The 120091-nt window shown below is 34.5% G+C and overlaps 12 protein-coding genes across 22 annotated transcripts; 8 read left to right on the forward strand and 4 right to left on the reverse strand.

The window, feature by feature from the left end:
• The first annotated feature begins 16932 nt into the window (after positions 1-16932).
• LOC112280468 (uncharacterized) lies at positions 16933-20614 on the forward strand. Its single transcript, XM_024516000.3, has 4 exons — positions 16933-18123; positions 18265-18423; positions 18621-18775; positions 19215-20614. Exons 2-4 carry the CDS (start codon positions 18319-18321, stop codon positions 20074-20076), a joined length of 1122 nt encoding a protein of 373 aa, XP_024371768.1. The 5' UTR covers positions 16933-18123; positions 18265-18318; the 3' UTR covers positions 20077-20614.
• Positions 20615-22585: 1971 nt separating this feature from the next.
• Positions 22586-26336, forward strand: LOC112279590 (vacuolar protein sorting-associated protein 2 homolog 3). Of its 3 annotated transcripts, none has more exons than XM_024514196.3 (11): positions 22586-22966; positions 23446-23490; positions 23915-23949; positions 24359-24409; positions 24758-24862; positions 24975-25046; positions 25310-25381; positions 25500-25580; positions 25744-25779; positions 25895-25956; positions 26119-26336. In XM_024514196.3, the coding sequence occupies exons 1-11, from the start codon at positions 22933-22935 to the stop codon at positions 26174-26176; spliced, it is 651 nt and encodes a 216-aa protein (XP_024369964.1). In that variant the 5' UTR covers positions 22586-22932; the 3' UTR covers positions 26177-26336. The 3 variants fall into 3 exon arrangements, with proteins under 3 accessions (XP_024369964.1, XP_024369965.1, XP_090104632.1); XM_024514197.3 differs by having other exon boundaries at positions 26136-26336; XM_090248506.1 differs by lacking the exon at positions 22586-22966 and adding an exon at positions 23283-23324.
• Positions 26337-26403: 67 nt separating this feature from the next.
• Positions 26404-27647, forward strand: LOC149989459 (uncharacterized). The gene is made up of 3 exons (XM_090249397.1): positions 26404-26419; positions 26664-26767; positions 27331-27647. Exons 1-3 carry the CDS (start codon positions 26404-26406, stop codon positions 27517-27519), a joined length of 309 nt encoding a protein of 102 aa, XP_090105523.1. The 3' UTR covers positions 27520-27647.
• A 19965-nt stretch (positions 27648-47612) lies between these two features.
• On the reverse strand, positions 47613-50916 carry LOC112279986 (uncharacterized). Its single transcript, XM_024514849.3, has 7 exons — positions 50591-50916; positions 50122-50229; positions 49626-49910; positions 49025-49167; positions 48754-48877; positions 48363-48503; positions 47613-48147 (listed from the first exon to the last, which is right to left on the reverse strand). Exons 1-7 carry the CDS (start codon positions 50675-50677, stop codon positions 47863-47865), a joined length of 1173 nt encoding a protein of 390 aa, XP_024370617.1. The 5' UTR covers positions 50678-50916; the 3' UTR covers positions 47613-47862.
• A 167-nt stretch (positions 50917-51083) lies between these two features.
• Positions 51084-55465, forward strand: LOC112279985 (transcription initiation factor IIF subunit alpha). 3 transcript variants are annotated; one of them, XM_024514845.3, is made up of 10 exons: positions 51084-51555; positions 51687-51912; positions 52092-52247; positions 52345-52490; positions 52710-53053; positions 53339-53454; positions 53892-54065; positions 54219-54443; positions 54699-54902; positions 55088-55465. In XM_024514845.3, the coding sequence occupies exons 2-10, from the start codon at positions 51736-51738 to the stop codon at positions 55169-55171; spliced, it is 1626 nt and encodes a 541-aa protein (XP_024370613.1). In that variant the 5' UTR covers positions 51084-51555; positions 51687-51735; the 3' UTR covers positions 55172-55465. The 3 variants fall into 3 exon arrangements, with proteins under 3 accessions (XP_024370613.1, XP_024370615.1, XP_024370614.1); XM_024514847.3 differs by having other exon boundaries at positions 51181-51555; positions 51684-51912; XM_024514846.3 differs by having other exon boundaries at positions 51417-51555; positions 51671-51912.
• Positions 55466-60638: 5173 nt separating this feature from the next.
• On the forward strand, positions 60639-65218 carry LOC112279519 (protein-tyrosine-phosphatase PTP1). Of its 2 annotated transcripts, none has more exons than XM_024514039.3 (9): positions 60639-60851; positions 61465-61867; positions 62123-62219; positions 62458-62537; positions 62784-62924; positions 63443-63577; positions 63788-63936; positions 64118-64259; positions 64715-65218. In XM_024514039.3, the coding sequence occupies exons 2-9, from the start codon at positions 61619-61621 to the stop codon at positions 64781-64783; spliced, it is 1062 nt and encodes a 353-aa protein (XP_024369807.1). In that variant the 5' UTR covers positions 60639-60851; positions 61465-61618; the 3' UTR covers positions 64784-65218. The 2 variants fall into 2 exon arrangements, with proteins under 2 accessions (XP_024369807.1, XP_090104633.1); XM_090248507.1 differs by having other exon boundaries at positions 60799-60968.
• A 1062-nt stretch (positions 65219-66280) lies between these two features.
• LOC112279773 (protein VASCULATURE COMPLEXITY AND CONNECTIVITY) lies at positions 66281-67739 on the reverse strand. The gene is made up of 3 exons (XM_024514441.3): positions 67477-67739; positions 67014-67219; positions 66281-66742 (listed from the first exon to the last, which is right to left on the reverse strand). Exons 1-3 carry the CDS (start codon positions 67588-67590, stop codon positions 66430-66432), a joined length of 633 nt encoding a protein of 210 aa, XP_024370209.1. The 5' UTR covers positions 67591-67739; the 3' UTR covers positions 66281-66429.
• An 8846-nt stretch (positions 67740-76585) lies between these two features.
• LOC112279397 (aspartyl protease APCB1) lies at positions 76586-82162 on the reverse strand. The gene is made up of 13 exons (XM_090249398.1): positions 82148-82162; positions 81895-81981; positions 81657-81751; positions 81313-81419; positions 80057-80556; positions 79547-79782; positions 79143-79403; positions 78601-78772; positions 78291-78379; positions 77963-78071; positions 77607-77679; positions 77277-77487; positions 76586-77046 (listed from the first exon to the last, which is right to left on the reverse strand). Exons 1-12 carry the CDS (start codon positions 82160-82162, stop codon positions 77318-77320), a joined length of 1914 nt encoding a protein of 637 aa, XP_090105524.1. The 3' UTR covers positions 76586-77046; positions 77277-77317.
• A 2034-nt stretch (positions 82163-84196) lies between these two features.
• Positions 84197-87342, forward strand: LOC112280561 (uncharacterized). Its single transcript, XM_024516176.3, has 6 exons — positions 84197-84746; positions 85377-85508; positions 85670-85768; positions 86095-86318; positions 86523-86576; positions 86901-87342. The coding sequence occupies exons 1-6, from the start codon at positions 84656-84658 to the stop codon at positions 87126-87128; spliced, it is 828 nt and encodes a 275-aa protein (XP_024371944.1). The 5' UTR covers positions 84197-84655; the 3' UTR covers positions 87129-87342.
• A 1266-nt stretch (positions 87343-88608) lies between these two features.
• Positions 88609-92895, reverse strand: LOC112279603 (putative xyloglucan galactosyltransferase GT12). Of its 4 annotated transcripts, none has more exons than XM_090248508.1 (4): positions 92779-92895; positions 91654-91821; positions 89662-91500; positions 88609-89425 (listed from the first exon to the last, which is right to left on the reverse strand). In XM_090248508.1, exons 3-4 carry the CDS (start codon positions 91267-91269, stop codon positions 89210-89212), a joined length of 1824 nt encoding a protein of 607 aa, XP_090104634.1. In that variant the 5' UTR covers positions 91270-91500; positions 91654-91821; positions 92779-92895; the 3' UTR covers positions 88609-89209. The 4 variants fall into 4 exon arrangements, with proteins under 4 accessions (XP_090104634.1, XP_024369981.1, XP_024369985.1 ...); XM_024514213.3 differs by having other exon boundaries at positions 92396-92856; XM_024514217.3 differs by lacking the exon at positions 91654-91821 and having other exon boundaries at positions 92779-92882.
• Positions 92896-102139: 9244 nt separating this feature from the next.
• On the forward strand, positions 102140-106111 carry LOC112280047 (uncharacterized). 3 transcript variants are annotated; one of them, XM_024514986.3, is made up of 3 exons: positions 102140-102772; positions 103666-103969; positions 104103-106111. In XM_024514986.3, exons 1-3 carry the CDS (start codon positions 102729-102731, stop codon positions 104919-104921), a joined length of 1167 nt encoding a protein of 388 aa, XP_024370754.1. In that variant the 5' UTR covers positions 102140-102728; the 3' UTR covers positions 104922-106111. The 3 variants fall into 3 exon arrangements, with proteins under 3 accessions (XP_024370754.1, XP_073388908.1, XP_073388909.1); XM_073532807.2 differs by having other exon boundaries at positions 102150-102772; positions 102990-103969; XM_073532808.2 differs by having other exon boundaries at positions 102150-102772; positions 103154-103969.
• A 1084-nt stretch (positions 106112-107195) lies between these two features.
• Positions 107196-108630, forward strand: LOC141044427 (uncharacterized). Its single transcript, XM_073532809.2, has 2 exons — positions 107196-107545; positions 107918-108630. Exons 1-2 carry the CDS (start codon positions 107360-107362, stop codon positions 108224-108226), a joined length of 495 nt encoding a protein of 164 aa, XP_073388910.1. The 5' UTR covers positions 107196-107359; the 3' UTR covers positions 108227-108630.
• The last annotated feature ends 11461 nt before the right edge of the window (positions 108631-120091 follow it).

Here is a 120091-nt window from a genome sequence, read left to right on the forward strand (position 1 = left end):
TTTACAAGCTTCTATTGACTTGTGTTTATGCTAAAAATTTAAAAAAAAATTAAAAAACAAAAATAAAAATTATGAATTAATTAATATATTTAAGATGAAAGAATATTTTAATAAATTAAATAAATTAATATGATTTATGATGATAATTAAATTTAAAATTTTATTTTTAGATTAATATGATATTACGAAGTATTTAAAAACTAAATCTAAAATTTTTACATGTATAGATATTAAGTTCAAATAATTCTTTAGTTTTTTCTCTTCAATTAAAAATATAATGGTTTAATTGGCTATTTTTTGTATTCTTAGGAGATTCTTTAATCTCTCTTATACTTCAAAAGTAGTTCAATAATTCTATATAAAGATGAATATTGTTTTTTAAATTAAAAGGCTAAATTTCTTTACTTTTATAAATCAAGACATAAATATTAGTAATAAATCTCATCATAGTGCACTAAAAAAATGCTTTAGTTTGCTTACAAGAAGATTATTGGAAAGAAAAAAAGATTTTTTAATATTTTAATTTTTATATATATATATATATATATATATATATATATATATATATATATAGATATTTAAGAATATCATAGTTATTTTTAAAAGTTTATATCAGCTTTGCATATATAGAGACTTAAAATGTAGTTGATATCATTTCTTTTGATATAAATTTAAATATGAAATAAATAATTTAAGTTCATCCATAAAAAGTTTGTTGGTTGTGAGATTGATTTTGGGCAATTGTAAGCACTTGATAAAAGTTTTGTCCAAGCTTCTAGACAACTTGTTGTTGTTTAGCATAATTTTGTCAAAATTGGGTACAAGATTATATAGCTTTGCAAGAATAATGCCCATAAAGAGATTGTTGTCAATAGTGACATGATGGATACTAGGATAAGAACCAAGCTCTGTCTATTGTTAATGTCAAGTTTATGCATGTAATAAAAAAAATGATGGAGGATAAAAAAAAGCTAGATCATTATATCATAATATTCATACATGACAAGATAAGTGATTCCAATACTATGCTAGAACCCCTAAAACCAAAAAAATATGAATGGTGGAAATGGATGGAGTTATTGAATGTTCCACTGCATGTAATTTATTGTTTAGAATTTCTTGTCAAAAGTGGCCATAAGCGATTGTAATCAAATATAAAAAATACTATGATTATCATCACCCTTGTTGGCACCATTACAGCATGAATTTGTAATTAATTGAGAATTATTATATACTCTTGTTTAATGTTCATGTATGATTCAAATCTAGACTAGATAGTTGGACATTTATGGTTTTGAAAGTAATTCACATCTTTTTTTATTTCTTACCTTGAATATAAATATTTTGGAATCAATTTTTGCAGGACAAGTTATAATACCTTCATAAGCAAGGAAAGCGACTAAGGCATTGGGCATAGTACAAGTGGATATTGTGCTTTTGTTGCAAGAACAAGATGAATCAATTAAATAAGCTACTATAGCAAGTAGACTTGGTAGTCAGTAGGGTATCCTATATCCAATGAATTAAAGTAAATAAAAATGTCAATAAAAGGATAACTCAAACAACACTTAAGTCTAAAAAAGTATATGAAAAGCCACACTAATATGCTAAGAAGGTTGCTAAAAGTATTGGGTCTCATGAATGAGACAAGTGAGTCTCCATAAATGTAATCTTGAATAACTTAGAGTAGTTGATATTTGAGACTAAGTTGGTATTAAGTTGTAATTCTTTTTTGTGCAAGTGAGTAATTAGAAGCTACTTTAAAAAAGCCAAAAGTTAAGATAGAAGACCTTTACATGTGGTATTAGAGCCACACTTTAGTTAGGTAATTGAATACATTCATAGAGGTGAGATAAGCGAATAATAAGCTTATTTGAATTAAGATAGAAAAGAGCCACAAAGATACCAAGGGGGAGACAAAAAATCTTTAAGGTTTGATGAAGAAAAAATCCTTAATCAAGAAGAAGGACAAACTATCAAAGGACTAGTATCTAGAACTAGGTTAGAAAAGTCTAAGAAGAAAAAATGTTGTGGGAGAAGGAAAGGTGTTACATCCACGTGAGAGGTATTACTATATCATGGATATGGATCTTAAAAAAAAGAAAACCTCAATACATTCTTTTGTCACTAAAAAAGACTAAAAAATCACTTAAGGATGAAATAGTATTAAATTAGAATGGCTGTTGCCAAAGACAAGAAGACTAGAAAGTCCTGAAACAAAACTAACAACTAAAAAGGCATTGACAAGTCTGAAGAAGGCTTCATTCTTGCCTCTATATATAATCTTAACTAAGAACTATGTGGTGATGTCTTGTAAGACCTCTAAAACATATTGGCTTTGTAAGACCTCTAAAACATATTGGCTTTGTAAGACATGTATCTTAACTTGTAAGGCAAGTTTTTTTATATGTATGCCACATAATTAGCTTGATTTGTAAGCTACTAATATGTGGTTAACTTGTTGACTAAGTTTCTAATCTACCATTCAAATACAAACACATATAAAATCAAAGCAATATCTATGTAGCTTCTAAGAAGCTTTTTTAGAAAATATTATGAAATAAATCTACTTTCACTTACTTCTACTTAATTGTATAAATAAATATTAGAATAAGTATATATATCCATGACATGTTGCCAAAAAGATAAAGGTGTAGAAGAAGATAAGGATTACATTAGCCCTTGCCATTTTTCGAGAGTACCTAATCTAAACTTTGCTATCTTTAAACACTCTTTATTTAAGGAAATGATAGAAAAAAATAAATGGTTAATAAAAAAAAATTAAGAATCAAGTAAGAAATGTTCAAAAAAAAAAAAAAAAAAAAAAAAAAACTTTATAAAGAACATTCTTAAGCCAATGTCAAAGACATGAATTTCAAAGACTAAAAAATCACTCAAAGATGATATAGTATTAAATTAGAATGGCTATTGCAAAAGACAAAAGACTAAAAAGTCTTAAAACTAGACTAAGATCTAGAAACATATTGATAAGAGTGAAGAAGGCTTTATTCTTGCTTCTATATATACTCTTAACTAGGAGCTATGTGGCGATGTCCTATAAGACCTTCAAAATATGTTGATTTTTTAAGATACATATCTTAATTTGTAAGACAAGTTTTTTTTATATGTATGCCACATAGTTAACTTGTTTTGCAAACTAATATCACGTGGTTAATTTCTTGACTAAGTTTCTAATCTATGAATCAACTATAAATATATGTAAAGTAATAGTAGCATCTATGAAGCTTTTAAAAAGCTTTTCTAAAAAATATTATGAAATAAATCTATTTTTATCTACTTCTATTGAATCATATAGATAAATATTAGAATAAATATGTATGTTTGTGACATTACTCTGCCTTCTAGGGATGAGTTCCACAAAGAGCGGTCATCACATTGTGAGAAAATCTCACATACAACAAATTATATTTACCACATACTTTGATCTTTGTTCTCTTTGAAGATGGTTGATAGATCATCTTAGCCATTAATAGTGTTTCATACTAGGATAGAAAGACCACCCTATTATTTGAACATTATTGAGGCCTTCATAACTTTGTTCAAATAAAACAATTTGAACATTGTCAAAAGTTATTTTTACCTCTAATAAAATCATTAAACATCAAGAGTCTCTTCTAAGGTTGTGATATCAAATACATTATATCTTACCATCTATTCCAAGAAAGATATGTTATTCTTGAGGATCTTTATTTCAATTATGTCATCTTAAAGGTAGTAAAAATTACAATATTTCATCCAATGTTGTGTTGTAATACAAATATTTGATGAAAATATAATCAAAAATAAATTTTTAATTAATATTTAATCATCTTGATTTAATAATAATCTAAGATACTTAAACATGGCTTTTATAAAATCCTCTTAGTTTATTTTCTTCTTTTAATAGCTAATAGATAAAAATTTGATCAATCATTTTATCTTCTAGATTGTAGAATTATTTTACTATTTAAAAAAGGCCATAAATTAATAAAAATATGATAGAAGGGATAAACAATTAATATGATTGATATTGGGATTAAGTTGAAGATAGGATAAGGATAAAAAATCCCTATGATAGGTTGGATTGATACTCATGGATTGACAATTTGTAGGACAAGATCAAAATCCGACCTCTAGCCACTAAAATGGCTACTCAAGGCAAAATAAATAGACATTCAAAGTTCGGCAATTAAGATTGCTGAGCTAGCTTCAAGTTTATTCCAAAAATATAAGAATTATTTTTAGAAGGTTTGAAATGACTTTGCAATTGTTATTCAAAGTCAAAGTTTATATTGGTAATTTGGAATTTATGCAATACAATTAAGGCTAATACTCTTGTCTAGTTTGTGCAATTGGTATTACATCTATAGTTTAAAATTTAATAATTATTAGTTGATTAAGTGTGCTAAATATGTATAAAATTTTTCATTAATATAATAGTATAATTGAAAGATATCTAGATTTTAATACAAGAAGATATTAAAAAGTGGCAATTTGGGATTGGGTAGGATTTCTATGATATCTAAAGATCTATTAGTTGGATCAAAGTGAAATCTGGCATGGTAGTAGAGGACTTTAAGATCAAGCTATATATTAATTTTTAATTCAAGTTAATAGCTACAAAAAGAGAAATTGCTACTAAAACATCTACATCAACTTTCAAGTTGGCAACTAAGTAATATTAGTGTGGTTTTTGGACTTTTTTTCACAATTTGTATGTTGGATTGGACTAAATTTTTTTTGAATAGATAGAAGGCTTATAATATCATTTGTGTACAAAATTTTGCATCAAGTAGACTATTAGGTTAAGAGGTATAGCTTGCTAAAACTCACTAATTAGGATTAGGGCTTATAAGGAGAAATTAAAATTATCTAATTATAAAAATAATAGGACAATTGGATTTTGTATATGATTGAGGTTATTAAGAAGAATATTTTTTAGCACTTTATATTGGCTTTAAGTATATTTGAATTGAAGTTAAAATTACTTTGTATTTAGATGGTTGAAATCTATTAGGACTTTTTAGATATTTATAAAATATAACTTTATCTTCCACAACTAGGTGCTTGGTGCATTCTTAAATTAAAAAATACATATTATGACATTCTTAAGATAGCAAGTGAAAGCTTTTGAGTTGAATTTGTTGGTTTTTAGTTCTCCATCTTTTTAATGTCATAAATATATAAAAGTTAGAAATAAGAGTAAAAAGTAGAATGCTATCTTCTCTGGATCTTATAACTTTTATAGTAAAGATTTGCTACTTTCAATCTTAATTTTGATAGATATTGTCGATAAAAAATCTCAATCTTCTTTGGCATATTTACAAGATTTTTTAGTGACTTCTATGTACTTTTACTAATATCATATCCATATCAATAAAAAAAGATATTCTTATATGTTTTGGTACCGCTTTGAATCTAAGACTTCATCTATCTTTAACTCTTGATTATTATCCACTTTTGTAGAAAGAGGTAGCATTTGTTTTTTTCTTGAGATATTCATTGTTTGGTATGGCACATAGAATATGAGATGGATCTTTATAAATTTTAGTAGATATAATTGATAGATAATAAGATTGACTTGTTCGCTAATAAAAAAATATCCATGCCTATGATAGTCCAACTTATCACAAAGATAAGTAGTCTTAATATTGCTACAAGTAGTCATATCTCATCACTCTTGTTGAATTGTGGTTGCTTCTTTTAACTTTTTTTTCATTGTTTTATGTAGATCTAACAAACAATTTGCCAAATCTTTTATTGTAAGATTATCAACTTTTAAAAAGTCAAAAGTATCAAGTCATGGATGATAACTATAATTAATAAAAAAAGATATTTGTTGAGTAGAAGAATATACCAAATTATCATATACAAACTTTGCCAATAGAAAAAGAATTGTCCAATCATCTTGTTTATAAATGATGGTATACCTCAAATATTACTTTAGAACTTGATTCACCCATTTTATTTGTCCATCAATTTAAGGATGAAAAGTTGAAGTGAGCTTTATATCCATCTTTAAAATCTTGAAAATAATTCTTTAAAATCTTGAAAATAATTCTTTAAAATCTTGATATAAATTGAGTCTCCTTATTTAATATAATATCCTTAGATAATCTATAATAATGATAGATATTGTTAAAAAAAAAGCTTAGTCATATATTTACTTATGAAAAATTTTATACATGGTATAAAATTTGCCATTTTAGTAAAACAATCTACTATCATAAATATAAAATCATACAAACTTGAGATTGACAAATCTATGATAAAATCCATCGAAATAAAAGACCATGGTTGTTTTGGAATAAGTAATGGATGAAGAAGTCCATAAGGTTAATGATAAGGAGTTTTGGATTTGAAACAAATATCACATAATTATACAAAGTCTTTGATTGCCTTCCACATTTGAAAGCACGAAAAATCTCTAAATATTAGCTCTAAAGTCTTATTGTATTCAAAATGTTTGACTATTGGAAAGTCATGACAAGCTTAAAGAATATATAGTCATGCTTCACCTTTTGGAATATATAATCATCCTTCAAAATAATATAGATGAAAATACTTTGGCTTTAAGAGAATCATTTTTTATTGATCAAAAGCTGCATATCTTTCTTTTAGTTCAAGATAAGAACGTCTAAAAAAGAAATCTAGTAAAATTTATTATTTTCCAGCTCTATAGATAATCTTAAAATCAAATCTTGATAAAGACATACTCCAAAGAGTTTGGTGACAATTCAAAACATGCGCCAACATGAAATAGTCATGGTTTTTGTGATTTGTATATATAATAACTAGAATAATGATATTATTTTAAATAATGATAGTATTTTTGAAATGAATCCATAATTGCAAGAAGCTCTTTGTTGTAGATTCCATAATTAATCTTAATTATTAAAAATTTCTTAAAATAAAAATCTATCAAATGGAACTCATTATTTGCTTCTATTTATCATAAAACAACACTTATAGCAAAGTTTGATGTATTTGTTTCTATAAACAATGACTTAAAAAAATTGATGCAATATAAAATTGGTCCAAAAATAAATATTATCTTTAAGGCTTCAAAAAATATTTCTATTTTTTTCTCCATTTAAATTTGTCTTTACATGTCAAACATATAAGAATAAATGTAACTTAAAAAAATTTCTTGATGAAGATTTGATAATAATTGACAAATTCCAAAAAATATTCTACATCTTTGATCATTTTTAGAACCTTCCAATCCATGATAGTTTAGACCTTCTTAAGATCCATCATTAATCTTTTGTTGAAAATGATGTATCCTAAGCACTCAACTTGAGTAGTGTCAAATTTACACTATTCAATCTTCGCATGTAAACTTGCATCTCTAAGTTTTTGTAATACATGACGAACTTGAAGTTCATGTTATTTTTTGTTCTTAGAATAGATTAAAATTTTGTTTAAATAATAAATGATAAAATCATCAAAAAACTCATAAAAGACATCATTTATGAAATTTTAAAAAGCAGTTGGTGCATTCATGAGTTCCAAAGGCATGACATTATATTCAAATTATTCATATCTAGTTCAAAAGATAATCTTCCACTCATCTCTTTTTTTGATGTGGATATGATTGTATGCTCATCATAGATCTATTTTTGTATTGATGTTTGCTTAATTGAGTTGATCAATAAGTTTTAAAATTAAAAATAGATGATACTCATTATTAATGGTGATCTTATTAAGTCCTTGATAGTCTATACTCATCTACAAAGATCCATCTTTTTTCTTCACAAATAAGATAAAAACTCCTATTAGAGATTTCAAATGACGTATGAAATTCTTAGCTAAGTTTTTATCAATGTATTCTTTTAGTGTGACTAATTCATGTTGTCATAAGCTGTAGATTGGTTCAAATAGTGATTGATTTCTTTCTTGTAGATCAATTATACAATAATAAGATCAATGCTCTAGAAGAATATCTATATTTTTTTTTCAAAAATGTCTTGGAAATCTTAATATTGGCTAAAAATACCACTTGATGTCTTTCCACCATCAAAAATATTTGTGGCATATATAGCAAAAGATGGCCCTTCTTTTGTCACATGCATAAAAGCTCTTGCATTAATAGTAAGAGTTTGGATTTATTAAGCTTATCTATTTCTACTTTACTATTAAAATTTTAGATTAAACTACAAGAAAAATTAAGGTTACAAGAAATCCAATCTATTCAAGAATTATATGTTTTTAACTACCATAATTCTAAAATAATTAGATTAAAAAGAGATTTTATTACATTAAATATTACTATACTATTATGATATCTAATTGATATATCTAAAGGAACAATCTCATGAATAACATCTCCAAAAGATAATGAATAATTATCTATGACTTTTATATGTATAAATATAGTTTTTTTGACTAAAAATATTTTTTATTTCTTATCAAAGTCTTTGTCTATAAAAGAGGCTGAGGCTCTTGAATCTAATAATGCAAAGACTTTATGATTTTTAGGTCCTAAATACATATCTATTATAAAATAAGATGAGGGATTTGAAGAAAAAATAGGACCTTTATTAGTTCTTGTATATGATTTGAGGTATACGATCCCTATTGTAGCTACGAAAACTTATTTTTTGATATATTGTCTTTTTTAGAAATTAAGCTCTTTATTTTATGATTATGTTATTTCTTTGAATAATGTTGAGCAATGTGCTTCGCTTCTCTACAATATAAGTACAAATCCTCTTGATATCATCAAGTCTTTTCTTGCTCAGTAAAGAATTTAAAATATTTCATATCAATTTGCATTGATTCTAACCTTGATAAATAAGTTTCTAAAAACTTCGAAGCTATCGTTATTACTTAGCTTGTTCCTCTCCAATCAAGTCTTTGTTTTTGATGCCTTTCAAATAATTGAATGTTATATGCAATGACTTAAGTAATAAATTATTCTAAAGATTTTGCTTTCAGCATTATCAATAATAAATCTTTGATGTTATCCTTTACCCACATTAAAATTAATTGATGAGGACTTTTTCATTCCAATCCACAATGCAAGGAAGGTTTTGGAATTTAGTAATATACTTGCTGGTTGATTGTCGTCCTTGTCATAAAGATAAGAGCTTGGTCTCTGCTACTTTTTTTTATCACTTTTTTGAATGTGGCCATATATACTTCTAAGAATGAATCAAATTAGAAAAGAATTTGTATCCTTTTCTATGAAAGATATAATCCAAGAGAGAGCACTTCTAAATAGAAGTGCACCTATAAATTCAACTTGAGTAAATCCATCAAGATATTGGAAGGATTGCAATCTTAGATAAAGCTTAATTTATTGCAAAAATCCTCAAAATTTTGATCTTGTTCCATCAAACTTCTTAAGCATATTAATTCTTATCTCTATCATACTTGTAAGACCAAAACTTCTTGGATTTAGTTGTAAGGTTGATTTACTTGCTTCTTTAAACTGTACAACTTGTTGATATAGACTTAGAACTTCTTCTATTAGTGTAGGATTTGTATTTCTATGGTTGGTGCTTATAATGCATCAAATTTTCATCCTAAGAATTTAAAAAAATTATTGAAGATTAGTAATAGTTACAAATTTATTCTTATTTCTACCAAGTATAGCATCTATGATTTTTTCTTTTCTTTCAAATAACTTAATAAATTCACAAGTCAAATTAAAAGAGGGTAATTTATAAATTCTTATATAAAATAATTTATTTACAAAGAGGGATAATTTTTTCTTTTTAAAGAAGATATCAGTGTTAGAAAAATAATTTTTTTTAAAGGTGAGTAATTTACAACCTTTAAAATATAATAATAGAAATGAGATAATTCTTTTATTTCTAAAAAAAGATAAAAACAATGAATCAATACTCTTATCAAATTTTTAAGGATATGAATTTCATAGATCTAAAATACCAATATATTTTTGTATCACTCAAAAAGACTAGAAAATCATTCAAAGATGATATAGTATTAAATTAGAATGGCCAAAGACAAGAAGATTAAAAAGTCTTGAAATAAGACTAAGGCCTAAAAATGCATTGACAAGAGTAAAGAAGGCTTTATTCTTACCTCCATATATACTTTTAACTAGGAGCTATGTGGTGAAGTGCTATAGGACCTCCAAAATGTGTTGAATTTATAAGATTTGTATCTTAACTTGCAAGACAAGTTTTCTATATGTGCACTATATAGTTAGCTTGTTCTACAAGCTACCATCATATATTTAATTTATTGATTAAGTTTCTAATCTATCAATTATAAATATATATAAAATCAAAGCATTGTCTATAAAGCTCTAAGGAAGCTTTTGTAGAAAACATTATGAAATAAATCTGCTTTTACTTACTTCTACTTAATCATATAAATAAATATTAGAATAAATATATATATTTGTGACAATCGGTAGAGTGGAACAAGAAGATAAATGAAACATTGAAATTATTTTGAAAGAGTATGAAACTTACTACAAAGAAATGAATTACCTTGACAATGGAATTTGAGTTAATGGATTGGCAATCTTTCTTCAAGATGGTGCCTTCACCACCTTTTATAACTAGAAGGCTTAGCAAGTAGATAAAAAAAATCACTTTAAAAGCACTGTTGGGATGGATAATGAATATATAGAGAAAATTACATCAAAATCTTTTAGACTTGATTGCCCTTAGATTGATGAGGTAGAAAAAAGAGAACTTATCATGGCATACAAAAGAATATAAATCCAAATGATTCCAAAGTTAGTGTAATAAAAATCCTAACCTATGTTTAATAGGGGCATTCTTTGTGAGCTTAGATGAATAAATTTGCATGAAAGTTTGAGAGATAAAAACTCTTTCAAAGATAATGATGGAACTTATGAAATCTAGTGATCCGCCTTAAAGATGCTTGAAAAGTGAGCCAAAATAGAACTCATTTAAAATCCAATTCCAAAAATATAAAACATAAAGGTGATTTAAAAGAAGGAGGTTTTAAGTGATAGTTTTTAAGTGGAAATAATAATAAAAATTGATAAACAAGAAACCATCCATTCAAATACCAAATGAATATTAAATTACAAGCATTCTATAAAGAAGTCAAAATAAAACATGCTTCTTTTGATTGTAGAGAGGAAGAATAAATAATTTAAAATTTCTAAAAAAAAAACTAAAATAATAATATTTATTCAGATGGTGGAATTAATTAAGGTGTAGCCACAAGCTAAAGAGGAAGTGACGAGTGTTTTTGCTACTTTTGAAGTAAGTAGAGCCCTAAGCAACCTAAGCTTGTTGGTCATGATGAAAGAAGATGGATTTAATACAACCCTCACCACCATCAATTCTAATAGTAGGTTGGTTTATCTAGACACATTCATTGTTTCAAATATACCTATTTATTTCAATAATTATTTGTATGATTAAGTAGAAGTAAATAAATATAAATTAATTTTATAATATTTTTTTATAGAAGCTTCTTAAAAGCTTCATAGACATGGTTTTGACTTTACATGTATTTGTAGTTGATTGATAGGTTAGAAACTTGATTAATAAGTTATCTACATGCCAAACATATTGGTAGGTTGTAGAACAAGTTAATTATCTGATGTACATATAGAAAACTTGCCTTGTAAGTTAAAATATGTATTTAGCAAAGTCAACATGTATTTGAGGTCTTATAAAAAATTGCCACATAGCTTTTAGTTAGATAGTATATATGGAGGTAAGAGTGAAGCCTTCTTCAGTCTTGTTAATGTTTTTTTAGTCCTAAGTCTTATTTCAAGACATAGTAGTCTTCATTTTTTTGGCAATAGCCACTTTACTTTAATATTATATCATCTTTCAATAATTATCTAGTCTTTTTGAGTGACATAAGAGTGTCTTGATCTTTTAATTCTTCAAGATTCATGTCTTTGACACTCATGTGACCATATTGCTTAATCTATGTACCATAAATAGTTACATGACTCCCATGATGGTGAGTTGATTAAAACTAAATAGTAAGCTCATTGCAACACTTATTAATACGAGTTTTACATAAGGTGAATGCTACTCATCGAGCATGACAAAAGAATTGTATTTTAAATCTAGTGGAGTTTGATTCAAGGAAGACTTTACAATATGTAAACTTAGAAAAATAGATTTTATATTGGATAATAATTTTTTAAACTTTTATAGAGTGGAAGTTAGAAAATGGCCCAAACTCAATATAATAATGCTTGCGGATGACTAGAAACTAAAATCCTTGCTTTAGAATAGATCACTAGAAATTAGTCATGTAGAGATCTACCTTGTGAAGGAAGAAGAACTTTTTGAAGAATAATTTTTATTCATTTTATATGACCTTATAATTTTTAAAAATAAAATTTTATTTATTTAGAGATCACTTTTGTACCTAGTGCAAGTATTGATGAGTTTCAATGATATTCAAACTAATAAGTAATCCTTGGAACTGCCTCCCAAGAGGGAGGTGGATCAAAAAATTGAATTGGTCCTAGGATTGAAATTCTTAAACAAAGCTCCATACTGGTTGAATTAACTTGAATTCTAAAAGTTCATAAAGTAGATCAATGAACTCTAAATGAGAGGTTATATAAGGATAAGTAAATTGACCTTTGAAGTGCTAGTACTCTTTGTAAGCAAAAAGATCAAAATATATATATATATATATATATATATATATATATATATATTATCAAGTCCTAAACAAGATGACACTTAAAAATAATTACTCCATGTTTCAAATAGACAACCTTTTAGATAGGTTAGATGGAGCTAAATATTTTAGCTACATTGATATGAAATTGCAATACTACCAAATTTGAATCAATAAAGGAGATATATATATATATATATATATATATAATGACTATGTGAACCAGATATGGTTTATATAAATTTTTAATTATATTTCTCAGCTTATACAATACATTGGCTACATTCACCACCATCATGAATATCATCTTTTACAAAGAGATGGACAAATGAATGGTGGTATACATCAATAATATCTTAGAATACTCAAAAATATTACACCAACATGTCATGGACGTAAGTAAAGTGCTACTCAAATTAAGAAAAAATATATTTTATGCTAATGTAAACAAAAGTGAATTTGGACTCATGAAGATGGATCTCCTAATGCATGTATTGGATGGCAAAGGCATCCACTCAAATCTTAAAAGATCCCAACTATATTAAAATGGGAGGTTTTTAAAAGTGAAAAGGGTGTGACATCATTTCTAAGACTAGTTATCTACTATCAAAGATTCATAAAAGATATCTTAAAAGCAATATGGTCCTTGTCAAATTTATTGATAAAAAACAACAAAATAATTCTTTAAAACAAGGACTACAAAAAGTCCTTCTAGGAATTGAAGGAATTGCTTTTTATGGCCAAAGTATTGAAGTACCTAAAATTTAGGAGGCCCTTCGAAGTACATACAAATGCTATCAACTTTGCTATTGGAAGAGTCTTGATGCCAGATAAGCACCCCATCACCTCCGAGAGTAAGAAATTGACTAAAAGCCAATTGAAATAGCCCATGAATGAAAAAGAGTTGTATACAAAAGAGGAATTGCTCAAAGTATGGCATTACTATATAAGAAGAATGAAGACAAAAGTCTTCATGGATAATATTTTTCTTAAATATTGGAATTCAAAAATCCAAATTTCACTAAAAGAACTTCAATGGTTTGATACTATAGTCTTGATGGATGTTGAATTCATTCATAAACCAAGAAAAAATAACTTGGTGCCTAATACACTAAGCAAAAAAGATGAATACATGACTTTGAAGGTCCTGACTATGATACAAAGAGTTGAAGCAGTAGAAGAAATATTTTTGCAAGAAGTTAGGTAGGCAATGAAGAGCGATAATAAGGCTTTGCATAACATGTCATCTTCGACTTTAAGGGATCAAAAAAAATAATAGAAGATGCAAAGAGTGGTAGGAGAATCTGCTACCTTTGAAGGATAAATGAGCTATATTTCATTAAATAGGTATAATTCTATATCTTGAAATGACAGCTAAGAAAGAGACTCCTCATAGACTACCACAACAATCATGTGGCGAAATACAAGGATGTAAAGGCCACTCTTATTAGATTAGAGCCAAAGTAATTTTGGCCTTGTATAAAGGCTAATGTTATGGCCTATATAGAATTGTGCATAAAAAACCAAATAAACAAGCATAATATATAGCCTCAATTTGAAGTCCTTGCCAATTCTACTAAAGCCCTTTTACAACATCTTGATAGATTTCATGATAAGATTTCTTAATAATAGGAAGAACAAATGCCATCATAAAAGATGCTATAATAGATACATGAGTAGAAAGCTATTATAGGTTGAAAACATGTTTTATCAATTGATACTTTTAAATGTCTAAAATTTATCATTGGCAAAATGAGGTTGTAAGAGGAATAGGATTGTGGAAATCAAGATTGAAGTGCTAGTGAAGAAAGAGAGCATGCCTTCACCAAGAAAAGAAGAAGAGTAAGAAAAAGCTTATTACTTTCAAGAATCTAGACTCAATTACTTGCTTAATTTTGATGAAGACATTAAGTTTAGTGAGTAAGGGAGGATATAATACATTTCTAATTAAGGATGGTGACAAAGGTATTAGACACAACACAAGTGGATATTGTGCCTTGGCTACAAGAATAAAAAAACCTAATTAAGTGTATTACTAATGCATGTAGACTTGGTAGTAAGTAGAATGTCCTACATCCAATGAGTTAGGATACAAAGAGGGTCTTGATGAGACAAAGCCAAGGTGCAACATGGTGAATTATAGAAAGATAACTTACAGCACATTTGAATCATAAGGGTATGTGGAAAGCTACACCAGTATGCTACTAAAGTTGCTATAGTTATTGAGCCTTGTAGATAAAACAAGTAAGTCTCTATTAGTATGGTCTCATGTCATTCAAAGTAGTTGCTATTTGAGACTAAATTTGTATTGATCTGTGGTTTTGTCTTGTATAGGTGAGTGACTAGAAATCACTTTGGAGAAGTAAGACATGAGGATAGGAGTCCTTTATACAAGCATCAACTCCATTGGTAATTCTTTGGACTCACTTTAGAACTCACAAAATTAATCTATTGAAAAAAAAAAAAAAAAAAAAAAAAAAACTCAAGTTATTTCACGTCAAACACACTTTCAAGACTTTAGAAGCACATTAATTAATTGAACATAGAGATTGTTGCAAGTTGCATATTTCAAGCCATTCAAGCAATTATAGCAATCTTTATTTAGATTTATTAATATTATCCATTGTCTTGCAAGGTTCCATAAGCTAAACTTCGAGGCTTAAATGATGGAATCAAGTTCAACTTTCTTAGGTTGCCTTGTAAAAGGCTTATTGATAAAAGACAGACATGAAGAACAGAGACAAAGAGGTCGAGACAATGGACAAGGGATTGGAAATGAAGAAAATTGAGACAATGGATTGATTTAGTAAAAAGTTGGATTACTTTAACATTTTATAATTTTTATAATATTATATTATATGTTATAAAAAATACTAATATTACATTTTTATAATTTATCTTAATACTAAACATATGTATTTATGACAATAACTAGTATTTTTATTTACATGCATAAATAAATTAATATAAATTTTTAATATTCATTATCACTAGAATTTTGAAAAAAATATTATCAAAAATTATAATACTTATAAATATATTAATATAATAATCTAATAAAAAATTATTTTTATTTTTATTTTAATAATATATATATATATATATAAAGATAATACTTAATTCAATATATATTTTAATCTTAAATCTAAAATTTCAATTCAATAATACATACATATATATATATATATATATTTATTTATTTATTTATATTAGCTAGGCATGGTTCAAGATGGGACATAACTATCTATCCTTTTCTAACCCTTGCATCCACAAAATTGACAATCCATTTGCATTAGAGCATGAACAATTGTAGCAAATGCCTTTCTTGCTCCACAAACTGTCATGTGATGTGTTGTTTTTAATAAACAAAAAAGCAATCAATAAACAATGTATTTCAACTCACTCTTGTTCTCTAGTCAAGTGACAAATCTATCTCAAGAGATAGATCCTTGCAGCCATTTTGTAAACTAGGAAGAGGGCATAACATCACAAGTTCCACGACATTGCTGATTCTTCATACACCACCGAAACCCTAATCCTAAACTCCACATCAAGGCTGGTCGGATCTGCCAGGATCAAACAATAATGTCGGAGACTGCGCTTTGGTGCGACGCGCTTATTGCAGCAGAAAAGCCTGTTCCTAACAAATCCACAGGAAAAAAGCAAACAGAGACTCGAGCGTCGTGAAGGGAGAGAGAGCGAGACAGAGGGACACCTTTTTCTCATCGGAAAATTGCTCTGTTCACGAGCAATTTCGAGCCTCACAGCCCACACGATGATCCTGGACAAGTGCCTAACTAGTAATAGCATCTAAAGAGCTCCTCGCTCTGCCATGACCAGAAATCACTTCGCTTACGGAACGCGACCCGCATTCAATACGATTCATTAGCAGTCGCAAAAGCAGCAGCAGCTGTATCGTCTACAGTAATTCACAGATGGCTCCTACCGCGGCTATACCTCTACTGCCTACTCTACGCGTGCATCGCTAGGAATCGCTCGGAAAGCAAGCCTCGCCACAAACACTGCTTACTCCATCATTCCATATCCACAACTACCGCCCCCCTGGGCTCCGCCTGTCGAGGGGAATTGCTACAAATCCGCGGCGCAGTCACGGCGAATGAGACAAAGAGCTTAAATAATAAAATCCCCACCACCCTAGGGCCTCGAGTGTCACGCCGCCAAGAATAGGTGGGTGGTAAGGGAGTGACCGGCTGGGAGCGGTAACTGGGTGTAGCCCGTGCGGAGAAGTCCGTTGCTCGCTGGCTATGGCGGGCGGCACGTTCCCTTCCCCTTCCCCTTGCCCTTGCCCCTCCGAATCGCGCGACTCCGGGCACTGTGTGGGTTCTATCAAGAGGATTCCCCTCCGTTGTGCTTTGTGTGCAACTGGGTTCGGATTCGTTTTTGGTGCCTCGTCGTGTTGTTGTGTGTCTCGGGAGCTCGGGGTGTTTCTTCGTGGAGGTGGGGAGATTGTTGCGCTTCGTTTCATGGGTAGCGTTGCTGGTGGCCCTGTTGTTGGGGAGCCTGTGGAATGTGGCTTATAGGAGTGTCAAGATTTGCCGATCAGTACCTGTAACTGAGGTTTTGGTTGGGGAAGTATCATAGAAACTGGGTTTTTGTTTTTGTTTTTTCGTTTTTCCTCTTCTTCCTAGTTCATTGTTGTATCTCTTGTCTAGATCCTATCCGCGTATGTGACCTGACTCGTGAATACATTACTCAATCCTTTTTTTTTTTTTTTTTTTTTTTTTTTTTTTCGTTATTTTTTTCTGGTGAAGGTGTAGTTGGGCCATTTCGTGGTAGCTTTTTTCAGGGTGTGTTCTTTCCTGGGTTAGCCGTTTTATCTATGTAAGATCTTTGCTCTGTTCATAGTCAGTGGTGCTCAGGTATGTAAAGTGAATTGAGCTTCCCTATCATATCGTTGCAACGGAAAACTGTAGGATGTGGTTTTGTTGGCTCGGTGCTGATATTGAGCAAACGTGATTGATCATCTGTCTAGAGTTCCAAGTCTTTCGCAATGCTTTCTGTACATGTAGAATTCAAGATCATAACCACATCGTCCTATGTCGATGGCAAGAATGACAATCTGAGTGATAAACTACAGAAGAGTGGTATGAGGAGATGTCTCGAAGTGTCCGCGCTACTTTGAGCTTTGTTGGGAGAGTCTTGCTACTGTCGTGTCTTCTACCACCCATCACCGAATCAATCTACCCATAAATTCCTCATGAATTGTGCAGATGAATTTTTTCATGTAGAAGGTTGCCATTCTTTAATATGAACTCTACTTTTAGTGGGGTTGTGGGTGGAATAAGGCCCGTCGAAATCGAGTATTTCATGGTTTTTGTGTTATTAACTGTATCCCTTAAGAGCCTCCTAATCATCGAGAATAGAACTGTTGGAGTCTTCTCACCTGTGCTAAAATTATCGCAATTGACACAACATTGGAGGAGTTAAGCTGTTTGAGTACGGGAACATACTGGAAGCTGCAGAGATGAAGCCTCGAAGGGTGTGATCATTTAGGTCCGTTCGATTCTATTTCAGATTGCAATAATACGCTGTCACATCTGTTGTGTGAACTTTTCCTGCCCTACTTGCATTTGGAGCCTTTTAAATGATAATTCTACTATACAAGTTCTGCATTGATAATCTTCTGATTTTCAGGTCGAGTGGAGTTGCAGTTTCTCGGTGCGCACACTGTAACCGGAACAGATCATAATGGGCCGGGACTCCGGTGTTTTGATCGGCGGGAAACGGTCTCGGCCAGCTGACGATGAAGCATATTTTGACAATTTCCACAACCATAAACGCTATCTCACTGAGGTCGAGCCTCTCCTCTTTAACTGTACCAATTTGATAGACTTCTGTGAGCTCTCGAGGTGCCTTCCCTTTTGGCTCAGCAGAGGTCTCACGGACAATAAACATTTGCTCTATGTAAAACATTGTCTTTCATTTAGGGCATTTTATCCCTTAACAATGATTATGCTGCATTGAGGTGACATCCTTGCTTATACTTCCAGGTGATGGCATCAAGTTTAAATGGACTGCGAGTGGGTGAATCGACCTCTCAGTCACAACGATCGTCTCCACCCTTGATTGACAACATGGTGTCCCCTGCCCACACGGAGACTGGAGGGCTTTCTCGATCTGCATCTTCGTTTCCAACTAGTCATGGGTACGCCCCACCAACCTCATCCGTTGATCCTTGCGGTGTTATAAAAGTCAGAGGTGCTCTAATGGATGAGGAAATTCGCTTTGGGTTTCAAAGAATTATAGATGTGAGTAATGGAGTTGCAATTTTCTGTCTCCAATCAAGCATGAGCATTCCCAAGTTTCCGAAACCACTAAACGTCAGAGACTTAGTAATGCAGCAGCGATTATGAGTCCTCCCTCTTGTATTGAGAAGAACCGTTCGCATACACCCGAGATTAACCGGTTTCTCCTTTCCTTTCAAGAAGTAGATAATTTTTCGTTTCCAATTCGTTGAATCCTAAACATTTTGGTCATCAGATAGGCAGTAAGTCCATATTTGCTCATACATGCAAATTCCATTGCCAGTTCTCGAGTAACCTCCGTGCGTATAGGAACATACTCTTACAGTTCATTATGCGCAGGGACGACCTATCAACGTTAGACTCTCCTATGTCTGATGACAGTGATGAGAGTGTTGGTTTTCGAATGGGTCGTGCAGTAGAGAACCCCACTTGCACTCCTGTCTCTACCGTTGAATCGTTATCTGTGGCTCCGACTAGCCCTGTGTCTCCGCGTCGGAAAGAGCACTTACCCCCTTACATTCCAAACTATAGTGGCACGCTGTCTTCTCGCCAACAGACTCCCCCTCCTTACACTCCTTCACTCCCTTTGCCTTGCTCTCAAGCTCGTGCGAAAGGAACAGATGCGGAGGGCCGCTTGCCTCCCTCCCCCAGTGACCCTTGCCAATCTGCCGACCTGAGAAGAGCAGCTCTTTTACGCTCCCTTCAAATGAGATCTCAGTCTCCCATCAGGCCTGCTTCGTCTACAGTAGCACCTGAAGAAGGTGTAGAGAAAGGGGTTGTCCCAGAGGGATTGGAAGAAGGTGGTGATCAGTCCTCTCCAGGGCCTTCGGTGCACCCATCAGGGCTTTCAGGCTGCAATTGCGAGGACATAGGACTTACGACCACGACAATATTTCCTCCGATCAATACCAGGGCAGCAACACGTGTTCGAAGCCTTCTTCTCGATGAACCGGTAGTGGTTGCCACAATGGCACTATCGAGCACACTGCCACAAACTATTCAGGATGCGGATAATGATTCTGTTGCTCAAGAATCTCGGTTTGAACACAAGACTAACCAGCCAATAAGCCTATTACGTAGCTGTTCCAAGCTTGCTAGATCAATGTGCAGTGATGTCATTGTATCAGACGCGGAGTCGAAACTTCTTCGCAGGGCCTCAGCTACCGTCGAGAAGTCTTGTAAGAGGGCTAAGCCACTTTGATGTTATGGACGAATAATTACAAAGATCGACCTTGCAATATCTTTTGAAGCTTGCATTGAAAGCTCGGATCGACTTCGTGATAATTATGTTACCTCGAAGGGACTACACTTCTCTCATAGGGCAGTATCAGCTTACAAGATCGACTGCCGTGAGTTCAATTCAAGCTTCGCAAGTTCTAACATGCTGTCTTTGCCCATTGCGACGTTTCAGTACAAGTGAGGTCCTATACTTCATTGAACACAACCATATATGGTTGGTCAGCTTTCCACTTCTAGGTCTACATCAGTGTAGCTTCCTACTTACCGATACTGATTGGTTTCTTTTCTACACTGGAGTATTATTCCTCAAAGACAGTGGATGGAGTTAAATATTATATAGTTTGGGGTCTCGAGGAGCCCTTCTCTTCTACCCACGACCAGGCTCCCTCCACATATTACTAATGTTTATTTTGTACCATTGCGAACCATTATTTTGTAACACTATACAGTCAAAAACAAATCAACGTACGTTGTGAAAAATGTACACTTCTGCTCATGAACATTATTGCGTCGAGTATCAGATGTGACTATTGCAACCAGATCGATGTTTTTGTCTTGTTTGAGCTGTGGTTACTAATTAATGACGAGTTGTTTCTCTACTCCTCTGACACCTTTTTGGTGATTTGATGGTCAAGTGTGGTGGCCATCCTTTTAGTGCAATAAGGTTTTGTTACTCAATGTGGTCAAGTTGCCAAGTGGGGGAATCCCATTTCTCTCCCATGATAGCTGCAATGTCAGTAACTATTCAGAAAGGACCACTTTCCCATCTTTTTTCATTGCTACTCATTCTTCTTAGTACTGCTGAACGCCATTAAATTTTGGCTTCAAATGGGACTAAAATGTGGGCACACCCATTTGCAGCCACTTTTTGACCCAAGCATGTTTAAAACCACTCGAATATCCAGGAAGAAAATATGGTGGTGTGACTCTTAGTTCATCACGAGGCTATTAAGTTTGGTGTTAAATCAAATATCGTGTTGTAGATTTGAAGAAGTAAATATTTTCCTTTTCATCCTTAATTACTTAACATTAGCACCTTATTACTCGAAGACCACGTTAGAAGAACAGCATTATGTTTTGTCAACTATTCGGTACGTTTTCAAGGTAGAAATAACACATCACCATTAACCCATGACACAATCAAATGTTACATTTAGTCATAATGTACTTAAGACCTATGTCGTGTATTTGTCTGCTGCCATGAATACATTAATGTGAAAAATATTTTGAATGATCTTATTATAATAACAATCGAAGAGATATTGGTAAAGATCCACCATTACACTTAGATGCTAAGAAAAACAAAGAATTGGTTTTGAAACAAAATCCTCTTTTATTCTCTACCAATTGGATTTTAAGAACTCTTATTGGTTTTGGGGTTGTGACATTTAAAAAAAAAAATAGATTCTAGGCAACTCTACTTTGAATGAGTTGCTCAATTGTTTTTCAAATATGTCATAGAAGTTGCTAAGAACCTATAGGGATGTCATCAAGACTCATTAGATGAATAAAAAAGATCATAGTAATTAATTATGATTTTATTTATTTATTTATTTATTTATTTATTTTCTATATCTAATGAGTCATGACCCATGTTATACAAATTTTTAAAAACAGCATATTACATAAATATGTTTTATTCAAGACCATTGATCTTCATTGTAATTTTGCAAAATTTATAAATAATTATTACAACATTGATAGTTGATAATTTAACACTATAATCAAATATATAATTACAAATTATATATTAGACTTACTTTCATTTATTACAATATCCATATCTTTCATATTTAAAATAGTATTTTTTGTTTTGTTTTGTTGCCCTTAAAGAATAAAAGAATGAATCCAAAGTTTTAAAAAAATTGCACACACATAAACAAGTCACATCCAATAGTTAAATAGAAAACAAAGATTGTATCATGATATATATATATATATACACACACAGTAAACTGTACACACTCGCAACAAAAATTTAAGCAGAAAACCATGTGCACAAAGTCACAAAACAAAAAATTAAAATAAAGGAGAAAAAACTAATAAACACAGATAAAGAAGAGAAAAGGAAAAACTCATAAAGTATATATCCCACAAGGCAACACATACACAATTTAAAATACAACACGTCCTTCAATTTCCACACTAAAACCAGTGTTACTAAAATAAAAACAACCATAGTTGAAAATTAATTAAGTAATTAAATGAAATAAATAAAAACTTCATGCTGACTAAACGAATAAACGATAAACGAATCAATGCCACAACAGCGACTCGGACCAATATATCCCACTCAATTAGTACACGTGTCAAAACGTGGGTGGCTAGACATACTGGGATCCGACGTGGAAAGAAGAGAGGGGAGCAGGCCAATGGGAAGACGAGGGAGTGGATAGGAAGTGCCAGCGTGGCTCCCGGGTTTTTGCCGTTAAGGCATCTTTCGTCGTCGTCTCCCTTGTAGAGAGAGAGACCATGGACCCCACCCCACCTTTGGCTCTTCGTGGAGAACGACCATGGCCGCTTTACGAGTTCCCGCCATGCCGCGATTTGAATTCTTCTTCTTCTTCGTCGAGGAACGTTGCGTCGGTCACGACGTCGTTGCGGTGTCTGTTACATCTCCACCATGGAATCGCATTGTCATGATAGAGCGAGCGAGAGAGAGAGAGAGAGAGAGAGAGAGCTGCTTGGAAGCTTTGTGCCGTTCTCGGTATTGGTAGTGGAGTGTGTATTGTCGGAAGCAGTGGTGAGTCGGGTGGTGAACTAATCGAACTACTTTGAGGAGGAGGAGGAGGAGGAGGATTGCGGTAGTGCCGTGACCATGAATCTGTTCAAGAAGAAGCCGGATGCGAAAGGTTTGTGGCACACAGCATTTTAATTGTGGTGGATACAATGGTGAGGGGGGAATTAGTTTAAGGTGAGGTATGGCAATGGTTGTCAATTGGTGAAGGGTTTCCGTCGAGATGAAGTGGAGAATGTGGTTACGTTTACCTTCCCGTCGAGTAGAAGAAGGTGCTTGCGATGAGCTGAGGCATTTTTCGATTGTAGTTTTAGTGAATTGCAGGGTACTGCACTCAGGCGTTGACGTAGTGACTGATGGATTCCGTTTGCCCTGCCAGAGTATTTCTCCGGGTAGCGCAGTATGTTTGCGTCGCTGTCGATTTGAGGAAGTGTTATGAATTTGAAAATAGCGGGAATCCCCTTGCCGAATTGGTAATCAAACGTCATGCTCAGCAGAGGTTGTTGTTGTTTCGTCGTAGAGCAAAAGGGCCAATAATTATCACTGTTAGATTGGGCAGTACTTGGAGCTGAGCTCGTCTAGTGTTGGTTGCAGAGGTGCTGAGAGCGAGTAAGCGGGAGATGTCCAACGCCACCAGAGGTGAGTCACGGGGTTACCATATTAATACGAATTTACCGGTAATGTTAGGAATGGATTCGTAATCTCTTTTCTAGGTAGATACTTGACAGGCATAATTAGTCGCAACCTTTTCGCATCTTTGTGAACACCGGTTCTTCGAGTAGCCAGTTGTACCATGCATGATAGTTCGAGGGATGTACCTCCTCTAAATGAATGTAGTCTGTATCTAGAGTTTCCCCTGGTTCACTTGATATTTTTCATATTGCGCTCTTTTCAAAGTAAATGAATTCGAGATATTTTTTCTCCTCTCTGTATTACTTCATTTCAAGGGTGTGTTACTGCAAGGTCATATGAGATTACAATTTGGAATTGTGTCGGAAATGTGTTTCCAACAGTTGAGTAGCTTAAGTGGGATGGCATGGGGTTTGAATGCATGATCGCGCAGGGATCGAGAGAGAAATCAATTCATTACAAATAGAGGTACGTCTCCGTCTTTACTGAACTTGAGATTGTCAATAGTTGGGGACCATTATAATTGTGAAGGCGAACATTTTCTTTGTAGTTTTGGTTTGTGCGGCTCAAGGTTTCAAACCTGTTTCATTCTCCTCATGTATTTTCATGGTTCAGAACATGTAGTTTCCTCATAGACACTAGTAAATAATCCTAAGCCATTCCACCATTGTCTTTGTCGGACTAGCGCTCATTTTCTGACAGGAACTGTGAAGGTAAAGATTTCGATTAGATCTCTGTAGGATTCAACAAGGACGAAGTAGCACGCACTCCTGCTCAGCTACATCGTCGTAGAGAGGAACACCACCTTATTGGTATTCTAATTTAGGATTTAACGTCAAACTCGAACACCCCCATTATGTTTGTGTGGTGTATACAGGAAAAGAAGCTAGTGGCAGAGATAAAGAAGACAGCTAAAGCAGGAAATGATGTGAGTTAATTCTTCATGATTGTGGTCTTCTTTTTCAAATGCGTGTTCACTCATCACATGACTGTTCTGGTTGCTATCATTGCCCTCATATTGCGGAAGATAACAAGCACTACTTGCTGGTAACACTTGTAAATCTCATGTGTGCTGCTGACTGCACAACACTAAAGTTTACTTTGAGTCGTTATGAATATTTCTTTCTCCTGTCAGTATCAGAGCTTAGAGGTCGAAAAGATGCTAATGGAGAAGTTGTAGACCTCGTTCCTTTGACTCTGTTCGAATACCTTCCCAAATCTACATTGCATGCAGAAGACGTCAATGTTAAACAGTCGTATTTGTTGCACTGAGCAGGCAGCAACCAAGATCTTAGCACGGCAGCTTATCCGGCTACGACAGCAAATTACGAAGCTACAAGAGAGCAGGTCTCAAATGCGTGGGGTTGCTACGCATACACAGGTAACAGGAAGAATCGCGAATTTTGTTGCTTGAGTTTGCCAGTCGAATAATTGGAACTTTGATTTAAGCCCGCGGATCGTTTACAACAGTTATTGTGTTTGTGGATCATCAGGCCATGCATGCAAACACAGCAGTGGCAGGTGCTATGAAAGGTGCTACTAAAGCAATGGCCTCCATGAACAAGGTATGCTTCTTAAGATGCTGATTGCTCCGGATGATTAAAGGACTATTTCTCTTAAGCTTCGGTCCTTGTCCAAAAAGTTAACCATTTCGTCTACTCTATGATGGTTTTTTTATTAGTAGATTTTCTCATCGGAGTTATTCTTGGCCTCCTCTTTGCGTTTTCATATTTATCCTATTCCAACTTATAACTAGTACAGTACAATTCTTCTGGATAATTGATGTGATATCTGAAAGAGTATGTTTCGAATGTGGCGATTTTAACAGCAAATGGAGCCAGCTAAGACGGCCAAGATCATGCAAGAATTCCAGCGTCAATCAGCACAGATGGATATGACTGTAAGTGACCTGGTTCAATATCCCTCGGCGATTGTCAATTGAGCAGTGATACATGTTTATCCTATGCAATTTCCGATAGCGTGGACGGCCTGTTCTCATGGTCAATTTTTTCTCACAGACGGAGATGATGTCCGATTCAATCGACGATGCATTAGACGGTGATGAGGCTGAGGAAGAGACAGAAGAGCTCACCGCCCAGGTATCTTTATTTAGCACTTCATTGCTTACACTTGCTTTCAGTACTTGTCATCACCTTCCCCATTCATTTGAATTGTTTTGATTCCCGTGTTTTTTGTTTTTTTTTGTTTTTTCGGTTTTCCTCTGTTGTGCTTATACTCATGTAATAATTTATTGTACTGCAGGTCCTCGACGAAATCGGTGCCGACATTGCTACTCAGGTTAGAATTTTGAACACACATTTTAATTTCTTTTACCTGATCCTTTTTACTTCGTTATCAGCTCCCATATTCTGTCACTTCATGTCTAAATGTTGCTCGTAATGATTTTATGCAGATGAGTTTTACACCCAAAGGGAAGCTTGGCGCAGGCAAAGCCAGGACCCAAAACGCCAGCAGGTATGTTGCAATTCAACGTCCAACAGTACTGTGGTGAGTGATCGCTAGAATATTTTGCATAGAGTAATCTATTGATTTCTCCTCAATCATGTCCTGCATAGCTAAAAGCAATCAGTACTAAGGACATTAAGCACTTCGGACTCGTCTAATGTGTTCTTGCAGTTCTGGTATCGATGCAGTGGACTTGGAGGCTAGGCTTGCAGCTCTGCGAAGCGGATGAGCTGATGCGAATTACACGTGTACTTGTACATAACCCCAGATAGTACTTATTCTTACAAACCCTAGGCTTACAGAAAATACTTGTGTTATTGTTCTGGCTACTCAAATTTGAGAACTCTATTTTGAGGAATGCAAAATTTAAAAGAACCCAATTTTTTTTTCATGAACAGTCATCTGAGTCCAGTGGTCGTGGTTATGAATCTGATGCATGGATGTAATGTAGTAAGTATGACTGTTGTGTTGAGTAGTCCCTTGGCATTCATTTTACGATTTGTCGTCGCGATACACGTTCTCACCAATCCTTCCATCACCAGCAGGGCACCTTAAAAACCATCACCTAACCGCAAAACCAACTTATAACTCAGAACCACCATCATCCATGAGATTTCGCAGTCATTTGACACCAAGGCATGAGTCTATAACTTCAAAATGGACAGGCTCTGGTGGAAGCACGTATGAAGATCTCTTGAGGTCTGTGTTGTAAAGAGGATATCTGCTGCGAGTCGGCAGTAAACCTGCCCGAGCCAGCCTCCACTTCGCTGTTGCAGGGGCCTGTTTGGTCTCGCAAGCTCGCCTTCGATATTCTGTTCATGTACAATTCACCTTCCAAATACTCATTTGATCGACCTTAGAAACGCAGATTTGAGTCATCATCGCTTTTGATAGCATTGATTTGTCCACCGCTCCAATTGCGGGGGAAGCTTGGCTACAGTGTTTGAACATGAGTTTAGAATGCTTGCTGTCCATGTTGCAAGAGATCAGCAGCAGCAAGTGAAGCCGGATCACTATTTCTCAAATTTCTAATTCCACGAGATTGGTGAAGGAGATGGAGGTGCTGCGCGAGATTCTGTTCACAACTCCAGTTGTACGGTTGTCAGTGTCCATTGCGGCTTCTGCAGATGTGACTAAGCTGCTCGACCGGTGCATGGAAAACAATAAACAGCAAGAGGAGCTTCGCATCGAGTTTTAGCGGCAGAATTTGGCTCGAACCACCAAACAAGCACTTGACACGTTTCGATACGGGTGCATCAACTCAGACGATGTGATGGCTGTGATATTGTCTATCACAAGTGAAGCGGATGCCATCCTGTTGACTTCCACCCAGATTATTACTTCGCTAGAAGCCTCTACTGATAGGCCTTGCGGTGTGGACAGGGAGACGATGTTTGGAGGAGACGGGATGGTGGAAGAAGCAAAGCAACTGTTACTGGACCAGACCACGCACACGTGAGGATTCTGGGCATTAGGCGTGGCCGGGAAGACGCTTGCCGCTCAGCGACGCCATTCGAGCGCAGTTCACAGGAGGCTGCTTTTGGTTCACTATCAGAAGCGACTTGTCATTGAGGAGCTTCTTCCACAATCTCAAACGGAGGATCATTGGTCGCTCAGCCGCCCGCTAGAATATCCCCATGGAAGATTTGAAAGCACAGCTACATAATTTAGCTCCTCTGTACCAGCAGTCGTCACATTTAACACAGACTAGCAATGGTAGCAAATGCTATCTTCCCAGTTCCTTAGTACCATTCAAAGCGGATCAAGGTAGACAGTAACCTTTTACCAATCGGTTGTATTTGTCATGAATAAGCTCTTTCTCTTTCTCATGTCAAGTTTGAGTTTCAATGCGCTGCTTAGGGTCGCTCAGTAGAGCGTCAAATTGGTGGATCGGTGACACCCCTCGTGGTGTTGAGCCATACACTTTGATGAAGTTAAAACCAGCTCAAAATTTGGAACTTTGTGGATATTTGGGAATCAATTTTTATTTTCTTTTGTGGATGAATAACGTTTACAATGAACGTGGCTTGTATCAATCTGGATGCTTCAGGAGTGTCGATCCATGAATGTCATTTGAATACCTCACATGCCTAGACTTATATTTATAATGGATTTGGTAAGATTGAAGGATATATACCTAAGTCTGGAATTCTTTATGACATATGTTCTACTGCATATAAAATAAATATCAAAGGTATATAAATACAGTGTTGGTCTTGGGGTGCCCCTGCTTTAGTGATAACAATCAAATTCTTCACTTCTTTTTGCAGTTTATAATGAATACTCTTGCTTTTATGTGTTGCCTATCTATTTGTTTATTTGTTTGCATACACGCCTTCTTTTTACAAATAATATTTTCCAAAATTTCATCTATCAATTGTGTAAGCTAAAATAAACCTCCACTAATTGGAAGTTTATTCTAGTTCACAAATAGTAAATTAATTATGAAAATCTTAAAGATTTTAGCTATTATTTAAATCTTAATTAATTCACTTTTTACTCTTTTTAAATTCTCTAAATAGACAATCAACTCCTACTATTAAACCACACCTACAATCGTAAACTACTCACAAATGTATGTTCAAAAAATCCCTTTTCTTAATTCTTAATTTAATTTATTTTATTTTATTAAAATTCATTCATTCATAAAAAACATCAATATAAAGATATTTGCTACAAAGGTATATACTATAATATAAAGATATCTCTTATATCTACTATAATATAAAGATATCTCTTATATCTACTATAATATAAAGATATCTACTATATTTGCTTTAATATAAAAATATTTGTAATAATATAAAAATATCTATTATAAGTTTCTAACCTATCAATCAATTATAAATACTTTTAAAATCAAATATGCATCTATAAAGCTTCTAAGAAGCTTTACAACAAAATATCATCAAATCTACTTACATTTATTAACTTTCTAATACTTCTTATCTATGTAAATATCTATAAATGGAATATTATCTCCTCTTCTAGGTATGAGTTCCACGAGGAGTAATAATCACATGTTGGAAAAATTCACAATGTAACAAATTGTATTTGCTACATATTTTGATCTTTGTTTTTTTTGAAGGTAGTTGAAAGGTCTTCTCAATCATTGATAATATTTCATACCAGAGTAGAAAGACCATCCTAACATTTGATCATTGTTGAGGCCTTCATAGGTTTCTTCAAATAAAATATTTGAAATACTATTAGAGATGGTTTTCATCTCTAATAATATCACTAAATAACTTGAGTCTCTTCCAAGGACATGATATCAAACATTTTTTATCTCGCTATTTTTTTAAAGAAGAACATGTCAATTTTGAAGATCTTCATCTCTATATTGTTGTTTAGAAGGTTGTCACAATTGTAGTATCTTATCTAATAGATCAACAAATAATAGCTTTTGAGTTGTATTTGCCAATTGTTGATATTCCATTGTTAATGTCAAGAATATACAAAAACCAAAGATTATGATAGAAGATAAAATGTAATTCTTATCAATTCTTATTTTTATTATAATAAGAATTTTTTTTTTTCTTTATTTTGGTTTTGATAGATATCATCAATTAAAAGCATCAACCTTCTTTGCTATGTTTATAAGATTCTTAGCTAACTTCTATGTGTGTTTACTAATATCGTATCTCCACTAATGTATAAGATATTCTAACCTATTTTGATGCCCCCTTGAGTCTAAAACTTCTTCAATCTCAAATTCTTTATTATTTTCTACTTCTATGAGAAGAAGTCATACTTATTGTCTTCCTAGTATATTAATTATATTGTATGGCTTAAAAAAAATATGTAGAATATGAAATGGATCTCCACTGATTTCAATAGGTATAATTGATAAGCAATTGGATTGATTTATTTACAAATAGGAAAAGGTCTAAGCCTATAATAATTAAATGTGTCAAAAAGACGAATAGTCTTAATATTAAAACAAAGTAATTATACCTTGTCACCCACGTTGAATTATGATTATTCCTTGTAATAGGCATCCATGTTGATTTTTTGTTGTTTTTGAGCCTCTTTTACTAGCACCTTCATTATTGCGTGGATCTTTGTTAAATAATTTTTAAAATCTTCTGCTATAAGATTATTAACTTTTGAAAATTCAAAAGTATGAAGTTATAGAGGATAACCATAATTAAAAAAAAAAGGTGTTTGTTGAATAAAAAAATATATCAAATTATTATATGTAAATTCTACCAATGACAAAAGAGTTGTCTAATCAGCTTAATGATAGTTGATAGTATACTTCAAATATTGCTCCAAAATTTGATTCATCCATTTTGTTTGTCCATTAATTTTAGGATGAAAGACCAAAGATAATTTTATATCTACCTTCAATATTATTATTTTTTTTTTACTAAAATCTTAATAAAAATTATGTGTCTCTATTTGATATAATATCCTTTGGCAATCCATGATAGTGATAAATATTGTTAAAAAAAATCTTAGCTATTTCTTTACCTAAAATAAATTTTATACATGATATGAAATATATATTTTTAGTGAAATAATCTACGATCACAAATGTAGAGTCATATGAATTTGAACTTAAAAGATCCATAGTAAAATCTATAAAAATAGAAGTCCATAATTATTCTAGTATAGATAATCATTAGAGAAGTCCATAAGATAGATGATGAGGAGTTTTTGATGTTAAGCAAATGTCACATGACTATACAAAGTCTTTCATAGCCTTCTACAATGGAGCTACTAAAAATCTCTAAATATTAGCTCTAAAGTCTTATTGTATCCAAAATGGCCTTGTTGGAAAGTTGTGACAAACTTAAAAAATACATAACCATGCTTCTATTTCTAGAACATATAGACAACATTTGAAATAAAATAGGTTGTTCTTAAATTTGAACTTGGAAGTATCATGAGACTTAAAAGAAGTATTCTTAATATCATAAACAAGAAAATCAAAAGACATACTTGATTGAATTTTTTTGACAAAGGTTGAATCAATAATTAATGTTGATTTTATTGCTCAAAGATGCAATTGCTTGGTGTGAGCCACAAATTCACCACTCATTAAATTGATGCCACACAATAGGTTCATGGGTTGGAATGGAGGGACTCCCAATTGTAAAATTGTTGAGTTAATTTAAATGTGGATATTTGTAGTTCAATTCAAATTAACTCCTTTCAAGCAATGGTTACTGACATTAAATTAAAATATTAAATAAAATTTATTATAAAAATATAGTAAAAATAATTAACTAAGTTATTACTATTAATTGACTATAAGAATAAAAACTTAAATTTGAATTAAAAGTTAAAGTTAAAGTTAAATTAAAAAGTTAAAGTTAAAAGTTAAAGTTAAAAGTTAAAGTTAAATCAAAAAGTTAAAAGTTAAAAGTTAAAAGTTAAAATTTAAATTAAAAAATTTAAGTTAAAAGTTAAAATTAAAAGATTAAATTTAAGATTTAAAATTAAAAATTAAGTTTATAAGTTAAAATTAAAAGTTAAGTGAGAATATAAAAAGTTAAAAGTTTTTCTCCAAATTATCATTGTTAACTTAACTAAATCTTTTAGAAAATTATAATTCCAACTCCTAAATCATGTAAATGATTATAGGTGCACTCATAGGCTTTTAGACAACCCTCATAGTAATTACTAACAATCTCTAAATTATTAAACTAACTAAGTTGCTATTCTAATTTTTTAACTCTTATCACTTTAATTTTAATTAACCTAATTCAAGGAATAGGCTATAATTTATACCATCAAGGGTTTTAATCCTAAAAATTCTATAAAACTAAATTCCACTTATATAAATCCTAATTTAATATGCTCAATTATCATAAAATAGGAAAATAAAAAAATAAAATTTTTTTAGAGTATAATTGAGAGCTCACACTTGGACTTCAAAACAACCATTTTTTGTTGATAAAAAGCTACATTTCTTTCTTTTGGTACAAGATAAGAACGTCTAAAAAGTGCATCTCATAAACCTTGTTTTTTTTTAAGTCAATATGTGATCTTGAAATCAAATCTTGATAATGATATGCTCTAATATGCTTGACAATTATTTAACCTACGTGTTGACAAGGAATACTTGAGGATCTTATGATTTGTATATATAGTAAATGGACTGAAAAAGCCTTCTTAATAATGACACTATTCATAAAAAGAATCCATAATTTTAAAAACTTCTTTATTGTGGATTTTGTAATTGATTTCTATTGCTGAAAATTTCTTGGAATAGAAAGCTATTAAATGGAGTTTGTTATTTCTTTCTATTTGTGACAATATTGCATCCAAATCAAAGTTTAATGTATATGTTTCTATAAAAAATGCCTTGGAGAAGTCAATATGATACAAGATAGGTACAAAAATACATTCTTCTTTAAAGTATCAAACAATGCTTTGGCTTCTTTATTCTATTTAAGTTTGTCTTTACAATTCTAATGTATAAGTAGAGTTGTAACTTAAAAAAAGTTCTTGATGAAGATCTAGTAGTAATTAAAAAAGCTCAAAAATCAATACATCTCTTATTGTTCTTCAAATCTTCCAATCTATAATAATTTGGACTTTTTTGAGATCCATCATAAGGTCTTTGTTGGAAATGATGTATCTTAGGAAGTCAAATTGGATAGTATAGAATACAAACTTTTTCATCTTGACATATAATCTTGCATCTCCTAATTTTTATAATACACAATAAATATGAAATTCATGTTCTTTTACATTTTTAGAATAGATTAAAATGTCATCTAAATAGCAAAAAATAAAATTATCAAGAAACTCACAAAAAATATCATTCATAAGATGTTAAAAAGTGATTGGTACATTTGTGAGTCCAAAAAGTATGATATTATATTTGAAATATTCATACCTAGTTAAAAAAGAAATCTTCTATTTATCTCTTTTTTTGATGCAGACCAAATTCTATGCTCTTCACAAATTTATTTTTGTGTAGATCTATGTTTGATTGAATTAACTAAGAAGTCTTAAAATTAAAAATAAAGAATACTTATTTTTGATGGTGATCTTATTAAGTCCTTGATAATCTATGCTTATTTGCAAAGATCTATCTTTTTTCTTTACAAAAAAGATAGGAGCTTCTTCTAGAGGTTTTCAATGGTGCATGAAATTTTAGCAAAATTCTTATCAAGGTATTCTTTTAATACAATCAACTCATTTTGCAATAAGCTATAGATTGGTTCAAATGGCAATTGAGCTCTTTCTTGAAGATCAATTTAATAATCATAAGATCAGTGCTCCAAAAAAATATCTATGTTCTTCTTTTAAAAAATATCTTAAAAATCTTGATATTGACTAAGAATATCACTTAACATCTTTCTTCCATCAAAAATGGGTGTGGCATATAATGCAAAAGATAAATTTTATTTTGCCACATGCATGAAAGCTCTCATATCTATCAGTAAGAATTTGGATGTATTAGGCTTATGTATTTTTACTTGACTAACAAAAATTTGGATTAAACTATAAGAAAAGCCAAGATTATAAAAATTTCAATTTATATGAAGGTTATATTTTTTTAACTACAATAATCCTAAAATAACAAGATTGAAAGGAGATCTTATTATATTAAATATTACTACACTATTATGATCTTTAATTGCTATATCTAAAGAAACAGTCTTATAAATAACATCTCCAAAAGACAACAAATAATCATCTATGACTACTACATATACTGCTTTAGTTTTCTTAATTAAAGATATTTCTTGTTTTTTGACAAAAGCTTTGTCTATAATACAAGTTGAGACTTCTGAATTTAATAAAACAAAGATTATGTGATTTTTAAGTCCTAAATACATATCTATTTTAAAATGAGATGAGATATCTAATGAAAGAATAAGACTATTATTAGATATTACTTATGATTCTAGCTGCACAATCCCTATTGTAGTTGAAAAAACTTATTTTTTAACACATTAACTTTTTTAGCAACCATATTCCTCATTTTGTGATTGCATTGCTTCTTCAGATAATATTGAGTAGTTTGCTTAGCTTTTCTACAATATAAGTATAAATCCTCTTGATGATGCTGAGTCTTTTCTTGCTTAGTGAAAGGTTTAAAATGTATTGTATTAATTTGCATTAGTTTCGGCCTTGATGAATAAATTTTTGAAAATTTAAGAATTACCATCATTCTTTGATTTATTCCTTGTCAACCAGATCTTTGTTCTTAATATCTTTCAAATAGTTGATTATAGCATGCAACTGTCATAGACATATGCATGTAAGCCAATAATTACATGTATAAATATGTAGAAGTAAATAAAAGTAAATAAAAATAAGTTAATTCTATAGTATTTGATATGGAAGCTTCTTAGAAGCTTTATAGACACTGCTTTGACTTTATAGGTGTCTTTAATTGACTTTTTGGGATTAGAAACATAGTCAACAAGTTGGCCATGTGCCACACATGTTGTTAGTTTGAAGACAATTGGCAGAATTTGCTTACAATAACACGGTATATTCTTCTACAAAACAAACACCTTTCTTTGCTAATTATGGTTATCATCCACGACTTGATACTTTTGATTTTTCAAAAGTTGATAATCCTACTGCAAAAGATTTAGCAATTCATTTGTCAGAGCTACATGCAACGATGAAGGTACAGTTAAAAGAAGCTCAAGAACAACAAAAGGTCAATGCGGATGTCTATCGAAAGGAACAACCACCATTCTACATGGGTGATAAGGTATGGTTACTTCGTCACAATATCAAGACCACTCGTCCTTGTGACAAGCTGGACTATTGAAGGCTTGGATCATTTTCAATTTCTGTACAAATCAATCCACTTGTATATTGTTTACATCTACCGGTGTCGTAATACATGAAGTCTAGCTTGAGAATGCTCCGAGCACCTGGCTGTAGAAGGAAGAATGGAAATTGTAATAATAAAATCCTAATTCTAATAGAATACTAAAAATACTCTAATTAGACTATAATAATGCTAAGCAAGCTTAATCAAATTCAAAAAAACTTCAAAGAAATTTCAAACAAACAATAGGAATTTTTAAAGAAACTTTAAAAAAAACACAAATGTCATTCAAATACATCTCAATTCAATCTTAATTTAATTCTAGTTAAAATCTTATTGAACTTCATTCAAAATTTAAGCCAAACTAATTGAATCTTAAATCCTAATAAAATCCTAAACCCTAAATCAAATCTTAACCAAATCCTAAACCAAATCCTAATCTAAACCCTAAACCCTAAATCAAATCCTAACCAAATCCTAAATCCTAAACCTTAAATCAAATCCTAACCAAATCCTAAATCCTAAATCAAATCCTAACCGAATCCTAAACCAAATCCTAATCCAAACCCTAAACCCTAAACCAAATCCTAATCCAAACCCTAAACCCTAAACCAAATCCTAACCAAATCCTAATCCAAACCCTAATTCGAATCTTAAACCCTAAATCGAATCCTAATCAAATTCTAAACCCTAAATCAAATCCTATCTAAATCCTAAACCCTAAATCAAATCCTAATCCAAATCCTAAACCCTAAACCAAACCCTAACCAAATCCTAAACCCTAAATCGAATCCTAATCTAAATCCTAAATCCTAAACCAAATCCTAATCCAAACCCTAAATCCGAAACCAAATCCTAATCAAACCTTAATCCCTAACCAAATCCTAATCCAAACCATAAACCCTAAACCAAACCCTAAATCAAACCCTAATCCAAACCCTAAATCCCAAACCAAATCCTAACCAAATCCTAATAATTCCTACAACAGATTTAAACCTCAATAACTAATGAATAAACCGTTGATCTTAACTAAAAATTTTTATACTTCTAAAAAAATAAGTTAAAAACAAATACAAAAAATTTGATAAGGATCGGAGTTACTAAATTGACGATATCTTCAAAAATGTCCTTGGGTATTGGCCGGCCTCCTTCTCCAATCCTAATACTAATCTTCCAGAGCCAATATCTCTCTTTTGTACCTTTCGATTGATTTCAAAATTCTCATACACATAGATAAACAAGTCTTATATTCTCTTATGCAAGTTTCACTCCAATCCAACTAATAGATTGCAAGAAATCTCAAAAACCCCCACTAGACCTAAAATTCTACTTTCTGAGATCTTAGCCCACTTAAACCTCAATATCCCTTAATTCAACCGTTAGATCAAGCTCAAATTCACGAGACATATTAAACACATCTATAACCATAAATCTACAAAATTTCACCCGTAGATCTATTACAAAACTCTTGAAATCACCCAAAACGTAAACCCTATTTTATTTCATAAAATCCAAGTCATCCAAAACAAACCTCGACTTTGCAAAGCTCTTACAAAATTATATCAACTTCAAATCACCCAAAATCAATGTTCATAGAAAGCCTATTCAGTCTGCTATCAAACCTCACCCTTCGATCTCCAAGAGAACCCCGGAGTCGTCGTCGAGACTCGGTTTTGTGCCCCAGGGTCTGATTTCGACCCTGGTTCATAATCGGCTCTCGAGGTATCAATATTTAGTTTTTCTAAGTAAATTTTTTCTATAATTTATTCTTAACTTTCTTCTAAAGATGCTTATATCATTTATTTTCCCAATCTACTTTGATTTGCCTCACTTATGGTACTACAAAGTAAGTAGAAGTCACCTTTCTAAAAGGCAGCATTGGTACCCTTTAATTTTTCTACCCCTTTGACTATTAACTATATTTTTAATATAATTTTTTCTATTAATTTGAACTAAGATCTCCTAAATTATAATAATCTCTACACTCTTTCACCTATTAATCATGTTACATCACAACACGAGAGTCAATGAAAATCCATCCAGTATTCAACATGTTTCTTCTTGAATCATACAAGACAGTGGACATACCAAGAAAAAGACAAGCTCTACCTCCTCCTATAGAAGTGGACAATAATAAAGAGTTTGAAGTAGAAGAAGTTTTAGATTCAAGGCGGCGCCAAAATAAATTGGAATATCTTGTCCATTGATATGGATATGATATTAGTGAATGCACATGGGAGCTAGTAAAGAATCTTGCAAATGTAGTAAAGGTGGTGGAGGCTTTTTATCAACGACATCCATCAAAATTAAGATGAAAACCTTCTTTATAAAAGAAACAAGATCTAGACAAGATAACATTTTATTTTCAATCTTTGTTTGTAGCTTCTTTATAATTGTGACGCTCAGGAAATGGAGAACTAATAACCAACAGATTTGATTCAAGAGCCTTTGTTTGTTGATCTGCTAGACGAGACATTATGATTGTCACAACCTTCAAGATGATGCAATCGAGATGAAGATCTTCAAGAACGATATGTTCTTCCTTGAATAGATGGCGAGATACAATGTGTTTGGTATCATGACCTTGGAAGGGACTCCCGATGTTTGGTGATTTTTCTAGAGGTAGGAACAACTTCTAATGGTGTTCCAAATATTTTATTCAAAGGAAGTTATATAGGCCTCAATAATGATCAAATAACTGGGTGGTCTTCCCGCCTTGGTATGGGACACTACCAATGGTTGAGAGGCCCTATCAATCATCTTTGAAGAGAACAAAGATCAGAGTATGTGGCAAATGCAATTCGTCGCATCATAGATTTTTTCAACATATGATTACCGCTCCTCATGGAACTCGTCCCTAGAAAGGGAGGGGGGAGATAATGTCACGGACATATGCATGTAAGCCAATAATTACATGTATAAATATGTAGAAGTAAATAAAAGTAAATAAAAGTAAGTAAAAATAAGTTAATTCTATAGTATTTGATATGGAAGCTTCCTAAAAGCTTCATAGACACTGCTTTGACTTTATAGGTGTCTTTAATTGACTTTTTGGGATTAGAAACATGGTCAACAAGTTGGCCATGTGCCACACATGTTGTTAGCTTGAAAACCAAGCTAACTATGTGGCCCACATGTAGAAAAACTTGCCTTGTAAGTCAAGGCATGTGTCCTACAAAGTCAATACATATTGGAGGTCCTATAGAACGTCGCTACATAGTCTCTAGTTAGATAGTATATATAGAGACAAGAGTGAAGCCTTCTTCATTCTTGTCAAATCCTTTCTTGCTTCCAGTCTAGTTTCAAGGGTCTCTAATTTTCTTGTCTTTTGGCAATAGCCATTCCAATTTCTTTTTTAATATACATATCAAGTTATTTCTATTTTTTCATCTTTATTTGAAAGATTTCTCACTTTTTTATTTGTCTTTATTATGTTCTTGTGCTTGACAGCAACAGCTTAAATAATATATTTTTCTAAATAATCTACTTTTGACATTGTCAATAACAAATCTTTGACATTATCTTTCAACCTATATCAAAATTGTTTGGTAAGGGCTTTGTCATTCTAATGCACATCACAAGTGAAGTTTTGGAATACATCAATATATATAGTAGTTGATTGTGAACCTTGTCATAAAGATAAGAACTTAGTCTCTATTACTATTCTTCAATCACTTTCTGGAAATATGACCATGAATACTTTTAGGAATAAATTCAAATCATAAAAGAATTATGAATCTTTTTCTATCAAAATTGTAAACCAAAAGAGAGCACTTCTAAATAGAAATGCGTATATAAATCTAACTTAAGTAAATCCATCTGTATATTAGAATAGATAAAATCTTAGATAAATCTTGGCTTGTTGCAAAAATCCTCAAAATTTTGATCTTGTTCTATCAAATTTCTTAGCTATACTAATCCTTGCCTTACTTGTGCTTGTAAAAGCAAGACTACTTGGATTTGATTATATGGTCGATTTACTTACTTTTCTTAATTATACAACTTCTTAGTAGAAATTCTAGACTTTTTTAATATGCATAGGAATAGTGCTTCTATAATTGGCTTTAGTGATGTGTGAAATTTCTACCATAAGAATATTAAGAAGCTTGTAAAGATGTGGAATAGTTGCAAATTTATTTTTACTTTTGCCAAATATAAAATTTATGATTTTTTCTTCCATTTCAAATGATTTAATAAATCCAAAAGTGAAATTAGAGGAAGGTAATCAACAACCTCTAATGTATAATAAAAATTTTTGCAAAGAGAGATGATGTGCTCTTTTTAAGGAAAAAAATTAAGGTTTACAAAATGAAGAATGTTAGTTTAAAGGTAGATAGTTTGCAACCTTCAAAGACAGTAATAGAAATAAAATAATCCACTCACTTCTAAAATATAAAATAAGAATAATAAATTCTTTATTCGTATCAAATAGAGTCTTTTTTCAATATGTGTGACTATTAGAGACATGAATTAAAATAAGAAGAATCTCAAAAAACTCTTATTTAATTCAAAAAAAATAAATATTCACTCCAAAAGTATTATAGTATTAAGACTAATATGGCTATTGTCAGAGACAAAAAGAATATAGATTCTTAAAATTAGACTAAGAACAAGAAAGGAATTGATAAGAATGAAGAAGAATTTATTCTTATTTCTATATATATTATCTAACTAAGAGTTACATAGCAACATTCTATAGGTCCTCCAATACATGTCCAACTTGTGAGACATGTGTCTAACTTATAAGATAAGCTTTCTATATGTGAGCTACTTAATTAACTTGTTCCACAAGCTATTAATATATGCTATACATAGCTAATTTATTGGCCAATTTTTTAACCTATTAATCAACTATAAATACGTTTAAAGTCAAATACATATCTATGAAGCTTTTAAGAAGCTACAATACAAAATATCATCAAATCTGCTTGTATTTATTTTCTACCTAATACTTCTTATTTATATAAATATCTATGTTTGTGACAGTGACTACTTTTTTTGATTTGAAAGCTTTATTACAATAATTAATATGAATGAAGTATTCAATTATAAAATAATAGAGTTACTAGCAGTATAGGATCTTTTTTCTTTTATGATAGTTTGAAAAATGGGAGTGTGAAATAAAATAAATCTCTACTAATTGAGAGCCTATTCTAATTCACTACAATTTTAATCATCTAAATCTTTTAATAATTTTTCCTAAGAATTTGATTTATGTCCAACAAATCTAATAATTTCTTATTTGTAAGTCAAAAAATTCTCTAATTTAGGTGATTTATTCTAATTTATAACTATTAATTAGCATATAAATTGATTACATAAAATTTTGGCTTACTTCTTTGTAAAAGAACTTAAACTAGTTGGTTAATTAAACTCATATTCTAATAATTATAAAACAATAATTTTAATACTTAAAAAATTAAATTATATCATAATTAAAAGATAATTTTTTTTATTTTGTTTTAATTTAATTTAATTTTTTAAATTATTAATTATCATCCAAAATTAAAATTTCATGTAAGAACAACTTCTCATCTTTGAATGAATTTTCATTCAAGAATGATATTTCATCTATAAACAAGAATGCATCCATTTTTAATTAATACTCATCTAAAAATTTTCATCCATAAGTTTCATCCAAATTTAATTCATAATTTTTTTTCATCCAATCATCATATATGAAATTTGTTCATCCAATTGTATTAGTTCATGTAAGATACATCCTAAAAATTGAAAAGAATTAAAAGCCATCACCTCCCATTTCTTTGCAATGATCTTCTTGGATAAAAATGATTATCATTTCTTTGTTGAAGATTTTCTTTGAGCAAGCTTTAGCTTTTTGAAAACTACACTTTAATTTGTTCCTTAAATAATAAATTTTGCCTTCAAATTCAATTAATTGCCTCCAATATTGTCCTTCAAAGTTGATACTTTAATTCGATAAGGTAGCAAATTTTTTTTTATAAAATTGAGCGCCATATCTTGGTCCTTTGATTTAGTAATTCAAAGTATTTTAGAATCCTAAATTCAATTCAAATGGTACCTTCTCTTAAAATTTGAGCCTTTAGACTATCTCAAACCTCTTGATCTTGTCTTCCAAAATTGTACCTTCACTCGGCCACTTAAATTGAGAGACAATAGACCCCCTTCTACAAGAATGCATACTACTACCACTTTTCGGATCCAATATAGTTGATTCTTAGTTTTTTTAGAAACTATGCATCTTCAACTATCTAGAATAATAATTCTTATTGCATTCTAATTTGTAAGCAATGAGAAAGACACCTCCAAAATAGAGCTATCAAATTGTGAAGGCTGAATACTATTCTTTACTAAATTCAAGGATTCTTCTTCATACAAATTCTAAATTATAAGATTTTTATGTCTAAAGAACCAAAAAAAGGATAATATCTTTATTTAAAAATTCAAGAACTGATTTTAGAAACTAAAAAAGAAAGCTGGAACAACTAGCTCCTTGCAAATCCTAGAATTTTTTTTGAATGGCTTTGCCTATCAATAAAAGAAAGAAAGAAAGTTTGAGCAACCAAGCCATTCTTATACAATTGAGTGGAGGCTCGTGGAAAGGAAGAAACATCTCCATCCTTCAACTCTAAGTTCCTTAATCTAGATTTACAACCTTCATTTATCTAAGAATTAAAATCCGAGATTGAGGCTAATGGCCATTGAATGAGCCGTAGAAATGACTTTTTGACCAAAATAACTTCACCATTGTATTTAAAATACATTCTATAGTAAAGATTGACTATTTACATGTCTTAATCTATAAAAACTGAAATACTTATGAAGATTAAAAGTATGGTAATTTGGATTGAATTGAATCAATTCCAAAATTACTTCTAACTTACTTATAACATCATCATTAACATAATTTAAATTAAAATTTACTATAATTAAAAATAAATAATAAAAGTAATAAAAATTAATATTATATTAATAATTTTGGTCATGTCAAGATTTTCAACCATCATAGAAAAATATGATCAAATATCAAGTATATAAGGTATTCTTAGAAATAGTTAAAAAAGATCTAAAGTCTATATTAGACCATTGAAAGATTAATTGAAGAAAAAAAACTTAAGTAAAGAGGTTGTTGGGACATAATTCTACAAGTAAGAAATAATGTTGTGACATTCCATTTGCAAACACTACTTCTGTTGCAACATCTTTTCTTTTCTTTACCTCTATTTAATCCCTCATCTTCATCATTGTCGTCAACTTCTTCTCATCCTCTTCTTTCACCAACACCTCCTCCTCATACATTATTTTTGGCCAACACTATTCATTTTAAGATAGCACTATTCTTACTACTTAAGATTATATTCTCCTTCTGCTTATTCACTTAAATCCATTTGCTCTTTAATAGTCTTATTAAAGTTTTTTTAGCTCACACTCCCGCAAGTACCAACATCTCTACTTTGCTTCTATTTACCACTGTTGATTCATAGTAATGGTTGTTATCACTGCTGTCTTATTACGTGTTATCTTGTTTGGGAATGCATTGAGCACTTAACTGTGGAAGGTGAAGTTGTGTTTCACAAGTATTCAAGAAATCTTAATAGGTTTCATTCATATGAGAAGAATATAATCTAAATTTCAATTCAAAAGTCCTAAAAAAACACTCCTCTTAGTAGCCTCAATCATACATAAATCCCAATTACCTTTTTACTTTCATATTTAAGAAATTTAGATTTTTCTTGTAAGTCCTAACTCTAATCAATGAGCTTTGACAAGCTGTAACTTCTAATTTTATCATCCACTTGATGTGAAATTTTACATACAATTTTCAATATAAGTTTTCTATGAGCTCAAGAAGTTTCAGCCAAATCCAACTCACAGATTGTGAAAAAACCTCCAAAAACTATACTAGTATTACTTAGCCATAGACTTGAAAAGTGATGTAGAAGTTCCAATAGTGATTTCTCCTTTTCCAACTATTAACTTCAATTCAAAATTGATATATAGCTTGATCTTCAAGTCTTCCAAGACCATGCCAAATTTTACATTGATTCGACTAATAGATCTCTAGATATCATAGAAACCCTATCTAACTCCAAACTACCAACTTCTCGTATATTCTTGCACCAAAACCTAGATATCTTTCAATTTCATCATTGGATTATTACAAAAAAATTTATACACTTAGCAAACCCAACAATCCAAATAGTAAAAAATTTTGAATCATAGATGTTATACCAATTACACAAACTAATTAAAAGTACTAGCCCTAATTGTATCACATAAAAATCCAAATCACCAATACAAACCCTGATTTTGAAAAACAATTTTTAAGCCCTTATAAACCCTAAAAAAATAAGTCTTATGCCTTCGAAAATAGCTTGAAGCTAAATCTTAAATTCTAATCCTTGATCTTTGAATGAAACCGTATTTTGTCCTAAGCCATCATTTTAGTGGCCAAAGGTCTGATTTTGATCCTGTTCCACAAATGGTCGATCCCTCGGTATCAATCTAATCTATCCTAAAGGATTTTTAGCCCAATCCTATCCTCAACTTAACCTAAGTATCAACCATATTAATTATTTACCTCTCTTAACCTGATTTTATCAATTTATGGTCTTTCTAAGGTATTAAAAGAATCTCTATAACCTAGAAGGTAAAAGTACTAACCAACCTTCAACCTACTAACTATTAAGATAAAAAATAACTTAAAAGGCTTTTATAAGAGCTATTTTTAGATATCTTAAATTATTATTGAATCAAGATAATTATACATTAATTAGAAATTTAATTTTGATTATAGTTTCACTATATAGTCATATTATATCATGACACTGCTGCTCATGGTGCCTTCTCAATTCTCCTTCAATTTGTCCCCTCTTACTACATCTTAGAACTTTTCTCTTCTAAGATTTCATTTTTCTTTCTCTAAATGCTTCCAAATCTACTTACATTGATGCTTTTCTGTTAATATGTGTTTTTTTCATAGCTATATTGATATTAGTGTTGACATGAAGTATTTCCTTACATTTTTTTAATGTTGCCCATCTTCTAGATCTTTGCTTTCACTCAGTAACATTCAAATTTTATTTTAGGATTGATGTTTTTAATTGATGAATTGGATACTTATGCTTGAATGAATCCTAAGGTCAATGCCATGTTTTTGGACTTCTTAAAAAAATTATCATAGTTTATATCTTGATGTTGTAGCTGCCATTTTATACTAACTTTCTTATATTAATGAGTTGTAATATCTCTCAACAATTTTATTTCCATTATATTTGTCTAATTATTTTGAGGTGAAAATTTTCTAACTAATAAGATGTAAGATAAAAGTAGAAGATTCATAAATGCTCCATCAATTTGGATCATGGTTTTAAAAAGTAGCCATTTCTTAAAAGGGCTATTTTTCAAGTAGCTATCAAATGTATCTTTTACCTACATTTTAGTTCTCATCTTAACAAGTTGCATTTTAAATCATGTTTAAATGTATTCTACTTGAATCAATTTGGACAGAAGATTCTTTTCTTCAATAGTATATTTCTTAATAAATTAGATATAGAATTTGAATATTTAGAAGCATTCAAATATATATATATATATATATATATATACATATATATATTCATGTACTTGTATAGAATTTTCTATGCTTCATCCAACTTGATAAGTAAAATATACAAACTTTCATAAGTTAGCTATCAAGGAATTTGTTGATTTATTTTTGCTCTTTTAACTTGACAATATTGTGCTGATTTTATCTTCTTCTTTTGGCATGTGTTCCACATATTTTTAGCTACTCATGAATACTAATAAGCTACTTCCAAATAACTATTGCAACCAAAATTATCATAATCATTTCTTAACTCTCATAATACTTTGCTTAACATCTGTTGATAATAATATATGTAGTAGGTCCTATGACTACCAATTAGCTTAGAGGTTATTAGATGACACTAAGCTTGAGCATAGTGATTAACTAAAGCTTTAATTCATATACATTGATTATGACGTGTGTAATTTTGAAAATAGTTTATTCTCTTAACTTTCTATGTTCAAGTCTCTCTCGATAATTAAGCTAGTTGTAAAAAGAGTAGAATTTTTTCTACTTCAAATTACATATTATGATTCTATTATTTTCTTATTTTTAAAATTTTAAAATATTGAATTCACTATTTTGTGTTCTTTATTTTGTTTCTATAGATTAGTAGCAACCACTAAGGATCTTTGTGATATAATATCATTACTTGCAATTATAGGCCAACATACATTTTAAAAGATAAAACAATATATCTTATCATTTTCTTTTTTTTTTATGAAATAAATGCCAATCAGTTTTGATTTCTATACATGCCAATTTAGAGGATTGACAACAATGAAACTTTTATATCTTTCATAGGATTCAGTTTAAAGGATTAGGATTAACTAGGATTGTAGATTTATTGAAGTAGCTAAAATTATTATGTTCAAACTTGTGTTGTCTGATCACAAAAATAATATTATTTATTTATTTATTTATTTTATTTATTTTATTTCTTCATAAGAAATTAAATTTTTTGGTGCATAATAACTAGTATTGAACATGTTCTTGAATTATTCCTTAATTGCAATTGACTATCAATCAATTGTAGTAATTGATAATTTGTAGCATGTACACCTATATTTTTATTTGTAATGGCATATTTGTAGATAGACTAATCCGTGCAATATTCCAAGTTTTGAGACTCACTTGAATTTATGAAATATTTCAAGTGTATGGAACTTACTAACTTATGACAATTATTGCAAGTCCAGTTTTGGAGCGTTGAATCATTACCAAAAGCAAGTAGTGTCTAGATTTATACTATTGTTTTGATTGAAATTTATGGTATGTAAATATCCTCAATCATAAGCCATTTCCTACTCCTTATTTATCTTGCTAGATATGTTTGTTACATGTTTATATGATTAGTAATTACTATATAAGTATTAAGAATTTATTCTACTCTAATCTAGGTCTATATTTGTAATACGTTTTGTTGAAGATTTGTTTGTAGTATTTAAAAGCAATAAAGCTGCATCTATAAACTTTATTTAAGTCATGATAAAGTGCTTAATTTTAATTCTTGCAAGACTTGATTTAGACATCTATGTAGTAATGATGTGTTTTCTTTCTCTCTGTTGCATCATCCACAATTTATCATAAAGATAGTAATTCTTATGTATATTTTATTGATATATATATATATATATATATATATAGATAGATAAATAAGTATTAATGCTTTGTCTTCAATTGATATCACTCCACCTCATGTGTCGTCTTTATAGACAACTAGCTAATAATATGCTACTTTCTTTTGTGCATTTTTTCTTTTCTTTGGTTTAAGAAATGATGGTGGTTGAAAGAGAGACCATGAATATTTTATGAAAAATCAAGTTGCACACTATTTTGTTTTATTTTTTTTTGTTTTTTTTGTTTTGTTTTTTTGTTTTTTTCTAAAAACAAAATATCTGTCTTAGAAATCAAAATTTTTACCAAAAAAAGATTTCTAAAATTCTATGTTTGGATCAATATTGGATCAATATATTTTATTTAAATATTAGGTTGCCAAATTCACCTTAAGTATAGAAGCATACTTTTTAGTCAATTTAAGTTGTATAGAGATCATGTGGAGTGTACAAATATCAATTGGAAATATAGCATTAATAACTTTCTATATATATTAAATCTAAAAATATCTTGATTAAATTCTATTTATTTTTTAAAATCTGATTTTAAAAAATCTAATAATTTTTTTATATTATTATATTCTTATAAAGATTAATAATCAAAGAAAAAATTGGGTCTTTTTTAATTTCGTAATTTATTTTTAATATATTAAAGAACACCATCTCAAATTCTAACCTATTTAAGTTTTTATTAGAGTTTTGGTTTTACAAATCTTGTGAATTGTTAGATTATGTCATGTCTCAGACTATCCCATCTACCTATTTAGGCTACTAAAATTCTAAATTCCAAAAAGAAAAAAAAATATAGATCTAATCAAATATTAAAGTCAAAAATGCAAAAAGTAAAAATATCTGAAATTAACTTTGTAAAAATGATAAATATCATTTAGGAGTTATTAGGATTCTAAAACTCCTAAAATACAAACATCTTCAAACTTGTAATTAACCATTAGAAATGCAAATTATAAAAATTAAAAATTTAGGTCAATTTAAGTTTTTAATATAAGCATGTCAAATTGTTTTAGAATATTGTTGTGTTCTAGAATTAAATCCTAAATTCTCATAGATTTTAACTTGAAAAAAAATTATGGATAAATTTTTAAAAATTTGAAAGAAATATTGGTAATATATCAATTAATAGAGGAAAAGGATTTATTTATTTTATTTTTATATATAATGTTTTGAAAGATATATAAACGTTTAGGATTCTAAATGTTTCACAATACTGATAAGTATTAAATCTAGTAGATTTTATTAATAAAAAATTAATGTAAATTAAAAAAATCAAGAAATAAACCAACTAATAAAAGTTTCTATAATTAAAATTCTAAAAACTAATAGAGTATTCTAAATCCACTACTAGATTAGTAGATCTGAAAAGTATAGATGTATATCAAATTGAAACTTAAAATGCTATATATTTGTATTATTAACTCAAAAACCAGATAAATCAAATCCTTAATGAACAGTTTGATTATACAATTGCACATTGAGAATCCAAAATACAATAGATAATAAATTCTAAACTCATAAAAAAACTTCTTATTTTAAAATTAATTTAATTTTTGACCTGGGCAGAGCACGTAAAACCCAACTATTGGCCAGAGAGTGTTGCAAATCCCCCATGGAATTATTCAGGTCATTCCTTAGCTTATACAATTTTAGTATTTTTCAAACCACATATTCCAAATTTATGTGTGTTATTGACCTGTGAACAACTTGATTCATATGGAACGTTTTTTAATTAGCATGATCCACCCTATCGTCCCGGGATGGGACCTCCAGATAATTCATGGATTGGACCTTATCAATGAAAACGACTATGTCCTGAGGAACATTTCTGAACCAGGAATCCAGAAATCAACAATAATGATGTGAAAAATGTAAATAGCTCAAAACTAAGATACTTTGATCTTTCATAGCTTTCTAATTTAGACAGAAAATAAGACCAAAATCAGTCATCTATTGGAATCTCAAGACAATGTCCCTTCGTCACTCTTGAATTCTTGTTTATTTTCCGAGTCATTCTCATTCTTGGAGTCTTGATTATCTTCCAATTTATCTGAAGTGACATCTGCTGCACTGGAGGCGTTGATTCGGGGTGTATCTGTTCGCACCAGAGGATCCACTGGGGCACCGCCTGGTATTAAACTTGGCTCCTTACTAGGTTGTTTCTCCAGCTCTGGATTAGTGAGCATCCGTAAGTTGTACTTGGCAAGCTCCTTGAATTCACGAACTATTCCCAAAGCACAAGTGGTCTGAACAGCAACAATGTTGACAGTGAATTCACATTATCATCCAGAAAACTTTCAAGTGGCTAGTCTCTTGCACAAGGTCGCTGGTATTACTCAGAGCAAACGATAAATGCGATGCCGCGTACCAGACTACTGTGTACGCTTTCTAATCAAAGAAAATGTACCAATTCCTAAAGGAAGATAAACCACGTGAAAATTAGATGAAATATGTTTCGCACCTTCACTATCTGCAAGAGAATAGTCTTCTGAGGATTTCTGAGGTCAACAGAATGAGGTTGTGGAACGATTTTTGCAACTGCATTGATGAGCTCCATCTTGTCTATTGAAGTGTTTGCTCGGGCCTCAATGGCTACCGCGAACTGCAGACAAGTGTAACCAGCTGTCAATGTCAAAAGTGTTTTCAAGAAAGCAGTTTTAAGAACTTTCCATAAACCTAAGAGTATCATAATACTTGTAATCGCTTAAATTAAAATGAGTAAGAGTCTTTAAAAGGATTACTTAAATACTTAGAGGAATTAGCTAACTTTATCAGCACAATATAATGCGTCGTTTCGTCTTACTCTACTAGCCACTAACTGAAGACTCAAAGAACACCTGTAAGAATAGTACCTTGAATGTAGGGTACCCCTCTCCAACAGGGAAATGCCGAGCTACCATAGCTTTCGCAGCTTTCGCCACCTCTGCTGCTGATGCATAACATGTTGTCTCTACAGGTATTAATCGCATACTATATCTGAACACCAATACAAATAGGGTGGCGTTAAAAATTCTGCATAAAGTGGGGTTTGTATCTGTATCGAGAAGTTGGTCGAGTAGTAAATCTAAACGCGACTTCAAAACCTGATGGTTTATAGTAACTATTCAAGTAACGGAATGTTACCTGGTCCTAGATTTTTTGGTAGCAGCTGCATCTCGTATGATTGCTTCCGCGAGTTCCATCGGGCTCCGCTGGGCAGCTGCATCCTTGAACATACGTACAAAAACTACACCGTGACAGCCTGTCTCACACCCAGAGAAACGTGCCTGCAGAAAGTTTTAACTACTCTCTTAGCACATCAGCAATTAGCGTGTGCTCTTCAAAGGAATGAAGCGCACTGTCTTATCCATAAGAAAGATTCATAGGCAGTGCAGGACGTGTTACTCCGGCATGGGTAGAAACCCCCTCCTCCTACTGACATGCAGTATTCTGATTTGCATGCAAATCATCGATTGAATGACAACTGGGATCAACTTCCGCATGATCCACGTAAGAGTGTTACACCGTTGTCAACGATGGTCAACAGCGAGCCACTTCCTTGGAAGGAGGCTACCAGTTCCATTGAATTTTATGTAACCAGGCAAGTCTTAGTATATGCGCAAGGTTCGACGCAACAAATGATATTACTCACAATTAGTTAGACTTAGACCTGGAATACTAAGGTAACTTCTCTGATGGGGCTGGGTCTAGTGACACAAGATAGAGAATCAGTGTTTGTGCTCACCTTTTTCTTGGTCCGAATCTCATCAATTTCTGCAGCAAGAAGCTCGTCAATCCCACCGCTTCTGCTTTTGACTTCAGTGGAGATTGGTGCTACAGCTGGAGGTGCCAATTTGGACACTTTTCTAGCACCCTCATCATCACTTTCATCACTCTCGTCATCTCCACTTTCTTCTGAATGTTCTGAAGTGCCACTGTTGCCAGTGCGATCATCAAAACCTCTTGCATCCTCTGCTTCTATGCGAATCGGTAGACCTAATGGAGGCAGAGTGCTCGGCCTATCAAAAAACTGCATACAACAACATCAATAGCACTTCAGAGTTGAGTTAACACGCTAACAATACTGAGCTCAACTCATTAAATATAAATACTACCAGAACTTATAATTTTTCAGAAATGATTCTCTAACAAACAAGAGGTATTTTACACTGCTCCAAGTTAATTTTCGAGAACTTTAAGAGGAAAAAAAGAAAAAAAAAAGAAAAAGAAAAAAAAAAAACCTCATCAAGAACGTTGCTAATTTCCTGAATGCTGGCTCGCTCTTTCCCCCCAACACAAGTCACCAAAAAACCTTGCTGCCCATGCGAAATTACGGCCTTCTTTTGATTCTGCAATTGGAATTCAAGTAAATGCAACCATATCCCTATACCACGGACCCACGTATTGCATTGCAGTAAAGCATCATCTCAAGTTTGAATACCTATTAACACAGAAGCAAAGCATCCGAAAACTTAATAAACCCCTAAACCTGCGACAATCAAAGTGATAAGCCAAGCACTCTAAATCCCACTTGTTTGCGGCAAAACCCAATTCTAAACTGAAGTGAAAAAGTCCCCTAAGTGAATTGCCAAGTACAGTCCTTTATGCTCGCTAGCAAATTGACTACTGCTTGTCCACTCTGAGACGATAACATAGAGATTCATTCCAACTCCACATTCTTCGGAATAGAGGAGTGTGCTTGGTGCATACGTGAGGCAAGTACTTAGCTCGTCGTCGCTTGCGATCAGCGCTGCCGCCGCTAGCAACGCGACGCGTCTTACCTCCCTCGGCACCCATGCTGAATCAATCGATCAACACTGTGAGCTCGAGAATAAGGACTGGTAGGCACAGACACGGACTGATGCCGCGTCTCCGAAAAGACAATCGGGTTTAGGGATCTTCTCAAATCAGGCGCCTATACTTTACGTAAATGTGCTCAGTTCAGTTCGTAGTTCGAAAACTTACTGAGCAGAAAGAATGTTACAGAATTAGATTCTTTCATAAATGGAAACTTGAAACTACGTTAAGCTGGCAGAAAAACAACATTAGTAGGGTTAGGTGTCCTTTCGCAGGCTTCTGTAACAAAAGACCTGCCGGTGTTACCGGTGGTAACCTACGGGGTAAACTGGATAGAGCCGGTAGTCCGAGGCTGTTTTTCCAGTTCCTCTGAACTATAGTTGGGGGAAATATTGTACCGAAATTTATTGTAAGGATTTCGAAGAGACCTTATTGGCTTCGAAGAGAGGTATATTTGGGGTTTTGTTTGGTCCTCTTGCTTGCAGGCAGGGGTTTTTCGTAGAGATGTCAGTTGGGCTTAGCTGTTTTGCGGAAGAATTTGGTGGGTTTTGGACGGTTACATTCTTGTCAACGGTCTTAGTAGAATAGCCGAGCAGATTTTAATGAAGCTAAAAACAGAGAGTGAGCCTAACGCTTGGAGGGAGTTCTATTGAGATTTGTATGGGAGGGGAGATCATTTGCCTTGCGAGAAAAGCTCAGTTCGCTGCTTGAAGCCTCAGCAAAGCAACAAACTAAGTTTGTTAGACCTATCTGGCGATTGTTTTGTATTTTTATGAAGGGTTCGAGGGGCAGCTCAGCAGGCAGTATGTAAATTGAGGAGGGATCTGTGCATCAATTGCGCCGCCTGCTCAGCTTTAAGCGCTTTTAAATTGGCGGAGGTGGGTGCCGACTTTTCGTTGAAATTTAGCGGTATGATTTTTAGGACTTGGGTATTTCCTTAATGGATCCCACAGTGAGAGAGGGTCACTAATTATGAGGGTCGCTAATTATCAGTGGAATTTGGTAGAAGACCTGGGCAATTGAAGAAGAACGGAGGAGAGGCAAAGCGAGAGGGAAATATGTCTCCTCTTCCCGACCTGGTGTTGAAAGATAGCTGCACGGGATGTCGTGGAACAGCAGACCTCTACGGTAGCAATTGTGGTCACTTAACTCTTTGCTTGAAGTGTGGAAAGTCTATGGCAGAGACTCAGGCTCCTTGTTCTGAGTGCGGCACCCCTGTCACTCGTCTGATTAGGGTAAGTTCAGGCTTAAACTGGTTACTCGAGCTGAAGGCGAGTAGTTGCATTTTTTGGGGGGTTATTATTATTATTATTATTTTTAATACTCTCAAATGGTAGCTCGTTCAATTTTATTTTAATCATGTATGTCTTACAATGTACTTGTACTGAAACAAATGTTGACGACGGTTATTCAGGAGTATAATGTGCGTGCAAATACTATCAACAAGCAGCACTTTATCGGTCGCTTCTTACAGGGGCAGCCGATGTTCTCGAAGAAGAAATCTGGGGGTCCAAGGTGGAGTTTGCAGCGTGAAGGTCTTACGGGGCGCCAGTTGTCCGAAGCACAGAGGGTATGGATTCTACTTTACATGATATTGTTGTATCTCTCTACCATTGTCGTTGCTCTGCATTTAAAGGTTTATATCTGAAGGAGCTTTGAATGTACAGGAAAAATTCAAACAAAAGCTGTGGATACTAGAGGACGATATCGGTCTGCAGCAGTTTCAAGGACAGCTTGAAGGAGGACAGCAAGCAACATACTTTACTCTTTCGATGCATGGTTCTGAGTTTACTGCCTCTCCAGCTGGGGCCTGGTAAGAGTCTTACATTTTGTCACCATGGTTTCAAATTGTTATGTTGTCTCCATAAGCTTGAAATGCGTCCTACTTCTTCTTTTTTTTTTTTTTTTTTTCTTGTTTTGGTGCTATACTCTATGCGCGAGATAATCTGCATGCTGTGAGAATGCATCGCTAGTATATGTTTTAGAGCGTCATTAAAGCTTGTATGCTGAAACGGAAGGATTGATTTTTCAGGTATAATTTCAACAAAGTAGCCCACTACAAGCAGTTAACATTGGAGGAAGCGGAGGAGCAAATGAAAAATCGTCGTAAGACAGCTGATGGCTACCAAAGATGGATGATGAAAGCTTCTAATCCAGATATAGACAAGCTGCCTGGTTCTGGGGGTGCTGGTGGAGGGCGTGGCAGGAAAGTGGGTGCTGATGACGATGACATGGGTTCTGATAAGGGGGAGGATGAGGATGAAGAGTTTGGAGGGAAGAAGAGGTTAAATTTGAATAAAACTGCTAAAGGAGGTGATGACGATGGTGAAGATGCTGCAAACGACATAGACATGGATGAGGAGGAGCCAGAACGAGGTATTTGCCGTCAGTAAATTCTATTTCTGTGACGTCGTTCATTGCTCTAGGATTTTATGTCGTTAGTAAAACATCCCGTTCACATAACATCCCCTCTATATGACATGTAGTATTACTACTTTCGTGGCATTTTCACGGCAGCCAGATATGCTTAGGGTATATTGTATCGAGCATGCCTCATCATTTAGTTACATTTAATGCTTGTTCATGTTCTCATTGCTCATTTTATTCATTACTTATGAGATTGGTAATAATTCTGCGATCTTGTGGAACTCTTGGGTTCAGGTGATGATTGGGAACATGAAGAAACGTTTACAGATGATGATGAGGCAGTGGGCAACGATCCAGAAGAGCGGGAGGAGCAAGTTCCTGAAGGACCAGCTCCACCAGAAATCAAACAGGTACCTCTAGTTTTTGAGTGGTTATTCGCTCGATTTTGGCATTCATGGGATTTGGAGGGTAAGATGCGTGAAATTTGCAGAGAATTTATCAGTCTCAAAATAGATTACGATCAGTATAAATTTTGTCATGTCTTCAATTGGTAACCATGTTTAAGGTGGAAGCCCAATGACACTTCTAGCAATTTTAAGAAATGTACTCTTCTAGTAGTTTAAACTTCGTAATGGCTTATGTGAGAAGATAAACTCACAGTATCTTTTCTTCAATAGATTATCGCCATCGCTGCAGCTATTGAGTGGTGAAATATCACAGATTTTTTCAAATAGAACATATGTTCTAATATTCCACCAGACATTATGTTGCGTTTTCTTTTGGATGGTGGTTGTCATTCTGGTCTGACTTGTTTGATATCTGTGGTATTTGGGTGATGGAACTTTAGGAAGAAGAAGACGAAGAAGATGAGAAAGAGGGGCAGCAGAACGAGGAGGGGCAAGGAGGTTTAAGTAAGTCCGGTCGTGAGCTCAAGAAGTTGCTTGGTAAACAGGGTTTCGATGACTCTGATGGTGGTGACAATGATAAACAAGCTCTAGACGAATCTGATGGTGATGACGATGTAAGGTTTCGCACGCCTTGGATGCTTGGGTGTTTTCTTGGGTACAGAAGCATTGTGCCTGTGATTTGGCTTGCTTTCACTTATCTTGATTGTTCTTGGCTTGAATGTAGCAGCTGGTGCTATCACTTATGTACATGTTTGCTTGTTATCTAGGTTGACTTGGACAATGACGAAGTAGGAATGTCCCCAGTTTTAGCTCCAGCATTGAAAAAGAAGGATGCCCCCAAGGAAACTCCCGCAGAACCTACTCCAGCTAAAGCAGGGAACGTGAAATCAGCGGCAGCTGGCTCATCAAAGGGAAAGCGGAAAGCTCCTGCTGCAGGAGATGACACCAAACTCATCAGCAACAAGAAGGCCAAAGCAGGAGATGCGGATAAGGTTGTTATTAACTACAAACACGTCTTCTTCACGAGCTCAAGGCTCGTTCTGAGCAGTTTGTATTCGAACTAAAGGAATGACATTCCTTTGAGATGCATGCATGGAGGGGTTTAGAGCATTTACGTGTGCTGAGCAACCAGAACTTATCATTTCAAGCTGTTTTGTCTCTTTTATGCTCAACTTCTTCATTTGGTTTGCAACATGGAAAAGATGTGAGATGCATACTAAACTACACTATTGTGCATTGCGTCTCAGGGGTCGAAAACAGCTGCGGGGAAAAAGGAATCTAACAAAAATGCGCCTGCTAAAGGAACACCTGCTCCAGCTTCTGCAGCTGCTAAGCCTGCGGCAGCTGCAGGAAATTTGGAAGATGAAGTGAAAGCTTTCTTACGACAGACTGGCCCCGTGAAGAGCAATGAGCTGGTTACCAGGTTCAAGAACCGACTAAAATCCCCAGAGGTACGTGTGAATTTATATTTGTTATATGGTTTATGCTAATTGCTATTCGGCAGCAGGGACAAAATACAGTCTGATGTTGATTATTCCATTGTGTTGTTGCTTGGGGATTGTTTAATGCCTCGTCTCTGTTGACTGTTTATAAGCTGTCGAAATGAAGTTATATAGATGTGTACATGTATGTGCAGGACAAGTCTGCTTTTGCTGCAATGTTGAAGAGAATATCTCGTATCGATAAAAAGGATGGTGTAAGTTATATTGTTTTGCGCTAGGCGTGAGAACTGGGTATTAAGTTCCTGACAAGACGTCTTCATTGGTCGTACATGAATTTCCTGAAACTTAAGTTGGAAACTCCCTTGTACAGAGTGAAGTCCAATAGAGATGCACGATATGTTGTTTATTTCAGAATTCTCATTTCACTTTTCTTGCGTAGTTTTAAATTGAAATTTTAGGTAGGAAGGTGCTCACGTCAGCAGAGACCGTTGCAAAAAATGTTATGTTTATAACTTGAGGTTCTCATGTTAACAGACATTGTCTGAAAAATTGCGATATTTTCAGTTTGCCAACTTACTTGTCCAACAAGAAAAGTAAATAAAAATTTAACTGTGAAACCAATGGTTTTATGAAAGTCATGGACAACAATTTTATAACAATCTTGAAGAACTGGATGTAGGGATAAGTTAAAGTAACCAGGGAGCGTATCAAAACCTAAAATCAGAATTTCCAAGCTATAAATTCAAAGGTAGATTAACGACCATGGTTGCTTGTGACACATCATTCACTCATGTACACAGTCAAAAGCCTTACAAATAGCATCCATGTATGAATATTAGTAAGTTTCAATTACTGAGGTAATGAGGTGGAGCCTTATTAAATCGTTTGATATTTAGAGTGCTAGAGTCTCCATTGACATTAGTGTTGAAACAACGATTGCTATTCATCCACCCACCACAACCTTCCATTTGTGTTGAGAGCATTAAATGTAGTTGGCGCTCTCCATAATATTTACTATAGACTACAATAAATACCGTAGCTACAATATTTGGAATGTAGTGGAGAGGAATTGTTTATCCTCTCCCCTTCTCCTTTTATATACGAGACACAACTAGTTCAATAGATTTTTATGTGTGAAGCTCTTTCTCCTTAGCCCTCTTGTATGTATTATTTATTATTACTCTTGTGTGTGTGTGTGTGTATTACTTAGTACTACTCTTGTGTTTTTCTAAACATTCTCAACATGTTATCAGCACGACTCTTTTCTACACACAATCACAATTTTTTTTGCTCTACTCTTCACTCTTCAAACTTGTTACTACTCCTGCTCTCTATCTCACTTATGATCTTGTTGCACTTCTTTTTGGCCCCGCACACATTTGTTGCTTGCTTAGAGCACTTGCTCCACTCTGTGCCCTGTTTGCTTAGAATACTTGCTCCAACTCAGCGTCCCTGCTACGCCCTGCGCTTGCCATCAAACAAGTGCCAAATTGCTGTCAAACAGCCACTGTCGCTGACCATGGATAGCCACCAACCCTGCCACTGCCACTGACTGCTAATTGTTGCCAATCCCACAGCTGATTGCCGTTGACGCCGCTACCGCCTGCCGTTGCCCACCGCCGCCTTACCGCTATCGCCTTGCCGCACTATCGCTGCCACCCTCCCGTCGTCCTATCGCTATTGCCCTCCAATCGCCACTGAGTGCCTCTACTGTTTTACAACTGCTTTATTGCCACAATCTACAACCTTGTGTTTTAAAAATAAAATTAATAAAAAATTAAATTAAATTAAAATTAATAAATAATTAAATAAAAATAAAAAAATTAATATTTTTGATTTCAAGTTCAAGTTTATCATTTTATTTGACTTTATATTTTAAGATACATTTTACTCAACTTTTCTACTTGATCTTGTATTTTCTTTACAGATTTATTTATAATCACTGCTTCAACATTTTCAACTGCTTCTACTATGGTTCCAACTATTATCAATGCATCTCAACATTTTCAAGCTCTTTTATTTCCACCATTGACTAAGGATAGAAGCAATTATCTATTATGGGCAAAAATGGCAAAAACAAATTTATTTGCAGAACAACTCTCAGATGCCATTATGTTTGAAGAATCTCCTATAATAAGTATTTCTATTCCTACTACTATTCATTGGAAAGCACTTCTTCTCTTTTGTCGTCATCTTGTACCTGTATTACAACATCAATATTTGAAAATGGAAGATCCTACAGAACTTTGGAAGAATCTTAAATCCAAGTTTGATCATCAAAATACCATTTTCCTTCCATGCGCACGTCATAATTGGACACATTTACGTATCTTTGATTATTTAAATTTGAATGCTTTAAATAGTAAAATATATAGTATTCTCTCATAAATACGATTATGTGGACAAAGCATCTCTGAAGAAGAAATGATTGAGAAAACTCTCTCTACATTTCTTCCTGCATCTGCTGTGCTTGCACAACAATACAAGAACATGAAATTTTAGAGTCATTCTGATTTCATGACTTATCTACTTATAGAGAAGCAAAATGAGCTACTATTGCACAATTTGGAAGCTCATCCTATTAGAACTACAGTTCCAGAATCTCACGCACTTAATATTTTAAAGTCTAAGAAAAAATTATATAAATATAGAAAACATGCTCATAAGTATCAAGATAGTCATAGTCATGACCATTTCTATCCATATGGAAAGAATAAATATTCTATTATTAATTATAGTAGAAAATAAAAATCAGAGAGGCGTTCTTGTCATAAGTGTGGAATGATTGGACATTTAGCACATGCTTGTCGTACTTCAAAATATTTTATTAAAATATTCCAAGGAAATAAAAAAAGTACGAGCTGAGGCTCGTGAAGTTCATACCATGGATGCGTCGATGGATTCAATTGGTGTTAATGACTTAGAGACTTATATGAATGACAAAACCTTCAATGATGAATTAAATGATGCGCTCATTGATTCTGCAACAACACATACTATCCTCTGGGATAGACGATTTTTTATTGAAAAATCTTTAACTTGACAAACTAAAAATATGATGACTATAGATGGAGCAAATACGTTTTATTTTTAAGAAGGGATAGCGATGGTAAAATTACTTGTGGGTTCCATCATAAAATGTAAACATGTGATGTTTGCACCTTCAACACCTCAGAGTGTGATATGCTACGGAGATGTGTATATCAATGGTTATCACTTCTTGACTGCCATTTTAAATAGAAAAGAGGTTTTGGTTCTTGCAAAGAACCATAAAGTTGTTGAAAAAGCTTTTGCTACAGAAAATGGTTTATACCAAATTATGATTTGGCCTCCATTTATATTTCATTTTACATCATCTATCACAGAGAGTCGTGCTTTTCTCTCGCATGGACGATTGACACATCCAAGATCCACAATATTTAGAAAGATCATTCCATGTATAATTGGAGTTTAATTTAAAGCATGTGGATATAGACTCTATGAAATTATGTTATGCATGCGTGTAAGGTAAGATGATTACTCAGCCTTCAATTTGGAAACTCCCACAAGAATTACCACCAATGCTTGAAAGATTGCATAGTGATATTTTTCGTCGTATTAATCCAATATCATGACTATTTCATTATTTTTTGGTCCTTGTTGATGCATCAGGAAAACAATCACATGTTTCTTTATTATCAACTTGAAACATGGTATTTGCCAATCCTATATCTATGTGGATAACTATATACGCTTGTTTGCCAATACATGGTGTTTGCCAATCAACAAAAAAATAAAGTACTTATATTTGAAGCACCGGAAATGTTTACAATGAATCCCAATCCTAAGACATCTTTGGCTCAAACTGAAGTTGCTAAGATTTTACATCTAAAATGGATTGCAAGTAAAACACCTGATGGCTTCAATGATGCACCTAGAATTACAAGAATTCTTATTAATGAGGCTCAGAATGCACCTGCTCAAATTGCAATGCCATTGATTATAATACCTTAAGTTATAACAATAACAACTAAAAGAACTCATGGACTAGATAAGCAACCGCATAAGAAGAAAGCTATAATATCGACTAATCTTAGTATTATTTTTGAAGAAATTGCCACTAATCATGTAAGACCACCAATTTATGATGATATATCCATACATAATGTACCTTCAATTCTTGTGAAAAACAATCTTGGAATTAGAAGGAATAAGAACAAGTTGAGTAAAGAATTATCTATTTTGTACTGTGCTATAGATGATATTTCAAATAGACCATCTATTACGATAGATGAATCATTTGCATGTATGTTTATAGAAGTCCTTTCTTGCAAAGAAGACAATCCTGAACCTCAAACCATCGAGGAAGCGATGTGTCGTTCTAATTAGTTGGATATTGTAATACAAGATATAAATCTAATACTGCAAGAGCTAAATCTCAAATAGGATATGTATTTTTAAGACATGAAACTGTAATATCATAGAAATCAATGAAACAAACAATAACTACAACTTCATCCAACCATGCAAAAATTATTGCCTTACATGAAGCATCTCGAGAATGTATTTGGTTGCGATCAATTGATAAATTCATTCAAACAACCTATGGATTTTCATATGATGATTTTCCAACTATCTTGCATGAAAAAAATAGTACTTGTATTACACAGATGCAAGTTGGTTTCATTAAAGGCGATAGAACAAAGTATATTGATCCAAAGTATTTAAGTTATATCCATGACTTGATTACTGATCAAGCACTTATAATTAAAAAAGTTGAATCTGTAAATAATCTTGCTAATCTCTTCACTAAAGCTCTCCCATTGTGCAACCATCGTCAACTTATTTATGGCATTGATATGCGGCAACTTGCTTTTCTTGAATAAGAAAGTTGATGAGCTCTTTAAATAATTAAGAAAAATGATGTTGTACTCTTTTTCCTTCATCTATGGTTTTGCCCTTAAATATAATAAGGTTTTCCTAAATAAGGTTTTAATGAGGCAATAATTGTTGATCTTGTGAGATTACAAAAAAGTATAAATTATAGATCATAATTCTATACAAATTTTATATTATGTAAATATTATGATGAGCGAGGAGGAGTGTTGAGAGCATAAAATGTAGCCGGCGCTCTCTATAATATTTAGTGTAGACTACAATAAATACCATAGCTACAATATTTGGAATGTAATGGAGAGGAACTATTTATCCTCTCCCCTTCTCCTCTCTTGTATACAAGACACAAACAGATCAATAGATTTTTGTAAGCGAAGCTCTCTCTCCTTAGAAATCCTCTTATGTGTATTACTTACTATTACTCTTCTCTCTCCTTAGAAATCCTCTTATGTGTATTACTTACTATTACTCTTCTCTCTCCTTAGAAATCCTCTTATGTGTATTACTTACTATTACTCTTCTCTCTCCTTAGAAATCCTCTTATGTGTATTACTTACTATTACTCTTGTGTGTATTACTTACTACTACTCTTGTGTCTTTTTAAAGATTTGCAACCAATTTGCAAACAAGTACACTTTTCAAAACTTGATTTATACGATAGGTGGCAGCAGTAAATGAATCCACACCAGTTTAATGCAATGCTCTTTTCAACTTCGGACACTGCGATGTTCAAAAATTGGTATTAAGACTGGCAAAAGTTTATAAAAGTCGGTTGTTTGAAGGGCAATACTGGTTTGTCGGTAAATAAGCCTGCACTGTTTGACCTACAGTAGTCACAACGGGTCCTCGTGCCCGATTCCGGAACCGTCCTGGAACCTGCACCCCTGATCTTGTACTTGCCGCTTGCGCAGTGTGAGGACACATAAGGGTGCTCTGGATTTGCACTTAGGTTTAATCGGAGCCCAGGAGAATTGAGAACGACGACGGACAAGCGCAATACCCAACAGGGCTTAAACCCAGTTTACGTTGCTTTGAAACTCCAACTCCACGTTTCTGTACCACTGTAATCTCGTTTTTCTTAAGGTGCTGAGTCCTCTGACCCTGCACTAATTTCAACCTCGCAGTAGTGGTCTAGCGACTGTTGTAAGCTCTAGAAGATTATTGTGGCTTCTAATGTTCAAAGGCGACGTGGAATCTCTGGTAATGGTTTTGTTATGTGGAAATTGAATTAGGCCCTTTAAAGTGGAACTTGGGATTTTTACAATGTTTTTGAATTTGGATGTTGTGTAAGATGGAGTTTTTATTTTTGTTGTAGTAGTAGTAAATGGTGCATCCTCTGATTGCATGTAGCTACGCGATTGAGATATAAAGAGTCGATGTTTTCCTGTGAAACTGTTTCTTTTCTTAGTGTGTTTCTCTTATTGTTTAAATGTGTTGGTTGTTGAAGTTTTACATTCTTTCCCGACAGCCAGTAGGTCAATTTGTTAGGATTTTCATCATATCTGATTGAAGCATTTTGAATGTTATGGTGTTTGTGTTAGTTGTTCCTTAAAATTCACGGGTTCTCTCCTGAAAGGTAGGACTCCTCTGGATGCGTCATGAATGGATGCGTTTAGCTCATTAATGTCTCGCAATTCACTAAAAAACTTTCACTATTTTTATGTTGCTCATTCCGGTGAATGTGCCATCCTAACAGGTCTACGAAGCGATTTCATTCTGCACCTACATCTAGGAAAGTATCAAAAGACGGGAGACACACATCGCAAGACACCGTGTTGCTAGAACTCCTCACATCAGTCTATCGTGTGCCTAAGCAGATTACAGAATTTTTTTCGAGTAGATTCTCCATAATGGGATCACTCCTTTGCACGCCCACGCCTACTCAGCTGAATGCAAGAATAACTGGGGGTAGAACTCCTGATAGAACTATTGACATTGGAGCACTTATTAAGCACCAGGAAATGACCAGGGATCTTCCAGTGCCGTCGCTTAATCCAGGACAGCTTCGTGCTTGTAAAAAAGCCCTGAGTGTGCTTAGACAGAAAGTAAATGATAGTAGTGGGTTCGGAGAAATTGACCAAGAATATGACGCTTTGCCGGTATTCATTGCTACTCCCTCAAGAGACTTGTCTTGTGAATTAGTTTACAAGCATTGAAAATAGTGCATGTGGAGTTTTTCAGTTAACCATGGTCCATCTTCATGGTTTTAAAATAGAACTTGAACAGTATGTTGTGTATGGGAGCTTGGCGTGTATCTGTCGAATGACCAGAAGCAAATTTAACGTCAATTTTCCTCCAGGTGGACCTGTGAAGTAGGTTCCCTATATTTGACACTTGCTGTGTTGAATATCTAGGCAGAAGAGCTTTCCGACTACAGGGCACCCACGGAGAAAACAGCGGCAGTATTGCCCAACAACAGAGCCAAGAACCGTTATCGCAATGTTCTGCCATGTATCCTTAAGATTGATTTTAAAGTTGCTCTTTATGTTGTCCTCTCTGGTTTCTTTTTCTCTCGTGTATGTATTTGTTGATGAGATTGATTAGTCGGATCACGTCCGTTAGTCAGGGTAACGGCTTTGATGAGGCCGCTCGTCGTTCATGAAGTTATTTGTCTCGGATCTTCGATCGATTTGGTAATTCTAAATGTGAAGAGGGCAAAGGAAGCCACTTCTTTAACTTGGTACCATAGACAACTACACGAGAGTGCTTCTCAGCAAAAAACACCTCGGTCCCACTTACACTGATTATATTAATGCAAGCTTTGTCCAGGTATCAACATTCATCAGTTGTGGCAAACTGTGGACCTGAGAAGTGTTTTGCTTGTCTTGGTTTGTTTAGATTGTCCCCAAACTCTTAGGGTTGAATTGAATTAAGATTTATGTAATCTTGTACGTATCTACAGCACTTTTATTTCTAATACGTTTTGTTTATGTAGTAACATAATTTGAGACAGACCAGTTTGTAATTTTTTGCTGTTTGTTCCAAGGCAATGAACGTGAGAATCTTTACATGCAGGACCATGCCTATAATAATTTGCCCTTGTTCATAGCCACTCAAGGGCCATTATCCTCTACAGTCAGCGACTTCTGGGCCATGGTGCTACAGCAGCGGTGTCCTATCATCGTTATGCTCACTCAAATTGTTGATGGCGACCAAGTAAGCAAAGTTATCCTGAACATTGGCCTTCAAATTGATGATGGTGGTTAGCCATCGCCATGAACATCTATGCTTGAAGGTAAAATGTATTTGTGATTGATTGTTCATTCAGTTTTCACGATTTTTCTCGTCTCACTATTAGTTCAGATGTGGCCTGCGCCGAATGCAACACTTTCCACCCATTCTTATCCCAAGTTTGGCTTGATTTAGACAGCTTCTGGACATGTGATATGTGCAGCTGGTGTCTGTCTCGAGAGAAGATATGTTGCAGCTATTGACGTAGGGCGCTGATGATTGTGTAGTGCTCATAGAATATTCCCTTGTCTGGTTTTGACTAGCGCAATGAAACGTTGCTCATCCCTTGTGATTATTTAGACCTTGTCTACCACTTTTTTGGCACAGTAGCACGGTGTTCAAATGTTGGATGGATGTGCCGGATTTATATCACACTTAGCTGTATTTTTCTCGTGTCAATAAAGTCAGACTTGGGGCTAACTTTTGCTTTGGGGACATGACAGAATAAGTGTGCACATTACTTTCCTAGGGACGAAAACCAGACCCAAACACACGGACAGATTACTGTTACAAATCGAAAAACGAGCCTCAGTCAACATGGAATAGTCAGACGAGTCTTTGAGGTTCAAGACACTAAGGTATCTCTTCACTCAATATTTTAAGTTTCATGGTCGAAATTCTTCAATCCTTTCAAGTTTTCAGCCTGAATATTTACCAGTTTTCGTGGATAGAGTTGCACTAGAAACTGTAAACGGGCATCCTATGCTAAACACATGGGGGCTAAAAACGGTTCAATGAGTACTAGATTGAAATTTTATGGAGTATTGAATCTAATCTGGATTGTGCAGTTCACAGAACCACTCTTGACAATGGTGCACTACGAATACCTGGAATGGCCTGATTTTAGTGTTCCACCTTCCACGAGGTCTGTTCGTGAACTGACTCGTGCCTTGAGCAGCATTCCACCTTCAGCTGGCCCATTTGTAGTTCATTGCAGGTACTCCCTTGCTATCTGAAATAATCATTCGTTAGTTGAACCTCTCTGTGGAATACAAACTGGAGTCTTTCAGTTCGGGCATTTCTTTGCAATCAGAAATACACAGATACTGTTCATTTGCTCCGCCCATCCTCGTCCAGCATAGTTGTCTAATGTTATAGGATCTTGCCTTTACTTGCAGTGCTGGCATAGGACGAACAGGGACATTTTGCGTCATTGATCACACCCTTCGTCGAATTCTCGGTGGTGACTTAGAGGCAGTGGATATTAAAAGCACGGTGCGGAACTTCAGGTCGCAACGTGACGGAATGGTGCAAACTAGGGTAAAATGCTTTCTGAACCTATCCACCCCAGCTTCATTATGCTACGGTGATCCCAACAGAAAACAGCAGATTGCCTCTTTCTCTTATTGAAACTGTGGACGCTGCAAGCAAGATTGAGCCAAAATTTCTGCGCACCCGAGAACGTAGAGATAATGTTGGGTCGAAGTAACACTTAATACTTACATTGTTAATCAGCAAGGCTATTGTTGGTGCCGACTGTCATCAAGCTTTTGCGATGCTGATACGCATAATACATATATCCTCTGTTAACATTGCATGTTTTTTTGTTTTTTTTGTTTTTTGTGTTTTATTTTTACAAGGGCTCCAATTCCTAAGGAGGTATAATTTCGTGGGACAGGAAGCAAACCGCATGTATCTAAGTTTGGTTCCTGTCAGTGCTTGTTTCGTTTTTATCGAGTGTGCGGTGCTAAACGTGGCCATTGTTGGCTCCTCAGGATCAATACCAGTTCTGCTACCAGGCTGTTGAGAAAGAGCTTGAAGATTATGTCAGGGGACAGAAATAAGAGCTTTGAGCCCTTCATCAAAGCGATAAAAAGGGTGACACTATTTGTTTAAGGATGGTTTGGTGCGAGATGAATACTTTCCTTTTGCTATTGTCGGCAATAAAATTAGACTTTGCAACTATTAATGCAATAATTTTTATTTCAGGGATGCAGTGATTTATATAGATTTTGTTGCCACCCAGCTGCAACAAAGTGAAGTAGAATAACAAGTGTTAACTTGTAACAATGGACTACAATTGGGACAACTGTGTGTATAAACATAGGGTATATTGTATTGTTTGGAGGACTTTGTGCTCAAGTGAAATACCAGTCTGTGCATGGACTTGAAAAGTATACACTTGGGTACAAGTACCTCCGTGTTTTTGCATTCAAAATATGGGCAGATTCATAGAACAAATGACAATCATCGTTGGCCTTTTTATTTAACGAATGATATACATATTTGTGTAAGTATACATATAAATACTTATATATTGTAGTAAAATAACATTATTTTTATGATTTTATTCACTTAAATGTTTTTGGAAAATAAATATGATTGTTATATATATACAAAAAAGAAAAATAATTTATTAATACGATTTAAAGAGGAAAAATTTAGATGGTTTCATATTTTTTAATGTTTTCTATGTTACCATTATAATGTAAATCTTTGTTAGCATTATGTAATATATTCAACTAAGAAGTGAGGTATTGAATCAATATAATTGTCTCAAAATCTATAATCTAAAACTATCTTTTATCATGTCCATCACTGTTGTTAGTTGTTTTTTTTTTTTTTTTTTTTTTTGTAACTTGTTCTTATATTAAAAAGAATCTCTTTTTTTACAATAATTGATAGAGTTTTTTTAACAAAACACAATACAAAACCTAAAATAATTGGGCTTTACACATTGAAATTGCTCCACAATGTTGCATTACAACCTACACCTAGAGAGTGACATTGCACCTTTGCATAACCTTCTGTGACAACTCTAAATCATTTCAAAACATTTTGATGTTTTGTTTGACAATTTTGTTTCATATTCTTTAAATAAAATAATTTTTGTTTGAAAGTGAATGCTTGTCATTAATCTATTTTAATTAATGAAGGAATTTTATGTATTATACGATGTTTGCAAATGAAAAATGCTTTGGTATGCTCATTGAGCATAGTGTCTACAAGCCCCAACTTAAAGCAGCTTCAAATATAACAATGCTTAATGTTTCAGCATGTTATGGAGGCAGAGAATGTCACAAAGTTTGCTATGGTTTGCATTGCAGTCTTACCAAAGGACAGCTTTACGTTTCTATATTTCATGACTCTGAATCTGACATGTGAGGCACTCTAAGAAAGAAACTAACTCACATACTATACACCTAAACCTTGTCTATAGATTCCACACAAGGTATGAATATCTTGATTGGAATCTCTAGCAACTGGTACGCAATTGTTCATTACTAAAAAGTCTCATATTACCATTAAATTGCATTACTTTCTTGCAGGTGCCTTATGACAAATATTCTTTTGTGCTAATGAAGACGTAGCCACCACATTTCATCTTCAATATAGATGGAAGGAATGTAGTTTAATTGATTTTTGCGTTTAAACGAATGCACTTATTGGAACAGATTTGAGTCTGATTATGCCAAACCCAACCAAGAAGTCAGGTAGTTGTGATAATTGCAAGAGGAATTGGCTTAGGAGGGGGTAGTTGTGCGACCTCGATGCAGTACGTAGGCTGACACAACCAGCTGTGAATATAGACCCGAGAAGCAGCCAGATAGTATGTGATTCCAGAGGCTGTGGCCAGAATCGTGAGAAAAGCAGCACCTGCAAACACCCCGGAGTCTACTGCATACCCGCAGGATGCTGAAGTTGAAGCTGGAAGCACAGGCCTTGGATTAGACTGTGCGTGATGGTTGCTACTCACGCCAGCTCCATAGAAATAAAATATCATGGCAACAACACACAAAGTCCTGCATTAACAGGCTCAAACTGGACATTAGTGCAAGTTATGATCATGCGAATTGAGAAAAACTTTTGAGAGGATTGACTGAAATGCTGTAAGCCAGCTTGCAATACATAACCCGAGCCTGAGAACAAACCCTCAATCATTTCGACTGCGATATAATAATGGTGACAAGTTAAATATGGTCCAAAACCCAGCTTGATGCAACAAATATTGGGCAAAGAAACAATTCGTGACGAATCAGTAACAATGAAGTAAAGAAGTCAGTTTCTACGTACCAAGAAACTACGAGGCTCTTGATTGCGAGTTTTGCAGGGCTAGCGAGTTTGTCGATCCTGTAGTTGCAGCATGTACATCCCCCAGCTGCTGTCAGTAACACCTGCATGAGGAGAACTAGAAACGCAGCAGATATGGACAAAGAGAAACTTTCGTTCCGCGGCATAATGCACTGGTTTGCACCATCATCCCACACCATCTCATTTACCTGTAGCACAGGCAGATTAATGACACGCTTCATGATAAATTTGCATCATGGGTCTGTATGTTTGTATGTGGTTCAGAGAGAAAGACTTAGCACTTCTACACTTCAAAATCTGTTTGGGCTGCATGAAGGGATGACCTGAGGGTGAGGTCTCCAACATACTCGAGAATGAAATGCAGTATCCTTTTCAGAAACAGAATCCATTTTCAGTAACCAACATCAACAAGGAGCAGGACCAAACATGCCCGTCGAAAACTTACAGTTATTCGTTTTCTTTCAGCAATGAAGCCCAAAACAGCTGCCGTGATGCCGATCACACCAGCCAACACGGCAACGCAAGTGGCTCTCAAAGAAAACTTGGTTCCAAACGCCATTTCACAGAGCTTCGTTCGAACGTGCACAGCAACTCTCTCTTCTTCTGCATGAGCCTAACAGAAGAGTAGACAACCAAAAGAAGCCACCCAACAAGCGAGCAACCCAATACTCACCGAATGAAAAAAGACTACAAACAAACATGTGCTGAGTGCACAAGAAAAGAAGCGTGATTCTGAAAGAACATCGCATGGTCAGATGACAAAACATTTACTGGGTTCTTGGTCGCGACTGCACTTCAAGAATTTGGCTCCATGGGATTCGAATTTTGAGCTCAGACAGACCACCCAAAACACCAAATCTGTGCTGAAAGCACCAACGTAGTGTGCGTTGCGAAAGATAAATGAGTGTTTGTGTCATGAATGAGTAGAAACTGGCTGCTGGCTTCTGGGTCTTGTTGGATCGACCCCGAAGCTTACATGCCTACACCCCATGCGCACATGAGCTTGAGTTGACTGAGGGCATGGAGCCCACGTCGCCGAGGACTCATCGAGCCCTGCAAAACATGCAACATCGCACACATAAACACTCCCTAAAACAAACTAAATTACACACACACACACACAAGACTCACTATAGCTCAGAAACCTCCACCCATATATATATATGGATGTTTATTTCTTTTATTGTTATTATTATGAATTTGAGGGAGTGTTTATTTAGTGCTCATATGAGCATGACGATGGTGGATCAGTATTCATGAGTTGTTTTGTTTTGTGCGTGTGTGTGTGTGTGTGTTTTTTTTATTTATTTATTTTTATTGAAATTCTTATATTTTTGAGATTCTGGTATTTCATATATCTGTAATGTGTTAAACTTTCAAGGAATGACTCTTGTTGTTTGTACTTGTGTATGAGGTAGTAAATGAGCTTGTGTGCGGTGATTGTGTTATTGAAGGTATTTTGTTTTCTTTTAGTAGGGGAAGATGTGAAATAATAACATATTGCTAATAATGTAAGATTTGATTTGTAATGTGTGTAGTTTTTTATTTGGTAACATATTCATTGTAATTAATTTTTGATCTTTTGGATTTGAAGGAATCATAAGACATAAATAAATAAAAGTGAATTGAATATATGAAAATTATGTTAGTATTGTTAGAACATGTTTATGTTATGGTATGAAATGAAATGTCAATTAGTTAATGTTTGTTTATTACACAACTCTATGTTTGTTTGTTATATATATATATATAAATTAACTAATTTATTTCTTTTCTTTTCTTTTTTCACAATAGTTGATAGTTTTGATTTTATATTTGATTATTGAATGTAGTTGTTAAATAATCACCAAATTACAATATGATATAGATGACTATTTTAAAGATTTAAGACATTAAAGTAAAGTTATTGAGTTTTAATTTTTTTTATTAAAGATATTAAAATTACATATTTAAAACAATTTATCTAAAGATAATAGAATTAAATAAATGATAAATAAAATAAAGAAGATTTTAAAAGTAAATAAAATATCTTTAAAAGGGTATTAACAAGATTAATGATATCTTTTAATTTTATCATTGTATATACTAACTAGTAAGAAGACTAGGTTTTTAAAGACCACAAGACTTAGTGGCTAAGTATCCAAATTGTAAGATATTTCTGTAATGGTTGCTTGGATGTAACAAACTTCTTAAAGAAGTTTATATAATTACATATTGCACCAAAGAACACCCATAAATCTAATTCATGTTTATATATATATTGTGATAAAAGAATGTTATTTTTTTTAAAGCGGTTGTATCAAATAAATAAATAAGATTAGAAAAAAAAATTATAAGAGATTTAAAGGCCTTTAAAGATAATTTAAGACTTAAATTTTAAAATTCAAAATAAATAAATAATTTAATATAATTCTTAAACAGCTATTATTTTATAAAAAATGCATTAGAAAAACATTTAGTACTCTTATATTAAATAAAAATATTAGTAAAATACCTTTTGATAAGTGTAGTATATATTATGCATAACAATTTATTTATAGATAAATATTTAGAAATCATATTTTATAAAATTTAGATTTTTAATAAAATATTTTATTATAAGTTAATAAATGTAAATAGAAATATTAGGTCTTTATATAAAAAATCATAAATATCAATCATTTATTTTTAAGGATATATATATATATATATATATATATATATTTTGAATTATGGTGCTTTAATTATGTAATTTTGTATAAATTTTTTAAGTAAAAATTTTAATTTTTTATAAGTTATAAATATTTTTTAAAATATAAAATTACAACAAAAGATTTAAGATGAAATGTTGAATTTGATTAGAATTGAAACTTAAAGTTTATTATTTAAATAGTACTAAAAATAAATAAAATATTAAAATACTAAAAAAGTAGAAAAATACTATATAATCATACTAACTTGGAATATGATATTAGATACTAAAATTTCACAAATAAACATAATAAGTTATACTGTCACGGCCATAATCATGTAAGCTAATAATTACATATAGAAATAGGTAGAAGTAAGTAAAAGTAGGTAAAAGTAAGTTAATTCTATAATATTTAATATGGAAGCTTCCTAAAAACTTCCTAGATGCTGCTTTGACTTCATAGGTGTCTTTAATTGACTTTTTGGATTAAAAACGTAGTCAACAAGTTGGCCATGTGCCACACATGTTGTTAGCTTGAAGATCAAGCTAACTATGTGGCCCACACGTAGAAAAACTTGCCTTGTAAGTCAAGGCATGTGCCCTACAAAGTCAACACATATTGGAGGTCCTATAGAATGTCGCCACGTAGCCCCTAGTTAGATAGTATATATAGAGACAAGAGTGAAGGCTTCTTCACTCTTGTCAATTCCTTTCTTGCTTCTAGTCTAGTTTCAAGGGTCTCTAGTTTTCTTGTCTTTTGGCAATAGCCATTCCAATTTCTCTTTCAATATACATACTTGTTTATTTATATTTTGTTACCTTTCTTTGAGTGAAGGCTCACTTGTCTGAATTGTTTTTTCATCGAGTTCTTGTCCTTGACAGATTGACAAGAGTACACCTACAATATCAGAGCTTTGTCAAATCTTGATTAAGAGTAGATTACCCCTTTTTCTTGATAAGATATAAGCGTATTAGAAGTTGCGGATTACCCTCTTCTAAACTGATATTGTCCTTAGCATTTTCTTTGTCCGCAAGTCCTCTCTTCTGTTTATCTTGAGCGATATTAGACATCTTCTCTCTTCTAAGTGTTATCATGGCAGAACTTCTTGAAATGAAGAGTGCAATGGCACAAATGCAAGAGCAATTGAGAGAGTTAATGCTTGCAATGCATCAACTCAATTTACTACCACAAGGAGCAACAAGATTGGCAGGAAGTGAAGATATAGAAATGATTGGAGCTGCTTCAACATCTGCACCAAACCATGTCCTTTTTCCTATGGTAGAACGCCCTTCAAATGTTAGAGAACCAAGAATTGCCCTACCCGAGAAGTTTGATGGCACCAGATCCAAGTTTCGAGGATTTATCAATCAAGTGCAACTTGTGATTGAACTTCAACCCCAAAGCTATCCAACTCCAAGATCACAAGTTAGATTCATTAGTACGCTTCTTTCAGGTTCGGCACTATCATGGTTTTCATCTTTTCTTGAACGACGAGATCCAATATTGGATAATCTAGAGGCTTTTTTGGCAGAGTTTCAATCCATATATGGAAAACATGATGCAATTCGTGTTGCAACCAATAAGATCCGTATTTTACGACAAGGCAATCGATCAGTAACGTTATATGCTTCACAATTTCGACAACTTGCAACTGATATCAAGTGAGATGATGCCGCACTTATTAACCAATTTCTCTACGGATTACAATATGAGGTAAAAAAATTAATGCTCAACTTACCTGATCCTCAAACATTGAGTCAAGCAATTGACTTTGCTGTGAACTGCGACAATCGCCTTTTTGAATTCTGATCTGAGAACCGTACAAGTGGACCTTAACGTTACTATAATTCAATGGCAACACCAACACCTCTTCAATACATACATTCAGAAGTAGACGATATGCAAATTGATGCAGTATGTTTCAAACTTCTTACTAAGCAAGAAAAGTCTCGTCGTCGTCGAGAAGGATTATGTTTATATTGTGGAGAACCAAAGCACAGTGCTCAACATTGTCCAAAGAAATGACGTAATCACAAAATGAGGAGTATGGCTATGAAAGAAGATAATATGTCAGAAAACGAGTTTGTCCAGCTACAATAGGGACCGTGCAACTGAAACCTTGCACAACTTCTAGTAAAGGTCCTATTCTCTCCTTAGAGCCCTCTCCTTGTTTTACATTAAATGTTATTTTAGGACCTAAACATTACAAAGTCTCTGCCTTGTTAGATTCAAGAGCCTCAGCGTATTTTTTAGATGAAGAATTTACTAAAAGACATAGCATATCTTTAGTAAAGAAAACTAAACCTGTTCATGTAGAAGTGATAGATGGTCGTCCATTGTCTTCTGGAGATATTACTCACAAAACCCTTCCTATAGAAGTAATAATCAATGGTCATAATAGTTTTGTAGTATTTAATATTATTAGATCTCCCTCTAATCCAGTCATTTTAGGTTTATCGTGGTTAGAAAAATACAACCCTCAAATAGACTGGATTTCCCGAATTCTTACTTTCTCTAAAAGTATAACTAACAGTGTAGTTAAGCAAGTAGAGAGTCATAAGTCCAGTTCAATTAAACCCGTATTTATAGGTGCAAAAGCTTTCTTGCATACTGCTATGAAAGAATCACCATACATTATTTATGCTACACCCGTTTCTACTGGTGAAAAGACTTCAAGTGGCATTCCAAGCCAATATCAAGAATTTCAAGATGTATTTGAAAAAAAGAATGCGGATACACTCCCGGAACATCATCCCTATGATTGCTCAATTGACCTTCAAGAAGGAGCACAATCGCCATTCGGACCAATCTACAGTTTATCATAAAATGAATTGGCTGAACTCAAGGAGTATATTGAAGAAAATCTAGCCAAGAATTTCATACGCCATTCTAAATCTCCGGCAGGGGCTCCAATTCTATTTGTGAAGAAAAAAAATGGATCATTGCGAATGTATATTGATTATCGAGGACTCAACAAAATTATCATCAAAAACAGGTATCCACTACCTTTAATATCTGGACTTCTTGATCAGCTGAATCAAGCTAAGATCTATACAAAAATAGATCTTTGTGGAGCATACAATCTAGTACGCATCAAAGAAGGAGATGAATGGAAGACTGCATTTCGAACTAGGTATGGACATTTTGGATACAACATCATGCCTTTTGGACTTACAAATGCACCAGCAGCTTTTCAACATCTAATGAATGATGTTTTTCGAGAGTTTTTGGACGATTTTGTAGTATGTTATCTAGAAGACATCTTGATCTGTTCTAAGAATCCAAAAGAACATGAACTTCATGTTCATCGTGTGTTACAAAAATTAAGAGATGCAGGACTCTATACCAAGATAGAAAAGTGTGTATTCTACACTACTCAAGTCGATTTCTTAGGTTATATCATTTCAAATGATGGACTTATGATGGATCCTAAGAAATTTCAAACTATTATAGACTGGAAGATCCCAAAAACGGTAAGAGATGTCCAATGTTTTTTGGGATTTGTCAACTACTATCGGATCTTCATCAAAGACTTTTCTCGAGTTGCAGCTCCACTTACACGTTTGACTTGTAAAGACAAACTCCAATGGAATCAAGAAGCGGAAGTTGCTTTTGAATCTTTGAAGATAGCGTTTGTTTCTGCACCAATCTTGTATCGTGTTGATTTTTCCAAAGCATTTTTTATGGAAACAGATGCATCGGACTTTGCTCTGGGTGCGGTTTTATCACAAATGGGAACAAATGACAAACTTCATCCAGTAGCCTTTCATTCAAGAAAATTCTCAGCAGCAGAAATCAATTATGAGATCCACGACAAAGAACTTTTTGCAATTGTGGATTCTTTTCAAGAATGGCGTCATTATCTAGAAGGCGCTTCTAGTCAAGTCACTATGTATACGGATCACAAGAACCTCGAATATTTTATGTCAACATGCGTATTAAATCATTGCCAAGCTCGTCGGAGCATGTCTTTATCAAGATTTGAATTCATCATCACTTATCGGCCAGAAAAACAACAAGGTTTATCCGATGCCTTGTCTAGATATTCTTATCTTGCACCAAAAGAAGGAGATGCAGCTTTTGAGCAACAAAGAACGGTTCTCTTGAAGCCGAAACAGTTTTATCTTCGAGCAATAAAATCAACATTGACTATTGATTTAACTTTCCTTAAGAAAGTCTAGATAAGTATGTCTTCAGACCCTCTTGTTCATGATATCAAGAACAATTCTTCTAAATCTCATGATCCATCTAAATTTGAATTCAAGAACAACCTACTCTATTTTGAAGGACGCCTATATGTTCCAGAAGGAGAAGCACGTTTACGCATTCTTCAAGCTCGTCACGACTTCCTAACAACAGGATATTTTGGATATAATAAGACTTTGGAGTTGATATCTAAGGATTTTTGGTGGCCTCAAATGTGGAAGGCAGTTAAAGATTTTGTACAATCATGTGATGTTTGCTCAAGATCAAAAACTCCTCGTCATCGATCTTTTGGACTTCTTCAGCCATTACCCATTCCAGAACAACCATGATCTTCTGTTTCTATGGACTTCATCACGGGTCTTCCAATCTTAGGTTCTTATGACTCTATATTCGTGATAGTAGATCGTTTTACTAAGATGGCACATTTTGTACCATCTACAAAATCTATCACAGGTGAAGAAACAGCTAAGCTCTTTCTTGACAATATCTATCGCTATCATGGATTACCCAAGGATATTATATCAGATAGGGGAACTCAATTTGTATCAAGATTTTGGCGGACTCTTTTCAAGATTCTTAAAGTGGATATAAAACTATCTTCGGCATTCCATCCTCAAACTGATGGACAAATGGAGCGTGTTAATCAAGTTTTGGAGCAATATTTAAGATGTACCATTAATTACCAACAAAATGATTGGACAACTCTTTTGCCATTGGCAGAGTTTGCTTACAATAACACAGTACACTCTTCTACAAAACAAACACCTTTCTTTGGTAATTATGGTTATCATCCACGACTTGATACTTTTGACTTTTCAAAAGTTCATAATCCTGCTGCGTAAGATTTGGCAATTCATTTATCAGAGCTACATGCAACGATGAAGGCGCAGTTAAAAAAGGCTCAAGAACAACAAAAGGCCAATGCGGATGTCTATCGAAAGGAACAACTATCATTCGTCTTGGGTGATAAGGTATGGCTACTTCATCGTAATATCAAGACCACTCGTCCTTGTGACAAGTTGAACTATCGAAGGTTGGGACCATTTTTTATTTCTGCACAAATCAATCCGATTGCATATCGTTTACATCTATCGGAGTCAATGAAAATCCATCCAATATTCCACGTGTCTCTTCTTGAACCATACAAGACAGTGGACATACCAAGAAGACGATAAGCTCCACCTCCTCCTATAGAAGTGGACAATAATGAAGAGTTTGAAGTAGAAGAAGTCTTAGATTCAAGGTGACGTCGAAATAAATTAGAATATCTTGTCCATTGGTGCGGATATGGTATTAGTGAATGCACATGGGAGCCAATAAAGAATCTTACAAATGCAGCAAAGGCGGTGGAGGCTTTTCATCGACGACATCCATCAAAAGCAAGATGAAAACCTTCTTTATAAAAGAAACAACATGTAGGCAAGATAATATTTTACTTTCAATTCTTGTTCGTAGCTTTGTTGTAGTAATGGTGCTCAAGAGATGGAGAACCAACAACCAGCGGATTCAACTCAAGAGCCTTTATTTGCTGACTTGTCGAACGAGACATTACGATTGTCACAACCTTCAAGACAACGCAATCGAGATGAAGATCTTCAAGAACGACATGTTCTTCCTCGAATAGATGGTGAGATACAACGCGTTTGGTATCACAATTTGGGAAGGGACTCCCGATATTTGGTAATTTTGCTAGAAGAAGGAACAACTCCTGATGGTGTTCCAAATATTCTATTCGAAGGAAGTTACGAAGGCCTCGACAATGATCAAATAATTGGGTGGTCTTCCCACCCTGGTATGGGACACTACCGATGGTTGAGAGGCCCTATTAATCATCTTCGAAGAGAACAGAGATCAGAGTATGTGGCAAATACAATTCGTCGCATTATAAATTTTCTCAACATATGATGACCGCTCCTCGTGGAATTCGTCCCTAGAAGGGGAAGTAATATCACGGCCATAATCATGTAAGCTAATAATTACATATAGAAATAGGTAGAAGTAAGTAAAAATAGGTAAAAGTAAGTTAATTCTATAATATTTAATATGGAAGCTTCCTAGAAACTTCCTAGACATTGCTTTGACTTCATAGGTGTCTCTAATTGACTTTTTGGATTAGAAACGTGGTCAACAAGTTGGCCATGTGCCACACATGTTGTTAGCTTGAAGATCAAGCTAACTATGTGGCCCACACGTAGAAAAACTTGCCTTGTAAGTCAAGGCATGTGCCCTACAAAGTCAACACATATTGGAGGTCCTATAGAATGTCGCCACGTAGCCCCTAGTTAGATAGTATATATAGAGACAAGAGTGAAGGCTTCTTCACTCTTGTCAATTCCTTTCTTGCTTCTAGTCTAGTTTCAAGGGTCTCTAGTTTTCTTGTCTTTTGGCAATAGCCATTCCAATTTCTCTTTCAATATACATACTTGTTTATTTATATTTTGTTACCTTTCTTTGAGTGAAGGCTCACTTGTCTGAATTGTTTTTTCATCTAGTTCTTGTCCTTGACATATACACATCAAAATATTTAACCTAAAATCAAAATGACATATTATATTTACTTTTATATGTTTTGTTGCCAAATAGGTCATTGTTATTTTAATAACATCTAAATCTAACTAGATATGCACTTGGCATCGATGGGCACATACAAAAAAAACCACAAAATAAATCTTGAGTTATAAAAATATGTGCACTTAATATATATAAGGAATTGGATTAAATTGCACAAAATTTCCAAATTATTTCGATGAATTGTATTGGAAGGATACAACCTACCTTCAATTCCAATATCATGGAGGCTTGCAAATAATAAAAGTAATATAGGTCAAGTAGTATAGTAAATGCGACTTTTGATCTTCAAGTAAGAACAGCATCACTTCAAACTGAAATTTGAGGAAAGGAAAAGCTAGTTACAGACTTAAATAAACTATGAAGCTACTGATTCTCTGCACATACTAGAGCTATGGCTAACTAGTAACATAGCAAGCAGCTATTCTTCTCCAAAAATTTGATTTTGTATACATCCTTGTTCTTAAGAGATTCTTAAAAAATCCACGGTCTTTTTCTGAGCAGTCAAACTTAACAAGAGGATAACAGCACTTTTCTTTGAGTCTGATAATGCCAGAAGACTCCAAGCCCTGCAAATGACCATTCATCAGATTCAGTTAATCACTTAGTAAAGGCTTTTCAAAAAAAATATCATATTATACAAGAGTCATGAAGACCAAACTTGACAAAGAGGAAAAATGTTTTTAGACAAGATTGCCGTCGCCAACCACCAATGACTGACTTTGATGGCACAAACAGCAAGTTCTGATATGATTCTGAAAAAATCATCTGAAAAAACACTTTTTCACTCTGTGATTACCAGCTAATCTTTTCGTTAGAGAAGCGGCATCTCATATCTGCTTAATTACACTCGAAATTGAATGGATTGCATTTGTGGTTAGGATCAGGCCGATCTGTTGTCCACGTCCTCATTTTCTCCAATCTATTTTGTCTACAAGTCTGATCGTCTAGCCACCCAACTCGCTTGGTCATCTTGTCTACCAGTGTGATGTGCTCTTTCATAGCCATTCCTGTGTATAGAAATGAAACTGATATGTCTAAAAACATGGTAAAAACATAATTTTTGCAGGTGTTAACATGCCTACTGTCAGAAACGAAGTGAAGGGGTTTCTGAGCATAAAAATCTGACCTCCTAGAATGTTCATTCCGGGCTGGTTGATGGAATTTGAACTTCGAAATGCAAGGCATACCAAACCTTCTGCCTGTGTTACAACTTACACCGTAAGAGTCCCCGCCGATTAATGGCACTCAGTTAAATAGCTAGTTCACGCCCACTTCACTTCAAAGGAAAGGCTCTTATAGCGTTCTTTGCCTCGCGGATTACTATCCGGATTATCATGGTTTCAAGACAGCGTGTAATGACCACTTGTTATGGACACACTATTACGTACAATGCTACAAGAGTATTTGTAAGTTATACCAAACGCTAGCGGTCATTTTCTTCAACAATTAGGTATTTGGCCGATAATTGGTTGGAGTGGTTACCGGGCTAATGATGTAATTCTCTGGCTTAATGACCAGCTCACTGCGGGGAATCGTGCTACCGAGCAGAAACGTGACATTCTTGAAGCCCTGAATAAGCTCATCCTCCTTCCTACAATCACCAGTTAAGGATATCATAATCACATGGTTCTTCACAACATAAATATAAACCTTTTGCCATCAAGATTGCAATAGTATGCCTGAGGAGATGGTCAGCTTGAGTTTAGTAGAAGGGCTGACCAAACACTTACAATCTGTGGTAGATAGTGTTAGTGTGACAGCAACGGTTCCACATACATTATCTATAGGTATGAATTCAAACAAATCTTACACAGTGGCCTTCCAAAAACTCCAACAAGTCCCTTCTTCTTCTTCAATTTTCTGTGATTCATAACCTGCTTTTCTTGCCCAACTCTCCACCTGTTTCGCGGAGATTGTTAGAACTTGTTAAGATTATTGCGTAACACAACCATGAGCCTTCTTTGCACTTAGAAGGAATCTGGATCATAAAATATGACATGCAATCAGTGTTTGTATTGTTTCGACCCATCGGAAACATTTGTTAGATTGATGGAGGTTGTAACCGCATAAATTCTATTCAACTAGTTGCAAGGGACCGACGAGTAAACAAAAGAACTTACTATCTTCACGAAAAAGACAAAAATTTCATCTGCCAAATATGTGAAGCGTGAGCTGCCATCTAGAATGATATAGTTACTATGCCTCCTTGATACGTCACCAAGAAGTACCATCTGATCACCGTACTTAATATTGTATAACGTCACCTGATAATCCCCTCTGCAACAAATTGAACTGGTTGGAACGTTATCATGGATATCAGTTACACAATCACAACTGCAAAAAAAAAAAAAAAAGCAAAAAGCAAAAAAAAAGCAAAAAACAAAAAAGAATCTCACTGTAGATTACGTAAACAGCTGCGGTCCGAACATATCAAAGCACTCAAGGAAAAAGGGATAAGTGAAATTGGATGTAGTACCTACTTCTTCAGAAAGCCCAGACTTATTGAAACAAGCACGGTTTGAGTGCTCAAACGTGAGCTCTGTCACTTTCTCTACATAAGACTCTTTCAGACATATGGTGAAGGAGCAGTTCAGCTTAGAAAAAGGAAATATCTAGAAAAAGAAAAACAATTATTGCACACATATTGAGATTGAAAACATACACATCACTGTGTTCAAGAAGCGCCCAACGCATGTTATCACCAAGTAGCGTTAGTGGGAAACCAAAAATGACATATCCAGCAAAAACGCCATTAGTGTTGGCCAAGCATAGAGCTATACTATGCTCAGCTATGTTCTTCTCGTCTAACTGGCTGGGAAATGAAAGGGGTCGCAGATTCAATCCCAAAACACCGTCACTACTCAACTTTTCTTTATATTTCATTCTTTTCAATGTTGCTTTTGAGTGGCGTTTATACACGCACCTGCTTGCGAGATGGAAGTGTCACGTCAGTGTAGGCATTCAGCTTGTTTAGTAAATAACACCAAAAAATTGCAAAGGAATACGCTCTGAGGAATATAACGTTGGCATCTCGTACAGACGGAGAGGTAATTTACGACCGGTTACCCAAATGTCATCTTCACGAGTCTGTAATGTGGGTCATTGCTAGGTATACTGTAGTTGCTGAGGACTACGTTGTCCCTTGACAGGATTCCTACAATATCCTCCTTTCCATATGAGCCCAGAAAGTTGCAAAAATCTGGATCACAGGAAGCTGACATGTTTTCATATGAGTTCAGCTGCTCACACAACTTGGAATTGCACCAATTCTCATCCGTTGGAACGTACAGTCCATTGGGACCCTGTGCATACGTAAACTATGTTTTTAACTCCAAGTTCTGACATGCATTAGTTCATTCCAAAGAAGAAACGTGGTTTAACTGATAATAATTGGTTAAGATATCGCAATGATGGGAAATGTTAAAAATGTCCAGCCACGCATCTTATTTCCAATTGAAGTAATCAACTTCTCAGCAACTTAGCGCACAGCAAAATAAAAAAAATGCAAGAGGATAAATTCCTTAGAATAGTAACAAATAAAGATCCAAGAGTAGATGACAAGGATTATGAACTCACATGCAGTTGTTTTGGTTTAAGTACATCGATCAGTTTTGAAAAGGTATTTCTCTTCCTTTTGTCTTTCCAATTGCAGTTTATCCAACTGAAATAGCCTCTAAAATCGAGATCCAAAAAATAAGTTACATTAGCCACGGTCATTTTCACAAAAAGAAGTGCCTCGACCTCAGATAGATGTCTATGGACCTCCCATGTATTTATCCTGGGGTCCCATGGAGGTAATGAGGGCCCATCCCGCGGAGCTATATAGTCTAAGGGCCACACTAACAATCGTCGATTTGTGTTGACAGGCATTCCATATCCACTACTTGATAAGTTACCTTTGTCCAGCCTATAATCTCTGACGAACAGGGGAAGCACAACGTATGATTCCTCAAGACGAACAGTCTTCGATTTCAGAACTTGAAGCCAGGGTATTAAAGCTGTTGAGAGGGCTATCACCAGAATCGTAACAACATAATGTCGTAGAGCTCGTATCGACCAGCTCCGATGCACAACACCTGGCTGCAAGCACCAACTCGAGTTACACATTCACTCTAAAATCATTCCAAGTCCGACTTCAATCACATAGTAAAAGAACTAGGAGTCACACAAATAGCATTTCCATTTCAAGCCGCACAGAGAGAATTGATAACGGTAACATTCTTCTTGCAAGACAATAGTTGAAATTATTTCGCAAATGAAAAAACCAAATGGACACTAAGAATTGATAAACCCGTCTGTGAGACATAATAAGAACAATTTCCTACAGAGAAACATTATCAGACACTAACAAGCGAATCGTTATGAGCTGATAGATAGAATTCAAGATTATAGTTTAGATTGAAATTCAATCCTAACTGAATTTTGAGCTTTTTGTAGATTTGGTTCAACAGCAAGATGCTTCTATTCAAAAATGTGTTTTCATTTACACTACTGCATTAAGTCGATGGTCTTATGAACATGATCTGATCATGAATTTCAATGAGAAAGAACATATGACCCAAACTCGGAATCGGAAAGTTGACGATAATTCGTGACCTAAATTTTTGTAATTCTCCAATCACCACTCCGTTTCATGATTTTTCAAACTCATTGCAATTCAAGTGCAATGTTTAACCGACACTATAAAGATTTGAGGAAGTGACTGCGAAATAGAGGAGCTAAGCACCAAAACATTCACATGCCCACCGCAAAGCTTCATGACAGTGGATCACCCATTTATTAGGAAAGCTCAACGATAGTATACAATCAGAATTGAGCAACGAAGAACATGCCTGAATTCGTTGTGGAGAAGCTTCCAAAGGCTTCCAAGAGCTTGGATTCATCCCTCCTCCTGGTTCGTCCGTTTGACCGCCCCAAACACCACCCACCTTGATCTGAACTGCAGACCCACCACCTATTGATCATATGTGTTAGACGTTGTACCCACCTTCCACCCCCTTATCCTCGACTGTAACAAGCAACTTACTCTCACCGAATTCATGAACGAGCACAAAAGCTCTCTCACATAGACAATCAAAGCCTTCTCAAATTACCCTCCGAATAGACGCTCCCAGGTGTGCTTAAAACTTGTCGGATTTACAACTAATAGAGAAAGTTCCCTTGTGTGAAGAGTTACCTGGAGCGATTAGCTCTACGGACTCGTGTTACCAGATAGTGATAATCCAGGATTGAAGCGAAGCTACAGCAGCAATTCTGAAAGAGGAAGGAATCCTAACGATAACCTAACTGCTTCTCCAAAATCAGTTTCTGGTGAGGAACTTAATATGATCAAATAAGCACAACCCAACAATAATTGTCAAGCGGCCAATGAAGAGCCTTCAACCTGGTGATAAGAAGGCCCAATTAGATAGCACCTCACTCATCGTGCTTTGACCACTCCACACCTCATACATTGAACTACTGTTTTCAGAGTAACCTGAGGCAGAATCTCGAAAAGGCTTCTGTCAGGCAGTCGAGCCTTGGGCAATCAAAGGTAGTCAGGTGTGATACCGGTCTCACAGGAAGCAAATGGTGTTCCACTTTAGAAGGTTTTCAAATGCAAAGCAGTTAAATTCATGGCAATGTGAGCTTCATGAATTTTCCTTTCAGCTACATCTACGAGTTCACCGCAAGCTGAAGCATTATCAGAACCTCTACGAAATGGCCTGCGCTACAGTTTCTCTAATCAGCGAGCAATACTGCAGAGCATGGAATCGATTCTGTAATGCAAGCTGGTAAGCGGGAGATTTCAAGCGAATCGTCGTCTAGGGCGGGACAAATTGAGAAAATTGCGGGAAGATGAATGAACACGAGAAGAATGAGGATGAAGTTCATACATTACAAGAGCTGAGAGCACTTGTCGCCTCAGAGCAGATGCCGTTGCCTGAGCTGTCACCAAGGAAACTTCAGCTCCAGGCCAGCTATCAAATTGCGTGCAGTGCTCATGAATGACGTTGTGATTGTCGAGTTGAAGCAATTTGAATTTTTATTCCATTCTTTTTGGGTTTCGAGAAAAATGTAAGTTGTGGTTAAGCTGAGTTATGACAAGCAAGGAAGCTCTTGCGTTCCCTCGTCACTCACTACGTGTCGCAGAAACCTCCCTTTTCAATCGACTGGCTGGCTCCGCCATTTTGGGCCGTCGGATCGAACCTGTCGCCAGATGCAATCTCAGCCGCCGATCGGATTTATGGGAACGGATGGAGGGAACGTAGGGGACGGGCAGGCAGGTTTGAGGTCGGGCAGTTTGAGACTGATCCACATATACGTGGGTGCTGAATTTTGTTTAGGGCTGCCTCTCAATCTCAAACACAAAAGTTACTCATTAGTTTATATAAAAGAATCAATGAAATAATTTTTATACAAGAATCCATGAAAGTCTTTGTAGAAGAAATAATATACAGATTAGCTACATTTTAGTTTATTTCATTTTTGTAATAATTTTTTTATTTACACATACTCTATTGAAAAATATTGAAAAATATTGAAAAATATTATTATTATATTTTAATTTGAAATTTTATGAAAAAATATTTAATTAAATCTATTTTTAAAAAAAATTGGTGTAAGAGGGTTTATTTTTTTTTAGTTTATTTTGCAAATCATAAAATATTTTCTACAACTGTTATGTATCTAAGTAGTTTTATAATTAAAATAAATGTGGTTGTATAAACCACTACTAAAAATATGTCTTTTCATTATATATAATAGTAAATACCACAATTGAAATATCATCAAATCAAATTAAGTCTTTGTATTAAGTGCCAAATTTTGCATCCACACTCTTAATAAAAATCTAAATTTTGAAGAACAATTCTACATCTTGGTAAACATCGCATCCCTTCATAATACTCTTTGCAGAGTTTGGTAGGTTCGCTTGTTGGGAGCCACTACCTTTGGTTGCATATCACAATTCTTTTTGTGAAAGACCACCCACCACAAGCTGTTGGGGTCCTGCAACAATTTAATTTAATATTGTAATAAAAAAAATTAAATAATTTATTTTATTCATAAATGTTTCAAACTTTATTTATAAAAATTACACAAATTATATTTTACTTTTTGAGAAGTTTATAAAATATGTGTGTTTACTTGTATTTACCTGTAAATAAAGTTTTACAAGATATAATTTTGAATTGGTAAGTTTTGTAAATTATATGAATGAACACAAAAGAAAAAAAATATAATCATTTTTGTAAATAGAATAGTAAATACCACAATTGAAACAACAGCACTCAAATTACACAATACTTTTTTTTTTACCAAGAATAATTTTTGAATAAAATTTGTGAACACAAAATTATATATAATAGTAATTTTTTGGAAATTTTATATAATAGTAAATATCACAAATCAAAATTTATTTTTAAATAAAAAGAAAAAAAAATTGATTGAAGTAAGAGTGATGGTTGAAAATTGGGATTGAGAAGCAGCCCCTAAACAAACTTCAGCACCCATGTCAATGTGGATCAGTGTGGGAATGGCTTCTGAGTTCCCAAACTGCCCGCCCTCTAACCTGCCCCCCCTCTAACCTGCCCGCCCCCTGGTTCCCCTACGTTCCCAGAAATCCAATCAGCGGTTGAGATTGCATCGAGGGGTAGCAGCGATCCGACAGCCTACGATGGCGGAGCCAGTCTATTGAGGAGTGAGCGACACAATTAATTCGACGAGGGTTGCGTTGCGTTGTGCGGATATGAAATTGGACAGCTCTAGTTCTCTACATTTTGCTTGTTGTCTTTGTTGAGAGAGTTGTTTCCTCAGAACAACGTTGGTTAAGTTCATGGTACGGGGTTTCTTTAGGGATACAAATGTTTTGAGATTTTTCAAAATCGGCCAAACCTTGAATTACTTCTTTCTGGAGTAGTGAGGTCGAGGGTTATTGATTCAGTGTCTGGCTCAGTCTTTTAACGTCTTTCGTGGGGTGGTAGGTAGATGTGATTTGATGTTTGAACCATTTGAGTTTACAGCTTTGTCGAAGATTTTGTCCAATTGATTTGAGCGGAAATTTGTAGCAGCTCTCAGTGATATTCCGGATACTGGCACTCCGAATTCTTGCCTTTACATTGTTGTTTTCAGACAGCTTGTGCTCTTGAAAGGATGATGTTGTAGAGCACGTTCATTTTTTAGTAGTAAAGCAGAATGCAGATTTCGAGGTTGATGAGGGGCCGTTTGGCATTCTCGATTAGAACGTTACTTCGCGAAGTTCCATCTCCCAAATGTCGCATCCCAGGTAAATTTATGGATTTTCTGTGACTAAGAATGTAGAGCATGTAGTAGCAAGAATGGGTGCTCAAAGTCTCTGGTTGAATTATTCACCATCCCACTGATAAAGCTTTGAGGTTTGATTCTACTTAAAGTTCTGCATTGGATTGGGTCACTTGCTATGTTGTAGGAATGCAAGAGGCTGATAAACCCCTTCTTCTATATCACTTTTAAGCTTTGCGGTTCCCTTCATTCTATTCCTGTGCATCGTTCCATTAAGAAGCACTTCAGGGGAACTTCCATGAAAATTGTGTAAATAACAATTGATCCTTTCATTATTTCAGAGGGTTTCACCAGACTCTGGTTTCCTTCAACTAGGTTTTAGCAGGGTTTCGGAATTGGTATCGGTGTCTTCATTGTTTTGGGAAGAATTGTAACCTTCTATGAATTCTAGGTTTGCACTTCATGCTTGACACATTGTGCCTAAATGTTTTCTTTTGTAAACCAGCTAGCTTGGGTTATCAATTTACAAGAATCGATGGTCCTATGTAATTTCATGGGAGTGGGTGATACTTACACGTTTGTGCAGCTGTTGAGAACGAAAGGTTGTCGATATGAAATCCTTTCCAAACAAATTTGCTAATTTTCCTTTTTACAGAGCATTCGGGTCTCAATTCTGAAGGGTTTGAAAGAGGTTACTGTGCGTATCGGCTATTTTATTCAACGAGTATGCACAGAAGTACCGATTTAGCAACATTGAAGCATTTTCAACCGATTTTGCAAATTAGTCGTAAGTGGGATAGGTGACCGTTCCTTTCCAAGTCCTTCACTTGTTCCTTTCTTCTTACATGTCTTGTATATTCTGAAGAGTCTGGATGATTTTAGCTATTCTATCATGACCGCAGCTTTTGTGAGTCACTTTTCATGTATGTGGTGAATCTTGTCAAGCAGGTAGGAATTATGGAATGAAAAAAATTGTGGGATTGACATTTGCCACCAGCTGGTTGGCGGCATGGCATGGGCCTACAGAGGTCATTAAATGTGAGGAGGGTAAGGATTTTTAGGCTTATAAAATCTGAACCCACTGATCTTATCTATTGTTGCATGGGGAAAGCAAAGCGACATTTGTACCTTAGTTGTGCTTCTTGTCAATCATAAAAAAACTGCAGCATTTCCATGCATTTATATTCGTCAAATCTCTCAATGGTTTTAAGACAGTTGTTCAGTTGTAAAACGTTGCAGGAGTTCCAGGGTCAGAGTACGATGGGAATTTTTTACTGATGCTTTGTCTCCCTTCCTCTCCTATTTTGTCCATTGTCTTGCTTTGGTTACATCCTCTAGTCATGAGTCTTGTGTTTTCTGTCGGCCTTTTGCAGTTCATATGGGAGAACTGGCCTCGTCAATGCCGCACGCCGTGATTAAAGTTGAGGAGAGGGATTCTAGAGTTCTAATTGTGCTGAAATACTTATGGATGCCCACAATGGCAATATTTACAGTGATTACTGGATATTATTTTCCCTCTTCACTCGCATTAACCGTGGGTTTGCTCCTATGGAGCACTAAACCCAAGGCGAACTCCATATATGATTGGGTTGAAAAGGTTTGTTACCTTCTCAATTTTACACGTGTGTTCAGCCCAAAAAGTTGAGATATTTAGCTCTTCTATTCTGAGATGTCTCAGCATTGAATTGTGATGGCACAACCTGACACTAAAAATCAAAAGCCGTGAAAGCTGTGTCGCTCGTGTGGAACTTTTTACTTTTAGTTCAACCTTTAATTACTTGTATTTTCTTTCTGTTTGCAGAGAAGGCTGGAAGAAGCCATAGAGAAGCAGAGGATTGAGAAGTTCGGTTTCAATGTTAGTCTCGTCTCCTTACTCCCGATAGCTTGTTTTAAGTATTTGAGCAATTGAATGTTTTCTTCAGAACTCTTATAGAATCGTACTGAGAAAACCGTCAGAATATTGCCGCTATACAATTGGGTTCTGTTGGTGTGAACTCTCTGCCAGATTGTGTTCAAGGTATGGTCCATGATTAAATTCAGCGTCAGATCTAATGAAAGTAAAATGATTGCTGAAGCCAAAGTTGAGGAACTATCTGGTGCTTTCTAGTAGTGTGTAGAGGGTCGAATCCTAGTGCCTCGATTTTCCAGTTTAGTACTAAGAGCTTTGTGGGTGTTGCAGTTTAATCTCAAAGCAACTGTTATGCACGTAGAAGTCCGTGACTATACATTCATTTGTCTTGCTCAAATCACGTCGATGGCACAGAATGCCACTTTGGTGGGGTTCCTGGGCGGGTGGCTTGTGATCTACTCCTCGTCATCCTCCATCACGGCACTTGGTTTGCGCTCAATTTTTCCTGATTCGTATCCTGCTTTTAAAAAATATTTGTCAGATCTGATCCCGGTTTAGTAATAGAGCACTCTGTTGGAAATGTGACATTAGTATTATGACCAGCCATCCCTAAGGGCATCCGCAGTGATTAACTTGGTAAAGCTTTGTACATAGACTTTTCTTGTAGGAGAATCAGTCTACCTACCTTTCGAATGTAAAGCCTGCGAATCCATTTTCTCATCATGAGCTTTAAATTCTGAAACGAAAGCTTCACAATTCATACTCCATAGAATACTTTTGTATTTGGTATAATTACAAACCTGTTGATTGGAAACATTGCGTCATTAGTGTTCATATTCCAATCGTATGTACGGCCTCTCAGATGTTTGAAATCTGCAAACTTTAGAGCGTTGCCACTTGCCAGATATCCTTGAAATACTAAAACTATTTTTCTTGGGATTCCAAATCAGTTGATATCTCGATTTGGGAGTCGTGGTGCCATTTACCGAAGTTTAGAAGTCTTTAATAGAACTGAGAATTCTAGTTCTCAAGCATATCGAGCAAGAATGAGTTTTAGATTATTTTGGTGTATACATTTGGTATACTTCACTTATGTCTTCACCTTTGTCATAAACGATTTTGCTAATTCCTGAGTTCTAGGTACAGATGTTATTTTTTCTGCTGCAGTTCGATCTATTTTTAGATTTAGTCTGCATCAATGGTAATTCTTTTGCAAAAGAATCATTTAATAGATATCCAATGTGGTTATTTTTAGATATTCCACATGTTTTCTCTTTTGAATCTTCATTATACATTATACATCTAATATAACAATTTACAGTCCACTATCTTGCAAGTTTTTTTGGATACATCTTTTTCAACGATTGTCCACTTTAATTTGAAATTTCCATTTTACGTCATGGCTTGTGTAGAAAAAATTGAGGGGTACATACCCTTGAGTATAGGTTCATGATGTACAATATCTATGAGTGTTTATTTTTTATATTGTGGAGTCGTTGAAGACATCTTTAGAATGTGTTATTTAAGAACATCAATCTCATTTTGGCGACCAATGTAAATAAGGCAAATTTTGCAAAATAAATGTAATTGCATTAACAATCATTATTAGTACCATGAAACGTGAAAGAAAACAAAATATCGTCATGCAAACATGTGGGTAACAAAAGCTGCATCAGAAGGTCATTTGGTCATGGAAGACAAATTCAACATACGCAGCTTAAACAAAGACATACATTGCCTAAGCATGATATACAATTAGATGTTTCTGATAACATCTACATCACAGAAAACTCAAGTGAAATTCGTTTTTATGAAACATTTTTTCAAAGAACTCAAGAAATCTCAATCATGCACTGAATAAATGTATGCAACAAGATCTATAACTACTCATTCGTAACATTCAATTTTGATATTTAATCAAAATGATGCAGTCCCAGCCCCACAATTTGGGATAGTCATACCATTGCACATGTGTTTGTTAGTTGAGGCCTCAGCCTTGATTTCAACCTATCAGCTGCACATTCATGGGTTACTGAGGTTTCTCCAAACGCCTTAGAATCTGTGATTTTATACATTCAGAAAATGACTCAGATCCTTCAATTGTTGTGAGGCTCTTTACATGAGCACTTGCGGCTTCCCACAGCAAATTTATGAGGCAGAAACAGTCTCTATATGAGCATAATTTCCTCAGTAGTTCTCTCCTTGCTAATTATCCACGAAGCTGGACGAGATCAATTGCTAACTTAAACTAGGGCCTAGCGAAACTTGCGCAGAAAATTGAAAACCCAAGGCAACATGCGAAACAGCCAAAAGGATTTTTTTAGAATGTTTTTAACGTCCCCTTTCCTATATGTGACTAATGTTGAGTCAATTGCGGAGCCAGAAGCAAGTTATGTTGCTGGAGGATAAACAAAGTTCACTGGATATCTCGTCTTTAGCTCCCCATTCCCAATTCTTTTTCTCCCTCAATCCTTTCAATCTTCCTCCAAGTAGAATTCAAAACATGGAGAATGCACGAGGGTAACGACGAGTAAAATCTTGTAGGACTTGTTACCTAGTGGTCACGGGAGTATCAAGAGTCTTCACATGTAGGCAAAACAAGAAAGGCTGTTCTGGAGGTAAATGACGAATTGACTTCCCTAATTATTTGCGTTCATAATATCGTCATTGTCTCTCAAATAACCTTCATTCTTCATACTCCTCCTGGTTGCTTCTTCGGAAGCCGCTTCTTCGGAAGCCGCTTCTTCCTTCATACTTTCCTGTGTTCTGAACTGCAAATCCAAATTTGCATTTGAATGGTTCCCACTACCATCCTTGGCACTCCTCTTCAACTTGGCAATCCTCTCAATCACTGCCTGCAAATAGTTGTAGTTGTGGAGCTGTTAAGAAGTGACGCGATTTTTGATGCGCAAATGAATGAGACTTTTGAGGTGCTGCTAAAATCTAACAGTAATTTCCAGACTCATAAACGTCAGTCAGAAGCTCAGCATGCAAACTGTACAATGATAGTGGGTGTATTACGACTTCAATCCAATTACTGATATGAGGAGGCGTAGATTCTCTGGGAGAACGGTTAATGACAACCAATTACCTGCAAGGTGATGTCGAAGGCATCCTCAACGTCAGGTAGAGGACTTGGTAACCGTGGATCTGCATAGACAATTCTGGGAAGTATGTGAATGACCATCCTCCTCATATTAACAATCTGCTCAGGTGTAAACTTGAGCAACACTTCTTCAATACGAATGGTGTTGTTCAAGATGAGCCTCTCATCGATCAGGACAGAATAGGAAGAGTGGTTGATAGGTAGATGCCACTCATACTGAACATATGCGGAATAGGGGTGAAAAAATACAGGGATGCACCCCGCAAGCATGGCGTCGAAGGTAGAGCGGCGCGTGTAAGAATCTCCAGGGGGTTGCAAACAGAAGATGGAGTGCTCAAACACCTCCATCACCTTCTCGGGCATGGTACAAACATTCTCCCTGCAGTCTAAGAGCCTGCAATGGTTTGAGTGGATGCACTGATTGACGATGTTTCCACGAATGGAATACGATAGCGCCGGCCTGGGCGCCCCCACAAAAGAGAAGAGAAATGGCCTGTCGATTGCACGCATCTTGTTTTGCCAGTGGACAATGGAGGTTTTAGAGGATGGATGGAAGTATGTCGGATAAGGAATTGCGAAATCGTTATCATCCCAAGTACTTGCCTCTATTGTGAGGAAGGTCATATTAGCCCCTAGAGGAGAGACGAAAAGCTTGTTCCCCCAATCCGTTTCCTGGTCTGACGGCCGCCGGAAATCCCAAGTTATTCGTCCAGCAACCAAGAAATGATCGTGTCCATTAAATCTTTTCCACTCAGCTCGATTAGCGAGCCAACTCTGCAACTTCTCAGGAGCATCGTCTCTCTCCGCGATATTGGCTCCCCACAATTTGGTTGTAATTTCCAAGCCAGCATAGAAGGGTACAAATATAGCGTCTGCGCGGCTGGAATCCCTGATGAGGCACTTGTACTGCCGCATTCTGTTGTGAAAAATTAGCTCGAGCATGAACTGGTTGGTTGCGTACCAATCCAAGTCGGAGAGCACGTCGTCAATATTGTCCAGCGGTGGACCGAGGCCTGCATTTGTAACGCTTGGGCACATGGTTTCCCATAGAACTTTCTCGCATTGAGTCACGAAATCCTCGTTGAAGCAAGGGTCTAGCTCGTAAACGTAGACGTAGCGACCTTCGCAGAGATCCTTCACAGGCTGCTCCACGAATGGACTTGGTTTTTCCGCACTGTGCGACTGCGATACCGCAATCACAGGTGGCATTCTTTCCCCGGGAGAGAGGACACAATCAAGTTTCTTGTCCCCATTACTTTCATCTTGACATCCTTCTGAATTCGTATGCCATGTTTTATTACTTTCCAGCACCTCAATTCCAGAAAAACCCTCGGCGCTTGTGGAGTAATCTTGTTGGCTCGTGCCTATTGGGCTCTCCCTTGGCTCAGTGTCGTCTTTGTGCAGAGAACGCAACGGTTGTCCTATCGAAGTTTGTAATGGAAGAGGCCGACGATCATAGGAGAAACGTACCACAACAAGCGACCACCACAAGACGAGGCCGATTGAAACCAGTACACACTTTGTGCGAAAGCGGGAGATCAAGATTTTCGGTTTATCAGGCATACCCTCTTTCCACACTGGCACCTGAACCATCTTGGGCGAAAAAAGTGGATCACCTCCGTGTGCCCGTCATACCCGAGTCTTCCTCACAAATCAGTAGACTCAAAAAGCTACGTGATGGAGAGAGGTGGCACCTGTCTGTCCCCCACAGTCTGCCTGCTCGAGCATGAATCATGGTACCTGGCGAAACTGTGAGTCTGTCTTTGAGTTTCACCTTTCAGTCCACGAAGACTGCAGTCTCGACAAAGTGATCATTTCCTCATTCTGCAAAAGCAACGACACGAGTATGAAGGAATTGAAAGATCTGGGAGTCAATAATCTTCTGTATTTGTGGAAAGAACAGAAACAGACGCTGGATTATGAAATTGAATTCCGATGGTAACAAAAATACGAGTAGCATGACACAAAGGGCTGCACCTTGACCTCCAAAGGTGGTCTGCTGATGCTTAAAAAGTTCCTAAAGAAAGGCTGTAAACCCTGCCACTGGATTTACCACACAGAGTACTTGAACTACAACTCTCCAGAAAACACCAGTACAGAAAACACTTTATGAGGATGTTTTCTACTTGTTCACCGTGCCCTGATCTGAAAACCAAATTTTAAAAAAAATTACTTAAGTCAACCACACTTAGAGAATTTCAGAAAATTTTGAGTATCACTTGATTCATTCTGTGATAGTAACCTAGTCTGAAACCCAAAGGTGACTCACAGGCCTCTTAAATTCAATGCGGGATCATACGCGAGGAAAGCTGCTGTGTACAAGAATTAGAATCAAACTGTTCTTCAAAGGAAAGAACAAGGCCAATGGATTGATGAACGAGATTGCTGGAATCCATAAGCAGGGAACCAATCACAACTAACTGGTATCCACACAGCGCAATACACTTGGAAGTACTCTCGTTAAAGAAAGCACAAAAGAAATCGACCCCGATGATCAAAAACCGCGCCTAAAGCATCGAACAAGATCCATCGCAACCTGGCTGTCAAGGGAATTGAGAAAGACCCACACGACCGCAAGAAAATTAGCGCCAACTGCAAGTGCCATACACAACATTTTGGGGACGAAGCGCCGAGCAGCAGCCACATCATTCGAAACGGATTCACAGAGACATCGAAACGATCACCGAAACAAACAAACAACGCTCCATGTCTTGCTCACCCTTCCCAACAACATCATAACGCTCCACAGTGCTAACGTCCACAACCAGCTTCTCATAACCTTAACCAAATTCTTGCAAAGATTAGCTCGCATTCAAAACCACATCACCACGAACTCCCGCTGCAACTTGGAATGCCAAATCTCAACGCTCAACGCTCTGAACTCCATGAAACCAACCGAAAGTCCTCAACCACAATCCAGCCATCGATGAAAGCATCCTCCAAGCTACAATCCAGCCATGCAAACCCAAATGCAGGACAAATCTCCATGCTCCCTGCAGCAAAGCAAAGGATCCCCCAATACAACAACGCTACGAAAACCTCATGAGAGAGAGAGAGATATGCATCAAAGTGTGTTGTGTATGCAATTGTGGAGGTGGGTACCATGTCAAATGCAAATCTGGTGTGAGAAAAACTAAAAAGAGAATGAATGCATCGATAAGCGATGGTCTTATTCCAACGCTGATGTTCTGTTCTGTTCTGTTACGTTATGTGCTGTGGGGTCTCTTCCTTTCTTTCTTTCTTCCTTTCTTCCGTGGTCGTTTACTTAGGCGGCTGTGACATGGATCGGTGATTCAAGCACTTGATACACAAGCTGCATGTCTTGAGTTGCTGTCCATGCACTTCATTATCACTGCATTCTACTCACATAATTCTACGTATGTTTGTGTGTGTCTATATATATATATATATATAATGGGTTTTTATTGCATTGCAAGAAAGGGGCTCCGTATCATTTTTGTATTTGTGGTGCAATAAATCACAATAAAGTCTGTATATAGATTTTGTGTATTAAAGTTATTGTTGTAATTTATATTTTAGTTTTTATGAGAAACATTTATGGGTTTTGACTCTTGTTTGAGAAATTCTTGGAAAGAAGTATGTGTTGTTGCTCTTTGCAATATTTAGTAGTGATTATTTTTTTTACCTTATTTACCAAGGTCAATGTTATTAGTGTGTTGAATAATTGATACAAAACTAAATAGAATGTATATATATATATATATATATATATATATGAATTTTTACATGTATTTTGCTTTATGAAGAGTATTTTCTATATATGTGCCTATATCAATAAGCATGTAAATATATAATTGTACTCAAACCAACTTGAGATAAATTTAATTATTCAAACTCTTACAGTGGCTATTATAGAATCCTAAATGAAACACATAATAAGTAATAAAACTAACCTATTGCATCTTAACTATTTCTTAGTAAATAAAATTTTTAAATAATAAAAAAAACAAAAATATGTATTAGAAACATAATTTTTAAATTTTATTTTATTTTAGTAAATAATATCCAACAACTATTGAAAAGTATTCTACTTTACTTTTTAGTCCAATTTAAACTTAACTCTATATTAAATAATTGAAATATTCTTTGTGATAAAAGATTTACACATGTGCAAATATATATATATATATATATATATATATATATATATATAGAATATTTTTTAATAAAAAAGTATATCTATCGATATTTTATTATTCACTTATCATTTATAATTTTTTATTTTAATTGACCATAATCTTATTTTTAAATCTTTATATAAGATAAATATTAATATTTTGAAATAGTGTTGATTGAAAATTATTATTCTTATATAAAAATATATATATATCTATAAAGAATTCTACTAAGCTATGCTAAAAGATTTAATTCAAATATATAGCATAGATTATAACAACTTGTTACAACTTGCATGGTCTACTTAATCAAAATTTAATATAAAATATTTTTGATAAAAATTAAGAAATAGTTATAAAAATTAGACATGATTTCAAATAGTAGATTTTAGTTTTTTTAATCTCATAATATAGTTGAAAAATCTTGTAAATTAATAAATTAGAACATTAAATATTCTTTAGATTAAAAAAAATTATATAAGTATACAAGTATATATAATAACTTGCATTTAAAAATTATGATCAAGTATTGCTTAAAATAAGTACAAATATTTTTTAAATTATACTATATTTAATTATTATAATCTAGCAAGTATTGAATTAATATTAATTGGATAATTCATTAGAGAATGTTGATGATAATAAAGATGATTGGATTTGATAATGCTCTTTAACTTTGTCTAAAAAATATAATTAAAAATATTGCCTTAAAATTTCTATATAAATAATCTATCTTGTAATATAATATTTGGTTGGAGTTGCTATTGATCCACTCCTAGATGGTGTTCGTGTTGGATTACAAACTTTGATTTAATTAAAGTAGAGAGAATCTAATAGCTCATATATCTGTATTTATTTTATCAATTGTACAAACAAAGATGCAATCTATTATGACCAAGGTTAAGATTCTATACAAGAGTCATTGTCTAACAATGTCTACTTGGACAATCTATATTGTCTTCAACTTCTAGATAAGTCTATTTACAATTTTGCATTAATGTCATTTATGTAGGAGCATTGTATGTATTTCAAAGTATAAAGGTATGTAATCTTGACTATATATTAGATTGTGGCAAAAGACATAAATAATTGGAGAAGCATTCTTAGACTTCGTCATTTATGTTAGTCATATGACAAGAATACAATTTAATATTGTAACACATTCAATACCAAAACATTTTCAAATTCTATACATTATACTACTTTTATTCTTAGACTCTTTGTATTGTATAATGTTGTCTTATAACACATTTAAAATGCATGCAACATAATAATACACTACATTAGACAAAAGCATTGTAAGACACTTTAGCAAAAAAAATTAAAAATAAATAAATAATTATATTATTTATTTATGCATTAATTTTGCAATCAAATATGAAAATTTAATAAATTTAATAAAAATTTAAAAAATTAATATAGAATATTATAAATAGATGTATTTATAAAAGGTATTTCAAAAATAAGAAAAAAAGATAAAATCAAATTATTATGGCACAATCAAAATTTGGGAGAATTTTATAGATGTGAATAGCATTAATAGATTATATTATTCATCTTTTATCATTATTTCTTTTTTACAAATAAAATAAATAAATAAACAAATAAACAAGTAAATAAACCAACAAAAATAAAAATAACAACAATTTTAGATGCAAACTTTAAATTAAACTCATTACTTTTAAACTTATTCTTCATGCCAAAAGTTAAAATTCTTATAAATGAAGGTCATCTTTCTCTTTTATAATTAATAATTTGTATCTTGTAGTAGATTTTATATTAGTACTCTCTTATTGACTTTACCATTTTCTAAATACATTTTTTTAACCTATTTATCTACTTTTATGGTTTTCAAGTTAGTGAGTGAAAGTTTGAAAAAGAATAGAGAGTCAAGAAGAAAGTGCCAATAAAAAAAATATTGAAGAATATAACTTCTTAGTAGTATAGAAAGAAGATGGAACATAATTTTTAGAGAATATTAATTGAAGGCATAAGAAGGAGAGCATGAATTTTGTGTTCTATCTAAATTTTCCTCCTTAAGTTGTATTTTTTATGTATAAATAAGATTTTTTTTCTTTTATAAATGAAATAAAAGGTGATGAAGATAAGTATGTATTGTCATTAAAAATAACCATCTTTTTTTTAATAAAAGGATAACAATGAGCTTTAAGAAGTTTTTAATTTATTATTTAATCATTGGTTAACATAGATTTTTTTTAAATATATTTTCTCAATGCATTTTTTTTCTATTCATAGCACAATTACTTGGCATGTCATGAGTAGAAATATTATAAGCTCTTCAAGTTCTATGTGCCATTCTAAGTGCTTGTATTGATTCTAAAAAAATGTAGCATTTAACAAAAATGACATCAATTGCATAAAATCAAAGAATGTCATTAAAAACAATTTCATGAGTTTAATTGCAAAAAAAGAAATACATTAAAAACATCTTAAATAATTAAATTAATAAAAAAAATACAACAATTATAAATTTATTGGAATCAATCATTATTTATCGATAGAAAATCTAATCTACAGTTAAAGAAATCCATAAAAAATAAAAACCTTAAGTTTCTTCAAAGCAAAAGTTACTAGTTGTTTGAAAACTGTAAGCATTTATAAATTCATAAATACAAATAATAATAATAATAATAATAATAATTCTTAAATTTTCTTTTTAAAACAATGAAAACTAGTATTTGAAAAGCTAAAAAGAAATAATTCTTCTTCTTACATTTTAAACATGTACATAGTTGTCCCTGCTCTTTTCACATACTGTGAGCACAGCTATGCACACAAGTTTAGGGTTTTATATGTGTGGGTTTTATTAGTGCTAACTCGGTAAGCTAGGTAACCCAACTTCGTTTGCTTCACCTTCATTTCTTTCTTAGTGATTAGGTTTCGACATAGCTGCAAGTTCACCGTCAAACCTGAGCTGTGGTCAAAGTATGTGAAAAGAGCAGAGAGACAAGGAGCTATGAAGTGAAGAATCTTAGGTTTTCCATGTGCACATGAAACTGCAAGCATGGTAATGCAACTCTGCCCTCTTCTCTTCGTCTTCTCTGTCATTAAGTTCAATCCACTTTTTGGAGCTCAAATATGGTGCAGCTTTCTAACTTACAACTGCGGATCTGTGTTGAGTCGACAGAACGTGGTTGTCGCCGGACACACTTGCAGTCGCGTATGTTGTCTAAACCAGGTCTCGGGAGTATGATGCGAAGTTCTTAGTATCATGCTGTTTTTACGAGAATGTTGTGCTAGCTAGGCAAACTGCTGGACTTGCTGGGCTAAGATGTGATTAGTATGACATGCTGAAGATGGCTTTGAACATCGAAACTACTGTTCGGAAGCTTGCTCAAGTGAGCTGAAGAACCCCACAAGCTTGAACACTGGAAATACTTCGCTTGAAGGCCTCTCCAGAATTTCGAGATGATTTGTTTGTGGCACTGCATGCTGGATGACAGTATTCTACAGGATTTCGGATACATAACGAATGTTTTTTTGAGATTCGGTCTCTCCGAAAATAAATTTGTGGGAAGTATACCCCAGTGGCTGACGTCTGCGACGAATTTAAACAGAATTATGCCACCAGATCTGCATTAAACACCATCGGCAATGCCAATTAACGATACCTTCACGGATCGTTTTCCAAGGGTTAGTGATCCAGCTTGTCGGCACCCCAGTTCGACAACAGCAAGATGATGTGAGTTGTTGTGGAAATCTTCTCAACAGCAGCAATAATGTTTGTCTTTGAATGATGTTGCATCATCAGGAAGGACAAGCCATTTTCGCAACCATGGGGAGCGAAGCAATAGTTCATGGCACGAAACGGCTTCACAGTGCAGAGGATGAGTTCGCAGTCTGGAACGAGAGTGATGCTATTGGAAGAGGTGGGTCTGAGGAAGTCCACGATGAAGGAACTTAATATTTCAGGCAAAAATGGATGTCATTTGAACTACCATGCTCTCCTCACTCGCTTCAAAAGCTAATAAATTACAACTTTCTACTCTGGTTACGAAACTTGGATTCATGGCAGCAATTACAACTCAAAGCTGCTAGTTTACGAATTCACGGCCAAAGGTGAGATTTTGCACATGAAGTTGGGAGTTACTCTCGACTGGAGAATTTGGTTGAGGATCGACCCAAGCTCTGCGCAGCTATGAAACTCTAAGCTTATACACGCCTTATTTTGCAGGTTCCCATGGGTTACATTGCGCCTGATAGGCTTCATGTTTTCTCTCCCTCTGATTTATCGCCTCCTTTGGCACAACCAGATGCCTCGAATTTCTAGACATGCGTTCGTGTACATGATTAGAACGTGTAAAAATACGCACCTTGTAACACCGTAGGGTTCAGCACAAAGTTTGCAATTTTAAATGTCTGTTCAAATTGGTAATCCATGCATTCCACTTGATGTCGTCATTGTATTAAGACTTCTTGCTGACCTATGCATCAATCTTAAGGATATTTTCTTCCATTAAGAATATGTTTTAATGAATCGGCTAAAAGGTTGTGTTTACAGCTTTGACGTCGTTCTTCTTGAGCTGATTAGCAGCAAGTAACCCACGGATCATTCTTTTAGTGAGGGAACAAACCTTGTGAAATGGGTTAAAACGGGAATACGGAGTAAAGAAAGGATCAACGAGATCATAGACCACTGCATCAGATCCCCTCCTCCCAGCTACTATCTCTTCCCTACTCTGACAAAACTAGTTTTCATGCACACTTCATGTTCCGCGTCCATCGATGCAAGTCGTTGCATTAATGCTGATGGGGGAAGTCCAAAAATGAAAGAAATCTAGAGGTACTGAAAAGCTGCATGAATGTTATATTCGTGTCTGATATTGCTACAATAAATTAGTGGTTTCACAGAATTGCTTTAATTTAGTGCTCTGCTGTAGCTTGTAGACCAACAACCAAAATGGTCTTCGTTCACCACTTCGCCGACACTGCCTTTTTCAACATGACCACTGGATTCAACAATTCTGCGGGTGAAACACATCCATTTCTGCAGTAGCAAAGGAATTGTGAGTTAATTTCGTAGAATTTTTTGTTTTTTTTGTTTTTTTTTATTTTTATTTTTATCAAATCTAACTGTAGATGTGGGTAAAGCACAGAAATCCTGGACAGACTCTGACTCCACGCCTGTGTGGGGCTCGATCCAGAACTTTTGTACCAGATCGCACCTCCTTCTAACAAATGGCAACGTCCGTTCTGGGCCAGATTTCCAAGCTTGACTTGCCAAGTCTACATACTTAAAAAAAAACCAAAAAAAATAAAATAATAATACTAATAATAATTCCCCCCGATAGAAAGTGACTGCACCAGAGCAAGGCGTGCTTTGAGCGAGTTTTTAACTGAAGAAGAAAAGAAAAAACTGCACTTGATTCGCATTTTCCACTTCACTGTACAAATCCTACACAACTAGAAATGCTTGAGTAATGAGATCAAGTGAAACCAGTACACAGTGCTTTTTTATCCCTTCACTATGAAGAGCTAGCAAGTAACAGTTCTAAAGTTATCAGAATGATTTAGACTATTGACAGTGTAGAGCCTAGACTGATTGTCTATTTATATATATATATATATATATATAATTTGTTGTTGCTTGTACTTGGCCACTGTTGGAAGTACTGAGATGGAGCATGTTTCAACAACCATATGATATTCTTGGACGCATATCCCTCATGAAATCATATACTGTGGGGAATTGCCTCCCCATCATCAATCAGCCCCACTGCCATGCCCTTTTTCTAGAATATATTGTGTGGGTTTCTGACTTTGGTGCTGTTGCATTGAAATGTTGGTACACTGTGTCTGTGTACTATAGGTTCCCCTCCCTCCCTTTTCTTAAGATTGGACCTTGATATTCATGCAGTTGGACTGAGAGCTTTGTCAAGCTTTAGGGCTTGTACAAAATTCTCAGTCATGGTCTGTTATTACTTCTTCACCATCAGTGGTTTTATGTTGACCACATTGGACTTCCACATGTGGTGCTCATGGGGTTTCATTTTTATATGCTATATATATATATATATATATATATATTGTAATGATAAAAGAGGAAAAAGGGGGGGGATAGGAACAAGGAAAAAAAGAGGAAAATCAAGATTTTTTTTGTATATATATATATATATTAGAACTCAATAAACATACACGTGTGAATTTAATTAAATTGATTCTAGATTAGTTTAATATTAACAAGAATAATTTTTGGTTTTTAAATTTTATTATTTTATATTATATTTTATATCAGTTTATGTTATAAAAAATACAGAAATTAGATAACAAAAATAATGATATTTTTAATTTTTTTCTTTGAATGTATTTGCAAATTTAGAAACTAACTTTATACCGTGTACTGTTTTAATACAATAAATAATGATTTTTTATACTTAGTATTATTCACTTATTATTTTGTGACTCATACAAGCTAGTAAGTTGACTTGTTAAGTCCAAAAGATCCTTGCCTAACTTAAAAAGGCACCACTTGTAATATAATTCTTTAATTTTGTAGTATTAAAAAGAATTAGGTATAAAAATATAATGACTAGATTACCTTTGAATTGGTTAAAGTTTTTTATGTTTGCAAAATAGTATTTTACATATAATAAGAAATTATTTAAAATTAAATTTTACAATAAAAGTAAAAATTTCAAAAGTAAAACAATATTTCGTATATGTAGAATATCCTAATTAGAATTGGCCAGCACAAAACAAAAAAATAAGATGAAAAAAAAAACAAAAAAAAACAAAACAAAATAAAACAAAAGCATTCCAAGTAGCTGCCAAAAGCTTGAGAAAGTTATAGATTATCGTAATATTTAGAAATCTAATATAATCTAAAAATAGTTTATTTGATTAAGTGTAGTACTACTTTATTTTATTCTATTTTCATAGGCAATAGGTATGTTGGTTTGCTTGTTATACAATTGTCTTGATAACATAGCATGCATACAAGTTTAAAAGCCTATTGGTATTCTCTTGCCACTACTTTTTTAAGAAAGTAGCACATGCAATTTCAAATAGATCTCCAAATAAATTTTCATTATTATGAGATTTTGTGAAAACACATTACTTTGCAAAAAGATTCAAAATAAACAATAAAAATATTTTCTACTTATATATATATATATATATATATATATATGCTAAATAGACCTAGACTTTTACTAAATTGATCCACCCATCTTTACCATCATAAAAAGAAAAATAAAAATGACCTCTAGATTTATTTCTCCACTACTAGATCTGAAACCAATGAAATCCAACCACATTCATCATGATTACTATGTTTTTTTTTTATTATGGGTAGGTTGATTTAGTAAAAACCTAGGTCTATTTAACATTCCCCTATATATATATAAGCATAAACCTATGCCATTAGGCATTACATTCTCAGGCACATCCATTCATTTCTTCATTCATCCACACTTCTATGTTTCCATGGTCCAAGGTTCTCACATTTCTAGATTCCTTGGTTTGTATCTTCTCACATTCCCTGGTTCCATGGCTCTCATATTTCTTAATTCATGGGTTTGTATGTTCCTATGTTCCCTTGTTCCTTGACTTCTCCAAGTTCCCTTCTTCATGGCCAATCAAAAGACTTTTTGTCGCTTTGTGTTATACCCAAATTATCTTATACATAATAGATAGATATATATTTTGGGCTTGGCCCATAAGAACCCAACAAAACATTCATTATAATAAGGAATGTAACCCTCAAATCAAGCCAAGCAAGTGCTATCATCCCCTTCACAAACACCCATCCAAACTCCCTCTCCCCCATGCAGAGCCTGTGCAAACCCATGGTGCACGTGGACAAAACCTGCTTGCCACATAAGCCGCTCAGAGGTCTGACCTCACGGAGATCGACAGCTGTCAATGTCCTCCACGCCAGCCTGGCCTTGATCCAACCCCCACAACCCCCTCCATTATGCAAGGTCTTTGTAGCCACGTGGGACTGGCAGAAGTGGGTGAAGCGCCAGCTGGGTTTGAGGCACTTGGGGAACGAACGAACGAACGATCGAGGGACGAACAAAGGAAGAAGTCGCCGACTTTATTGAGGTGGAAAAAGTACCGTAGCTGGATATGACGCTAAACCTGGAGGTGGGGGGGGGGGGGGGGGGGGTTTCCATAACCTATTTTCGGCATCATCAGCGAAATGCTTCATTGCGTTTAAAAATCGGGGGGCTATATTTGGAGGTAGCGGGGAGAGTTGGCAGGCACTGTGCCGAATCCAGAATGCGGTGAAGAAAATTCGGGAGAGACTGCCTCGATCACGGCGGTATCCGAACAGGAAGTACACCGCAGTCAACCGGCGATGTCAGTGCTCCGGCTAAAAGTAGCAATCGGATTTTGTCGTAGGCGGAGTTGGGCTTAATTCGATATATTTGCATGGTCGTTGTGGGAGCAGATCGCTGCTCCTGGGCATCGAAGTTGGGGAGATATGGAGTCATGAGGTAGTTTGGCACATCACCGTGAATCGACAGTGGCATGATTTCCTGGTTGAAGAAGATCTACAGCACAGCTTTTACTCATGGCAGTGGTTGTAATTCCCAAGAGTTTTGGGAGTCCATGGCCGTGCCATGCGCCTCGATCTCGGGCACGCATCCCGTCTTGTCTCATGAAAAGACCCCTATGGTTGCAGTCGTATGGTCTAGTGGGCGACGACGAGGTGCTTGATTGATTGCAGGGTTGGTTCCTATAGCGTTGACCGCATCATGTCCTTAAGCTGTGTTCGCGACCTCTAATCTGAATCTTGCCCACTGCTTCTCTGTCTCCGGGGATTAGCTTCCAAGGTCGAGTCTAGTCTCAGCGACGCGGAAGATTCTGCATCCTCTCATGTGATTGTCGAGATTGTCCCTCAGGATGCCTTGGTGGTGAGATTTGAGAGCTGTTGGGGTGGATGGATCCATGGTCGGCGCACCAAATGGAGGGGGAATCGTGACGACGCGAAGGTAACTCATCTGCTGTCAGGCTCTGGGTGCCCTCGGTTGTGAGTCTGCCTTTTTCGTGAAATGTTTCTTGTAATACTTTGCAGGAAGAGGATTAGGTTGGTAGCGGCGTCTACGTTGCGAGGATGCAACCAGGACAGCAGTGGTAGGGAACTGGTGTCTTTCATGAAATAGCATTGCTGTGGGTATTGAAGTGGGTGGTGATGCCATTCATCGACAGGCTTGAATTACACCGTGATCGATTCTCAGGTTGCTGAGAGTTTTCGGACTCGTCTCTCTGGATACGTTGTGAGATTTCGTCTGTAGCCCGTCTTAGGAAGAGTGTTTTCCACGATTTCGAAGTTTGGTAAAGCTCATGCCAAGGGTGAGGTTTCTGTTCATCAGGGGCGAGCTTCCTTCGACACATTTACTAGTCAGTGAAACAAAAGTACACGGAATGAGTCGGAGAAGAAGACGAAATGTAGTTTCAACAACGAGAGGGATTTTGTTTTGCTTCTCGTAAGAATCAGTACGGGTTGCTATTCTCACCGCCTATATGGCTAGCTATGGTTTGCGTATCTTTACTGGGAGGACGCGAGCCATTTGCGAGCACCTTTGTCGCACTTTGTTTCCGGTGCACTGGGACTGGCGAATTCCTAAGTCGTCGAGGTGTAGAGATGCAACTGCTTGGGGAAGCCTAATGTTAGTGGTTCTTTCTAAGCTTTGAGTTCGTGACGGATAACGGCAACGCTCAATTCTGAAAGGTTTCAGTGTAGTTCCACATTTGGAGATGAAGGAGGTATTTAGGGCTTCTTACTACTGGTGCCAACAGCTTACATAGTTGTGTGCATTTTTTCTTAATTTTGTTTCCTGGATTTGAAATATACATTAAATCCTGCAATGACGAACGAGATTAGGAAGCCAGAAGTGAGTGAGCGAATTCTCGAGAGCACCGAGATTAGGACTTCTGAATATTCCACCTTGGCGGCACTGATGGGCATGGAAGACTCAACAAACGCGAGATGCTGGCAGGGAGAGACGGAGCTAGGAGTTGGGTTGGGGTTTGGCAGTTCTTTAACAAGGCAAAAAGAGAGCTGCTTTTCACCTTATGCTGGATTCGAAATTCTCGAAAAATCAAGATCGACGCAGCTAGGGACACCCAAGCATCATCGTCCAGGCCATGGAGTCTTCACGTGCTTCCGGCACAGTACTCTGAACCTGGTATGGCTCTGCTTCACTCCCGTTTTCCGCAAACTGAAGCATTCTCCTTTAGACTGAATATTTGCACTTTCGATCGTGACCACGCTGTTGTCGGCCTGATTGTTGGCCGGCCTGCTTGCATTTGGATGGGCAGGCGGTTCCGGATTTGGAACCCAGCACACCACCGTCTAGGAGTGGACCCATAGCAGCGCCTCGCACGAACGGTACTGCAAATATCAAATCTTCTTTCATGGACGAGGCTATTGTTCACCACTACCAACAACCTCACAGTGATGGGGATCTGGATCTCGAGGAACCTACCTCTCCAGTTGTGAATTGCATGGGCCAAGTGCGACAAAAGAAGGCGGAGCGGCGGCCTAAGAAGGTTGAGCCACCGAGGGAACTGGACCCCAGGGAGAAGCTACGGAGGATGAAGTCGCAAGCGCCAAGGACACCACCAGCAAAGGCAACTAAGTCCAAGTCGTGCAAGTGGAAGCAGCTCATGCGATCCACGTCGAGCTCCATAAGTCCCAGCAACCATCCCCTCGGTGACGGAGAGCCTGATATAATTGACCTCGGTCGCTTCAGCTCCGCAAGTTGCTCCTCAGAGCCTTTCATCCACAGTACCGGAGAAGTGTCGTGCCAGATTGACAAGCGCTCGGATAAAACATTTCAGCTAATGCGGCGGAAGACTGTTTGGAGCTGCACCCCTAGTTCTGATACCTGCCGAGGAAACGAGACCTCGCCCACACGCTCGCAAGAACTGGATGCTGCAACCGATTCTGCAAATGTGGAAAGCGAGCTTAGAAGAACAGTGACCGAGTGTGAACCAGTATTCAAAAAGCTTCCAAGCTTGAAGACGATGAGAGTGGAATCCCCCAAGTGGCTCGCAGGCGAGCCATTGAGGGGCAGACGACAGGTGGCACTGAAGCAGATAATGAGTTCATCCACTTCACCTTCGAACAGTATTTGATTCTTGTGGAAGACAGACACAGCTTTGATCTTTGAGGGTGGAATCGATTCCCAGCCAAGTTGTAAGTCTGAGCGAGGTCAGCAGTAGAAAACGTCGCGATTGTCGAGCATTGTAGTCCATGAACTGGTTACATTTGTCTCGGAAGTGGCGACTGCTTCAAGAGCGATGAAAGAATCTTCAAGACAGCCAGACGAGGCTTCGAAGTGCTGCTCCTTGCTGCCTGGGGTCTGTGGGTGTGGGGCAGCGGCCGATTACCACCCTGTTCCACTGGATCCATCTGCTCTACGGCTCACCGTGAAGCATTCCATATTGTCCAGATCGATGTAGAAGAAAATTTCCTCACGTTTATGACAATAAATGTAGAGGGTTTTACCACGAATCGGGTTCATTCACGAAATGAACCCCGAAATTTAAGCCATTGTTCCTGCATCAATAGTGATTGGCGTATGTTATTATCAAGTGATTGAGGAAATAGAGATATCAGTGATTTGGACTTGCGCTGCCGTTTTCGAAGTTGTCAAGAGTAGGCCGCCTTCTCACCTGGCGAAGTCAAGCAGAAGGGTGAGTTTTGGTTTTATGGCACGTCGTCATCGATGTCCGGACAATGATGGTTAGAATGATGCGGTTCGGATTTGATTGCCTTATTGGTGTTGAACGAGTGCCATGTTCGTAAGGTTTAGAGCTCGTACTCATCCTCACAATGCAAAATTCGAAGTTGTCATTATGATCCAATAGAATTAAAATCAGAAGAGAATTTCGAGAGAGGCTTTCGCCCACCACAGATAGGACGCTTCCTGGAGCTAGTTTGAGGGGGACACTACACCTATCATCACGACTTTTATGATAGAATGTCCGATGCAAAATAAAGGAGAGTTGCGTAGAATCAGGGACGAAAAGAAAACCACCTGTTCTGGATAGCCCGCAAGCGGTTGAGAAAAAGGGGGTTCAATTTCCACTACATTGCCGTCGCTAGCAGTGCGAAAGACGATGCGAAGTTAAGATCGGCTCTATTCTTTGCTTGAAAAGATGTACACAGGTAGGAACATCACCATGCGTCGATGCGAAGGGCAGAACAGGGGATGAATATACTAAGCCCATTACCTCCTAGATCTGTTCCTAAGCAGCTTCTCAATGTCCAGAAATCTATTCAGAACTGAAATAATGAAGAGACGAGAGGGAATTCATCTTCATGTGACAGCCATTCCGACAGATTTAGGTACAAAATAATTTTAGCTGAATTTGAATGAACCATTTTCAGAGTAAGAATTGAGAGGATTCTTCGAGCATACCGATTATACATTTATCAATCGTATCATCACCGCATTAAGGCGAAATAACATAGAAGAGCTTGAAGCAGTTGCAAAACATCGCCGAACTCCCTGTGCATGTGAGGCGGTTTCTCACGGCTGAATCTAGTGATAATATAATGATTAATCTCCTTTCTTCAATTGTTCAATTCTTCACAGTTTCTTTTGAGTATTGATTTATTTGGCAAATTTAATCCCGCGCATTATTTTCTTCTTCTGTGTTCAGTTTAGAATTAGAGTTCACAGCGACTCACCTTTGTACACCGATTGAGCTTCTGGCTATTCATGTCACATGTGAGGATTCCCGTGCCTTACCAAAGAGCATATGTGCAGCTGAATCGGCTTAACATATCGGAGTCTCAGAGATCACTCTTCCCAATCATGGAACTCGGCACCTCAACCATGTACCTGGATTTTACACTGGCGCCGAGTGGTTCAAGGACGAGCACTTTGAAGGTATTCTTGCAACTACGAGATCCTGGAGGAGGAGTGCAATGGGTCGCCCCACCGCTGCTTCCTCTACTTGTGATCTTTGACAAGCCGTACATGAATTTTCTAACTCATTTGCCTAATATTCTGATACGAATAAAAATAAAACTAGATTGCTGAAACATAACTTATCTGACGGGTTACATTTGTCTTACGTCTCATTAATTTTGAACCATTATACCATTATCATTGGTTGCATTTGAAGTTACTCAGATTGATATACTTCGAAAAAATTAGTAAAATAAGGTCCAAATTTAGAAGACTGTTCAAAAGCTTATTGAATCGATTTAATACTGAACTACAATATAAAAAATGAAAATCATGAAATCATGTACAGTCATTAACAACTTGATTGTGAACTGGTCGACGTGTTTTCTCACAGTGTCGTGTACCCGCATGTGCATTGGCAACCGAACGCGATCCGGCGATCTTTAGAGCTTCTTCGCTGTCGGGCTGGGGCAACACCGTCTCTTTTTCTGGCGATCAAGGGAAACTGTGGACAGTTTGACGTATTTTTAAAGTTTCCTCGTTCCATCTAGTGGTTTCTGGAAGGATACGGATAATTCTTGCCAGATATGCGGCAGCCGTGTGGGCGAAGGATCACGCGCATGTAACGCCGCACTGTCCAAACTAAGAATTGCGATGAGCGGCCCAGATGTTGCGGTCAGGAGGGTGAGGAGAAGATTCTCGACACGTATTCGGTGGACTCGTCAACCAAAGCTGGAGTCTCTCGACCCGCTCTTCTTCAATGGCTTCCCATCCCTGGTTCCACAGTTGCGCAATTTATTGGCGTACAGCACGGCAGTTGGTTTTGAGAAACCCTTGCAGGTTCGAAATCCAGACCCAGTTGCAGTCCTCATCGTCGTCTTCCTCATTCGATACAATCAACGCAGAATCTACCCAATCGAACTGGTCGATCGGTGTCTAAACCTAGTTTCTGCTGAAATCTTCTCATGACTGTTGGTGGCAGTGAAACCTGGTAGCAATCGTTAACGCTGGATTCTGGAAACCATCTCTGCTCACAAAACACGAATAGGATCAGCTTAGGTTAGTAAGGGAATTGGTTGTTGCGAATTCGACCGTAGGCTTCCTTGTGTTCCAGTCTGAAATTAGTGGGAGATAGAGCCTTTCAAACAATCAGCGTCAGATCGGGTTCATCGTGTTTCTGTTTCCTCAAGGTGATCGTCTTCGATTTCGCAGATAATTCGGCTTCCGAACCCCTTCATCTGTTCCAACAACGTGTGCGCGGAGTCAAGTCAGCGAAGTCGTGAACGCATAACACATCCACCATCTCTCCTTGGCACCATGTTTTGCTTCTTCGTGTGCGATGAACAACGCGACGTGGTAGCCAGCCGCCCAGTCTATGGCGTGTGCGGCAACTGCGGCGCCATGCTGAACGACGTGGAGGTGCGAGACACGTACCGCTTCTGCTTCATCCCGGTGTTCTGGCAATACAAGAATCGCGTCATGTGCCCTCGCTGTGGAGCTCAATACCGGAGTCACTACTAGACACTCTCAACACACACAAACCCTAATTCACTCACTCTCGTGTATTATTTTCTCATGGTTTTGGGATTTTGAAGCATGATCAGCCATGTTTGTTTTACTGAAGGAGGTGCTGGGTTCTTGGAGCAGGTGTACATTTTTAGGGTTATACAATTCTTAGACACAAATTAGATATATAGACTTTTACAAATATATAGACTTGTTTCAAAAGTTTTTTACTTTAAAAAAGTTGTATTGAAAGCAACCTGCAACTTGAAGTTTGGATTACAAACGTTGCAGTGCCAATGAAGCTTCCACTAGACTATATTTTTAGGTAGTATATATGGAAGCAAGACTAATGCAATCTTGTCAATATCTTTCTTGTATTCAAATCTTAGTTCAAGATTGTATAGCATCTTTATATTTCATAGTGGTTATTTTAATTTTTTTCCATCTTCTAAATTTTTATTCTTCTTTTTTCTTTAGTGACATCTAAATATATTGTCTTTTAGGTTTTTTCTAGTTTTATGTCATTGATAGAATGATTTTTATAAAATCAAAATTAATTAATATGGAATTTGATATAATCTTATTTTTGATATAAAAAATAAAAAGATAAGACCAATATAATAATTATTATTATAGTATTTTAAAATCTATTTAAAGAAAATGACTCCATTATTTTTTTTGAATAATTTTTTATTTTTTTTCTTTATATTGACTTAATAAGTTTATGAAAATAATTTTAGCCATGTAACTAATGTGTTACTAAAGATAAGGTAAAAAACATGCTTTTGTTTATTTTCTCAAATTTCAAAGTAAATTATTTCTTTTAATAAATTTTAAATATTTCAAAAAAGTACTTGGTAATAATAAACTTTAAATCTTTTGTATTTATTATGTAACAAATGTCTAAATTAAATAAATCAAAGCAAATAAAAGTAGATAGATTATGTTTAGAAGATAATTTCATCCTTAACAAGCATTGAAGAAGTTTCATAATAGTGGATTAGGACATTAGATTTATACAAATATGCCATGTGGCTATTAGAATCTATCTAATAAATTTTATCTTTTTTAGAAGCTACAATAGAAGCAACTTACAACTCCATGCTTAGGCCACAAGTCTTGTGTTCTTTAGGAAGTTTCTTTAAAACCTTCTTAGTAACTAATAAGGTAGTTAAATCATTTTCAATAACTTAAGTATTTCAGCATATTTTTTATAAATATATAAAATGTAAATATATATTTATATATATATATATATATATATATATATATATATGAAAATAGAAATTAAGAAGATTCTAAGTGTTTTCACACAATTTGGCTCAAAAATGGAATTTAAATTATTGTTTTAGCTAAAGATTTTCATTGATCCAATCCAACATATAAGTCAACCTAATTTCGACCATTGATGGATTACAAAATCAAGAATCTTCTTTTTTTGTAATCAAGAAGTGTGGTATGTAATTATGCCATTAAGTTTTATGTAATTTTGTGCTCCTATGAATATTAACATATAGATAAAATTCAATTGTAAGAAATCCATCATCTTCAAGTGAGATTTTTGCAACCATTCTTCTTTATTTTTGCTTACCTCCAAACCCTAGCTCACACATCTTATCTTTTGGCCCTACTTTAATGACTCCTTTAAGATCTCTCTTTGCCATTGGATTGCATAGACCTTATGTATAGTATCAAAATGTATTGCAATTGTGTGAGGTTTGAGTGGATGGATGACTATTGCAATTGGAGTATAGATTATATAAGAGTGACATAATTTTGAAACAGACTTCCAAACAAAAAATGAGTGTTGCTCATGAGCTTTGAGCCATATGTTAAAGGTTGCAATTAAATGCACTATTGCAAGCTGTATGTTAGAGGGTGCACTAAAATACATCACTACTTTATGTGTGTTGGGAGTTGCAGTAAAATGCTTGGCTGTAAGCCGTTTGCTAGATTATTGTACAGCCATGGCAAAAGTACATGTTGTAGATTAATACTTAGCAAAGGCATATGTGGTCTAGATCCAAATTTGGCAACCATGTATGCTAAATAAGCGACTGTGAAGTAGAATTTGAAACCTCCCTACACTTAGTTGCAACATGTATAATATAATTTGATACTTGCTTATCTTGCACCTTTGATTTAACTATGAAGCCAACAAAAAATTTGACACCCTCTCTCTCTCTCTCTCTTCTCCTCCTCTCTAATGCAATACAATCATATTTCAAAAATTGAACAATCTTATATTCCATGCTTTGCAATTGCAATTGAATTGCAAATGAGGAGAAGATAAGAATGATTAATATTTCATTTCTAACTAAAGTTTTTTGGATTTTTGACATGTTGCCCATGCAAATCCAAAGATTACCACCATGCTTCTCAATCAAAGCAAGAGAAGAAAATAATGAGTCATCAATCCATAATCAGCTGTTTCATATGTACAATTCTATTAATACACAATTAAATTTTGATAGTTTATGCATACCTATTTCAAGTACACTGAGTTTTATATGTTTTTCACCTCTACCCATCATAAATAGGATGCATAATATTGCAAAAATATTCTATTCTACAGATTGAAAATAGAGGGGTGGTCAAGAATAGGTAGGCTATCTTATATATGAAGATAAGAATGAGACCATGTTTAGTCTTACTAATGCCTTTTTTGAATTCTAATCTTAGTTTAAGATTTTTTAGCTTGATATTTTTAAATAGAAATTTTAGTTATTTTAATTTATTTTATATCTATTTCTTCTTTAATATTGCTTGAATGTACTATCTTTTAAGTTTTTTTCTAGATTTATATCTTTTACATTATATAAATTTGATTATAAAAAATCATCAATGTTTTATAAATTAAATTAAATTTCTAAAAATTATTATTTTTAATTTTTTTTATAAATTTATCTCATTATATGTCTTATTAAATAATTTATGTTTATAATTCTTTGTCTCTTTTTATTCTATAAGATAGTACATATTTTTGTATACTTTATCTACGCAATGATTTTTGTTCTAATATTCTTAAAAAAAAACTTAATAAAAAAAAATCTAACAAACTTACATGTCTTATGTAAGTTTTCTTTCAACTTATATTTATTTTAAAATAAATTTTGAGAAGTAGATGGTTGGCTTAAGTTATGTATGATTCTGATTACCTTTTGTGTTTTTGTTTTAATAACTTAATAGTAAGTGTTCTTATAAAGTAAAAATAAACATATGATAGTTAATTTTTATGCTTTTTATTGAAGTTTTAAATAATAAAATACATATTCAATTAAGATTTAAAATACAAAAAATATGAACTATTTAGATCTAAATTTTTAAAAAATCGGAAAAATTTTGCTACAATTTACAAAACTTGAATTTTATAATATTTGAGATTTTAGTATGAACAAAATCTGAAAACTTCATTAAAAAAAATAAAAAGTGCTATCTTTTTAACTACACATTACATACACTAGGCATATTACATAAGTAGCAATATCTTTCTATATATTTTATTTATTTATTCTCTTATTTTTTAATCCATAATATTGACAACTTAACAACTTGATACCTTAACAACAACAATTACATGAAAAATACCTTTTTTATTCTTGACTTTTCACTTCCTTCAAAAATAAAACTTAAAAAGTTGGTATTGGTATTTGTTATTTTATTATTTTATTTTATTTTATTACCTTCACTTCCTTCTAAAAAATACTACTAATTTTATTTTTTGAAAATATTTTCATTCTCTCTCTATTCTTCTTCTACTTCTTCTCTTTCTTTTTTCCTGCTTATTTTTGTTTTGTAATTGCATACAAAGAACACGAAACTTGCTCAATCCCCTTCAAAAACGTACATTCTTTAGACAACGCTAAACGTGAAGAAACCCTAAAAACTCGTGGTGGGTAGATGAGGAGGGTTGTGGAGATGAGTGGCGAAGAACCGCAAGTGTAATGTGAGTTCATTCATTCCACTCCATTCCATTCCATTCATAAGTTGTGAATAAGAAGCAGATCCGCAGATGTTTGCGGCGCGTTGCAGTCCTGGTGTGATTGCCATGGCCATCGGCAGCAGAAGCAGGAGAAGCGCTCTCGCTCGCGAGCTGTCTGCGTCGTCCATGGTGCTACAGCCAGCCAGTCGGCCAGCCAGCCCCATCCTTCTCCGGATCTGCAGTGAGTGAGTGAGTGTTGGGTCCCATGGGTTTTGCACAGGCTGATGCTGTTGCTGCTGCAGAGATCTGGTGTAACGTCGATTCCGGATGCGTCCCAGCCTGACAAGGGCGTCATCGTCCAATGAGGCCATTGTCTCATCGCCCTGATGGGGAATCATTGGCATCTTGCGCTGCCTTCTACAGCTGGTGCTCTGCTGCGGGTCACATTTGCTACTAGGCCAGGGACAAGCTTGGTTTGTCCGTCAGTCGACGTCGTAATCGATAATGAAACAAAAACAGGCCTGGAAAAAAGTAAAAAGAAAAAAGAAAACTATATATATATATATATATACATACAAAACAAAAACCACGGAATCCTCCCGGGTTGATATCTTGCTCTGGCAGTAACCTCGGCGTCGAATTTTCGACTATGGAAAATCCTACACCCACCACGCGTCGGTGAAGTTCCGAGCGTGGATTTCACGTTTTGCAATAATCTTGTCAGTTGGGTCTGATTGCCAAGGGTTGTGTTCGTTGGTAAGTTATTACAGGGATCGATTCCGTGAGGCCTGCAGGTGTGGGTTAATGTGCTAGTGAATCTGGAATCTGCACGAATGCGCATAAATCGTGTTTCTAGATGGTTTGAGAACTGTTAATCACACGGTCACGCGGGTTTAGTCAGTCTTGTGACAGCCACTGGCAGCATTTCGGAAACCCAAACATGAGGATATTAGCATTTTCCAGCTCATAACCTCGAGAATCGTATGTCACATAGATCTTGGGAGCTCAAACATCCTTCAAAGGAAACAATCTGAAATTTATAAATATATATATATATATATAGATATAGAGACATGCATAAACATACATATCTGTCTCTTTGTGTATGTCTATTTGTGTGTATGCATATGTGCGAGAGCATTTGTATATATACTAGATGTTTTCGTGTCATTGTCACAAAAAGTGTGAATCAAATGAAGAATTTTTTGAAAGATATGTTGATGAGCCAAAAAATATTTTTCATAATTTTTCTTAAAAAAATAAAGTAAAAAAAATATCCAGTAGAAGTTTCAGCTACGAAGTGAGATATAGCTAAATCCATGCTGTTGTCACAAATACTATGCAAAAAATTAATTAGTTTTATTTAAAGAACTACTTTTTTAATATATATATTTCTATATATGTATATATATAAACCATTAAAAATCATTAAAAATCATAAAATTGGGCTAAATGTTTGTCAAACCAGTGCAATGTATTACAACAAGAACACAAAATTTCATCCTCCCTAGATCATCTATGGCTTCAGCACTTGTCATTACAACTTCTCTTTGACCTTTCTTCTTAGAATCATTTCTAACTATTTCAGCTTCTCTTTGTGCTATCTCATGGTCCTTATGTTGTTGTTGAGCAATTGCTCTCTAATTCATTCGATTCATTATTAAAGCTGGACCTTTTATGATAGTACAAGTTCCATCAAATAATTAGAATCAATTTGTAAGTATCAAAATTGTACCTCCATAAAATTCTAATAAAACCTTGTTATTTAAATATTTTAGCAAGATTACATAGTATGTATAAAATAAAAATGAATATGTATAGCTTAATCAGTCGAAATATAATACTATAGTGCTTTAAAAAAATAAAAAATAAAATAAAAAAATTACATCTACACATCTCTACTAATCATGATTATATATGTTTTTACAATGACTTGCTATAATAAAAATAAAAATAAATACATAAAATAATAAATATGTATTCTTTATTTATATATATAAATATACTTACAATTAAATTTTTATATACTAGTTCTTATTATAATTGAAAATACTTTTAAAATTCCTATAAAAACTTTGTTGCTTAAGAATTTTGTTTATAATGAAGATATAATTTGAAAACTATAAATGTAAATATATAGATAAAAATTATAAATATAAACCTATAAAACTATAAAATGATAGAATAATTATATTTCTTATAAAATTCTTTCTTATAATACTTTAAACTATAAAACTATGAAAATATAAAAATATTTGATAAAACTATGAAATTATAAAAATACTATAAATACTATCTATAGTGATTAAATATAAACTATAAATACTATAAATATTATCTTTAAATATTATAAATATTGAAATATTATCTTTTACAAAATAACTACAAGACTTTTACAATAGTCATGTATAATTATCTATGGCTAGAAGTGCCTACAAGTAGCTTTCTTTGGATCTTAGATTTAAAAAAATAAATCTTAAATCTAGTTACTTAATTTTCAATCTTTGACATAAATTAAAGAAATTGAAACAAATTACAATATCAATTAGTTACTTGTCTAAGTCAAGAAAAGTCTATAAAGTTCTAGCTTACAAGCTTTCCAATATAACTTTGTTGCAAAAACTTCTTATTGCAAAATTATTAATAAGTTTTTGGATTTTCAAAGTAATTACCAAAAAAATAAAAATGAAATAAAATAAAAAATTATTATCAAATAAGCAAATAAAGGTGTTTGAATAATATGATTGAAAAACTATCAATACTTCTAAAAGTAATTATCAAAAGATCAACAAAATGTGTTATTCTTTTAAATTTTTTAATGTAATCTGCCATTCACAATCTACAATTTGACATCTTGCATGAAAATAACTATATTTCAGCTTTTGATCTACTTGAATTAGTTATGTTTATAAAATATACATCTTGATAGATGTTTTGAAAAGTCCAAACTATAAAGCATGAAAAAACCACTAGAATTTGGATGCAAGAAGATTTTAATTCAGAGCCTCAGTATGTGCTTTAAATCCTCTCGAAAGTCAAGGAAGGTTTTTGTTAGATTAACTACAAAGTGAAGAGGTAGATTGCTGGCTTTAAATCCAAAGTCCAATTATCTACTTGTTTATTTAATAAAGAACCTCTTCAGAGGTTGCTTCCTCCCCTTCTATATGAAGCCAAGAACTAAGAATCTTCATAGTGAAGACATCTTATCAAGCTAATGTTCCTCATTTCAATGCTTTTGATTTGGATGGATGTTATTGATGGAACCTTTGAACCTTCATTTGTATATTTACAAGGTTGCTAGCTAGTTTCCACTTGCAAACATTGATATTATATCTATGCCAATAGACGAGATATTCAAGTCTTCCATATCTTATCCTTGAATCTAATACATCTTCTACCTCAAATTCAACACGATCATTGATTTCAACCATAAGAAGTAGTGGTTGTCTTTGATCTGATTTGTTCAATTCTTTATACCTTTCTAAAAGTGAAACATGAAAGACTCAATGAATCTTCATAGATGGAGGTAACTCTAAGCAATCAATTACATTATTGATTTGTTTTTGAATCACAAATGGTTCCAACCTTCGGTAGTCCAACTTATCACATGGCTTCTTGATTTTTATATTGTCCCAAAGAAGCTACTTTGTCACCAACTTGAAATGGAGGATGTTCCTTCTTCAATTCATCTACTATTAGCTTATAACGTTGTTGAGCCTTTTCTAGGTGAGTCTTCATAGTTGCTTAAAGTTTGGCCATCTTCGTAGCAAACTCTTTTGCTATTAGATTTGCCAATTTTGAAGGCTCTATCATATCAAATTTTGGATGATGACCATAGTTTGAGTAGAATGATGTTTGTTGTGTAGATGCATGGATTGTGTTGTTATATGCAAACTCTACTAATGACAAGTAGGAAGTCTAGTCATCTTGTTGATAGTTGATGGTGCACCTCAAATATTGCTTAAAAATTTGGTTGTCCTATTCCATTTGGCCATCACTTCGTATGACGGAAGGTAAAAGAAAGGTTAATGTTATCCTTAAGAATTTTAAAGAGTGCCTTCCAAAACCTTGATACAAATTGTAGCCCACAATCTAATACAATGTTATTTGGCAATCAATAGTAACAATAAACATTGTCAATAAAGAGTCTTGCACTCTCTTTACCAATAATTGATTTTTTATAAAGTATAAAATATGCCATCTTGGTCGATTGATCAACAATTACAAAGATAGTATCAAATGAGGTTGATGGTCAAAGATCTATAATGAAATCCATGGAGATAGATGACAATAGTTGTCTTAGAATAGGAAGGCATTCAAGAAGTCTACATAGTTGGTGTCGAGGGTTCTTTGATCTTAAATAAGTATCACATGATAGTATAAATTTTTTAATGTCCTTTCACATTTTAGGCCACCATAAGTTTCTAGATAGAAGTTCCAAGGTCTTGTTGAATCCAAAATGTCCGCATATAAGAAAGTCATGGCATATTTGAAAAATGCGCAAGTGAGTTGGCCCTTCAGGAATGAACAAATGTTCTTCAAAGAACAAGAGATTGTCTTCAATATTAAATTTAGAAGACTCTTCAAGAAGGTTGTTGGCAAGCCGCTTGATATTAAGAACAAGAAGGTATGTAGTTGAGGCTTTATGAACCTAATCAAGAAATGATAAATCCATATGCATTGATACATTGGTTGCTCAAAGATGAATATCTTGATAATACATCTAATAATCCTTCTTGACTCTTGAGTCAATATGTGATGCCAAAATCAAATTATGATAAAGATATACTTCAATATGCTTGGCGAGAATTCAAGGCTTAGGCTAATATGAAGTATTGAAGATTGAGTCCAAGCTTGAATTTGAATTGAGATGAAGTATTGAAGTATTGAAGTATCAACCACTAGATGATATGAAGTATTAAAGGATTAAAGTGGCTGATACTTCAATACTTCAAAAAAGTGGTGCCATTCTCGAAAAGAATCCACAATAGTAAATAGCTCTTTATCATAGATTTGGTAGTTGATTTTCGCTATTGAGAATTTTTTAAATGAAGTTTACCATCTTTTCTATATTATGATAAGACTACTCTCAAGGCAAAGTCTAAGGCATCGATCTCCATAAAGTAGGACTTATTGAAATCTAGATGTATCAAAATTAGAGTTGTTGTAAAAGCATCTTTTAAGCTTTTAAAAGCTTTCTCTACTTTGGAGCCCTAGTCCAGTTTGTCCTTGCATGTCAATCGTATAAGTGGAGCAATGATCTTCGAGTAATTCCTAATAAAAATCATGTAGAAGTTTGCAAATCTAAAAAAGTATTGGACATCACATACAGTTTTTTGGCTTTGCTCAATTGATGATTGCTTGTACCTTCTTTAGATCCATAAAAAGGCCTTTGTTGGAAATAATATATCCAACAAATTCGACTTGAAGTGCATGAAATATACACTTCTCTAGTTTTGCATATAGCCCAATACTTTGTAGTTTTTTCAACACAAGGTGAACATGTTTTTTTGTGGTCTTTCAGATTCTTGGAAAAGATTAGAATATCATCTAAATAGATCACAATAAAGTTATCAAGATGCTTACAAAATAAGTCATTCATTAAGTGTTGGAATTTGGTTGGTGCATTGATAAGTCCAAAAGGCATGATATTGTATTCAAAATGTCCATACCTAGTGCAAAATTCTATCTTCTATTCATCTCTTTTTTTAATGTATATCAAGTTATATGTGCCTCGTAGATCAATCTTTGTAAAGATCTTTGCTTGGCTAAATTAATCAAAAAGTTTAGATATCAACGGCAATAGATATTGATTCTTTACCATGATTTTATTAAGACCTTGATAATCGACACACATCCATAAAGATCCATCTTTCTTCTTCAGAAATAATATTGGAGTACCAATTGGAAACTCAAAATGTCAAATAAAATTCTTAGCCAAATTTTCATCATTGTACTCTTTTAAAGTCACAAGCTCATTTTGGAATAAATTGTATGTAGGTCCAAATGATGGTTGAGCACCTTTTTAAAGGTCAATTGTACAATCGTAAGGGCAATGCTTTAACAGAATGCTCGTATTTTTTTTTTTTTTGAAATATATTTACAAAATCTTTACATGCCTTTGGAATTGTTGTTATAGCAACCATAAGTTCCAATCGTGGATTTGCATAAACAACAAACGTAGTACCTTGTTTGGCCATCTTCACAAATATTCTAGTTCTAATAAATAAATGTTGTTTAAGTTTTGGCTTATCAAGTATTAGAAGCTTTTTTATAGATTTGAGGATTCTATAATCTATTAGAGGAAATTTTAACTTTTGAGATATTCAATCTATTTTTGGATTGTATTTTTTAAGCCATGAGAGTCCTAAAATGACTAAACTTGATAGTGATTTAATGACATTGAATACTACTTAGCTACTATGGTTATCGAAGGTTATTTCTAATGGAATTGTCTCATGAGTGATGTCTCCAGAGAATAAAAATCGACCATCTATTACTTCAACATGTACAGCTTTGGATATTTCGACCGTACAGATTTTGTGTGATTTAAAATATTCTTTATCAATAAAATATGTAGAGGTTCCCAAGTCAAGTAATGCATGACATTCTAGTTTTGTGATTCTTAACTGTACTCATATAATAAAACAACGGAAAGGGTTGAGAGAGAGTAGAAGATCTTTTTGAGTTTGTGATAGTGAAGAATTCAACCGCACGGTGTCACGGCCATAATCATGTAAGCTAATAATTACATATAGAAATAGGTAGAAGTAAGTAAAAGTAGATAAAAGTAAGTTAATTCTATAATATTTAATATAAAAGCTTCCTAAAAACTTCCTAGACACTGCTTTGACTTCATAGGTGTCTTTAATTGACTTTTTGGATTAGAAACGTGGTCAACAAGTTGGCCATGTGCCACACATGTTGTTAGCTTGAAGATCAAGCTAACTATGTGGCCCACACGTAGAAAAACTTGCCTTGTAAGTCAAGGCATGTGTCCTACAAAGTCAACACATATTGGAGGTCCTATAGAACGTCGCCATGTAGCCCCTAGTTAGATAGTATATATAGAGACAAGAGTGAAGGCTTCTTCACTCTTGTCAACTCCTTTCTTGCTTCTAGTCTAGTTTCAAGGGTCTCTAGTTTTCTTATCTTTTGGCAATAGCCATTCCAGTTTCTCTTTCAATATATATATTTGTTTATTTACCTCTCTTTGAGTGAAGGCTCACTTGTCTGAATTGTTTTTCATCAAGTTCTTGTCCTTGACACACGGTCCCTACTATGGTTGGACACCTTCGTTTTTTTGCAAAGCTTTTGATGATTTGGCTGCACTTCTCATTTGATATGTATGCTAGTATTTTTTTTGAACAATAATCAACTTTGTGGCTATGTTTTTTATAATTTAAGCATAGGCCAAGTTTCCTTTGATAATTTTTTTTCTTGTTCAAAAAAAGGTTTGAAGCAAACTACATCAATATGCATATCTTTTGTTTCTAAATGCTTATTAAAATTGGATGATGAAAAAGCTATAAAATAATTGATTTATACATGTGGCGTAATTGAAGAACGTTTTTCTTATCATTATTGAAATAAATGGTTATCACACTTCTTAGCTTGACTAATGGCTTCATTAAGTGTTTGAAGATTTGGCATAGACAACAATAAGTCCTTGATATCATCTCTTAATCTCCAATAAAATTGGCTCATCAACGCATCTTTTTCCCAATTTATATTACATGTTAAATGTCAAAAATCTAAAGCATACATTGATGAAGAACGTTGTCGTGATGTAATACGACTATATAGTGAAATTATAATCAAAGTTAAATTTCTAATTAATATCTAATTATCTTAGTTCAATTATAATTTGAGGTATCTAAACATGGCTTTTATAAAAGCCTCTTAGGTTATTTTCTTATCTTAATAGTTAGTAGGTTGAAGGTTAGTTAGTAATTTTA

This window comes from Physcomitrium patens, chromosome 3, assembly GCF_059467195.1.
Source record: "Physcomitrium patens ecotype Gransden chromosome 3, ASM5946719v1, whole genome shotgun sequence".
Lineage (NCBI taxonomy): Eukaryota > Viridiplantae > Streptophyta > Bryopsida > Funariales > Funariaceae > Physcomitrium > Physcomitrium patens.

Coding starts and splice junctions, on each gene's coding strand:
- LOC149989459 (XM_090249397.1), top strand. Junction 26,768..27,330: donor GCCTTCGATATTCTGTTCAT/GTACAATTCACC, acceptor CGGTGTGGACAG/GGAGACGATGTTTGGAGGAG.
- LOC141044427 (XM_073532809.2), top strand. CDS start 107,360: ATGAGCGGCCCAGATGTTGCGGTCAGGAGGGTGAGGAGAAGATTCTCG. Junction 107,546..107,917: donor GTTTTGAGAAACCCTTGCAG/GTTCGAAATCCA, acceptor TCGATTTCGCAG/ATAATTCGGCTTCCGAACCC.
- LOC112279590 (XM_024514196.3), top strand. CDS start 22,933: ATGAATCTGTTCAAGAAGAAGCCGGATGCGAAAG. Junction 24,410..24,757: donor CAGCTAAAGCAGGAAATGAT/GTGAGTTAATTC, acceptor TGCACTGAGCAG/GCAGCAACCAAGATCTTAGC. Junction 25,581..25,743: donor CAGAAGAGCTCACCGCCCAG/GTATCTTTATTT, acceptor ATTGTACTGCAG/GTCCTCGACGAAATCGGTGC.
- LOC112279986 (XM_024514849.3), bottom strand. CDS start 50,677: ATGGGTGCCGAGGGAGGTAAGACGCGTCGCGTTGCTAGCGGCGGCAGC. Junction 50,230..50,590: donor GAGCTAAGTACTTGCCTCAC/GTATGCACCAAG, acceptor TTCCAATTGCAG/AATCAAAAGAAGGCCGTAAT. Junction 49,911..50,121: donor TTAGCAACGTTCTTGATGAG/GTTTTTTTTTTT, acceptor TGTTGTATGCAG/TTTTTTGATAGGCCGAGCAC.
- LOC112279519 (XM_024514039.3), top strand. CDS start 61,619: ATGGGATCACTCCTTTGCACGCCCACGCCTACTCAGCTGAATGCAAGA. Junction 62,538..62,783: donor TTAATGCAAGCTTTGTCCAG/GTATCAACATTC, acceptor CTTTACATGCAG/GACCATGCCTATAATAATTT. Junction 62,925..63,442: donor AAATTGTTGATGGCGACCAA/GTAAGCAAAGTT, acceptor GGGACATGACAG/AATAAGTGTGCACATTACTT.
- LOC112280561 (XM_024516176.3), top strand. CDS start 84,656: ATGCAGATTTCGAGGTTGATGAGGGGCCGTTTGGCATTCTCGATTAGA. Junction 85,769..86,094: donor GGTCATTAAATGTGAGGAGG/GTAAGGATTTTT, acceptor GGCCTTTTGCAG/TTCATATGGGAGAACTGGCC. Junction 86,577..86,900: donor TTGAGAAGTTCGGTTTCAAT/GTTAGTCTCGTC, acceptor TGGGTGTTGCAG/TTTAATCTCAAAGCAACTGT.
- LOC112279603 (XM_090248508.1), bottom strand. CDS start 91,269: ATGGTTCAGGTGCCAGTGTGGAAAGAGGGTATGCCTGATAAACCGAAA. Junction 89,426..89,661: donor CCTTCGACATCACCTTGCAG/GTAATTGGTTGT, acceptor AACTATTTGCAG/GCAGTGATTGAGAGGATTGC.
- LOC112280468 (XM_024516000.3), top strand. CDS start 18,319: ATGGGCCGGGACTCCGGTGTTTTGATCGGCGGGAAACGGTCTCGGCCA. Junction 18,424..18,620: donor ATAAACGCTATCTCACTGAG/GTCGAGCCTCTC, acceptor TTATACTTCCAG/GTGATGGCATCAAGTTTAAA. Junction 18,776..19,214: donor TCGTTTCCAACTAGTCATGG/GTACGCCCCACC, acceptor CATTATGCGCAG/GGACGACCTATCAACGTTAG.
- LOC112279773 (XM_024514441.3), bottom strand. CDS start 67,590: ATGGCGTTTGGAACCAAGTTTTCTTTGAGAGCCACTTGCGTTGCCGTG. Junction 67,220..67,476: donor CTGAAAGAAAACGAATAACT/GTAAGTTTTCGA, acceptor CCTGTGCTACAG/GTAAATGAGATGGTGTGGGA. Junction 66,743..67,013: donor AAGAGCCTCGTAGTTTCTTG/GTACGTAGAAAC, acceptor CTGTTAATGCAG/GACTTTGTGTGTTGTTGCCA.
- LOC112279985 (XM_024514845.3), top strand. CDS start 51,736: ATGTCTCCTCTTCCCGACCTGGTGTTGAAAGATAGCTGCACGGGATGT. Junction 53,455..53,891: donor CTCCACCAGAAATCAAACAG/GTACCTCTAGTT, acceptor ATGGAACTTTAG/GAAGAAGAAGACGAAGAAGA. Junction 54,444..54,698: donor AAGCAGGAGATGCGGATAAG/GTTGTTATTAAC, acceptor ATTGCGTCTCAG/GGGTCGAAAACAGCTGCGGG.
- LOC112279397 (XM_090249398.1), bottom strand. Junction 79,783..80,056: donor TTAAACCAAAACAACTGCAT/GTGAGTTCATAA, acceptor ACGTATGCACAG/GGTCCCAATGGACTGTACGT. Junction 78,072..78,290: donor AGTTTTTGGAAGGCCACTGT/GTAAGATTTGTT, acceptor TGGTGATTGTAG/GAAGGAGGATGAGCTTATTC.
- LOC112280047 (XM_024514986.3), top strand. CDS start 102,729: ATGGTCGGCGCACCAAATGGAGGGGGAATCGTGACGACGCGAAG. Junction 102,773..103,665: donor GGAATCGTGACGACGCGAAG/GTAACTCATCTG, acceptor GAACGAGATTAG/GAAGCCAGAAGTGAGTGAGC. Junction 103,970..104,102: donor GGCACAGTACTCTGAACCTG/GTATGGCTCTGC, acceptor TTGGATGGGCAG/GCGGTTCCGGATTTGGAACC.